Source organism: Cavia porcellus, unplaced genomic scaffold, assembly GCF_034190915.1.
Source record: "Cavia porcellus strain 051 isolate PalLab524CR breed Dunkin Hartley unplaced genomic scaffold, mCavPor4.1 scaffold_3, whole genome shotgun sequence".
Taxonomy (NCBI): Eukaryota; Metazoa; Chordata; class Mammalia; order Rodentia; family Caviidae; genus Cavia; species Cavia porcellus.
In genome coordinates, this window is record NW_026947486.1 from 20,443,736 (window position 1) to 20,581,666 (window position 137,931).

At 47.7% G+C, this 137,931-nt stretch overlaps 8 protein-coding genes and 1 non-coding gene across 16 annotated transcripts; 4 read left to right on the plus strand and 5 right to left on the minus strand.

The window, feature by feature from the left end:
- The first annotated feature begins 6,543 nt into the window (after positions 1-6,543).
- Magix (MAGI family member, X-linked) lies at positions 6,544-11,682 on the plus strand. The gene is given in 9 exon segments (XM_063246657.1): positions 6,544-6,770; positions 7,521-7,553; positions 7,555-7,628; positions 7,705-7,886; positions 7,888-7,917; positions 7,994-8,126; positions 9,024-9,237; positions 9,239-9,281; positions 9,283-11,682. Coding segments are annotated over 9 exon segments (999 nt in total). The 3' UTR covers positions 9,346-11,682.
- On the plus strand, positions 6,711-16,158 carry Plp2 (proteolipid protein 2). The gene is made up of 6 exons (XM_013144346.3): positions 6,711-6,770; positions 12,640-12,845; positions 14,620-14,772; positions 14,868-14,963; positions 15,464-15,554; positions 15,750-16,158. The coding sequence occupies exons 2-6, from the start codon at positions 12,750-12,752 to the stop codon at positions 15,770-15,772; spliced, it is 459 nt and encodes a 152-aa protein (XP_012999800.1). The 5' UTR covers positions 6,711-6,770; positions 12,640-12,749; the 3' UTR covers positions 15,773-16,158.
- Prickle3 (prickle planar cell polarity protein 3) lies at positions 15,857-27,601 on the minus strand. 3 transcript variants are annotated; one of them, XM_063245835.1, is made up of 9 exons: positions 27,441-27,594; positions 25,911-25,996; positions 24,883-25,066; positions 20,968-21,081; positions 19,963-20,100; positions 18,976-19,179; positions 18,697-18,883; positions 17,697-17,996; positions 15,857-16,967 (listed from the first exon to the last, which is right to left on the minus strand). In XM_063245835.1, exons 1-9 carry the CDS (start codon positions 27,480-27,482, stop codon positions 16,369-16,371), a joined length of 1,854 nt encoding a protein of 617 aa, XP_063101905.1. In that variant the 5' UTR covers positions 27,483-27,594; the 3' UTR covers positions 15,857-16,368. The 3 variants fall into 3 exon arrangements, with proteins under 3 accessions (XP_063101905.1, XP_063101907.1, XP_063101906.1); XM_063245837.1 differs by having other exon boundaries at positions 24,883-25,062; positions 27,441-27,455; XM_063245836.1 differs by lacking the exons at positions 24,883-25,066; positions 25,911-25,996 and having other exon boundaries at positions 27,441-27,601.
- A 1,894-nt stretch (positions 27,602-29,495) lies between these two features.
- On the minus strand, positions 29,496-42,676 carry Syp (synaptophysin). Its single transcript, XM_003462592.4, has 7 exons — positions 42,561-42,676; positions 41,398-41,463; positions 40,301-40,425; positions 36,707-36,902; positions 35,835-36,026; positions 33,228-33,552; positions 29,496-30,957 (listed from the first exon to the last, which is right to left on the minus strand). The coding sequence occupies exons 1-6, from the start codon at positions 42,597-42,599 to the stop codon at positions 33,232-33,234; spliced, it is 939 nt and encodes a 312-aa protein (XP_003462640.2). The 5' UTR covers positions 42,600-42,676; the 3' UTR covers positions 29,496-30,957; positions 33,228-33,231.
- Positions 32,507-32,613, minus strand: LOC111754762 (U6 spliceosomal RNA). The gene has a single exon (XR_002789430.1). It is a non-coding gene; the product is annotated as a U6 spliceosomal RNA (small nuclear RNA).
- Positions 42,677-45,222: 2,546 nt separating the features above from the next.
- Positions 45,223-69,950, minus strand: Cacna1f (calcium voltage-gated channel subunit alpha1 F). 2 transcript variants are annotated; one of them, XM_063245831.1, is made up of 48 exons: positions 69,911-69,950; positions 68,310-68,556; positions 67,834-67,939; positions 67,391-67,530; positions 67,025-67,167; positions 66,789-66,941; positions 66,181-66,377; positions 65,969-66,072; positions 64,998-65,188; positions 64,669-64,761; positions 64,461-64,554; positions 64,286-64,312; positions 63,999-64,159; positions 63,051-63,276; positions 61,439-61,646; positions 61,228-61,348; positions 61,038-61,119; positions 59,873-59,918; positions 59,658-59,688; positions 59,017-59,185; positions 58,743-58,872; positions 57,726-57,785; positions 57,479-57,585; positions 57,310-57,397; positions 56,784-56,891; positions 56,646-56,698; positions 55,590-55,736; positions 54,687-54,888; positions 54,430-54,588; positions 53,470-53,580; positions 53,130-53,213; positions 52,352-52,372; positions 51,697-51,825; positions 51,284-51,349; positions 50,973-51,064; positions 50,425-50,584; positions 50,073-50,200; positions 49,697-49,793; positions 49,412-49,514; positions 49,109-49,210; positions 48,502-48,632; positions 48,171-48,305; positions 47,756-47,925; positions 47,157-47,264; positions 46,913-47,040; positions 46,715-46,827; positions 45,770-45,967; positions 45,223-45,524 (listed from the first exon to the last, which is right to left on the minus strand). In XM_063245831.1, exons 1-48 carry the CDS (start codon positions 69,933-69,935, stop codon positions 45,294-45,296), a joined length of 5,925 nt encoding a protein of 1,974 aa, XP_063101901.1. In that variant the 5' UTR covers positions 69,936-69,950; the 3' UTR covers positions 45,223-45,293. The 2 variants fall into 2 exon arrangements, with proteins under 2 accessions (XP_063101901.1, XP_063101902.1); XM_063245832.1 differs by lacking the exon at positions 52,352-52,372.
- A 1,589-nt stretch (positions 69,951-71,539) lies between these two features.
- On the plus strand, positions 71,540-83,377 carry Ccdc22 (coiled-coil domain containing 22). Its single transcript, XM_063245844.1, has 17 exons — positions 71,540-71,742; positions 72,735-72,912; positions 76,605-76,737; positions 77,402-77,508; positions 77,613-77,679; positions 77,753-77,931; positions 79,712-79,906; positions 80,493-80,555; positions 80,644-80,763; positions 81,168-81,287; positions 81,376-81,492; positions 81,597-81,698; positions 81,788-81,895; positions 82,130-82,225; positions 82,430-82,489; positions 82,568-82,642; positions 83,018-83,377. The coding sequence occupies exons 1-17, from the start codon at positions 71,693-71,695 to the stop codon at positions 83,129-83,131; spliced, it is 1,884 nt and encodes a 627-aa protein (XP_063101914.1). The 5' UTR covers positions 71,540-71,692; the 3' UTR covers positions 83,132-83,377.
- Foxp3 (forkhead box P3) lies at positions 83,299-96,721 on the minus strand. 4 transcript variants are annotated; one of them, XM_023561862.2, is made up of 12 exons: positions 96,590-96,721; positions 89,897-90,131; positions 89,275-89,379; positions 89,039-89,135; positions 88,578-88,665; positions 88,402-88,506; positions 87,434-87,521; positions 87,159-87,239; positions 86,163-86,313; positions 85,285-85,361; positions 84,509-84,610; positions 83,299-84,328 (listed from the first exon to the last, which is right to left on the minus strand). In XM_023561862.2, exons 1-12 carry the CDS (start codon positions 96,685-96,687, stop codon positions 84,179-84,181), a joined length of 1,377 nt encoding a protein of 458 aa, XP_023417630.1. In that variant the 5' UTR covers positions 96,688-96,721; the 3' UTR covers positions 83,299-84,178. The 4 variants fall into 4 exon arrangements, with proteins under 4 accessions (XP_023417630.1, XP_023417629.1, XP_023417631.1 ...); XM_023561861.2 differs by having other exon boundaries at positions 89,039-89,177; XM_023561863.2 differs by lacking the exon at positions 89,275-89,379.
- Positions 96,722-102,395: 5,674 nt separating this feature from the next.
- Ppp1r3f (protein phosphatase 1 regulatory subunit 3F) lies at positions 102,396-120,347 on the plus strand. Of its 2 annotated transcripts, none has more exons than XM_063245834.1 (4): positions 102,396-103,475; positions 113,247-113,302; positions 113,638-113,717; positions 118,010-120,347. In XM_063245834.1, exons 1-4 carry the CDS (start codon positions 102,475-102,477, stop codon positions 119,264-119,266), a joined length of 2,394 nt encoding a protein of 797 aa, XP_063101904.1. In that variant the 5' UTR covers positions 102,396-102,474; the 3' UTR covers positions 119,267-120,347. The 2 variants fall into 2 exon arrangements, with proteins under 2 accessions (XP_063101904.1, XP_063101903.1); XM_063245833.1 differs by having other exon boundaries at positions 102,399-103,475; positions 113,635-113,717.
- Positions 120,348-137,931: the final 17,584 nt, after the last annotated feature.

The following is a 137,931-nucleotide window of genomic DNA, read 5'->3' on the forward strand; positions in this document are numbered from 1 at the left end:
GGTGTTGGGCGCAGGCGCTCAACATACCATACCCCACCCAGGACTAAGGACCACGCCAGCTTCCGCAATGCACTACGTCCCTCTTTAAATTAGCCAACCCGTGCGCACTTCATGCTCACTCCGTATTCGCCCCGTGCGGACTCTGTGGCAACCCCTGATTGGCCACAGCTAGATATAATAGCCAGAGCCTGCCGTCCCATTTCCGCCCTGCTTCCTTGTGGCAGCCTGTGATTGGTCACGGCCAAATATATAAACCAGAGCCCGCGTAAATAAAGCAGCAGTTAACTGTCGCCCACAAGAGCGTCTCCTGTCTCATTGGGGGGCAGCGCTGGTCATCCTGGAAGTCCGATATCTAAGCTTTCTTAAAAATAGTAAATGCAGGTAGTAGCATGGGTCCCAGCCTGGCGCTGTCCACCACCCACCTTCGTCTTCCATCCCTCTTTTCGCCCCCAGTGTCCACTAAAAATAATCTCTGGCACCAGGGACTCTTTAGAGACCCCACAGGGAGCAAGTATTCACACCTTGGCAGTATTATTATTCATTGTGCTAACACTTCATCGAGCAGGCACAGGGCTGGTAGAGATAGTTGCTGGGGTAACCCAGACTGAAGGTGTTTAGGGATACTCAATCCTAAGGAGGCCATGCTACCTAACCCAAGATTCTGTCCTTCTGGCGACATCACACTAAATTCCAGTCACCCCTCACTCCTTTTCCATTTCTTTTTGCAGCATGGGAAATAGAACACAGGGATTCAGACATGTTAGGCAAACGCTTTACCACCAAAGCTCAAACTGCAGTCCTTTTCATTGTTTTAATATTTAAAACAAAATTTTAAAAAAAAATTTTGAGACAGGGTCTCACCAATATAATTCAGGCTGGCTTCAACCCTCTTTATGTTTCAGAGTAGTCCTTAAATTATCCATACTGGCTTTGAACTCGCGACCCCTCCCCAGTTAGGGTAATCAGAAGAGTGCACAACGCCCGCCTAACTCCTGGGTCAGCCATTTGAATACTGCCCTACACCTTCCTAACAGTAATAGCTTCTGATGCAGCACAAGCCCCAGGTCTAGAAAACTCTCGAGGCCCTCCCTGGAGGCCGCTACTCTTCCACCCTCCAACTACCAGCTACTATCCGCAGTCTGGCCCGAACCTCTACAGAATTAGCCCATCGACCTCAGTCCACGCATCAAGCCCTAAGCCCTGCCCAACGGCGTCCAGAGCCTCCACCCCTCGCCTGGCTCCCAGGCCATCCCCTCTGAGGGGCTCCGCCCTCTCAGAAAAGACCCAGGGCCTCCCGCTGACCAGAATCCCCGTCCAGTCCCACACCCTCAACGAATCTTCTAGCGCTGGATTGCTGCAAAACCCTAAGGAATGGTGCTTAGGAAACCCCAGGCCCGACCCCTCCAGACGCCCTCCGAGCCCCGCCCCATCGCATCCAGAACAACCATAGCCTGGCCACCTCTGAACGCAGCTCCGCCCTGCCAGCCCCGCCGCGCCCCTCCCCGCCGCACCCCGCCCCTCCCCGCCGCACCCCGCCCCTCCCCTCACCAGGAAGGCCCCGCCCCCGTACGTACCCCGTTTGGGGCGCAGGCGCAGTGTGGCGCCCGCCTAGCGTACCCACGCAGGCATGTCCGCTGCAGCTCGGGCCGCCAGGGGGTGCGCGTCCAGCCTTGACAGGAACCGCCTGGCGCTGGGACAAGGGGAAGCTGCTTTTCCCAGGTATCATGAGAGAGAACACGACCATTCACCCTATCCCTGAGACCCCTGATTTCTTCTCCAGGTATCCTAGGCAACCTTTGCTACCTGAACAGTCGCCCATTTGCCTACAGGGCCCATGTGCCTCCAATTCCCCCTCCACAATTCTGCAGAGGTCCTAAGTGCCACGGACCCTGTGTGTCCAGCATCCCCTGATCCCTCCCAACATGTCCCTCTGGACCCTTGGGACCCATCTGCCCATCTGATGTACCATCCCTCCACTCGGTGTGTGGGTTGGGGCCTTGGAGCTACAGCCACTGGCCCTGGGTCCCTGCACCTGCCTTCTCTATGCCCCTGTAGCATAGAGAAGGTGAAGAACAGCCAGGCAGGGCTTACTGTAAGCAGTGAAAGCTTTCCCCCTTCAACACCCCACCTGTACCTCTTTTGCTACCCCTAGGATCCTTAGCGCCCCCTGCACAAGACTCCATGTCTAGTGGTCTGCACAGTGAATTCACGGAGGCCGGGTGAGGAGTTTAGCACCCAGGGACAGGCTCACCTGCGGGGGACCGCCCAACTTGGACACCCTTGCTTGTTAGCTGGCCCACATGGTGACCTAACTGCCATGGGCAAGGAGGCCTGGTGGTGGGAGCCGCTAGAAATGTTTGGTCTTGCTCTGTCTCAGGCACTGATGCTTCTATTAACAGGACACTGGTTAAAGTTTAAAAGCCTGACTATACTAATGTTGCAGAAGATACAGAGACTATACTGCTGGTGGAAATGTCAGATGGCATAACAACTTTAGAAAACGGCTTGGCAGTATCTTAAAAATTTAAAGATACACAAAAGATCCACCATTCTGACTACCCAGCATGCATCTACAGTAAGATCTGTATAAAACTCTGTGGCACCTTTATTTCTTGTCATATTTATCTTAGACTTCCATTACAAAATATTACAGATTGGGTGGCTGTAACAGCAGAAATTTCTCTCGTTGTGGTGGGGTGAGACAAGGTCTCACTTTGTAGTGCAGGCTGGCCTTGAACTCACAGTGATCCTCCTGCCTCAGTCTCCCAAGCTCTAGAATTATAGACCTGCACCACCACTCCCAGTTCAGAAATTTATTTCCCACCGTTTTGTAAACTGGAAAATCCAAGATCAAGGTCCCATCCTATTTGGCTCCTGTTAAAGATTCTTGGCTTGGAAATGGCTGAGCTCTGGGTTCTTACACTGAGTCTAGAGAGTAGAAAGAGAGTGACTGTCAGAGAGACAAAACCCTCTCTCCATAAGGCTACTCTCCTTGTCTGATTAGTGTCCCTCCCAAAGGATCTCTTTTAACTACTTAGTTACCTTCTAAAAGCCCTATATCTGATGCAGGTACATTCGGCATTAGAGCTTTAGCATATGAATTTATCAGAGGAGGGGGACACACAATTCAGTCCAAAATGCTTTTGATGGTTGTGGTGTGGGTTTTTTTGTTTGTCTTGTTTTGTTTTGTCTTTTTGAGACAGGGTCTGGATATGCAGTTCAGGCTGGCCTTGAGCTCACTCCTGCCTCAGGCTCCTGACTGCTGGGATTACATGTGTGCACCACCACACTCAGCCCCAGAATGTTTGCTAATACCTCAGAATTTTGAACAACCTAAAAGTCCATCAGTAAGTGAATGGATCAACAAGCATGTATATTCATGCAGTGGAATACATCTCATCAGTAAAAAGGAATGAACAGTTTGGATGAATCTCAGTGATGGTGCTATGGGTTAGAGGAATATATAGCTCAGTGGTACAGTACACACTTAACATGTTTAAAGCTCTGAATTTGATCCCCAGTGCCACAAAAAATTTTCATCAAAATAATTATGATCAGTAAAAGAAGCCAGGTCTTCAGAGTTTTCTTGTGCAAAGGTTAAAAAAAAAAGGCCAGGTCCTCATAAAAGAGTACATGTTTCATGATTCTATTTATGTAAAACAAACCAGGTATGCTCTTGCACACCTATAATCTCAGCATATGGGAGGCTGAGGCAGGAGTATCTGTGCAAGTTCAAGGCCAGCCTGGACTATATAGTGAGTTCAAGGCTACCCTTGAACTCAAGACACTATCTCAAAAAGAGACAAAACCAACAAAAACTCACAAGGATTTAGGGAGTTTGGCTCTTCTCAATGTGATTATAATCAATGCTGATTAAACATAAGCACCAATATTGCTGCCAAACAGCTCAGTCGGGCACAATAAGGCCATTTGGAGGTTTTATTCCTAATTCCACTGGCGATCTTACCATACATACCTCATCACCCCAGTTTCCTAAGGGGGTACATTGAAGCTTCAGATGATGCAGTGACTGAGGTCCTGCCATGCTGTTTGCATGGCAAATGAACCCCCTCCTCTGCCAGCAGCCTCCACAACACAAGCAGTGCCCTTTAGCCCATCTTTGTCCCTATCCCAGAATGGCAGCCCAGCTTGCTCAGTGAAGTTCTATCTGGCATCCTAGGCCCTTGCCCCTGTAATTCATCCTTGGATGAATTACAGCCATCATTCCTTTACCACCCTCCAGGCCTTAGTATCTCCCAGACTTGAAGTGCTTTCCCATGCCATCCAGTGGACCAGCTCTATACCAACACACCTGGAAGCTTCTCCTAATGGCCCACTTTCCCCAGTCCTTCGACATTGTCCCAGCCTACAAGAGTTTCCTTTCCAAAGAGCCACAGGACCTCAAGCTCACCTTCTTCAGTCTGTAAGCATCCTGCTAATCATCCCTATGCACCTGAATACCCAAACCCCAAATGCAAACCTGCAAAACCCACAGTCCCTGACTGTAGAAAAAAAAGGGCTTCTATAGTTAAAAATGAAACCAAACCACTCCCTGTGACTCAAAGGAAAAAGAGGCCCAGTCTTTCTGAGAATTCCACCTTGGCACCCTCGTCAGCCACCATAGTTGCTGCCAACACCTATAGTTTCACTCCCTGATCCTGACTCATCTATTTCCAACCAATTGAACCAGTTCCAGATAGCCACTGCCTACATTCAGCCACAGAGGCCCTCCTCCTGAACCTTCTGCTTTGAGGTTACACATATCCTGGTCAGATGGCATCATCTAACACCCACCCGAGATGACTTTCAGAAATTCTTTCTGAGTTCCACATTTTGAATAAGGAAAAATTGGACTGTCAGCCCGGATGAATGAGTTGCCATGGCCTTTCTCAAAGGTTGCCTCACCTAGACACCTAATATCAGTCAAGTGCTTCTCAAAGACATCAAAAAGGGGGAACAAAGCCCATAAATAGCTCAAAAGCTCCTACTATTTACCCAGAAGCCTGATATGAAAACTATGGGACTAAAATAAAATAAATACCCCCTCTGTGAGACACAAAGAAACCTGATTATCTAGGCCCACCTCAACCTGAATCTCTCCTTGCCCTGTCAGGCCTGGATGGATAGGACAGACTAAGCCCTATCGTATCAGGTCCCGGATATCTCATAGTCATTGCAAAAGTTTGGGGCAAACCTGCGGATTTCCTGGTAGACAATGGAGCAGAACTCTATGCCTTAAAAAGTCCCCCATGTCAAACAGTTACCATCATCAGGGCAATTGGGACTCTTGCCTCTCACCCTTTCTGCCAAGCACAAAATTGCAGCCTGGGAGACATCTCACCAAACATGAATTACTGTATAAGCCAGTCCCCATTTCGTTTCTGAGAAGCAACTCCCCTTCGAGTTAGAAGACACTGTCTCCTTTGCAGCAAGCCAGTCAACCTCCCTCTCATTCAACCCTGTACTTTCAATTTTGACTGTTCCCTAAGAGAAAGATGATGCCTGCATCAGCCTGAGACAGACAAGTGCAATCTTGAAATTCTAAAAACTCTCCTCCCAAAGATATGAGACAAAGACTTGCCTCCAAGCCTAGCCATCAACCATGCCATCTCACTATGACCACCATTGCTGTCAGATGTCACAAGAGGCACAAACAGGCATCAAGCCACATAGCAGTTGAAGATCCTTGACTAAGCCAGCAGCACCTTTTCTCCAAGACAACCTATTTCTCTGTCCCCTCCTGCTTGCCATCATGGTCCCCTGAGAAAAAAATAATAGATTGTCAAACTGCTAAAATAAACCTCTATTTCCTGTAAAGCCAGCTCAAGATCACCCAGCTGTCAATGCCCATGCAATTGTCCTCCACATTCATTGCCCCAGTCTTCTGCCACCCATAGCCTGCTGGTACACTGGCCTGGACCTAAAGAATGCCTTCTACTGGGTGTGGTGGTGCACTCCTATAATCCCAGCACTCAGGAGGCTGAGGCAGGAGGATTGTTGGAAGTTTGAGATCAACCTGAACTACAAAGTGAGCTCAAGGCCAGCCTGAACTGCATAGTGAGATACTGTCTCAAAAAGAAAAAAAAAAAAAAAGAATGCCTGCTTCTGCCTTCAATTGACTCCTGTCAGACAGTCCCTTTTACAACTGACCTGGACTCAACTTCCCTAAGCTTCAAAAGATTGTTTCCTTCTTCTTTCTCCTTTTGGGTACTGGGAATCAAGTAGGACCTTGCACTTTCCAGGCAGGTGCAGTGACACTAAGCTATATCCCTGATAAACTTTGTTTTTTAAAAAGCATTTCTGATTAATGACAAGCAGATGTCCCCTATGGACAGTTGCCCCAAGAGAGCAAAACAATCAATCCAACATTTGACCAAGATTTGATGAGTATCCGAGGCACACTAGACACTCTCCTAGCTTAGATGAACTCCCTCACTACCTTGCCAGAGTAATGTTAAGGACAGGCCTGAATTATGTCTCCTAAAAGCAATTTAGGAGGGGCTGGGGGGTTATAGCCCCAGCGCCAGGCGGTTCCTGTCACGGATGGACGCGCGCCCCCTGGTGGCCCGAGCTGCAGCCGACATGCCTGCGTGGGTACGCAAGGCGGGCGCCACACTGCGCCTGCGCCCCAAACGGGGTGCGTCCGGGGGCGGAGCCTTCCTGGGGAGGGGCGCGGCGGGGAGGGGCGCGGCGGGGCGGGGCGCGGCGCGGCGCGGCGGGCTGGCAGGGCGGAGCTGTGTTCAGAGGTGGCCAGGCTATAGTTGTTCCAGGTGCGATGGGGCGGGGCTCGGAGGGCGTCTGGAGGGGTCCGGGCCTGGGGTTTCCTAGTACCCTTCCTTAGGGTTTTGCAGCAATCCAGCGCTAGAAGATTCGTTGAGGGTGTGGGACTGGACGGGGATTCTGGTCAGCGGGAGGCCCTGGGTCTTTTCTGAGAGGGAGGAGCCCCGGAGCGTGCCGGGGTATTCAGCAGAGGGGATGGCCTGGGAGCCAGGCGAGGGGTGGAGGCTCTGGACGCCGTTGGGCGGGGCGTAGGGCGTGAGGCGTGGACTGAGGTCGACGGGCTAATTCCGTAGAGGTTCGGGCCAGACCGCGGATTGTAGCTGGTAGTTGGAGAGCGGAAGAGTAGCAGCCTCCAGGGAGGGCCTCGAGGGTTTTCGGGGCCTGAACCTTTAAGATTATGGGAAAAGGATGTGCTCCCTAGATTGTTAAATTGTTCACGAGTCTGTGTGAATTGTAAAGGGTATGCAGAAATTTGATGCCATTTATTATGTGTCCCAAACACACAGAATACTTGTACTAATCCAGAAAGGAAGAAATAAAATTTGTGTTTAGAGAGGTGCAACCAGGGGCCAGGGATTTAGCTCAGCGGCATAAGTGCCTGTTTGCCAATCGCGAGGTGGTGAGTTCAATCCCTAACACCAAAAACCAAAAACCAAACAAAAACAAAAAACAGGTGGCAACCAGAATGTTAACTGAGAATTCTGGTCCTAGGTAGTTTCTCTTGATGCATCCCCTGACAGCTCGCTAGCCATTAGTGCGCTGGACTCTGGAGACAGAAGTCACAGACAGTGGCTTGCCTTATGCCATTGTCGTGGAACACCAGTCCCAGGTACAACTCTGTTCGACTTGATAGGATCTGTCTTGGAGCTGGCAATACAAATAGTGATCTTACTCCAGCACTGCAGGTTAGAGACTGGGTATAGGGTACTGCACCACCTCCAGTGACTCCAGATAAGGCAAGCTGTGCTTGGAAGTCACATTAGACCTCTGGTTGGTTCTCTGTGGAGCTGCTCCGTGGCCCTACAGGCTTTGACCTTACCCTATGGGGGGACACCCGTGATGGAGCAGGTGATGCTTCACTGACAGTGCTTGGGCTGCTGAAGGGTGGGTCCCACACAGCGCTGTGGTCATTTTCAGGTTAGTTCTAAGTTATCCATTCATAATCGGGTGCTCTTCATATGTGCTTCCTATACCACTGCCCTCTGTATTGCAGGTTGGCAACCTCATGCTCCACATCAATGGAGAGTCAACACAGGGCCTTACCCATGCCCAGGTCTTGCAGCGGATTTGTGCTCGAGGCCCCAGGCTGTGCCGTGGGCCCAGGTGGCCTCCTGACAAGGCTGAAGGTCTGGAAGGATCCCAGAAACAGGGTGCTACCCTTTCCAGGGACAGGGTCAGGGATCTGTGAGGGGAAGGGAGGTCATAGCAGAGGCTGGGAGACTGAGTGGAAAGGGTTTGATGGTCTCAGTGGGAAAGAGTTGCGATTTGGGTTATGTGCTATCTCAAAAGTGGAGGCAGGCAGAAAGGACCCTTTCTCAGGATGGGAATTTCAGAAGGAAAGTTTTTGAGGTATGAGGAGAAGTGAGGAGGGAAGTGTCTGGGGTACAAGTCAGTGTTCAGAAGGATCTTGGTCCTTGGAGAGGCAGGCAGAATGGGTCTCAGCCGAGAGACAGAGAGAGATCTAGTGGGTAAGTTCTGAGAGACAAAGAGTCTACAAGTGAAAGGGTTGAGAGTTAAGGAAGGGAACAGTCAGAGGTCATAGATAGGTTCATATTCCCAAAATAAAGGTCCCAGGGTTGATCTCTTGTAATTGTGGGGTAATTTCTTTTCGTCTTTTTGTGACAGGGTCTTGTTATGCAGTTCAGGCTGGCCTTGGGCTCACTTTGTAGCCCAGGCTGGTCTCAAACTTGCAACAATCCTCAATTCTTCTTTAGCCTCCCAGATGCTGGTATTACAGGTGTGAGTCACTACACCTGGGTATAATTTTTGAGAGGTGCTTTTTTTTTTTTTTGGTACCAGGGATCAAACTCATGACCTCACTCTTGCTAGGCATGCACTTGTGCTGTTGGGTTGTATCCCCAGCCCCAAGAGAGGCTCAGTTATAGAGGAGGGAGGGGAATGGGGAAAGGTGTGAGGATCACTGAAGGGTAGGTAACTCCAGGCTTTGTAGGAGAGGTTTCTTCAAGGGACGAGGTCTCCCACAATCCTTGGACTCTCCCTGCTACTCACTCAAGAGCCCTGATTTCAGTCCCCTATACCAGCACCCACTCTAAATAGTTGTGCTGCTGTCCCCAGATCGCAGCTCAGATACTGGAGCTCCAGAGAGGAGGTCTCAAGTGTCAACCTTTCCCCAGTACACCACTCTCAATCCAACAGGACACCTAAGACCCGGGTCAGCCTGGAGCCTAGTGTAGAGGCAGTGGCAGATGGCCCCTCGCCTCCTCCTCCAGAACTCAGGCAACCAGACAGCAGGTTCTCCAGGGCCCTGGTTGGTGCCGAGCTCTGTCTGAGAGGCTCTAGTAGGCACTGGGGGTCCCGGGGGCCGCCAGAAGGCGAAGGTACTAAGTATACCTCAGACTGCTCAGTGCTTACTTGCTAGGCGAAGGTACTAAGTATACCTCAGACTGCTCAGTGCTTACTTGCTAGGGTCCCACTATCTCGACAACTGTTTCCTCTTAGTTGGATCCCAGCTCCCTCGGAGCAGTCACACCCCCCTCCCTCCAAGACCTCCCCCCTCCCCAGAGCTTCTGGCTCCAGGCGGAAAAAGTAATAAAACAAACTTAAACAAACCTATCCTGTCAGAACTCGCCTGGTGCTTCAGGCGGGGTGGGGCTTCCCCATCCACCCTAGAAAGGAGGGGGTGGATTGATCCGGCTTTCAAAGGCCCTCTTGGAACCACTGATGAGCCAGCTGCCTGTTGTTTCTTTAGTGTTGCCACATGGTTTCTTCAATTCTGCCTGTCCTCAGCCCCACGTACTTGCTCCACATTTCTTTTTTCCTTGCCAATTCTAGCTCCTTCTCCACTCATTCATTTCACTCATTTGGAAGTGTTGAGGGGGGTGTCGCACATTATTGTGTGTGGCTGGGAATGCAAGTTGGGCCTGTAGTGGTACAAAGCACCAGTGTCCCCACTGTCCTTGCTGGAATCACTTCAGACCCTCAGCTGACAGGGCATAGCAAGTCTAGAAGCGTCTGGAGGTTTCCTTTGCCAGGAGTCTGTGGTCTCCCACTTCTGGCCTGAAAGGACAGTTTTTGCTGGCATGTAGGCTGCCACCCTCAAAACACAGGCTGGGGCTCAGAAGCCCCCTTGGGACTGAGCTGGGAAGGTGTGAGTCAGCAACCTGGGAGGGCCAGGCTAAAAAAAAAGCCTGTTAAAACCTTTGGGTAACGCCCCTTTTCCTTAGATGGTAAGGAACTTCAGCCCGGCTGGTGTGTACACGCCCTACTCTGGCTGTTCCTGATCCTGGGAGAGACGCGCAGTTTCCCCCACCCTGGGAACCCAGATCCACGGGCAGGGAGGCTATGGCCAGCGGGACTCCAACCTGGGTAGCCCTGCTGGCCAAGGTCAGAAATGCTTGGTCACCTCTGCTGTCACCACATCCTGGACACTTGATCCCATCCCCGCCCCCCAAGGAGGGAAGCTGTAGTCAGAAGGGAACTGACAACTTTTGCCCCTATGGGAAACAGACTGGTAGGGGAGAAAGAAATTAAAGGAGTGTGAGTCTGGAGTGGCACTGTAAAGCTGGAAGCTGGGGTATGCATGCTGAAGAGATGAACACTGGAAAGTTTAGCTGTAGACATTGTGAGAGCATGTTCAGGTGTCCAGCTCCCCTTGACTCAGAGGTCGGTGGAGGTGTGGCTCGACAGATGTCAGGAAGGGGTAATAGAGCCCCATTCTCATAAACACAGTCACACCCAGGCAACTAAAACTAGGAACCCAGCGTCCATTTAGTCTTACCCCTGAAAGTGTCTTACTGCAGTATTTTTATCTAGTTACATATCTACTCAACAGCCCTGATGTGTCCATTTCACAAGAGGAAGAAACCGAGGCCCAGAGTGTGCAAATAGCTTCAGGTAGCAAGCTAGATTTAATTAAATCTTGAAAGCAAGATTTAATTAAAGCCTGATTTTTCTTCTTTGAGACTGTGTCACTATGCAGTTCAGGCTGGCCTTGAACTCACAGTGATCCTCCTGCTCCAGCCTCCCATGTTCTGGGATTACTGATAAGTTTTTAATTGAACCTCAGTTGTATACCTTGGATTGGAATAAGTACTATAGTGATGCTTGGGGAATGAGATACATATTTCTGTCCTTGTGCAGCTGATGTAGTGAGGATAGGTAGATGTCCTACATGAAAGACAAAATGAATAAGTAAAACATTTCAGAGAAAATGAGTTTATGAAGATAGCAAAAGGAGGTTATGTTGGGCAAGAAGGTGGTGGGTTGCTGGTCTCTTTGATATAGGGCTGCAGCTTGAATGACCTGAAGCCAGATGAATGATAACTAGGGAAAGGTACAGCAGTGATAACAGCAAGTATAAAGGCCCTGAGGTGGCCAAGTTAGTCCAGAAATGCAGGCATTCCTTACAGCATTGAAGAGCAAAGCGGGGTTCATTCTTTCCATTGTTTAGTCACTCTTTCACAATCTGGACTGAATATGTGAATCTGTTCCTTAGTTTTGAGGAACCCTGTGTTTGGGTGGGGGGAAGCAGACAGGCCTTGGGATTGAACCCTCCTGGACTTGCAACTATGATTCTCTCCCTCATGCGATGAAAATGAAATCAGAGTTTAGTCTGGAGAATGTATTCATCTGCAAATGTCAACAATTTTGTCATCCAGCCTTATATACCAAGAACCATTCCCATATCTTGCTGAACTACCAGCAATAAACTTGTATTCCCTCCCCTGTTTCTCAGCCATGGGTGGACTGCTTGCCAGAACCAGCAAACTGAGGCCCAGCATTTACAGCCAGGACTTACCTGGAATTGCAAAAGGCAGGATCAAACCCTGGGCTGCCTGGCTGCTAACGGTATTTACCGATCAGCTGGATGCTCACCAGGTCCTGTTCTCGTTCAGCCTTTGCACCATCGTGGTCTCATTTTTGTCACTAAGAGGTTTATTCACATTCTACTACCCCCCCAACCTAACTCCTAGTGTGGGATATTGAACCCAGGGCCTTGTACATGCTAAGCAAGCACTCTATCACCTAGACATCCTCACTAAAATGCCCAGGATGGCCTCACACTTGTAACTGTCCTGCCTCTAAGTCTCCCCACACCCACTATCTTCTATCCACAACTCCAAAATCCAAAGTGCTCTGGAAACCATCCCCTTTCTCTTAAGTCTGATACCGATCTGACCTAACGGGAACAATTTAAATACTTAATCCATCTCACTGTGAATGTTCACACTTTTCCTTGACGAAATAATTTTAACACCCCAGACATCAATGAGAATGTTAAGTAATATACCATAAATGCACCAGGAAGACTTTCTAAACTATTCCAAATCTTGGAAACATGCCTGGTCCCTAAGCTTTTCGGGTTTAAAAATGGTCTCAGCCCTTTTCCAGCTAAGGAAACTGAGTCACACTCCCAAAGCCAGACTCCCGCGGTTCTAATTTGGGGCGGCAGTACTTTGGAGTTTGAAAACAGTGATCTGTCTTTCTAGCCCCATTTCTGGGGCCTGGAGCTGCCCAGCACTTTGCAGAAGAGGTCCCCCCAGGGGCTGTGCAACAGGCTCCTACTGTCCTAGGCAGGCGGGGCGAGGGGGCTTCCGGGGCGGCAGCCACCTGGCCCGGCCCCCTCCGGCCCCGCCCGCTTCTGGTCGGTGTGGTGATTCACTCCCTCCTTTGCCTCAGGGGCCCCCTTCTCGGCCAGACAGCGGGCTAGACGGCTGGGTGTGCAGCGTGCTCGAACCCGCGAGTTTGCAAGCAGAGCCTTTGCGAGTCCTGGAACCCCGGCTCACGCCATGGCGGATTCTGAGCGCTTGTCAGCTCCTGGCTGTTGGGCCGCCTGCACCAGCTACTGGCGCACCCGAAAGGGAATACTCCTGTTTGCTGAGATTGTGAGCGCTGCGGGGCCAGCGGGTGGGCAGCGGCGGTCGGGCGGTAGGGACGCACGTTACGGGACTGTCAGCTGGGAGGCAGGCACGTGGGCCGAGGGCCGGGCTGCGGAGCTCTGGTGCGTGGGATTTCGGTGGAGGTGGAAACTGCGAGCTCAGGGGCAGATGGTGGGGTTTGGGGACAAGGTTGAGAGCTGAGGCGGGGCCTCGTAACTCCAGTGGGGCGCTTGGTGGGGAAGCCCGTAGGACTCCTCAGCGGGCGCGGGGTGGGAGTCCTGGGGGCTGGAAAGTGGGGGGCCTCCCGTGGCAGGGCGTGGCGCGTCCTGGGCACTGTCGGGCGGGCTGGCAGTGCGCCCAGAGGCGGCGCCTGTTGGGGTGGGGCTCGGTGCTCTAGTCTGGCAGGATAGGGCGCCCCACCTTTCGTCAGTTCTTCCTTGCCCTTTTGGCACCATGCTGAAGGTCCTTAACTCTTCCGGCGGCTGGGGAACCTCGGTTCTCCGCGTCCCTAAAAAGTGGGCGCCAATTCTGCTTTCCACATCGAGGTTGAAAAAAAAAAAGTGGGCGCCACCTTTGAGTTCCTTGTAAAGGGGATGCGGTGCCTTTAACTGAATCCTGCACCTCCAGTGTGACTGTCATTGCTTCCCCAAAGGGGTTGCTTGAGGGAACCACACATCCCGCCTGCTCAAGGCTTCAAAATTGGGCCATTGGCGCTCACCAAACACCTAGCAGAGTCTGGCCACTCCAATCTGACAAGGGAAAAGGAAAACAGGCCCCCAGCTCTGCTCCTTATTTGCTGGGTGACCCTGGGCCAGTAACTTTTCTTTTTTTCTTTCTTGCTTCCTTTTTTTTTTTTTTTTTTGAGACAAGGTCTCCCTTTGTAGTCAAGCTGGTCTTCAACTCACTTTGTAGCCCAGGCAAGATTCAAATTTACAGGAGTCCTTCTCCTCAGCCTCCAGAGCGCTGAGTTTACAGGCCTTCATCACCACGCCCGGCTATTCAACCTTTCTTTTTTCGGGGTGGAGGATTGAGACGGGCTCTCACAATGTGGTGCAGACTGAGTTTAAACTTGCTTATGTACCCCAGGCTGACCTTAAATTGTGGTGGTATTCCTGCCTCAACCTTCCAAGTGCTGGGATTACAGAGATGTGCCACCACGCCCAGTTTACGTTTAGCCTCTCTTAATTTTTTTTACCTGTGAAATACAGATACTAGCTCATTACTTTATTGTGATGACTAAGTGAATCAGTACTTGTAAAATTATTACAACAATGCTTAGAGCCCAGTAGCACACAAAAGTACTGTGTTTAGCAATTATTGTATGTCATTTCTCCAGCCCTGATACTCATTTTTCTCCTGATGGTGGACATCAAATCCAGGCTCTTGCACATGTAGGCAAGTACTCTACCACTGTGCTACACCCCCAGTGATGAGAAGTGGTTTTTATTTTTTTTTTCTGGTAGCCATATGGGTTTCAAAATCCCTTCCCTTAATTTAAACCAACCCCAGGGGCCTGAGATACAGCTCATCTGCACAAGCACCTGCCTGGCAAGCACAAGGCCCTGAGTTTGATTGCCAGTACCGAAAAATATAAAATTTTTTTAAAAAACCTAATCCCCTCAAGCTAAGGATGTGGCTTGGTGGTAGAGCTCTTGCCTTGCATGCCTAAGGCCTGGTTTCTATCCCCAGAACCCCCCCCCCCAATTAAATAAATAATATAAAGCAGTCCCCTCAGTCCTGGGAGCTGATGGAAGTTCCCTTCCCATTGTCACCCTTTCAGCTACTGTGCCTGGTGATTCTGATTTGCTTTAGCGCCTCAACAGCAGCGTACTCCTCCCTGTCAGTGATTGAGATGATCCTTGCTGCTGTCTTCTTTGTCATCTACATGTGTGACCTGCATAACAAGATGCCATTCATCAACTGGCCCTGGAGTGTGAGAAGGGAACCGGCAATGGGCAGGGGCCTGGGCAGTGGGGATTGTTTGGAGAGCTCTGGAACCTCACTCACTCTTTTCTCCATGCCTCACAGGATTTCTTCCGAACCCTCATAGCAGCGATCCTCTACCTGATCACCTCCATTTTTGTCCTCATTGAGGGAGGAAACAACACCAAAATTATTGCAGGGGTAAACGTTGTGGTGACAGCTCCAAACTACAGGGGAGAAGGGTTGGAGGACCCAGGGGCATTTCTGTTTCTCCTTCTGGCAGAAAGTGGCCACACTTACTCTGAGGGCCTCTTGGGAGTTCTGGCTTTCGCCATCGTTTATCTCCCACGATCATTTGCTATAAGGGCTGTCTCTTGTCAGACACAGGGCCCTTTGAGAACACACTAGAATGGTATCTGCTATATTTGTCACAAAAAAATTGTCACAACTGTAGTGTGGTATGTCCTCTCCATGTGGGGCCACTGTGTGACTGTCCTGTATTGAGAGGTACTGGGGGATAAGGTGGGGCAGAATCCAGCCTCATGGCCTCTCCTTGTGGCTTTCTGGCTTTGCAGGCTGGGGCTGGAGTCACTGTGCCACATAGGCCAGTCATTAGAATTGGTAGCTACATAGGTCAGAGGCAGAGTAGATCAACCACCTAATCTACTCCCTCCCCACACTCCCATCTGCACCCCCCCCAGGTACTGGGCCTATTTGCTGCACTGCTCTTTGGCTATGATGCCTACTTCACCTTCCCTCTTCGACAGCAAAGACATACAGCAGCCCCCACTGGTAAGTGTGTATGTGTGTTGTCGAGACAGCAGAGTACAAAAGGACAGGGATATCCCAAGGAAAGATATGAATTCCAACTCTGTCCCTTAAGGTACTTAAGGATTTTGTACCAATAAATACCATAAGCCTCAGCATTCCTGTCTGTAAAATGGGCATATAGATTCAGTCAATGCTTTCTTTCTTTTTCTCCTGCAGATCCTACAGATGGCCCAGTGTAGGTGAACTCTCATTTTTCTCTGCAACCTGCAAATAACTCCTCCATTGAGAAAACTCCTCCCCATTCCCACAACACTCCTAGTCCCTTATTGAGGTAAAAGTGCCTTTATTGGGAGAATTTGGTCTTCCAGCTTGCCAAGCAGCCCTCCCAGTTGTGGTTGCCTTTAAGCTTGTGGTTAGGTCTCCCTTTCTTCAGCATCTGACAGGAGACATCGGTCTTTTGTGGACCCACACTCCTGCCTAAGCCACAAAGAGAGGACTGCCTCTAATTTCAGAGCACGCGCTCTATAGGGTGATCCATGGGAAATGACCTTCTCAGTGTGGAAGGTGGTTCTCTGGAGTGGAAAATAAATAATAAACAGTTGCTAAAATCTATATAATGAATAAATTAATCCTTTGACCAAATATAGATAGATCTCAAGCATCAGGAGGAAGTGTTTGGGGGGGCCAGCTGGGGCCAGGAGGCAAAGAAGCCAGGCCTGTTTTAAACATTACTTCAGCGATACAAACAGGAAAATGGGAGGAAGGAAAGGGCTTTATGACTTAGTTTGTGGTGGTATTGTGTGGAAAATGGAGCCCTGTGTGGGGCTGTCAGCTTTCAAGCCACTATGCAATTCTTATCTCGGGCCTGTCGAGGCATCCGTAGCTGAGAGTCCCCAGGGAGCTGCAGGGCTGTGGAGTTGGTCTCGGTTGCAGCATCCTGAGCAGCTGCGGGCTTGCACAGGTGTGGGGGCATTGGGATCCGTTCTCCTAGGAAGAAGCCATCATCCTCGGAGGACTCAGAGCTGGAACTGGAGAGTGAACTGGAGCAAGAGCCTGAGTCTGACTCTGATGCCAAGTCACATCGATGGCGGCCCCGTCTGCTGGAGTGGCTGTGATGATGGTGGTGGTGGTGGTGATGATGTCTGTGATGCCGCCTGCGCCGGCTGGGGGCTCTGGGTGGGGGACTTCGTGGCCTGCGGCGCCAGGCAGGGGGTGCACTCAGGGTCCGCCGTGGACCTCCCTCGGACACCAGTGGGTCTCTGAAGCTGACTCGTGGGGTGCTGTGGCGACCAAAGACATTATCTTCCTGGCACAGGTCCGGTTGTCCAGGAGACTCCAGGGTTGGCTCTGGAGCACTTCGGAGCCCAAGTTCTGGCATGGAGTGGCGGTGGGGGGCCCCTCTCAGAAATCGGGAGGGCTCCTCCGGGCCTATAGCTGGGAGAGAAGAGACCAATTGACTCCCTGTATCTGTTCCCCTGGTTTCCCTTTCATGAGACCTGAAGAAAGGCCTGCTTTCCCCCACTAGGACGAGGATCCTGGTAGCAGGTGTCAGAAATGGGCAAGGAGATGCAGAGGTTTTATTCTTTCTCTTGTCTTTTTTTGTGAGACAGGATCTTGCTGTGTAGTCCAGGCTAACCTTGAACTCACTATGTAGCCCAGGTTGTCCTCAAACTTGCAGGGATCCTCCTGCTTTAGCCTCCCAGAGTGCTGGAATTACAGGCATAAACCCCCAAACTCGCCAGGCTGGAGCTGGGAGTTTTTGAGGTCTGGTGCAGAATACTGATTAGGGAGAGGATAAGAAGGTAAAAGTACTGGGGCAGGGTTGGTACGTGGGGCGTGGCTTGGGAATGGGAAAATGGTTTAGGTGGAAGGGGCGTGGGGAGTGCTGGAGCAGATTTGGTTTGCAACAAAACAGGCCAGGCCTGGGTGCAGAGGGTGGAGGATGACTTTTGAATGGAAGCAGAAAGGGCTCTGGCAGGGGTTAGTTGAGATAAGGGTAGGGCCCTGTGTGGAAGGGAGCCAGAGGACCAGGATTTCCAGGGTGGATGTAGTTTAGGCTGGAGAATAGGCCTGGAATGCAGTGGGGAAGGAGATGGGGCCAGCTGCAATGAGTGAGGGGTCTGTGCGCAGGAGGGCAGGCTGCTGGCTGGGCATGAGTCTCACCTGACGTTGCCTCTGTGCTGGTGCCTTTGGTGGCTGTCTCGGACCTCCCCTCCACAGCAGTGAAAGAGGCTGTGGAGGCTGCGAGTGGGGCCGTGACAGTGCCTGAGCTCCAGCTTCGTCGGCCTGGCCTTGGGGCGGTGGGCTCAGACCCAAGGCTGCAAGCTCGAGAGCAGAAGATTAGGCCGCGGAGGGGCAGGAAGGGCCGGCCGAGCAGGGCTCGACCACAGCGACTGCAGCAGAAGCAGTGATCTGAGGCGTGCCAGTGCTGGCCCTCGTAAGCCATCTGGCCCTGGTCCAGACCTGCGGGGACCAACGTGGGGGTAAACTGAGACAAAACCACCAGGCAGACTCTGCACTCCTCCTAAATGGGGCCTTTCTTATGCAGAAGTGAGGAAAGTGAGGCAGGGCACCCAAATTTGCTTCTCCCTTCTGAAATGCGGCTCTTCTCTGGAGAAAGCAGGAAACTTAAGGTTTGGTCTTTACCCTATGATTCCCCATCCCTTCTTCTGGAGTTTGGCTGGTAAATGTTTCCCTCTCCCTCCTCCCTTTCTTTCCCAGGATGTCCCCTCCAGGAGTGGAGGTAAGCATTGGACTGTAAGATGTAGGCCAGGCTTAGCCATTAAGGGGTGGCAGCTTCAGGTAGGTGAATGAAAGGCTGCACTTGAAGGGAGGCTTAGATGGTAGGGGCAGAGTTTAGGTATGGGTTGTACCTAACCTAAGCTGATAGAGAATAGCACATAGGTCAAGGCAGTAGAGGCAAGGCTTATAGCATGCTTGGCTGAAGGGTAAAGGTGTGTAGTGGTAGCCTAATATGTGACTGGGATTTACAAAGAACATCACAGCTGGGAGTGCGACTTGCATTGACGGGCACATGGGCCTCTGGTGCAGGGACTGCACTTCGAAGGCAGAGTGTAGTGGAGGCCAGGTGGGCTCCTGTGGGGTGTGGTTGTAGCTCAGCTAGCCATGCATACCTCCATCTAGTCCCACAGTGTTCACCCACCAATGTGCTCCCCACAGCCATCACAGTACTCGGCATGGCGGGCCTCGTAGCAGGCGCAGCAGTGGGGGCGGCTCTGACGCATGACATATCGCTGCCCTCCTAGTGAAGCTTCGCACTCGAAGCAGCAGAAGTGACCCATGTGCCAGTGCCGGCCCTCAGCCTCTGTGCACTCAGGGGAGAAGATGATCTGGAGGGTGCAGACCACCGATGGCTGTCAGAAGGGCCAAATCCTGGCCATGCCTACCCTCCACTCCCACCCCTGGGCAGGAAGGCACAAACCTCATCGCAGGCCTGGCAGCGTGGGCGCAGGCGCTCAGCATGGTGCCGCCCACAGTACACCTTGCCAGCATGGTAGAAGTAGATGAGGTCAACAAGCAGTTCCCGGCAGGTGGTACACACAAAGCACTGTGGGTGCCAACAGGTGCCCAGGCCTGCACGGCTTGCAAACACTGCGATGTCCCCACCTCCGATCTGCTTTCCACACTGCCAAATGACAGAGAGACACTGTCACCATCACCAACATGATCAGATTGACTGATGGATCAGCCAGGTATTTCACATGCGAGTCTTCCCCATGGTGAACTTTTGGGATTGCCCCCATCTACCGGGTAACTTTGAGACAGCTCCCACCTAAGGGGGGGGGGTGATTGTACACAGACTGTACTCATGGGGGAAACCACAGACAAGTCCAACCCATCGTGGATGGCTTAAAAGTAAGCCATCTCCATAGGGGACTAAGGCAGACATTGAAGCAGGCTGGCCCTGCTGGGGAGCAATAGACACAGCACCATCCAGCAGGACCTCAGCCACAGACCTTCCAAACAGTGTGTTCTAAGAACAGAACCTACCCATTAGGGAGGGACTTGGGGATAAATTCCACCAACTGCTCAACTCGAAAGACAGGCCGCTGCTGAAAATTACTTTTGTTTTCTGATGTGCAGACGGAACCCAGGGCCTTGTACATGCTAAGAAGGCGATTTACCACTAAGCCCACCTCCAGTTGGTGGGTCAGTTCTTAAGGACAAGTCCTGACCACAAAATGACCAAAGAGCCCATGCCAGGAGTCCACTGTATGAAGGGGAGGAAACCACACAAGATATTCCAGTCCTCTTTGAGACAAACTACGTTAAGATCCAGGAACAGGTCTTGTCCACTAGGGGGCGCTAAATACACATCCAGTCCACCAGAGGGAGTCTGGGATTTGAGTGCCAGGCCTGGGCTCCCCAGGCTTCTAGGCCTTCACTCACAGAGGCCCTCCACACTCACTTCCTCACAGATGGCCCCAGTGATGGTCACTGGGAAGATGCGTACGGTGCCACGCCCCAGATTCTCCCGCTTCCGCTGCTGGCTGAAGGCTCTGAGCTCTTTCTTCTCCTCCTCTTCCAATGCTGTGCAGTACTGGGCCTAGGGGGAGTAAAGGGTCTTCCAGACTTCATCCACTCCCAAGGTTTACTTCTAGCCTCTGTAGAGGTGTGGTCTCCTGCATGAAATACCTGCCCCTCACCTTTTGCTAATGCACAGCTGTGGTTTTGTCAAGGGATGTCACCTGCTGGTCTCCTGGCTGTCCAGATCTCTCACCTTGGTTCAGCTTACTTTTGTTCCTCTGACCTGCTAATATCTCTAGCTGCCTTGCATTTGTGATTGTACCTGGAATGCCTTCCAGTCCTCCTTTTGTGGTACTGAGTATTGAACCCAGGGCCTTCCCACTGAGATGTATCCCTAACTCTTTTATGATTTTAAGACAGGGTCTTGCTTTAAGACAGGGTCTTTTATGGTCTTTTATGATTTTAAGACAGGCTGGCTTCACACTTTTGATGCCCCTGGCATAGCTTGCTAGAGTGCTAGGATTCCAGGCATGAACCACTAACCTAGCTTCTATTTACTTTACAGCAAAAAATATTTTTTGGTGAAAAGTAAATAAAGGTCCACTGTGTAGTTTAGTTGCTTTTGGGGGGGGGGTGTACCGGGGATAGAACTCATGACCTCACGCTTGCCAGACCGGTGCTTATACCACTGAGCTAAATCCCCAACCCTCACTGTGTAGTTTAGGCTGGCCTTGAACTCACTGTGTAGCCCAGGCTGCCCTTGAACTCAATGTGCTCCTCCTACCTCAGCTTCCAAATTGCTGGGATTACCTGAGTGATCTACCATTTGTGGCAGTCTGGTTTTTTGGCAGGGTGGGGGGGGTATTTTTCTAAATTGCCAAGGTGAGATTTGAACTTGTGATCCTCTGGTCTCAGTCTCCTTCTGGCCCTTGTTTTCTCTCCTCACCTCACTGTCATGTGGAGGCAGCTGGTGCAGCAGTTGCTTGATCCTATATTTCTCTCCAGGACTGTTGACATAAGGGACCTTGTCCTCTGGAAGGCAGCTGAAAAACTGGTATACCTGGGAGGACATGATGGGTGGGAGAAAACAACTGAGATTAGGGGTGAGCAGGGATGCAGTGACATAGCTTCTCTGAGAGAATTAAAAGTCCTCAGAAGGAAACTTTTGACTCCTTTTCCTTCATTCTTAAAGCTCCCAAACATGTTGAGCCTTCCCTCCATGTGTGAGTCCCTTCTTTTTGTCCTTTTTTCCCCCTTGGTACTGAGGGTTGTACCCAGGGTCTTCACACTGAGCTACATCCCCAGCCCTTTTTAAATTTCTTATTTTGAAAAAGTCTTACTAAGTTGCTAAATTCCCCAGGCTGTGCTTAAACTTGCAGTGCGTCTGCTTCAGCCTCCCTGAGTGCTGGAATTACAGCTATGTGTCACCATGCCTGGTTTATCTCCAGCCCTTTTTATTTTTTGAGACAGAGTCTCACTAAACTTCCCAGGCTGGCCTTTAACGCACTCATGACCCTCCTACCTGGGCCTCTTGAGTAGCTGGGATTACAGGCTTGTGCGGCTGTGCCTGGCCTGGCTTTCCTTATGTCTTGCCCCCCCAGCCCTGCTCCACTTTTCTCCTTTCCTTTACTGCCAAACTCCAAAGAGCTGTAAGCACTCAAGTGTGCTGCACTCTTCATCCTCTTCTTTTCTCCCTACCCCGCTCCAGCCACGCTCCTCCCACCCCAAAACTGTTAAGGCCCCTGGGGTCATTAATATTGTAAAAATCATTGTTAGGTCTCATTCTTCATTGAACTTGATCACTGTAGCTCTGGGCCAGCAGAGCACTCTCTCTTCCTGGGAAGTTTCTTCCCCTGGTCCCCAGGATGCCTCCAGGTCTGGTTTCCGTATCTTGTTTGCTATCCCTTCTCTGTCCTGAATGTGGGAAGGCTTGGTGGTGCATACCTGTAATCCCAGCACTCAGAGTGGCTGGGGCAGGAGCACTGAAAGTTCAAGAGCCCAGTTCTTGGTCCTCTCCCATGTCCAGCTTCACCTTAGGAATTGCATCTAGCCTCATGGCTGTTTATAGCTATCAGGTAAGGAGTTAAAAATGCATACCTCCAGCACTGGGACTTTCCCTTTGAGAGGTTACTTAGATATCTAAGGGACACCTCAAACTCCAGTGGCCAGAACCAGGCTTAATACTCTTACTATCTTAACTTGCTCTTGCCATGGCCTTTGTTGTACTAGTGAACCCACCCAACTCTATCAGGGTCATCTTTCAGTCCTCTCTTTCTCTTACCTTCACAAGCCAATCTGGGCTCTGCTTTCAAATTATATCCAGAATTGGGGCTGGGGGTGTGGCTCCGTGGCTCAGAGCACTTGCTTAGCACAATCCATCCTCAGCATCACAATCTCTGCACTCTGCAATGGGACTCACTAGTTCCACAGCACTATCACCAGTCACCTGGACCACTGCCATAGCCTCCTTTTCACTGTTCTTGCTCATTCCTACTGTCTGATACAGCAGCCAGAGATCCTTTTCTTAAATCACAGGACAAATCCCTTCCCCACTCTGCTCACAGCCTTCATGTAACTTCCCCTTTATTATATGTCAAAAGTCCTCTCCATGGCCCCGCCACCTCTCAGACGTCATGCCCAACTGCTCCCCCTGTCACACTGCTGTAGTTGTACTGACCTCCTCACTTTTCTTCGCATATCTGTGACAAACACACCTCTCCCTCTGGGCCTTGGCATTGCTACTCACCTGCCTGGATCATTCTGACCTTAGATAACTGCCAGGCCCACTTCTTCAGGTCTTTCAGAGCAGTTCAGACAGGGCATCCCCATAGAAGCTTACCTGAGCACTCTGTGTACAATTCCAGCCTTGGTCTCTGTCTTTCTCCCTTCCTCCTTTCCCTGACATTTTTTTGAGACAGGGTCTTGCTAGTAGTTCTGGCTGGTCTTTGGCCTTGAACTCACAGTGATCCCTCTGCCTTTAGCCTCCCAAGTGCTGGGATTGCAGGTGTGCACCACCACCAAGCCTCTCTTCTTCCTTGCTTTAAAATTTTATTTATTTATTGTCTGTTTTGAGACAGGGGTCTCGCTATGTGGTTCAGGCTGGCCTTAGGCTCACTTTGTAGCCCAGAATGCTCTCAAACTTGCCACAATCCGCCTGCCTCAGCCTCCTAAGTGCTGGGATTACAGGAGTGTGCCACCACTCCAGGCTTTATTTATTTATTTTTTGAGGCAGTCTCACTATGCAGTTCAAGTTGGCCTGGAACTCAAGTGAGCCATCTTCCTCAGCCTCCTGAATGCCGAGATTACAGGTGTGTGCCACCACACTTAGCTTTTCCCTGCTTTTTTGTACCATAGCCTTTATACATCTGACATTGAGTTGGCCTTCTTTATTGTGAGTTCCATACTGCAGTTTCAACCAACTTTGAATAAAAAATATAAAATACTGCATTTGAAGTGAAGTTGTACAGATTTTTGTCAATATTCAATAAATAATGTAACTTTTTTTGGTACAGGGGATTGAACTCAGGACCTCACACTTGGCAGGCAGGCACTTATGCTGCTAGCCCTAACAATGTAACTATTTACATGAAAGTTTTACTGTGTTAGGTATTTTAAGTAATCTAGAGATGATTTAAAGGATATAGAATAGAGATGTAGTAACACACATATTATTCCAGTACTTATAAGGCTGAGGCAAGAGGATTGCATGTTTGAGTCAGCCTGGGCTACATAGAGAGTGTAAGGCCTAGCCTGAGCTATATAGTGAGACTTTGCCTCAAAAAACAAAAATAATGAAATAAAACAAAAAAGAGAAAAAAATACATAGGGGATTGAGTGTATGAGTTATATGCAAATATTGTACCATTTTATATAAGGGACTTGAGCATACACTGATTTGGCTGTTTTTTGTTTGTTTGTTTGTTTTTTGGTACTGGGATTGAACTCACGGACCTTGAGTTTGCCAAGCAGGTACTTATGCCGTTGAGCTAAACCCCCAGCACCAGGACTGGTTTTTGTTTGTTTGTTTGTTTGTATGTTTGTTTTTTGAGACAGGATCTCACTATGTAGTCCAGACTAGCCTTGAACTCACAGCAATCCTCCTGCCTCAAAATCCCAAGTGCTGGGGTTATAGGTATGCACCACCACCAGGTTTGTTTTTTTTGAGACAGGGTCTCACTACATAGTTAAGGCTGTTCAAGCCCATGCTGGCCTTGAACTCATGGCAATCTTCCTTGCCTCAGCTTTCAGAGTGGTGGGACTACAGGTGTTTGCCATCATGGCCGGCTGGATTTGGTTATCTGTAGAGGGTCCTGGGAACAATTCCCCAAGGATATCAAAAGATAAATATATGCATAGTCACAGGTTTGTTTATTGTCTGTTACTCTTTCAGGAATCAACCTCTTGCCAGGCATGGTGGCACATGCCTTAATCCCAGCACTCAGGAGGCTGAGGCAGCAGGATTGATAGGAGTCTGAGGCCATCCTGGGTGCTATAGTGAGTTCAAGGCCACCCTGAACTACATAGCAAGATCTCTTGAGAAAAAAAAAGGAATCAACCTCCCTGTGGGAATATGGCTTACTTTCTTTTATTTACCGCAGTGTCCTCAGTGCCTAAAACAGTGTTTGGCATGCAGAAAATGTTCAGTAACTATTTGCTGAATGAATAAATCAGTGGTCTTGTAGGATAGGACTGGGGTGGGTGAACAGGTCTAGTGATCACTCAGAGTTCTTTGTGAGGTGTGGTGGGGTGACTATCCCTCTACTAAGAGGGGTTAGGACACTGGAAATGTTTTGTATGTGTGTGTGTGTGTCTGCGTGTGTGCCCACTGGAGAATGATAGTGGGTGGCTGGCCTTTGGTCACCTGCTCGGGTTTAAGGCCAGGGGGCACCCAGGCATATTCTTCTGAAGCACAACCCGAGTCATCGTCAGAGATGGAGTGGCGCTGGAAGTCCGAGATTAGGCGACACATGATGCGTTCCAAATCCACAGGCACTGTGTGCACTGCATGTTCCTCCCTCGGGCATTTGCAGTGTTGGCAGATCTTTCTTTGGGGCAAGACAGTAGGTCAATTACTAAGGAATTGCTTATCTGGACCCACCCTGCTTCCTCAGCAGACCAAATCCGGTTGAAAGGCAGGACATGCAAATTACAGGGCTCTGCGCCTGGGCCTAGGGTCTCTGGGCAGGCCATGGAGATTAGAGCCCTGGCAGTGAGGGGCTCAGCTTCTAGCTGACAGCAGAGCTGTAAAATCCGCTGAGGGAACTGGGGGATGTGGCCTAGGAGCCTGGGCTGGAGACTATGAAGGGGCGGGGCTGTGGGGTCTCAAGGACAACCCCTAACCTTCCAGCTTTGAGCTTGGGTCACACTCTGGGCATTGGGCCTGAGAGGTGAGACTTGGGGACTGAGCATGGAGTTGAGAAGCTCCCCCTCAAGGAAAGGTTGCTAGCTTTTCAGGGAAACTGATGAAGCTCTGAATTTGCTTGTGTGTTGGGGGGTGGTGATCCTGTGGGACTGTTGGGTCTCTCTGAGGCCTTTTATGAGCTTCTGGGTGCAGGGATCCAGTGGTTATAGGACACTGGGCCTGAGACAAGAGTTCTGAGCCTAAGAAGGAGGCTGAGGGGAGGAGCACATAGATGTTGTGAGGGCCAGGGAAGGAGGATCTCCCTAAGGATGGGACTCCAGCCTGGGGAGGACTTTTTGGGGCTCTCCTGCAAATGTAACTCTAGGCAACTTGTCAGGGGCGGGGTTCCTCAGCTGAGTTTGAGCCTCCTTTTCCCCTACCGAGGTCTGTCCTGGGAGCTCCAGCTCTGGCCTAGGGGCGTAGCCTGAGCTCAGGCGTTTCCTCGAGGGCGGGGCTCTGACAAAGGGGACGGGTTGGGTGTGTCTTACCTCCACCCGTGCAAGAGGAAGCCCGGGCACTGCTCTTTGCAGGAGTTGCAAGGTTGGCCCCGGTCTGGGTCGTCCCCTTCTGGAGGCTGTCATGGGTGAGGACGGATGCAGGGCCAGGCAAGTCGCAGGGGAAGGGAGAAGTCAGCGTTCGCTCCTCCAACTGCCAAGCCCACGACCTGCCAAGCCCACGACCGCACGCTGGGGCCTGTCCCACCAAGGCAACGCCTGGCACGCTGGAACACGCCTGGAGTGCGGGGGGAGGGGCACAAACGAGCCGGCGACGGGGCATCTGAGGCTACCTACCCCCGTTTTGTACGCCCCTCCCCATTGCTCTGCCTGGGCTGCTGCCCACCTCAGCCTCAAACATCTCTTGCCAGCCTTCAATTCTTCCGTGCTCAAACACCTCCAGAATCAGAGTATTCCACCAGAGATGAGTCCCTAATCTAGGCATCCCCTCTCAGGCCTCATCTCCACTCAGGAAGTCAGCGTACTCTGTTGCCCTGGGTAGGAGTCTGGGACCCCATCCTTCCTTGGGATCACCACAAGAACCCCACTCTTCCCTACAGAAGGCTAAGAATCCCTCCCCCAAACCCTAGTATCATTCTCTCTTACCTAAAGAACCGATCCTCCCCAAGGATCTTGGAAGGCTGCTGCTCCATTCAAAAACCTCCACACCAAGCAAGACCTTGGCATTTACCCTTCATATCCTAGGACTTCAATTTTCTGGACTACCAAAACCCAGGCCCCACATTTGCAGGTCAAAGGCTCCCTTCAAAGAAAAAGACTCTCTTCTAGGGAGTCAAAAGCTCTCAGACTGGGACCTGGGATTTAGCTCAGCGGCATAAGCACCTGCCTGCGTGAGGTCGTGAGTTCAATCCCTGGTGGTGGTGGTGGGGAAGCTCTCAGGCTCTCAAGACTCAGATGGAAACCTGGAACTCCTTTGACCATAGGCATTTGGGTACCCTAGGAGTGTAGGACTCCACCATTCACATTATATTTCAAGACATGGGGGTTCCTTACCTGAGAAACTCAGGAGGTCTCTGCTCATTTCAACACCCAGAGACTAGTCTTTTGGCCCTCCGAATTCCCTCCCATGATTCACAGGAAAGGGGAGCCCACCAGGTCACAAGGGTGCTCATAAAGGCATGGTGGTGGCACACAGCTGTGATTCCAGCATTCAGGGAGGGTGAGCCAGAGGATCGTGGGCAAGTTCAAGAGCAGCCTGGGGTTACATAATGAGTTCAAGGCCAGACTGGGGTTATATAGTGAGTTCAAGGCCTGCCAGAACTACATAGAGACTGTCTCAAACAAACAAACAAATTGTTTCAGGAGGTGATTAGGGAGCTGGGGCCACCATATCTACACATTCCTGTAATTTTACACCTCCAGAAACTCCAGCGTCCAGGTCGAGGAAAAGCTGGGATGGGGATTCCCCGGCCTGCGACGCTCCTCCTCACTATCCCTGCGCCCCCTCGCTAGGACCTTCTCAGTTTACCCCTGATCCCCACCGCTGCCCTGAGTCGCGCTCACCACACGCCCGGAGCGGCGTCTGCGGGATCCACGCGCGAACATGGTTCGTCCAGACAGGGTCAAGCCAGGCCGGGTCAGGCGAATGGAATCCGCCAGGCCACCGCGCGTCTGGTCTGGGTGCTGTGTTCCGTAAACCTGACACCGGCGTGGGAGGAGCGCGTCCTGCTGGGCCCGCCCCTGGGCCTTTGCTCTCCGCATGCCACCTCTGCCTGAAGGTGAGCTGCCAGCAGCCTGGAGCGGCCGTTCTCTTCGCCCAGCAGGAGCTGGAGGGGTCCAGAGGCAGGACCTCCGGAGTGCAACGTGCCCCTTAGCCGCTAGGGCTTGTAGGCTGCGGTGGAGGAGGTGTGTGTGGGTGTGTTGGTGCAAGGACTTGGAGGTGGTGAACTGACTGGACGGGGTGTTTTGACGCTTTTTTGATTTACTTTTGGATGCTTATTTGGGGCAAGGGTTAGGGCCACCTCTGGTCCCTCCCGACTGGTGAGGTCCTCACAATCTTTTCCTCGGATGAATGTTGCAAGAATATCACGCAACTTCATTGGCAGTTTCAGGTGGTGTTCCATGATTCCCATCAGACTGCTAAGCCTTCCCTAGTCCCTTCTGAGCCAGGATTATTTCAGACTTCTGTGGAGGAGGTTAAAGTCTCTGGCCGGGTTCCAAGGCCCTCTTCTTCGCTTCCTCCCATCCTTACAAGTTTAGATGTTGTTCCCTCTAAGTGCCAAGACTGGAATCTTGAAGTTTGCCTTCTCTTCCCCGCACCCATTTTTCCTTCTCCTTGAGCTCGGATCCTGAGCTGCGAGTCCTGCCTTTGTGATCTCCAGCTGCAGCTGTGCCTTGGGGCTGGGAGGGGACCTGGCGGGTAGTCGGAACTCAGAACTCTGGCGCCTGGCCGGGGTCTTTAATTAGGCAAGAGGCGGCGGCGGTCAGCCTGGCCTTTCATCGGTCAGCCGGGCCTTTCATCGTGGGCGCCGGGGAGCTCCTCCAACACTATTACACACATCCCTGTCTCAACTCGCCCCTCTAGTCAGGGAGGAGTCCCGGAGAGGGGAAAGCAATGAATAAATTGACGAAGCAATCAGGCAGACGCCCCGCCTCCTGCCTCCCACCCAGCCGGTCTTGCGGTTTGCAGCCAGCATGCAGGCTAGGAAAAGGCAAGACAGCAGGTTTTGAAGATGAGGGGTAGGGCGAGGTCTCCCTATGGAATCTCCCTGTTACCGGCCACTCAGGTTCAAATGCTTAGTTTCCTTTGCTTGCCAATGATCAAACAAGCCGTGTATTTTGGTAAAAAGAAAAATTTATTCAAACTTAGCTCTTTGGACTTGGTAGGCCCATTTGCTTCAAATCACCATCTTCCCATGTACAGGTGGACAAGAGTCTTTTATAGCAAGCGTCGGAGAGGAGTACAAACAACGGAGAACTCCACACTATTACTTTCAGCCACCTTTGGCTCATTCCTCTTGCTTGTGGAAGGAACCTGGACTTCAGCCTGGTATATTCTGTCACTTATTTTAGGCTGAGGGGAGGAAATGTTGCTTATGTGCTCAGCAGGATGAAGTCTGGAGGAACTGCTTACTTCAACAATAAAAAAGTGTAACTTGTACAGTTCTAAGTTGAAAAAAAATTAAATTCTCTCTTAAAGTGCTGGTCACATCCCTAGTCAGCAGCTTGGAGGAGAGGGCTCAACAGGGACTGGGAAGGATCTTGGCTAAGGGAGCAGAGTGAGAACTAAACCCTAGAAAGACTGGTTATCTGGTGACTGGTAGCAGGTCAGTGAGCAGAGCTTTGCAGTGCATGGCTTAGAATGATGGGTAAGCAAGGCTGCACAGCATGCATGGTGGCTACCTGTGGATTAGGCACAGAACTTCCTCTCTCCCATCACTCCCTTCTGACCTCAAGAAAGATACACCAAGAAATTAGAGGCTGTGTGTGGTGGTGCACACCTGTGATCCCCACACTTAGGAGGCTGAGGCAGGAGGATTCCCAGCCTGGGCTACATAAATAGACCCTGTCTTAAGAGTAACCAAAAGAAATTTAAAAAATAAAGAAATTAGAGCCAGGTAGACTAGGTGGTTGAGTTTATTTGGGGAGAATTACTCATGTTTGTTCTTCCTTGGGAGGGGGTCTTCAAACAATACCGAAGGGTACAGGAAGGGGGGTCTGGAGGGGAGGAGAAGGGGGCCACAGCCAGACAAAATGGCAACACACGATCACAGGCACTACCAGACATCACAGACACAGCAGAGGGTGCAGGATAGGGGCTCCAGACCAGGCCTCCAACGCCCCCTGGATAGTTGGAGGTGTGGAAAGAGGGAGGGGGCAGGGGAGAGAGGGGTAGGTCAGCCCTACAGACCCTTTGGCTCCTTCCTCTGATAACCTAGCTGCCGTGATCCAAGGGTGAGGACAAGGGTGGGCGGGTATTTCTGTCTGGATCCCACTCCTCACTCTTCAAGCCTTATCACTCAACTCTTTCCAGGCCACCAAGGTCCCCCAGCCTTGACTTGGTGGGCACATTCCCCCTCCCCTTAACCAAATTCATGCTGCAGTTTCTAGTCACACCCCACCCCCACCACTGCCCAAACCCTCTCACTTTAAAGCATTTTCTTCATTTCTCCTTTTGTGGAGGGGCTGCTCCTTCCAAAACCACCACGAGCCCCACTCTATGTCCTGCCCCATCTGGAACTCTCAGTAGGACCTCACACTGAACTTGCCCCTCTCCTAAGCACTACTTCTCGCCCCACTCAAGATCTATCCCCTTTATACTCAAGCTCACACCTGAATGTTCCAAGCTACAGTTCCAATCTAAGACCTGCCCACTCTGGAGCCCACTGTTCTCCTTACTGAAAGAACCCCTTCTAGAGCCACGCTTCCCCTTCCAAGTCCCAAGGCACAGTGCCTCAGGGACTCTTCCTCTAGGCCCCAGATCCAGCAAGTCTGGAACCCAGTCCCTGCCAACCAGTCTCCTTCACCCCACAGCTCTGCGCTGTGGATGTGAAGCTGCCTTCTCTACTCCAGACCCTGTGCAGGTCTTTGAATTTCTCCTGCCCTAGGGGCTGACTTTCCCATTACAGCCTTGGTTCAGGCCTTACTAGAGGAACCAAGGCCAGAATTAGGAGGTGAGAGGAGAAAGGGGAGAGTCCAAAATCACGCTCACCCTCCCCCACACAGCTGAGGCTTGTCCCCTCCCTGTCCCCCTTCCAGAGCCCCTTACCTCAAGAAACAGGGCCAGGAACAGAGAGGGGCTGAGGGATGCAAAGGAAGAGATGGGGGTAAGGGAGGAGCCCACTCAAGACTGGGCCCCAAGTGCATGAGGGAGGTGGGTGAGGGAAGGGCTCAAACAGATAAATAGATATTTATATATATAATATATATATATATATATATATATATATATATATATATAACAGCAAAGACAGGGTCTCCTGGCTTGAGGAGTGGAGACCTAGGGTACAGGGGCAGGAAGGGGGGCAGGCCTTCTTCTGAGCACTTGCCCACCCAGGGGGTTCTTCGGGGCTGCACTGACCTGTAGAGACAAAAGACACAAAAAGGAGAAGGGGTCCAGACACAGGTGACACCCTTGCTGGAGGCCTAGGTTTTCTCCCTCTGGCTTTATCTTCCGCCACCTTTTTCTGTGTCTTTCACCACTCAAAGCTCTGAAGTAAATTTCACCCCAATGTCCCCAATCAGAAGATATTCTTGACTGTCCCCTTCCACCACTTCTGGGTTAGGCACCAAAGTGATTCATGTCCTACCTCCCAAATACCTATTAACTGGTATTGTTCTAGAGATTTGTAAGAAACTATATTGAACCAGTGCACACTTATAATGCCAGCACTCAGGGAGGCTGAGGCAGGAGGATCCCAGTGAGTTCAAGACTAGCCTGACTACATGGTGAGATTGTGTCTCAAAAACAAAACAAACAAAAGAAACTATATTGAGCAAAACAAAGATCCCTATTTTTGTGGGGCTTATATTTTAACAGATAGAGACAGATGTCTCACAATGAACATGATATATAAATGAATTGTCTAGTGAAATAGGTGATGATGAAATGGGATAAAGAAAGTGGAATAGGCAAGGAGGGGAGCAGTAGGTGATGTCGGAAAGCTCACACAGGGCCTTACAGACCAAGTTGTGAGGACTAAAGCTTTGTCTGAATGAGATGTAAGTCATGGGATGATTTATTTTGCCTTATTTTTCTGAGACAGGGTCTTCCTATGTAGTTCAGGCTGGCCTTGAACTCATGGCCATCCTCCTGCCTCAGCCTCTGAAGTGCTGGGATTATCGGTATGTGTCACCACAAGTACAGAGTACTATGAAAAAGATACCAGGGAGATTTGTTTTAGATAGGAAAGTCAGGCAAGACCTCACTGAGCAAGTGACCCAAAAGCTGAAAGGCAGCTGACCTGGGAAAGACTTCAGTGAGTGTGAGTGTGACAATCCGGGGGAAAGGAAGTCCTAAGCCCCTTAAGTCATACTGTGCCTAGTACCCTGAGGTGGCCAGTTTGGCTGAAACTGAATGGAGGTAACAGTAGGAGTGAGCAGGGTTTTAAATATGTAGGATCTTGTGGCCAGAGTGAAGACTTCTGCTTTTAATGTGAGTGCAATGGAGGCTTCCCGGTAACTTCTGAGCATGGGAGGGTCATGGGCTGGTTTAGGGTCTAATAGAATTCCTCCGAATGCTGTGAGTCCACAACAGAAATTGGAGTGGACACCTGGGAACAGGTGTGGGAAGAAGGTGAGAAGCGTAAAGACTAGGGCACAGTTTGATGGATATTTTGATTAGGTGTGGGATGCTCATGCCAGAAACTGGCTTGACCCACTTCCCCTTGCTGTTTCACTTCATCTTCCTGTCTCCTAATTGGGGGAAATCTCATTTTTTTGCGGGGAGGGAAATTGCACTCAGGGTCTTTTCACTGATGTACAACCTCAGCTCTTAAAAAAACCCAACAACAACAAAACATTTTTTTGAAAGAGTCTTGTTGCCCAGGTTGGGCTTGAATTTGCCTCAGCCTCCCAGAGTGCTGGGATCATTGGTGTGCACCCCCAAGCCCGGGTTTAGCACTTTAAAAAAAAATATGGAACGCTTCACGAATTTGCGTGTCATCCTTGCGCAGGGGCCATGCTAATCTACTCTGTATCGTTCCAATTTTAGTATATGTGCTGCTAAAGTAAGCATCGGGTTCAGCCACTTTTACGGTCCATCAAGGAGGCCAGGAAGGCTTTCTAAGACTTTCCACTCCAAACCGTTTTCTGCTCTGAAATTCTACACCACCCCACTCACCCCGTGGGTTGGGGAGAGGTGGCAAATCTACCACTTTCCCAGCTTTGGTGAGCTCCTCTGACCTTCAAGACTCAGCCATTTATCTTCATCATCTACTAGCCTTATCATCGGTTGGTGTATCAGTCCCTTTTAAGACCCACCTCCTCTTTTCTTCTGTAGCTCCTGTGCTTCGAAGAGTCTCTATTGTGCAAATCTCCTTGTTCTTGTCTCCTTTCACTGGCTTGCCATTTCTCTCCCTTGGCCTTCATCTAAAACTACACTTCTTTCTCCTTCCCATTGGCTCCTTATTCTGCCCTTCTTTTGAGGCACCACTCTCCTACTCTCCACTCGTTGGCTAGTTTCTCTATTTTACCACGTAGTTCTGGCTTGCCATTGGTTCCTTCAAACTTTGGCCTTTACTCATCCAGCAAACATCCTAGTACCAGCCATTCCTGACTCTTATTGGTTCACTGATCCGCCTATTTCCTTCCCTGTAACCTAGTTGGCCACACCACCCGCCCATCACTCACCAGGTTACATCTGATTGGAGAAGGAGGTGGGCGCACCCTGTGGGCCGTAGCCTTGCTGCCCATAGTCGCCTTGGGGCCCGTAGCCACCGCTGCCGGCTGGCTGCCCATAGTCGGGCTGGTAGCCGCCCTGGGGCCCATAGGAGTCCTGGGGCCCATACCCGCCGGGCCCCTGCCCGTAGCTCGCATCGCCATAGCCATCCCCGGGTGCGGGTTGCTTCTCGGGGGCGCCAGGAGGTGCACGCAGGAATGGGGCGGCCCAGCCTGTCTCCTTGAATACAAACCATAGATTGCCGACCCAGAGCACGAGGTTCAGGAAGCCGAACACCTGCAGTAAGACAAAGCCGGGCTATGATCTCCTGCCCATTGCCTTGATGGCCCTAGGGAACATCAAGGTCGGGTCGAGAGGAGGAATGTGCATGTAGGGCATAAATCTGTGGGCTGCGTCCCAGCATGTGCAGAAAATCACCTTGGGGGTGCGTGTCAGAATTCAGATTCCTGGGGCAGTTGAGCTGTATCGGTATTACATGCACAAGTATTTATATATTTGTACATATACATGATTGTACATGTCTAAAATATAGTAAATTTAAATTTGTAATATATCCTAAAATATAAACATACATTTGTATTAAATATACTAACAGATGCATGTATACATATGTATATACAAACATAAATGCACATGTATAAAATATTAAACATATAGTATTTGATATAAATGACAATTTATAAAATAGTATAAAAACACAAAACACTTTATATACTTCTTACTCTATGTTATATGCTCTTCTAGGAACTTTTAATGTTATTAGTTCATTTAAAATTCCATTTAGGGGGCCAGGGATTTAGTTCAGTGGAGTAAGTGCCTGCCTGGCAAGCATGAGGTCATGAGTTCAATCCCTGGCACCAAAAAAAAAAAAAATCCATTTAGGGAGAAGGGAGAAATAATCTTTTTTTTTTATCTTTGAGACAGGGTCTCACTAAGCAGTTCAGCCTGGCCTTGAGCTCACTTCGTAGCCCAGGCTGGTCTCGATCTCACAACGATCCTCCTGGCTCAGCCTCCTGAGTGCTGGAATTACAGGCATGAGCCACCACGCCCGGCTGGGAGTAATAATATTTTACTTTTAAATTTATTTTATTACTATTATTATTATTATTATTGCATTTTTTGATATGGGATCTCCCTATGTAGTTCAGGCTGGCCTCAAACTCCCTGGGTAGCCCAGACTGGCCTCAAATTCACAGTGATCTTCCTGCTTCAGTCTCTGGATACTTCTGGGTTTTTTTTGTAATATTAAGGATTGAACTCAGGTGAGCTTTGCCATTGAGCTACATTCTTGGGATATTTTTGTTTTTAATGTTGAGGCCAGGTCTCGCTATGTTTTTCTTTTTCTTTCTTTTTTTGTCTTTTTTTGAGACGGGGTCTCACTATGCAGGTCAGGCTGGCCTTGAGTTCACTTTATAGCCCAGGGTGGCCTTGAACTCCTAACGATCCTCCCACCTCAGCCTCCTGAGTGCTGGGGTTACAGGGGTGAGCCACCACACCCAGCTCACTATGTTTTTCACAGGCTGGCCTCAAACTTAGAATCCTCCTGCCTCAGCCTCCCAAGTAGCTGCAATTACAAGCATGTTCCACGGCATTTAAAAGCTGGTGTCTCCATTTTAAAGCTGAGGAAGGCTGGGCATGGTGGTGCATGTCTGTACTTCTAGCAAGCAAGAGGCTGAGGCAAGAGGATCACCACAAGTTTGAGGGTAGCCAGGGCTATACATCGAGTTCAAGGCCAGCCTGGACTATATAGTGAGATCTTGTCTCAAACAAACAAACAAACAAACAAACAAACAAACATAAAGCTGAGGAAACTGAAGCCTAAACAGTCTAGACTGTTCAAGTTCTCACAGCTAGCAAGTGACAGGGAAAAGAGTTGTAATCTTAGCATTTTAACACTTGTATAAGATTTACCTGTGCCAGGCTCTTTTCGAAGCACTTTGTATGTTATTAGTTCACTAAAGACTCTACTTTGGAGCCAGACCGATTACAAGTCTTCAGTTTACTAGCTCAGATTGAACCCTGAAAAGTTATGTCTCTAGAGTTATGTGTCACAGAGTTTCCAAGAGGCAGAGCTAACATCTGAGTTCACACAATGACTCCACACAGTAGGGGTCATACAAACAGGGAAACATTTCACTTTTTAATTTTTTTTTTTTTTTTTGGTACTGGGGATCGAATTCATGACCTTGTGCTTTCCAGCAGTCACTTATGCCGCTGAGCTAAATCCCCAGCCCCTCTTTTTAAATTTTGAGGTCCTAAGAAGATACTGCATTGTGGGACATTCTACTCGACTAGGTTGGGTCCAGGATGTAGGTCTTCCAAATTTAACCTGCACAGGTCTCCTATTCTCCTCTTGGGGCCTGCATGTGGTATCATGGTGGTTACAATTGCTATCTCATCTTTCAACATTCAGTTGTTTGCATGCTGCTGCCTCCAGGGAGCCCTCTGGGATGTCCGCTGGTTTCCCCCTCATTCTCTCTCCACCATTCCCCACTACAGGACTGTAAGTTTCCCAGCCTCCCTCTTCCAGCCAGCCCATCCAGCTTCCCAGAGCTTACCACAGATGTGTTGAGCCCTGAGGTCACAGGGTCCCTCAGTTCCTTGCATGTGTTCCCTGTCTGGTGGCAGACAGCCATCTCCTTGATAATGTTCTCTGGGTCCGTGGCCATCTTCACATCGGACAGTCCCTTGGCCCAGGCAGAGGAGCTAACTAGCCACATGAAGGCAAATACTGCAGTGGCCAAAAAGTCCTGAGGTGGCAGGGTGAGGAAGATGGCACTGTGAGTAGGCCTCCTCAGATCACAGGTTTCTTGGGGGGGGGGTGTCCCACAGAAGTGGCCTGTGTCTGTCCCCGACTTTTTAAGCTCTGCAGCCTACAGCATTTTTACCTAAAGGTGGCCCACCCAGCTTGAGTTGTGAGCACATTTGACCCAGAGGCTGTGGGAATGTGATTGCAATGTGTGGGTGCTGGCATTGCAGGAGAAACTAGTGGGTTGTTTCCGAATCTGTGGCAAGTGGTGTATCTTTCTGCTTTCATCTGCATGTGGGAATTTGTGTCATTTTATGCCTGGGATGAGGGTGTGTGAGTATAGCGATGTACAAATCAGTGTCTGTGCGGCAGGATGATATGCATGACTGTCATAGTGAACCTTTGTTCTCCTTCCTTTGATCTAGACCGTGTGGTTGTAAGAGTTGGCGGGTTCACAGGTATGGGTCCGTCTGGGATTCTGTGTAGGCTGCGTGTCCCCGAGACTCTGTGACTGTGTGTGCCTGATGTCTGGTAACTCATAGAGACGACAACAGCACCAGCATGTGTGGCTTTTTTTCTGTGGGCATGTCTGGGAGTTAGTGTGGCCTGTGAGCCAGATTAGTATGTCCCAGGGGCCTTGTGTCCCTGAGTTGCTGTATGCAATTGGCTGTGGGGACTCACCAGCATGGGCCCTTTGTTGTTTTCTCGGTACTTGTTCTGTAGGAAGATGTAGGTGGCCAGAGCCCCCATGGAGTAGAGGAAGGCAAACACAGCCACGGTGACAAAGAATTCAGCTGATGAGGAGTAGTCCCCAACGAGGAAGACCTTGGTGGTGCGCCCTCGGCAGTTGGGTGCATCAAAGTACACTTGGTGCAGCCTGCAGAGAGAGGAGGGCAGGTGGGGCCCAGCCTTAAGTATACCCTCCATTCTACTGCTCTGATGCGGTTCTGTCCCCCAGACTCTGACAGGGTCCCAAGAAGAGGGGGAAGCAGCCATTCACAGAGCACCTGTGATATACCCAGTCATACTGCATCGGTTACTCAAGGCATCCTGGCGGGATAGGTGCTATTCATCCTCTACTCCAACCTAGGCACTCTTTTTTCAGCCTGCGCTTCGACTTGATATGTCGCCCAGGCCGCCTCAAACTTGTGATTCTCCTGCCTCAGCCTCCCAAGTGCTAGGATTCTAGGCACATGCCACCACATCCAGCTGATACCCAGATACATCGTGCCTCTCGGTTATTCCTGGCAGATGCCAGGCATCCTTCTATCCCAGGATCTCTGTCCTGGCAGTTCCCCTTGCCATGAATGCTCTTCCCTTTGATATTTTCATGTCTTCCTCCCCCATCTCCTTGAAGTTTTGCTCAGCTGTCACTGTGTCATTGAAGCTTTCCTGTATCTCAGCATTTAATGTGCTCCTTAGTTCCCTTCCTTGTTCCATTTTTGGTTTGTTTTGAGTCAGGGATCTCCAGCTGACACAGGTTTTATAATCTTGATTTGTGCTGTAACCACAAGAGGGCAGGGCTTTTCCCACTGTTTTGTTCACTGCTGTATCCCCAGGGCTTGGCAAAGGTGCTCTGCTGTGAGCAGTATTTACTGAATGAGATTTAGCAGGTGGAAACAGGTTACAGAAGAACACATTAACTTGCTTAAAAAGTCACATGCCTGGAAAGAGTGGACAGAGTAGGGGTCTAAACCTAGTTTCTCCCCTATATCATGTTGATTCTTCTCCCCATCCCACTTCTAGTCCCTGAGAGAGGGAAAAAACAAAAACAAACCATATGCAGAGCAGAAGAAAACCCAGGGACTACAACACAGGAAAAGCTAGATTGACCCAAAGGAGGGCAGAAGGGATCTTGAAACAGGATGTGTGTGTGTGATGGGAGGGGCAGCCTGGGCAGTGTCCTGGGAGCAGGGTCTTTCCTGCGGTGTGATGAAGGGAAGGATTGTGGAGGGAAATGTGTGTGAGCAAAAGCACTGGAGTGAGGGCTCAGAGCTCTGGCCTCAGAGTTGGGGGCAGAATTCTGAGAGTGGGTAAATGGTGATGGTATTCTTGTGTCAAAGAGGTCCTAAGGGAAAGGGCTTACATTTATTAGCCTCCTACTAAGCACTTCATGTAATTGCCTCATTTAATGAGACCCCTTTCTTAAAGTCAGCCTTCTTATACCCGTTTTATGGATGAGCAAGTAGAGACTTAGCAAATGAAGCTACTTGTCCAACGTTGTACAAGGAGTTCAATCTGGGTTTGAGTTACTGTGTTTCTGGTGGGATACCTTTGGAGAGAGTGTGTCCAAAGTGGGGAGGAGTGGTCCTTAAGAGGTATCAGCGCTGTATGGGAGGCTTGTTCAGCAGGACTCAGCACAAAGTTTGTTTTCCGGAAAACTTGTGAGTTAAGGGCAGATCCTTAGACCTCAGATCCTAGCTGTGGGAGTCTTGGTGGAGTGGATAGGAGACCTTGCGGGGTCTCAAAGGGCTAGCCTTAAGCAGTATCCCATGCTGCTAACTGCCCCTTTTTCCCCAAACTTTTCTTCCTGGCTTCTGTGGGTGAGGGAGTCTTGATTGTCTCTCCACCTCTCACAAGCCATCCATTCCTGGTGCCTTCTCTATTTTCCACTGTTGCTCAGGGCCTGTGTTAGGCTTTCCTCCACTTTCATCTTTCTCCTCCTCACTGAGTGATCTCTTGGGCCTACATTTACCCTTAGCATTCCAAAACCCCTTGTCTCCAGTTCAATGCTTGACTTCTTCCCTGCGTTCCTAAAACTGATTTGTAATTGATTTTTTTTGGTGGTACTGGAGATTGACCCTGAAGTCTTGCACATGCTAGGCAAGTGCTCTGCCACTTATCTATATCCTCATCCATTGTTCTGTTTTGAGACAGAGTCTTGCTTAAGTTGCCCAGGCAGGACTTGAACTTACAATCCTCTAGCCTCAGCCTCATGAGTACCTGAGATTATAGATATATGCTACCATGCCCAGCCCTAAAACTAATTTCTTTTACTTATTTACCTAATACTAATGGAACAGTTTTCTTGTGCCAGGCACTGCACTAAACACTTTACAAATACTAACTCATTACAGACTCACCACAATCCTGTGGAGTGGCCATTACCATTACCCCTTTTACATACAAAGGCACAGAGTGGTTAGGTGATTTGGCTAAGTAGTAGAGGAGTGTCAAGTGAGAGTGTGTCTTTGGGTCTGTCTCCCCATGCCTAGGAGCCTGAGCTCACATTTATGCAGCTAGCATCCAGGACAGTGCCCCCTACATAATGCAATCTCAGTAAGTGTCCGAATTGATGAACTGGGTTTCATCATTCCCTATATCTAAGCAGCACCCTGTCATATTTATCCATCAGAAAACCCTACACGAGGATTCCCATCTAGATTTTCTCTCCATCTGAAGCTATCTTCTTTATTAATTTATTTGTTATCATAAAGGCTTTGGATGGGTAGGGAGCTTGTTCTGGTTTAGTCACTGTTCTGTCACCATATGAATACTATCTGGCAAATGATAAGTTTTCAAAAAATGGGCATGGAGCCAGGGATTTAGCTCAGCGGTATAAGTGCCTGCCTGGTGAACAAAAGGTCATGAGTTTGATCCCGGTACCAAAAAATAAAAGGTGTAGAATGGGTGAACGAGTGAGGATTAAGTAATAAATAATATTGACTAACATTGAGCACCTATTACATTAAAGTTTATATATGTACATAACACCTATCTATTTATCTATCTATAGTGTGTGTGTGTGTGTGTGTGTGTGTGTGTGTGTGTGTGTGTGGTGCTGGGGATAGAACCCAGGGGTATGTGGATGTCAGACAAGTGCTTTATCACTAAGCTACATTCCCAACCCTGTCTTTTTTTTTTTTGAGACAAGGTCTGGTAGTGCAGGCTGATCTTGAACTCACTTATGTAGCTCAAACTGGCCTTGAACTCACTGTAATCCTCTTGCCTCAGCCTCCTGAGTGCTGGGATTACAGGTGTGCACCACCATACCCGGCTACTTCTGAATCTTGTCTATTGCCTGTTCCCTATCCTTTCCCTTCACTAGAACAGTGCCAGAAGGCAACAGCCTGTGTCTGTCTTGCTCACCACACGGTCCCAGATACTCAGAGCCAGGTACATAGCAGGTGCTCAGTGCATGGATAGTGATCCCAGTGGTTATGGCCTCTTGGGGTGGGGGCTGGGCAAGGACCACTGGGAAGGAGGTACACTGGCCAGTCCCACCCTCCACCACACCTCTCTCAGGTCTGTGGGCATCTTAGGGTAGTGGCACACCTGAAGGGGTACTCAAATTCAACCTCAATGCTGAGGTCACTCTCGGTCTTGTTGGCACATTCCACGCTCAGCCGAAGCTCCCCGTCGTAGCTGCCGCATGTGGCAAAGGCGAAGATGGCAAAGACCTTGGGTAGCAAGGATGGGGATGGTCATAAGAGAGGCTGTGTGCATGTGTGAGAGTGGTGCCCTCCTCTGGACAGATTGGGGCCCAGCACAGGCGGCAGCAGATGGAGAGGTCCCCACCCCCACTCCTAATCAGGGCTCATCGGGCCCAAGCACAAGCTGATTATAGGGGTGCGGCTGAGTCTTCCCTTCTCCATGTGCTCTGTCTCTAGGTCTCCATGCTTTGGCCTCCCTCCCCCATGTCTCCCTTGTCTCTGTTGTTTTCTCTGGGTCTCACTCTGTCTCTAGCTCTCTCAGTATTTCTTTCTGTGTCTTGTCTTTCTCAGCTGTCTCTCTGATTCTCCCTCTGCCTCTGCCCTTACATCTCGGTGTCTCTTCTCTGTCTCTCTTGATGTTGGTGTCTTTCTGTTTATAGACTATCTTCATCTCTTCTGTCTCTTTTGCAGTCTCTGTATGGTTCTTGCTGTCTCCTTTGTGCCTCTGGTTCCTTGCATATTGGTTTTTCCTTTTCTCTGCTCATCCCCACCACTTCCTGCGTTTCTCCCTGTGTCTGTTTCCCTTTAGATCTCTTTCCTGTCTCCTTTTTCTTTGTGGGTCTCTTTTCTCATCATTTTTCCCTCGGTATTTCCAACTTTGTCTCCATCAGTCCCTGTCTCTCATTCTGTCTCCCTCAGTGTCTCTGGGTTTCTGGCTTTGCATCTCTTCCCCAGTAATCGGCTTCAGGCTCCACCTCCCCCACCCTTCCCTCACTTCAAGAGAGGAGGTAGAACGTCACATTCTGTCACTTCGCAACAGGGGTCCCCTCAGCCCTATGTGATGTCAACAGCCAATCCATTCTCTGGCCTCAGACCCCTGGAACCTCTTCCTGGAGCCCAGTTCCCTCATCCACTTCCACCCCTCCTCTACTCCACTCCTCCAGATCCACTTCCTCCCTCTGTCCTTGCACTGCCCCCCATGACCCAGACCACACTCACCCACTGCAGCACCTTCACGAAGCCAAGGGGCTCCTTGACCACCCGGAACTGACCCCCAGCCACCAGCTGAGGAGAGAAACAGTGGGGAGGGGGTGGTATTGTGGGGTATAGAAAGGGAGGTGAGGGGCAAGACTGACAGATGGTGATCCCTGGAGATGGGGCATGTGACATCTAGAAGGGAGTGACATTTGGAAAGTGAGTGAGGGGAAAATGACACCTTGGGGAAGATATGTGCACCAGGATGTGAGAAGACTCCTGGGATCAGGAGTAGTAGAGGCGTGGGGTGATGGTGAGTCAGGTGGTGGAGGTCAGGGGTGAGAAAGGCAAGGATGGGGTCTGGAGTAGTTAGGGGAGGAGGGTTTGAAAACCTTAAAGGTGAACCAGAGAGGAGGGAGGTTGTGTGGGGAGGAAAGAAGTTGGGGTTCACTGAGGTGGGGGAAGGGTCTCAAGTGGTGAAGGTGAGTCATAAGGCAGCAGGCAGAGTGGCTAGGATGAGGGAGGGGCTAGCGGGAAAGGTGAATTCGATGGTGGAGGGGGTCTGAGAGGATGGGAATGGGGATGAGGTGATACTGGTTAGGGAGGGATGAGAGGTTTCGAGGTGGTGAAGAAGATTGAGATGGCGGAGAGGGTCTGGACTAAGGTGGGGGAGAGCTGGGACATGGCTTCACTGGATGAGTTGATGGAGAAGAGCCTGGAGGTTTTAGAGAGGCAATATTTGATGGCCTCCCTGGGTTTCCTCTGGAGGAAGGGGTGGTCATCTACTGGGGTGCATTGTATGGGAGGGGCGGGTGCCAGACCTCCCCCACCCCCCACACCTTCTGTCACTCTATTTCCTAGCTCATATGCAGCCCCTCCGTCTTTATTTCATTCTCTTCTCCCTTGCCCTTACCCTCCCCCAAGCCCTGAGACCCCTTTGCTCTCCTCGAGGTCACCAGTAATAATCTGGGCTTCTGGCAGCCTCCGCTGCGGCAGTGAGGATAGCCCTCGCTGCGGCAAAGAGCGCGCTGCTTCTTCTCACCAGCTCCCCGTCCTCCCCTCGCCAGCCACAGACGCCCAGCCCCAGCATCAGGGATGGGGTCTCTGCTGTTAAGGACCCTACCCATCACCTCTGAGTCTAGGGGGCTGAAAGCGGCAGACTCTGTCCGAGGTGCTGGAGCGCGTACCTGATTCACCACGTCCATGTCTGCCAGCAGCAGCAGCATCAGCAATGCAGGGGGCGGAAGGTGCCTGCTAGTAAGGGCGGGCGCCTGGCGCGGCGGGGGCGGCGCGCGATCGTCGGAACAGCCCAGGCGGCGGCAGCCCCGCCCCTCGTACCCCCCGCTGCGCTCGCTACGCGCGCTTGCGCACAATGATCCTTTCCCAGTGCCGCCATTCCAGCCTGGATTCTGGAGGCTGGAATCGGTTCCGACAGCGTCGTTGTCAGAAAACATAGGTAGAGTTGTAGGGGAGAGAAGGACAGACTTTCCTACTGTGTGACATTTTACCAACGTCTTTTTTGAGTTTGTGTTCCATTTGTGTATTAAGGATTATTAGCCCCGTTTTTACGGAGGAAAATTGAGTTCCCAGAGAGGTTAAGTGACTTGCGCAAGGTGCTGCCGCTGGTCAGCGGCAGTGCTCAGCGTCTCTGCAGCTTAAGCATAGTTCAAGGTCTTGAAGGTTCCTTTTTGAAAGTCTGCATTTTAAGTACATCCAAACAACAACTTTTCCCTCCAGCTATCTCCTTTCTTTGTTTCTCTTGGTTAAATTCTTACCTGCCAAGGCTCTATACTTCACATCCTAGTTATCCTCAGCAGGCTTTTAATTGTAGCCCTTCCTCCAGGCTAGGCCTATCAAGGTCAATGGTGATTGCCGTGTTGCAAAATCCAATGAAAAAATACAGTTGGGACTTAGGGTGTGCAATTGCACATTAAGAGAAATGTATGTAAAATTACTGAAGTAGCGATAATCTATCAGTACATCATCTTACACATCTGTGAGTGAAACCTGGTAACACTGGTTTCCTCCAAAGGAAAAGAGAGCTTTTCAGTTGATAACCCTTTGTATCTTTTGAATTTTGAAATATCTGAATGTATACCTATTTTGAAACACACAAACCACAGAAATATTTAATAAATACTTCCCAGTTGTTGCCTTATCAAGAGAAGCAGTACCCAGGAGGGGTTAAGGGTTAAAAGATGTGTTTTGGCATTCAGTTGTTTGAATTTGAATCTCATCTCTAATATTTATTCTTGTTTGACCTTGAGCTTGTAAATGGCTTAAAACGACATATATATGTATATGTGTGTGTGTGTGTGTGTGTATATATATATATATATATATATATATATAATTGTGGTACTAATTGGACAAATAAGCACTGTAGTGCATCTAGCACAGGGCCTCCAAAATAGTTCATTTTGTCTCCTTCACTTCACTGTAATCCACTCACTTCTCACCATCTCATCTGTCACCTCCCCTGGGTAAGACGACCATCATTTCTGCCAATTTTAGCATCTCCAGTTTCTTCCACCTCCCTTCTGTTTTCAGCACAGGCAACAGAGCATCTATTTAAAATGTAAAGTTAACCACATCACTACTCTTCTGAAGTCCATCCATGACTCCTCATGCTTTTAGGAAAAAATGTAACCTCCTGGGGCCTGGGATTCAAGACTGCAAGAGCTGCTCTCAAGTGTCCTCTCCCACCTCATCCCTCAGCTGTCTCCTTTCACTTTATGCCCTACCTCTGATTTGCTATCCCACCTGATCCTAGCCCAACCACTTCAAGCCTCTGACTCTATGTTCTGAGTCCTAGTCTCCAATTCTGGCTTCCTCCAAATTTTAGTGTTGGCTTGATTGATACAAATCATAGAAATGAGAAACTCATACTCTGACAGTGAGGAGAAGACCCTAAGTCAGGACCCCTCCCCAGTAGTGGGGCCCCATTCTGAATTACTGTGCAGCCTCCATTTCTTTTGAAGTGGAACTGACTCCCAGTGTGGGTAAACATTGTTTCATGGCTAAGCCCACTCGGTTTGCCCAGAGGGAAACCCAGCATGGTATCCCAGAACACAGTAAATGCCTGATAAACATTCTCTGAGTGCATGAGACCCTAAGTAGGGGACCATGAACAAAGGTGGAGCAAGAAGCAAGAAGAGGAGCTGGAGGGGATCTGTGTGCCAGGAGAGTAAATGGCTCTTAGGTGGTTTCAGGTAGATAAGGAGGGAGTGCTCTGGGTTGGTTACTAAGGACAGAAGCTTTATTTTCATTTACTAATAAATATGCTCAGTTTTTTTTTCTTTCCTAGGCAGAAGGTGGGAAGAGGGAGACAGTGTGATCCTAATTTAACTTCCCTGAAATTCCCAATGCCATCACAAGACCCCCTTGGCCTAAGACACATCCTGTATGAGGCCAGCTCCAAAATCCAGGCCTCTCTTTGGTCAAGACTGTCCTATGGGGTTCCTTATCTGTTCCTACCCATCTGTCTGTCCTTCCTCAGCCTGACCTGACTGATCCCTGCGGAATCTCTGCTTCACACCCCAAATCAAGAACCCCCAACCTCCTCTCTCTACATCTCTGTCCAGCACTCTGCTCCTCCCCCACCACCTCTACTTTGTCTCCAGCTTTTTTTGGCTGCTGTCTCTTCCGCCTCCCTCCTCCTCCTCCTCCTCCTCCTCCTCCCTCCCTCCCTGACGCTGAATAATCAGGCCTAGCTGTCCTGGTTTCTGGAAATACCAGTGTGTGGGCAGTGGCTCAGGGCTGGAACTGGGGATGGATGAGTGGCTGGCTGGCTGGGGACTGCTGTGTAGCCTGTGGCCCTCAGTGCAAAGACACCAGAGTCCAGCAGTGTACAGTCAATGTCAGTTCCCTCTGGAAGAGGAAGGCAGGAGATTTATTGAGCAGTAGGAAGAGGTGGAAATTCAGAGGGCATGGACACAGGCCATCTCATCTCCCAGATCCTCATCATCGAAGTGGGAGAAGATAGACTCCTCGTCACTATAGAGTGAGCTTGTTCCCTGTGCCAGAAGGTCACTGGCAGCACTGTCCATCTCATCCAGTGTTAGGCGACATGCATCAGCAATCTCCTGCTTGGCCAGGGCCACAAAACGAGGGTCTCGGGCAAAGAGGCCAAGGCCCTCAGAAATGAGCACCTAGGAGCATGGGTAGGATTAGTGTTGGCCAAGGGTGCTGGTATCCTGAGGGGTCAGTATGGATGAGTGATATGCTCCTGAGGGTATGCAGGGAAGTGCAGGGGGAGGGGTTTGGAGATAATGCTGAGCAGAGAGGTGTCCACACATACAACACAGAGCCTGGGAATCCCTTTACCCTCCTTCCCCAAATCCCGCCTCTTCCTCTTCTCTACCAGCCTTCTTGCCCACATCCCCTCTGGACTCACAGCCTCCACCAAGCTGTCAGCACTGCCCCTCTTGCTGTAGCTGGGGTCTGAGTGGGTTCCAGGCACATGCAGACAGGCAAAGGTGTGCAGTGCGCTGCTAGATTTGCCCAGGTATCCCTTTCCCGCTGCACCCTCCTCCACCAACAGCAGTGGTGCATACAGGAGCCGACCTCTCTGAGGAGGGGTTGCCCAGGAACCCTAGACCAGAATAAACATCAGAGGGCAGAGATTGAGGGGTGAGTGTGAGAATCTAGGACTCATTCCTGTGAGTCCTGTCTCTCTCCACCAATACAGGTCTGTAGTCAAACTAAGTGGGTGTCTATTGGCCTTGAGTTTGTTTATATTTATTTATATATAATGCTGGAGGATGGAACAGAGGGCTTTGCACCTGCTAGATAAGTACTGTATCATTGAACTATACCCCTATCCCCAAACTTGAGTTTATGCTACAGCAAAGAAAAGCTTAAGGGTCAGCTCTCCTGCTTATTATCTATGTGTCTCGTTGGCTTTTTTTTTTTTTTTTTTTTTTGGTACAAGGAATCAAACTCAAGAACTTGTGCTTGCCAGGCAGGCGCTTATCCACTGAGCTATATCCCCAGCCCCTTTTATTTATTTGTTTATTTTTGTATTTTCATTATGAAGTTCAGGTTAGCCTTGAATGCATGTTGTAGCCCAGGCTGGCCTCAAACTCACAATGATCCTCCTGCCTCAGGCTCCTGAGCACTGGGATTACAGATTACTGGACTTGCTATGTGGTCTTGGGTGAATAAACTTCTCTGGGCTTAGCTTTCCTCATATGTACACATCTCTATCTCATAAATAAGGGAAGATTTTGTATATTCCTACATGTGTGTCTCATTCAGAAGGGCTTGATATGCAGTGTTTGAGAAGTTTAGCCTAGCTTCCCATAACCTTGCAGGTTCCAACAGCCCTCCCCTGGCTCACCTGAGCCCTGCTGGGCCCCAATTTTTGTCCACGATGATAGGTACCCGGGATGGGTAAATCTTCACAACTGCCCTGGCGCTGCAGACACTGGATAGTGAAGGAGGGCTTCTGACCTGTGAGAAAAGAACACTGGCAGTGCTTCCCTGGCTTCCTGTCCAGTTGGCCTTTGACAGAGGTGGGGGCCATCCCTGTTCTCACCTGTAGGTGTAGGAGGCAGCAGACGTCGCCGTGGCGCATGGTGCCCATTGACATATCTCTGGGGTCGGTGAGGTGGCAAAAGAACTGAGCATGGAGGAGTCCCTGCCTGCTCATCCAGGTAGTAGAGCCTGTGCAGAAAGAGGGCTGGGGATGAACCAGCTCTGGACTCCAAGTTGGGATACTCATAGTCCTGCCCTCCGTCCCACAGCTCATGTGTTTATCCTATGTGGCATGGTCAGTGTACCGCTCACGGCTTTCCTCTTCCTCATCTTGTCTGTTATGACCTTTGGTTCCCTTGGGCTGGGCACTTTCTTCTTCTGGGATGGTGAACATGAAAACCCCTGAACTTCTCCTGCAGAAAATAGGCATTTTAGGCAGACCTCCTCCCATATGTGTCACAGGGCCCCTGTTCCTATCACCTCAGGCCCCATATTCTATATAAACACTGGGCTTCAAGATTTTTTTTTCTGGCACTGGGAGTTGAACTCAGAGCCTTTGCACTGAGCTACATCTTTATCTCTTGTTATTTATTTTATTTTATTTTTTGAGACAAGGTTTTGCTTAGGTGTTAAAATGGTTAGGCTGGGCTTGAACTTGTCTTGGCCTCCTAGAGTTCTAGGAATACAGAGCCCCACCACCAGAATGTGGTTTTTGCATTAAACTTTTGTGTTGTCTTTCTCACAAGACTGTGTAGTTATCCTCTGTTCCCACCTGAACCCTTGAAATACCTCCATCCATCCCAGATTTCTACTTGAAGGCCTCTAGGTGCTCCTTCCATGTATCCTGATATACTTCCTCGTCCCTGCTTCTCCTCTCAGCCTTTCCACAGATGTTTAACCATACCTGTGCTTATGGGATCCAGGCTGGGGTACATTGGGCTCTCTGGGGTTGGGATCCCCCCTATCTTCATCACTGGGCCCAGGGGAGGGTGAATCTGGGACTCTATCTCCAAGAGGCAGAGACACAGAAATTCTGGAGCTCCGGCGAGATGAGGACTGGGAATCCATAGGGGCCTGTGGAGAGTCACAGGCCTGAGTGTTCATTAATGTCACAGCTAAGGTTCATGGGCTCCTCAGAGGCTGAATCTGGGTCTCCCCCCACCCAACAGCCAAAGGTAAGTGTGGAATAACTATTTTTCCATTGTGGTAAAGACCCATCTTGGGATCTCTTCTCAGAGACAACATCAAAGTCACTCAGGCTCAAGGGAATACTTTACAATCAGGAGTTTCTGGGGGCAATGCAAAGTTGTTGTGCTCACTTTGTATGTTTCTGGGTCCTTCTCAGTTTTGTCCTCTACTTCCTCTTTCCCGTCCTCCTCCTCTTCTTCCTCTGAGTCACAGGTGAGGGCCTGCCGGATCTCAGGACCCAAGTCCTGTAGGCTCCTCAGGCCAGCCTGTGGAAATGGAAAAATCAGTAAGTGGGTCTGAGCTTTTCCTCCATGGGCCTGCTTCCCAGGCAGGAGTGTGTGTATGTGAGGGGGGAGGGTGGGCAGGGAGGCTGAGACCACAGTTTCCTAATCTGTAACATGGTTTTCTTGAGATCAAGAGGAAGGTCATTTTCAGCCACACCAAGCCCCACCCCAAAAATACCTGAAGGACAGAAGATGTGCTTGAGGGGGCCTCAGCTCCCAGTAGCCCCTTTTCTTTCCTTCTCCGGAATTTGCGGAAATAATCTTGGATCAAGAATGTGGCGTAGAATTTGCCCACAGTGACCTCCTCCTCTGGGGACAAGGCAGAAAGGGTAAAGTAGATACTTCATGAAGAAAAAAAAAAATTTAACTGCACACCTATATTTCATCATGCCAAATATAACAATCCTAGAGTGTTCAGTGCTCAAAAATATAAGTCAAAGTGAAGTACATTATACAGTACGTGTAACTGAAGAAAATTATAAATCTAAAAGGATTGGATAAATAAGTTCACTAAATTAATTCTAATGTAAAAAGTGGAAGGGGACAATTTCAACTGCCAACTATGCTATCCAGAACTTTCTGGTCCAGACCCTTATTGCAGCAAATGAGTGCTTGGAGGTTTGGTTTCCAGAGGTTCTCTGCAACCCCCCACCTCCCTGATTCCTACCAATCAACAAGGGTTCCTCCTTCCTGAGGTCAGCCAGTGCTGGTTTAGTAGTGCAAAACAATCATCTGACATGCAAGTAATCATCTGGGCTCAAGGAATTGGGTTGAAGGCAGCTCACCGTCGGGGGGAGGGATGACTTCATCCAGTAGCTTCTGTTTTATTCGCTTCCAGATCTTTTTGATGACCATCCGCAGCTCCTGGTTAGCTTGCTCTAGGTTTCCTGCATTGAGGAGAGTGTGGGCAGAAAAAGTAGGAAGAACCTTCACAGAAGTTTCTACTATAGCTGCACACTGCCCCACTGGATGGGAGCAGGGAACAGGCCTGCTGAAACCAAAGTCATCCAAAAATGGGGTCTGTCACTTAAGTGTGCTCCCTGCACCTGCCCCAGGGACACTCCCATTTCTAGCCTGTCCCTCCATACCTTCTGTTTTGATTTTCAGGGATGTCCGAACCAGGGCAAAGAGCGTGGCATTGAATGTCACTGTCCCATCTGAGTTGAGGGGCACGTTCATTGCCACAAGTCTCTGAAATACCCAAGACATGAACCCACTCTGGGAAAATGCCAGATCTGTAGGCATGAGTGCCCAGGAGAGAAATCTTTGAGAATGTCACCTCTCATCTCCACCCATGTCAAGTTCTGAGCATGCGCAGCCCCTCATGTTGTGGACAGCCTTCCAGAACTAGAGGAGTGGACAGGTACACAGACCTTGCAGGCCACTCGGTGTGGGCACAGCTTCCCGAATCCCAGGGGGGGCTGGATGCGTCTCAGCAGGGCAACTACGTCCAAGTGCTTGATACGGCCCCTAAGGGGAGTTGGGGAGGCATCAATAGATTGGCAATATTCTTCTACTTATTTATCAAGGGTCTACCAGCTGGTCACAGCCTCCTCCCACCAACATCACAAGGCATTCCTGTGAAGAACTGGAGAACAGTGGGAGAGGGCAGAGGATGGGACAGCGGGAAACTTGGCATATCTGTTGACTGGGTAATGGAATATATAGGTAAGAGGTTCTAGGGCTAGAAGTGTATGGAGGGCAGAGTGTTGTCCCCTAGGATTCCAGATAAGGTGTTAGAAGGCATACTTGGCCCCAGGGTCATATTCAGACCAGATCCTCTTGAATTCATCAAGGTGATGTGGGCCCAGGATGGACCAGTCTCTGGTTAGATAATCAAAATTGTCCATGATCACAGCCACAAAGAGATTTATGATCTGTGGGCCAGGGAACAAGGAGGGTTAGGTAAGAGAGTAGGCTCAAAGGTGTTTTCAGGAGGCTACAGTGATTTTATATGGTCATTGGCTCACAAGTCCCAGGTTTGACCTTGTTGGTAGGACAGTTTCTCAACATCTGGGCTGCCCACTTCATTTGGACAACCCTGAGCCTTTTAGGGACAGTGCCATGGCAGTGGTGGCAGTTGTGGGGAAATGATCCTCACCAGGAAGGCACAGAGCATGAAGAAGCTGATAAAATAGGCAATGGCAAAATTGCTCCCGCAGGTAAACTCTTCTCCAGGGCCGAAGTCAGACTCTGGGTCACACCGATTTCCAGGAAGGCTGGCAAGCATTATCTCCTGCCATGCCTCACCAGTGGCACACCTGGTGTGTGTGGGGGTTACATAGGAGTGAAATCTTGGAGGAAAGGCTATGAAGTCATGGCAAATGATGTTATGGGTTCTAGGGAAGTGAAGAGGTCCCACTTCTCATTGGGGCTGCACCTGGTACAAATAGTGTTTCAGAATTTTAACAACTAGTGTGGCCATGTGAATGACAGTCACGCTTGCATCTTGCAGGTGAGAGCATTGTGGATTAACAAGGGGGTGCACCTTACAGCTGGAAAGACTGCTCAGATCACGGTCAGAGAATATCTCAGCTATATGTAGCCCCTTGGTGCCTTGCTATTTCCAGAGCTCAGGAAGTCTGGGGTCTGGAGAAGGTGCGTGGGCATGCTGGGGGCTGAGGTGGTGAGGAAATAGGAAGATGTCACCTGAAAAGAAGCAGCACAGCCTGTGGAAAGGTCTGGAAGTTGTTGTTTCGGTTGATCTGTGTGCCATCCTGAAGAGCCACCTTGCCAAACATCTGTGGGTGCACAGGGGAGTGAACCTGTACCCTGAAACATTCCAAGCCACTTCTCACCTCCTAAGACCTAGTGGATCCATTTCACAGGTGTGTAGATTGACCCAGGATCATCCAGTTTGTCTGTTTTTCTACCTGCCCCCCCCCAAAAGGAGCTATTCTTAACTCAATAACCACCCCCCTCACCAGCAGATGGGTGCCCAAGGGACTCTCCCCGCTGACCTGCATACCGATGACTGCGTAGATGAAGAATATCATTGCAATGAGAAGAGCTACATAGGGCAAAGCCTGTGGAGATGGGGGATATAGATACTCAGATCCAGGCAAAGAACTAACTGTAAACCCTGGAATGCATTGCTCTCTCTGGTTTGGGCCTTCCGGGAAACACAGTCGTTTCTCAAAGTGCCCAGGACAAGTGTTCTCCCCATATGTTTAACACAGTGTTGAACAGAATGGAGTATGTTCAGTGAGGTCAGAAGCATGCTGAGAACCGAGAAAAGCCTGGAAGCTGGAAAAGCCAGGAAAAGCCAGGAAGCTGGAAATAGGTGTGGCTTGCTAGGAGAGTAGTAACAGGGCAGGCTGAGAGGTGTGGGGTGAGGTTGGGGTGTGGATGAAGGCATGGAGAGGGAGATTACCTGGAAGGATTTGATGAATGTCCAGAGCAATGTACGGATACCTTCACCCTTACTGAGAAGTTTGACCAGCCGCATGACTCGGAAGAGGCGAAAAAAAGTGATAGATATGCGGGAGCTGTCCTCAGAGCTCTGGAGTTGGGGAGGTAGTGGGGACAGCTCAGTTCATACATAGGGCACCCACCTCCCTGTCTCATGCCTTGGTCCTCCCTGTTCCCCAAGTCGCTCAGAACTTGGCTCTCAGAGAGGTCAAGAAGCATTTCTTTTTTTCTTTTTTCTTTCTTTTTTTTTATCGGTACCGGGGATGGAACTCACAACTGCCTGCTTGCAAAGCAGGTGCTTATGCCACTGAGCTAAATCCCCAGCCCCTAGGAAGCATTTCTTTACTTTTTTTTTTTCAATGCTGGGGACTAAACTCAGGGCCTTTGCACTGAACCACACTCCAGCCCTTTTATTTTACTTTTAATTTTGAGACAGGGTCTCATTGAATTGCTAAGTTGGCTAGGCCAAGCTGAAACTTTCAGTCCTCCTGCCTTAGCCTCCCAGAGTACTGCGATTACAGGTATGCACCAGCACACTGGGCTCAGGGAGTATTTCTCAGAACTTTTAGGGAGGAAGTGAGTGAAGGAGGAAAAAGAGACTGTCCCTTGGGAGCTACCTCGCCAAGGTGACCACCATTCTGAGAAGACATATGTCCAAAACAGAGATGACAGAGGAAATGATGAGGTTATCAAGGACCCAAATCATGAAGCAGATATAGGAAATGAGGAGGAAAGGTAAGTGGATCAAGGTGGTTGTGGAAAAAGTTGTTAATAAGGGTGAGAGGAAGGAGAGGGTAAAGGAGATGGTGGAGGAAAGAGATGGGTGCCAGTGGAGAAAGTGGCAGGGTCAGTATATAGTGGACATGAGAACCCACAGATGGGGGTGACCCGATGAGGAAGCCAGGGGTGGAGATCCGAGTCAGCAGCATTATCAGCCGAATGATAGAGCCATGTGGTACCCAATTGGAGGAGACGATGGCACCAAGGATGCAGTCAGTGGTGATGAGAGCCATGAAAAGCAGAGATGATGGATTTGGTGGTGATGAAGCCAATGGAGCAGTCAGAAGAGATGACGAAGCCAGGGCAGGAGTCAGTAGAGATGGTGCAGCCAGTTAGGGGAAAGGTGAAGGTAATGAAAGTGACAACAGACATAACAGGAGAGGCATTTTAGGAGACTGTGGTACCAGTGCAATGTGGAATAGGGAGCTGGTTGAGGGAGACTTTGGCTGAGCTCAACAGGGTCATAGAAGAGGGACAGCTACAGGAGGAACACTGCATTTCCAAGAGTGGAAAGGCTGTGAGTGGGAGCCATTGGCCCCGCATGTGAAAGAAACCCTGGGGTGAAGGCTGGGAAAGTCTGTGGGGGGAGTGGGTTACTGGAGGGCCAGTCCTCACATTGACTTCAGTGACGGCAATGTCCACTATGCTGCCCACCACGATAAGAGCATCGAACGTGTTCCAGGCATCGGCAAAGTAATGCTGTAGCAGGAAGAAAGCAGTGTGCTGTCTTCTCTGAGCTGGCAGGTCAGTACTGGGGACCACTACTGGAAGAGGGCATCGAAAGGCAGGGCCTGGCTGGGACCCTATGAGGACCTGTGCCTGGCTCCTCTCATTCCCCAGTCCCATGGCTTCCTGGTTGCCACCCTCTTCTAGAGCTCTGGAATGTGCTCCCTCCCAAGGAATCTGCTCACTGCGGGGTAGGTCCAGCGTTGGGGAGTCCAGGGCTGGTGGGCACCTTGGGTTTGAAGGCGATGATTTTGAGCACCATCTCAATAGTGAAGAGGCCAGTGAAGACCATGTTGAGGATATCCATGGCATAGTTGAAGGGAGCAGTTTGCTCATAGTGCTGGGGGAGAAAAATCAGATAAGGAAAGAGCCTGAGGCACAGAATTCGCACCCCAACCAAATACTCCCTAGCCTGGGCTGAGATGAATCTGGGAACATAGTAGCTATGAGTTGGCCAAACCTCTTTTATTGGTTTCCTCCCATTATGGATACTGGAAAGCCCATTTCTTGGTCCCTAGCTTTCCTGTGGACAGACAAAGCCAATTCTCTTAATGAGACATAAATATGTCTGTTGCTGGTGGGAGCTTTTGTGAAAAATATTTTTCTTTCCATTAAAATGCTCAAATGAAAAGAGCCCTTTGGTGCAACTCTCTCTTTTTTCCTGCCTTTAATGTGGTTTTGACGTCTAGATCTATGGGGACTGTCTTGTGACCATGAAGCAGCAGCCCTGAGAATGAAAGCTGACTTGCCAAGAATAGTGAAGCAGAAAGATAGACAGAGCCTGGTTCTGTGAGGAGCAATGAGTAAACATCCTACCTCTGTGCTTCTATTGTGGGAAGTAATTACCACATTTCATTAACTCTAGGATGTAAATCTTTTTACATTTTAGAATTTCTGAAATTTGTGTGCATTCTACAATTAATGACAATTTACAATGGCCATGGATCACTGTTTTCTCATTCTTACATCTATGAGATGAGAACATAATTTATAATTCTTGGCCTTAGGTTTGAAGAAATATAGCAAACATCTTTATAGCTTAAGTCTGCCAGGAGATTTTGTCACTTGCAACATAAGGAATTCTTAAGAGATTGTGGGGGAGAGACCAGGGGCAAGTTTCTGGAAGGGATCAAGACAGGGAGCTCAAAAGTAAAAAAAAAAAAAAAAAAAAAAGATAGGGAGCTCAGACCTGCATGGCAAGGGCAACCGTGTTGAGCAGGATGAGCAGGAACATGAGGTACTCGAAGGCAGCAGAGTTTACAGTAGCCCACACACGATACTGATGTGGATTCTTGGGGATGTATCGTCGGAGTGGCTGGGCCTTGAGGGCATACTCCACACACTGGCGCTGCATACCAATGCAGAGCATGAGTGAGAAGGAGACCCTAAGGGGGGATGCGGGAGGGATTGGTGGCTATGAGTAGGGGGTCAGAGCTAAGAAGTCACCTGGTTCTTGTCTAGCTCACAGTTTTGGTACTCCTGTTCACCCTGGGCACGGAAGGTGATGATAACAAAGCCCACAAAGATATTCATCATGAAGAATGCAATGATGATGATGTAGACAATGAAGAACACGGAGATCTCCACATGGTAATTATAGATGGGGCCTTCATCTTCTGCATGTGCATCAATGGCCTTATATAGCAGCCTGTGGGAGCCAGTGGAGGTGGAGAACAAGTTAAGGGGATTCCCAGCCCCTCAGACTTGCCCCCAGACCGCTTATCACAGAGAATCTTCCATATGGCATCCCAAAGATCCCTAAGTCTGTGACATACTCCCTTGGACCATCATTATCCTCCAAGAGACTCCTCAAAGGGAACCAAATCCTTGTCTCAGATCCTCAGAGTCCCGAGACCCCATGCAGTCCTCCAAAGAATCACCATGCAGTCCTACCCAGCCTCAAACCCTTATGCATGCAGCTCCCTGGAACTCCCCTACAACCCCGTAAAGACCTCATACCCTGTACCCCATCATCTTCAATCCCCTGCTCCATTTTCCCTAGAATTTCCCAACTTGTACCTTATAAATGTATACAGCTTTCTGAAAACTCTCTGGAAATCATCTGCTCCATCTCTTCAGGAAGGCCCTTTTTAAATCCCCTCAGAACTTGACCCATTCTCCCTAAACTAACCCAATCCTTGGCCTCAGAGTTTTACCTAATTCCTGGAGATCCCTTGTCAGCCTCCAGCTTCTGAGAAACCCCTATCCAGTCCCAACACAGCCACTAGTCTCCAGAAAATCCTATCCAGTCTTGAGAGACAGGTACACTCCCATCTCTCCCAGGAGATCCCACCAATTCCGCAGAGCCCATGCCCAGCCCCATTCCATCCCTAGGGCCCTGCCCCTCACGCAGGCCAGCCTTCAAATGTGGAAACAGTGAACAGAGCCATCATGGCCGAAAGGACATTGTCAAAATTGAAATCGCTGTTGACCCAGAGCCGTTCCCGGACCAGGGGGCGTGACACATCTCCGTCGGGATAGATGAGGAAGGAGCCCCTGTGGATTTGCAGACAGGTGAGGTAGGTGAAGAGGGTTGAGGAGCTGTGACAAAGGGTCTGGGGTCTCTAACATGGAGGTAGGAAGGGCATGGTGGTGGAGCCTGACATGACAACCTGGGTTCAAATCCTGCCTCTCCATTTCCTGTCTGGGTAGTCATGGACTTTAACCTCTCTGTGATTCCATTTCTCCCAGTTATGAAATGAACCAAACAGCAGAACAAATTGCTTGGCTTGTCACACAGGTGAATTAAGTCAATAAGTGAGATTAATGTCTGGCACATAGTTGGTACTGTATCTTCACATTCATGATGATACTGGTAATAATGGAGAAGCAATGCTCGTCGGTAGCTAACATTTGTCAATACTAACTACATGCCCAGGCACTGTTTTAAGGGTTCAGGTAGTCACTTTACAGCATGACCTGTGTGCCATACAGTAACGCATGACTTTTCACAATAAATTTGGGAGACAGATGCTCTTTTTTCTCCCCAATTTTCAGCTGAGCTAAATGGGACTCACCATGGTTAAAAAATATGCCCAAACCTCGTGAAGCAGATTTGAACCAGGAACGTGTGGCTTGACAGCCCACTGTGTAACCACTACCCTCTGAAGGAGAAAGCTGGGCACTTGGAGCCAGGGGCAAGAATGGTCTTCAGGGGAAAGTAGGTAACTCTGGGGATGTGGAGAAGGGCTTGGCAGTGGTCACCGCAGGCATCTGAGGGCTGGGTAAATTTGAGAGCCCCTGAAGTTCTTGGGAAAGCTCTGGGGGTGCTCTTGAGCTTTTGGGCATCTTGAGGAAATCTAGGGTGCCTCTGAATTTCTTGAGAGGAGGCTCTAGGGGCTTTGGGGATCTTGGTGAGGCGTAGGGGTCCTGGGTTCTATGGAGGACAAAGCTTCAGGTGCTCACTTGCATTCTTTGGGCGTGTGTTTGGCCTCATCAGTACAGCTGTAGAATTTCCCCTGTAGGAAGGACAGCTGTCAAGCAGGTTTGCACTTGATCTCTCATCTTGACTCTAGCCCGGGCCTGCTGGCAGCATTTCCTTACTTTGAAGAGTTGCACGCCAATGCAAGCGAACATGAACTGCAGGAGTGTGGTGACGATCATGATGTTTCCGATGGTCCGGATGGCCACGAACACACACTGTACCACATGCTGCACACATCAACGCATATGGTTGGTGGGCAGTGCAGGCCACAGTGGCCAGGGAGTGGGGGACTATGATGATAGATGTAGCTCAGGGACTTGGGCTGGGGACATGTGGTCAGGAACATGGGCCAAAGGCTATGATGTGGACTAGGGATGTGTGGGGACCAACCAGGAATAAGAATTTGCCAGGTGAGGACATGTGACCACATGTCAGGGATACACATTAGATAAATGTGGCCACCAGCAAGGAATGTCTAGTCACTTGTACAGAATATAGGGCTGGCCACATGGTGAATGGTCGGGGTGTGTGGCTATGTGTCAGGTTCAGGCTGCATGCACTGATGCAAATGGTCAGTTTGATCAGTGATCCTGGCCCAGGGGCAGGTAGGGTAGGGCCCTGTGGGTCTGGGTGAGATGGGCTCACCTTCAGTCCCTTGGCTCTGTTGATGGCTCGGAGGGGTCTCAGTACTCTGAGTACTCGCAGGATCTTTACCACTGAGATGGCACTGGAGCTGGGGAAGAGGCAGTCCTAAGACCTGGGTCTGGCCCTGACTCTCAGAAGAATGGGGTGGACAGGGGGTGATGTCACTCACTGGATGCCAAAAGAGATGAGAGACACACTGACCACCAGCAGATCCAACAGATTGAACCAGCTACGGCAGAAGGAGCCACGGTGCAGGAAGGCCCCAAACACCGTCATCTGGGGACCAGAGGACATCAGGCAGACCTCAGACCTGGGGAAAGTTGTGGGGGAGGGGCTAGGGAGCAGGGAGACAGGTTGTGGGGGTAGATGGGGGGTGTGTTGGGGTAACTGGGGTATATTTGGGGCACATTAGTCACCTTTAGTAGAATCTCCACAGTGAAAATGGATGTGAAGGCATAGTCAAAGTACCCCAGAATCTGGGGGAGGGAGGAAGAGGGTCAGCCACTGAGTCATGACTGAAAGGGACTGTAGGTGTGTGTGCACCTTTCTGTGTAAGTGTTGTCCTCTCTCTGCCTCATTATCATGAGGGATTTCTGTGCAAGCTAACCCAGCACATTAGATTATTTAAGAGACTAGGGTTCAAATTTGGTCCTTTTGTTTGTGGTGCAGGGGATCTAACTCAGGGCCTCATGCATGCTAGGCAAGTGCTCTACCAGTGAGCTACACCCCCACCCCTAGGACTAAAATTTGGTGCATGTGGCATTGGAGGTTAAACCCAGGGTTTTGGCCCTGAACTGCACTCTCAGCACCCCCACCTTTAAAAAAAATTTTGTTCTAAATTTTGAGATAGGGTCTTGCTAAGTTGCCCAGGCTGGGCACAAACTTGCTGTCCTCCTTCCTCAGCCTCTCAGAATGCTAGGATTAGTGTGCTTCCATGCCTGCTCTTTTGAGAAAGGATCTTGCTATGTGGTTCAGGCTGGCCTTGAACTCATGGTGTAAACCAGGATGTCCCTGAACTCACAACATTCCTCTAAGCGCTAGGATTACAGGCAAGTACCATCATGTCCTGCTTATTTATTTATTTTTCTGTGCTGGGGATGGAACCCAGAGCCTTGTACATGATAGGTACCCTGTACAGCAGGGTAATACCCCTAGCCCTAGGGTTCAAATCTGAACTCCTCTGCCTCTACCCAGCTACACAGATGCTTAGTCTCTCTGAGCACAACCTTCTTGCCCTCTGAGTCAAGTATGGATCTCTGCTTGTCACCCCCCAAGTGGGTAGCACACATGGTACCACCTGGCTCTGAAGTCACTGCTGCTATTGATCCTCTTTCTCAGCCCATTTAGGGTTCTTTATCCTGTCTCCACTCTGGACCTGGCTTTGCCAAGCTGAACACCCCAGGAGTGACCCCCAGCCCCAGATTTAGGCTCACATGGTTGCGGAAGGAGTGGGCTCGGATGGGGTCCTCAGCGGCCAGTGACACACTGCTGAGGATGATGAACACCAGGATGAGATTGGTGAAGATATGGTGGTGGATGAGGGTGTGGCAGGCCTTCCTCAGCCTGGGGAGTGGGGAAAGGGCTGTGCTCAGAACCCAGGACCACAGGTCACTGGAAGGACTTGAGAGATATAGCTTGCCCTGCCCCTGCGTGGCAACTTCCCAGCCTTCCGCTGCCCCAGCCCCTCCTGGCCACTCTTGTACTCACGGGTTGGTTTGGCTGAGGCAGAAGAAGGCACTGCCCTCAGGGATGGGAACCACCTTCTCTTTAGGTACAACTTCCTGCAGGAGTTCCGTATGCCCCACACCCCCTTCCTCTTCCTCCTCCTCTTCTTCTTCTTCTTCTTCTTCCTCTTCCTCCTCCTTCACTCCTGGCACTGGAAAAAGAATAAAAGGGAAAATTCACTGAGAAGAGAGATGTAAAGCACCAGAAGCAGTTCTTGTGACTTGGCCAGTCTTCCTATTTCTCTTCCAGAATGTCAGTTCCTCAGGGAAGGGCTCTGGAGGACTGCTGTGTACCCAGTCCTCAGACCAGTGCCTGGGACTCAGCAGTAGCTCAGTGAGGATGTGTTTGGTGAATGTGATCTGTATACTGCATTTTATGATAAGTGTAAAGACTGACAAGTCCCTAATCAAACAAAATATCTGCTTCTTCTTTAACCTCAGTGATCCCAAACGTTGCTGGCCACACACCAAACACATTCTTTTCAAGATGACCTTGAAAAAGACTGTTCCTCAGGGAGGAAATCATCAGGGATCAGGAGCTTTCTACTTGGGCTCTGTCTCCCAAGCTGTCTCCTCATCCTCCACCTAGCCCTGCTGACTTGTCCCATTCTTCACTCTTCTCACCCTCCTCTTCCTCATTCTCCCTGTGAGGCACCTGGGGACAGAAAGAGGGAAGTCCCTGATGGGGGAGGAGACACAGGGAATGGACGTGGAGAGGGACACGGAGGGGATGTGGCAGTGGGGAAATGAATGGGCAAAGGATGAGGGTGGAAGCCAAGCACATAGACAGGAGTGGGTGGGAGTGCAAGTTGTAGACAGAACTCAGGCTTCTAACTCACCAGCACTCCATTCTCCTGCGGAGCATTTCCTTCACCGCCCTTCTCCCTGTATGAGGACATAGGGGCAGATTGCTACAGATGCTGGCAGATGGACCAGGCTATGAGGGTAGTAGCAGTCAGGACAAACCTACCTTCCCTCGTTCCTTCTTCCTTGTTTTCCTCGCCCCTTTCCTTCCTTCTTCCTTCTCATCTTGCTACATACACCAGGCTGTCCTCAAACTCGCTATCCCCCTGCCTCAGCCTCCTGAGTACAGGAGGGATGACAGGCGTGTGCCACACTGGGCTCAGGACACACCTTACTTGGGTTTCCTAGACTTTCCCTACTTCCTCCTATACCCTCCACAGACTATTCTCACAGCAACCAGAGGAAGTCTGTGAAATCCTGTTTGGTATACCCATCCCTGCTTACAACTCGCTCAGTGCTCTGCCACCAAGAGCAAAAGCTGAAATCTCACCCTCTGTGTGGCCCCTCTACCTCCCACTATCTGATCTCACCTCCTACCATTTTTCTTACTAACTCCATTCCTGCCTCACTGGTGTTTTTTTGTGTATTTGTTTACTTGCAGTGCTGGGGACGGAACCCAGGTCTTGCATACAGTAGGCAAGTTTTCTACCATTGAGCCATGGCCCAAGCTCTGGTATTTTGTTCTGAATGTCATAACATTACCGCTTCAGGACCTTTGTACTTGCTGTTCTCTTGTCTTGAATATTTCTGTAGATATTTGCATGTATCACTCCCTTACTTTATTCAGGTCTTTGTTCAAATGTCTCCTCCTCATAAAATTCTTCCTGACCAAAATATCAGTCATTTCGCTTTCCTTTCATTCTGTTCTCTTTTTCTTTATCACTTATTATTAACATATATTTGTTATATTGTATATTAATTTCTTTGTATTTTGCTTGCCTTCTACAACCAGAATGTCAGCTCCATGAAAAGCAAGGACTTTCTCTGCCTTGACCCCTGCTATTTCCATGGCATTTACAACAGAGTCTGGCACAAAGTAGGTGCTCAACAAATACATGTGGAATGAGTGAGGCCCAGCAGCTTGCATCTGGAGGTGATTAGCAGGGTGACTGGAGGCATCTCTTCTGTGTAGGATGTGTACAGTATTTCAAGCCAAGAATCTCAGGGAGAGACTATCTTGGAGGCTGAGTCAGATCTCACCTGCCCTTGTCTTTGGGAGTGCCTGCATCCCCACTGGCCAGGTTATCCACAGCGATGGCAAGAAACACATTCAATAGGATGTCTGGGGAGAGCTCAGGCTGCAAAGATGGAGAAACAGCCTGCCTGCAGACCGCTTGGGTCCCCAGCCACCCTGCTCCCCACCATCCAGCCTCCTAAATTCCAAGGATACAGTTGCCACAGATGAAGAGGATGATGAAATAGACACACACAAGCATCCCAGGGAAGAAGGGGCCACCATAGGCCATGATGCCATCATACATGACCGCGTTCCAGTCCTCGCCTGTTAGGATCTGGGGTTGGGAGGTCACCATGAAGCTCTTGGGAGCTCCTTCAACACTGGGGTCCCTCAGTCCACCCATCCCCATGTCTTCGGGCCCTACCTGGAAGACAGTAAGAAGGGCCTGGGGGAAGGTGTCAAAGGTGCTTCTCTTGGTGTGGGTTTGGTCAAAGTTGAACTTGCCCCCAAACAGCTGCATGCCAAGCAGGGAGAAGATGATGATAAAGAGGAAGAGGAGCAGCAGCAAGGATGCAATGGATTTCATTGAATTGAGCAAGGATGCCACCAGGTTGCTCAGCGATGCCCAGTGCCTGTGGCAGAGACAGAAAAGGCAGGGTTGACTGTGCGGCCCTGGAGGGTCAGTAGCCAGGGGGGGTCTCCAGGTTGGAGGCCTCTGGGGCAGGATGTGTTCAAATAGGCTTAATGTGAATCCTGGAAGTGATTTCGGAGTTGGGGTGTGGTGAAAGTGAGACAGGAAGAGACAGCTGAGTTTGGGGTTAGGGTTGGCACTGAGGTGCAATGGGAGATGAGGTTAGGAGAGGGGTTACTGAAAGCTGAATCCAGAACCTTTGCACTGAGCTATATATATCTGGACCTTTTTTTTAATCATTTGAGTTAGGATCTCTCTCATTAGTTATTAAATTGCCCAAGCTGGGCTCTAATTTGTGATCCTCTTGCCTCAGCCTCTCAAATGCTAGGATTACAAGTATGTGTAATCATGCCTTGTTAAGATAGAGGTTTTTTAATGGTTTTGTTTTATTTTGTCTTGTTGAGACAGTCTCCTTATATAGGCTGGCCTTCAACTCATATGTAGCCTAGGCTAGTCTGAAATTTGTGGTGATCCTCCTGCCTCAGCCTCCATAGTACTGGGATTGCATGGGTGTGAGACCACACCTGGATTAAAATGGAGGTTTAGATGACAGTTGATGAGGCTAGAAATGGCTTTCAGGTTGAGATTGGGATGTGCAGGAGATGGGATTGTAGAGATCTGAGGTTGGAGAGAAGGTTGTGATGGAGAGTTTGGAGAGGAGAAGGTATAGGAATGAAACTGGACCTGGGTCAGGGAATGCGGTTACAGTTGGACAGGGCGAAGGGATGTTGGGGCCATGTTTGAGGACAGAGGATGGCATTATAGTTGGTGGCAAGTGATTGGCCCGAGGGCTAGGGCTGAGGTGAGGGATGGGCTGACCTTGACACTGGAGGCAAATGGGTTGTGCATGGGGATGACACATGACTGCAGGTTGGGCTTAGAGATGGTGCTATGGTGGGACTTGGGGATGAGATCTGGGGTAAGGATGAGTTTGGAGATGAGCTCAGAGGTAATATTAGAGCATGAATTGAGGTTGAGGAAAGGACAGTAAGTGGAGCAGATGCTCTCTCTGGTAGATTCCAATCTCCATGAAGGAAGGAACTTTTGCCTTTTTTTTTTTCTTTTTGAGACAGGGCTTCACTCACTCTGTAATTCAGGCTGGCCTTGAACTCACTTTGTAGTCCAGGCTGGCCTCGAACTTGCAGTGATTCTCCAGCCTCCTTAGTGCTGGGATCACAGGGGTGTGCCTTTTTTTGGCCTGCTTTGATTCCTGATGTTTCCCTAGGGCCCAGAGAGTGCTCAGCATGTGGCAGGTGCTCAGTGGGTATTTGTTAAATGAATGGTGATGCAGATGAAATTATCTCTGGGGCTGGGGCTGGGGCTCCAGTCTCTTCCCCATACACACCTGGTGACCTTAAAGATCCTGAGCAGGCGTACACACCGCAGGACTGAGATGCCGAGGGGCTGCATGGCGCCCACCTCCACCAAAGTGGTCTCCAGGATGCCCCCACAGACCACGAAACAGTCAAAGCGGTTGAAGAAGGAGGAGACGTAGACAGAAGGACCCAGACCATATAACTTGAGAAGCATCTCTACCGTGAACAGACAGAGCAGCACTTTGTTGGCATATTCTGTGGGGAGAGGGGCCGGGGTAACTAGGCTGGCCACTTTATAGGATGACACATGAAAAGGTAGGGGCGATCTTGGGGTGATCTTGGCTAGCTAGTATCAGGTCAGGTCTAGGCTGGGAATGGGGTTAGGGATTGGGGTGAGTTTGTAGGTCAGAGTAGGTGATGTTTTGAGGAGCCTGGAACTGGGGCAAGGGGCAGGCAGAACTGGGGTAAAATAATGACAACGGTTGGTTCCTATAAAGAATTTGTTGTATGTGGGCCACACAATTTTCTAAGTACTTTCTACTATAACTCATTCAATTCTTGCAACCACCCGGGTACATGGATACTATCACCATGTAATGTGTGGATAGGGAAACTGAAGCGCAGAGGGGTTAACTTGTCCAGACAATGTGGAGTTATGGGCCTGGACTCTGAGGCCATAACCTGGGTTCTATTCTGGCTTGATCACTCAGGAGCTGGGTCCCTTGGTGACTAGTACCTTGGGCCTTAGTACTTAGGTCACATAAAATTAAGAGGGTTATGTGAAGCACAAAGAACAGGGCTTGCTGCCATGTAAGTGGGAGCTACAAGGTAGGATGGGATAGGCCGAGGTGTTTATATTTCTCTGAGTGGTAAGGTAGTATCTGTGGTCTGAGGCTCCTTAGAGACCCTGGATGTGAGATGTGGAGGCAGAGGGAGTAAAGGGCTATGGGAGAGAGCTGACAGGCTAGGGGGCTCACCCTGAGTTTGGGTGAGCCACACGGGCTGCCCATGGTGCTCTGAAGCGATGGTTAGTGTGTTGAGGAAGACAAGTAGCAGCACAGCCCAGTAGCAGGCATTGGACTTCACAGCCCGCCGGCAGTATGCCCGGAGGCTCCTGTTGGCCCTGCGGAAGCGGCGGCTGGGAGGAAACAGAATCCGCTGCTGAGATGGCTGGCCTAAGCCATAGGGGCTGGGCTGAGAGACAGAGGTCATAGAAAGATTGGAGTTGGGGAGGCCAAGAAGTCGCACAGCTTTTCTAACTCACCAGACCCGAGTTTTCATGATCTTGTTCCTGGAAAAGAAGGGGAAAATAGAGGGGTGTCATAAGAGCCCAACAGGTAGTCAGTGGCTGGGATTAAGCCATGGGGTCAAAGTAAGGCCTGAGGTCAGGTTCTGACTGGGTCTGGGTTGGTCAGGAGTCAAAGGCTGGGGCCTCTCACAGGCAGCGTGTACAGCTAGCCAGAGCCCCCTCCTCTTCATCCTCCTCGCCTGGGGTCTCTGTCATGGAGCCGGTGTCACTGGCTGGAAGGCTGGCTGTGGGTCAAATTGGGACAGAGGTCAGGATTGGAGTCCCTAGGTCCTACCTTTGGTTTTCTCCTTTGTCTGCCCCCCCAACCCTGCTCTGACTAGGTCTGTCCAGGCCCCCACCATGGCTGCTGGTGGAGTGTGTGGAGCGAGTGGAGTGACTAAACCAGCGCAGACGTCCACGCCTCCTATTAGTCAGTTCAGCCAGCTGCGGTCCTGTGGTAACAGAGAGTACAGTTGGGAAGGACAGCCTGGGGGTAGAGTTAGGATCACATTTAGGGGAAGCGGTGTTATTTGGAGTCTTTGTATTTGAGGCTGGGTCTAGATTCTGTCTTGAGCCAAAACTAGTAGCTAGGCCTGGAATGACCAGAGCTTGGGGCTGGGTCTCAGAAGGGTGGGCTACATCTGAGGCATGAATGGAGCAAGCAGTGGGCCAGACTAGAGTTGCCTACGATGGCCAGCTCGGCCCTCTTCAGCCATAGAACCCAAGTTGCCATCTGTTGAAGGGTCTTCGAGGTCCAGCTCCTCAGCTTGCATGATCCAGTCCAGGTAGCCTTGCAGGTCCTCTTCCATCTGCTGCTTCTCTCGAAGCTTCTGGAAATCACCTCTTGCTTTTGCCTTTTCTCTCTCTTTGGAGAACTCTCTGAGGAGAAAGGTAGAAGGCTAGGTGAGGGAACCACCCAGGCCCCTTGCCTTCACCATTCTAGTCACACGAGCCTCCTAGCTGTTTTTCAAACCTGCCAAGCACATCTAACCTCTAAGTTTCTGCACTGGCTGTTCTTCTTGCTTGAAACACTTCCCTCAGATAGCCACATGGTCCCCTTCCTCATTTCCTTCACATGTTATTCAGATAACACCTCTCAGTGAGCCCTGTCTTGATTTCCCTATTTCTTCTCTGCTCTTTCTCCCTTTTTCTCCTCCTCCTCCAGGTAGAGCTGGCAACTGAATCCAGGGGCACTCTACCACTGAGCTATATCCTCAGGCATTTTAATTTTATTTTGAGACTAGGTCTCATGAAATTGCTGAGGCTGGCCTTAAAATTTTGATTCTCCTGCCTCAGCTTTCTGAATAGTTGGGATTGTAAGTGTGCACCACCACACATGTCATGATAATCCTATTTGAGATTTTAAGATCACTATATTCCTATCTTTATCTTTCTTTCCACAACACATATTCTGCATGTGTGTGTATTGCACACACACTTATTGTGTATGTTGCTATTGCCCAATTCCCCCCATTGAATGAAATATGCAGAGAGGCAAGGGCTTTTATGTCTTGCTCCATTCCTAAAACTGCCTCAAACCAAAGATGTTTAGATGGAATGGTTGAATGACAGAACATTACAGATGGGTGGCTAGGAGTTTGCCAGTGCAAAAAATGGACTGGAACTGCAGAGGCGGGGGAGAATGTCTAAGTCTCTCACCCACTCAGGACACCAAGCACAAGGTTGAGAACGAAGAAGGACCCAAAGATGACCAGGCTCACAAAGTATACCCAGGGCAGCTCATACCCCATGGCATCCTGCATCTGGGAAGAGAAAGTGCACACTTCCTGAGGGCATGCAGATGTTCTCACTGGAGCTGGGAAGAAGGGGCACAAGCAGTATCTATGCCATGTGTCCATTGTCCACCTCACCCAGTACAGGACGTCAGTCCAGCCTTCCATGGTGATGCATTGAAAGACTGTCAGCATGGCGAAGAAGAAGTTATCAAAGTTGGTGATGCCACCGTTGGGCCCTGGCCAGCGCCCTCGGCATTCAGTCTGGTTCATTGTGCAGGCACGTCCAGAGCCTGAAGATGCACAGGGCGAGGGATCCTCCTCTGCCTCCACATCTGTGGGAAAACTAAGGCTGGGGGCTATGTGGCAATCCACCCACAGTCTCTGCTACTCGGGAGCCCACCCTCCCAGCAAGTTTGACTCAGGATCCTAGATTTTTCTAAGAGAAAGCAACCTCTGGAGCCCAATTCCTGCAAGGTCGGAATTCAGAAACATTGGAAAGCTGTAAATATCACTGATAGGGATGCGAGAAGAAGACTGTAAGTGCCGGATAGTCTTGCAAATGACAGGGAGGCCTGAACTAGGGTGGGGTCTCGCGTATAGGGGTGGAGATTTGTCATCAAAAGAAGAGTGAATCCTGAGCCTCGGGATAGTCTTGGGAATTTCAGTGGGTGTTTTGAGAACTAGATGATCTGGGAGGCTGAGGAGGGGGCGTGTCCTGTCCTGGGAGGGGTAGGCTAGCTGACCAGATCCCAGGAAGTAGCACGTCTTATGCATGCGTCCGAGGAACAGCTCGAGTCCAATGATGGCATAAATGATAATGACGAATAGCACGAGTAGGGCGATGTGCAGCAGTGGCACCAGCGCCTTCATGATGGAGTTAAGCACGATGTGCAGACCTGTGGGAAGCAGAGATAGGCTTAGCTCAACCTCACCCTACCCCACCCCATCTCCAACTCCCAGCAGAAGGAATGAGGCTTACTCGGGACTCCAGACACCAGCCTCAGTGGCCGCAGTACCCGGAACGCCCGCAACGCCTTCACATCGAAGCCACCTGGCTTCCCCCCAGTATGTGGAGCGTCGCCTGGCCGCCCAGGTCCCTGCTCCAGCAGCACGCTGAACAGCCTGATGGAGGAGCACGGGACAGAGAAGCGGGGGTGGGGGTAGGGGTGGGGGGTGGAGGGGTGTGTGTCAGGCCTTGGACTCTCCTCCACCCCTCCTTTCTGCTCAAAAAAGCACAAGCCTTTGGAACTGGAAATGCAGATGGTTTTAAAATACATTAATATTCGGGCCTGGGAGTAGGAAGTCGAACTAGGATGGGGTGTCCCTCTCCCTCGCAGACACTCACCCGACCACTACGATGATAAAGTCAAGTAGGTTCCAGCCATTGCGGATGTAAGCGCTGGGGTGGAGCACCAGCCCGTAGGCCACGATCTTGAGCACCGTTTCCACAGTGAAGATCACCAGAAATACGTACTCCACCTGCTCCTGTGGTGGAGCCGGGAGAGGGGTGTCCGAGAATTATTTGGGGGTGGGTTTTGACCCTTAGGAGTAAGGAGGTGGTGCGGGAGGGCCGGGCTGGGTGGGACAGAGCAGGGTATGGCATAATCATAAATGACCATAATCAACTCCACCTCTTGCTTTGACCCAGTTCTTGACCCTTGAACCCCTGGTGACCCTATCTGGTTTTCCCCCAAACCCAGTTCTTGGCCTTTGATCCCTGATGACCTCAGCTTTCCTCCATTCTAGCTCTACTGGGGCTACATGTGGCTGAGACCCACAGGGCCTTACCAGGTTGTGGTTGGCAGTGTTGGAGTCATCCTCTGGGAAGGGGATGTAGACCCCGAGAGCCACACAGTTGGCAAAGATGGTCAGCAGGATGAGGATGTCAAAGGGCCTCAGGTGGACACGGTCAAGGACCCAGAAAGAGTGGCTTGGAAACCTCGCATTCCTTAGAGACCCACCCCACCCAATGCTGACCTTTGACCTAAAAATGAGTGGATCTGACATTCTTAAACCCTGCCCTGACCAAGGCCTTGAGTTCGACACCCCTCCTCAAGCCATAATCAACTCCAATTCTTGCTTTGATCCAGTCCTTGACCCTTGAACCCCTGGTGACCCTAACTGGTTTTTCTCCAAACCCAGCTCTTGGCCTTTGATTCCCTGATGACCTCAGCTCTCCTCCATTTCAGCCCTAACCCAATCCTTGACTCCTGGGACCCTGGTTATCCTTATTCCTGAGCGTAGCTCCTGGCCTTTCAGGATACTTCCACTCCACGATGCTGATGCAGGACCGCCGAAGAGGATTGGCCAGAGTGAGGCAGAAGAGAGCCCTGGGAGACCGCTGGGCACTGGCCACTGCCACCATCTTGTGCTTACTGTGCTGAGTCTTTCGTCTAGGGGTCCCCAGGCCTGATGCCCCACTATCACCCTCCACAGCTGGAGGCCCAGGGCACAGCCCCCACTCAGGACCAGGTCCTGCTCCATTGGCTGGACTGGGATCTGGGGTCGCATCTGTGTGGAGAAACAGTCAGGAAGTGGCAGGATATTAGGGCAACTATCGCTGCTTCCTACCTGATCCCATCCCTCTGAAAGGAGAGAGGAATATGTGAAACTAGGGAGAGTTGGGAGGTACTCAGGTTAAGGATGGGGGCAAGAGTTAGTGTTGGGATTAATATTGGGGGTGGAATGAGAATTTATAGGAGAGGAGGTGAGGGTACATTTCCAGATGATGCAGGATTTGATTTGGGATAGAGTTTAAATTGTCTTGTGACGGGCTTCAGTTTATAACTGTAGGGAAATTTAAGGTTAAATTTGAGTGGTGGATTTTGAGCAGTGCCTATAGGTGGGAGTGGAGTTTGGCTGAGATTTGGGGTCAGGCCTGGGCATTGGAATGAGCTGGTATTAGAATTAGGATCAAGATTAGGGCTGAAGTTGAGTTTTGATTGGGATTTAAGTTTTGCATTTTTCGTCTGAGGCTATTTCCAGTTCACATAGCTTTGTTTAGGCTTCTGAGGGGTAGTACATTGGCCTGATTAAGATCCCAAGATTGGGAGAAAATAAGCGTCTGAGTATAAATCCTGGCTATACTGTTTGGTAGCTGTGTGTCTCCTTGGACAAATTAGGTAATCCCTCTGAGCCTCTATTTCATTTTCTGTATAATAAGGATGATAATAAGAGGTTCTACATTAAAAGGGTGTCGTGAGAATTGAGTTCATTACTTACAGGAATGTTTGGCATATAGTATTAGTCCCATTTTGCAGATGAGGAAATCGAGGAAAAAAGGTTAAATGACCTACTGAAGTGATTGAATCAGCAATGAAACCCAGTTAGTCTGACTCTAGAACTCAGGACTGCTATCAGGTGTGTTTTTGCTCTATATTTGTTTTTCCTTGCTTTTTAAGAAAATGTCTATCCTCTCTCTGGAAAATCACAGACCACAGTCACTAAGAATGCTGGCACCTAGGGATCAAGGTTGAGGTTAGGTGACTTTCAGAGTTCACAGAAAGGTCTGTAACCAGGGTAGGGTTTGGACTCTAACTTGGAGTTGCCTTCTGGTTGGTAAGGTTTGAGGCTGGCTTTGGAGTTAGAGTTGGGATGGACACTAGGATAGGGGTCAGGGTCAGGATTGAGGTTGGGTTTCACTTGGAAATTAAGTTCGTTGGGGGAGGGCAGAATCTGGGTCAGCCCCAGTGTCTGGGCTCAGGTGATGAAGACGCTGTGTTTGGGACCAGCTGGGATGGGAGAAGGGTGATGTGATTTTGTTCAGGGTAGGGTCCAGGTGGGCAGTGGGTGGACTAGAGGGACAGGGGTGGAGCAGAGCCCAGGCTTGCTCCAAGGGTCTATAGGGATGGATGGCTGCTCTCACCTTTCCCGCCTTCAGATTCCGACATCCTCCTCTGGAGATTGAAGGGCCATCTGCACACAACCCCCTATACTCCCCCAGCTTTGGAGAGATTAAGGTCACAGGGCGGGGCAATAACAATGTCCAACAGGAGAGTGAGCAGGGGCACAAATGGGATGTTTGTGGGCTGGAGCCTGACAACAGAATAGACACTGATTAACTGTTTACCAAATAGATGCAAGAAATCAGAAACTAAAATAAGAAAAATAATATTGTTTTCCAGTAGTATCTGAAATTTGAAGTACATACAAAAAACCCCCTAGCATATGTGCAATATCTTTGTGGCAAAAAGATCAAATATTGCAGGAGGCCTAAAATAGAGAAATATATGTTTACTCTTTGAAATACTCAATATTGAGAGGATATCTGTTCTTCCCAAAGAAATTAGAAATCTAATGCAATCCAACAAATATTTCAAAAGATTTTTTTTTCCCATGGAATTTGACAAATTGCTTCTGAAATGTGTATACGAAGGTCCTGGGAAAGTCAAAATCCTTTGAAAAAGAACTACATTGGAGAGTTCACCATTTTTTTAAATGCCAAAGCTTGTTATAAAGCTACAATAATTAAGAGAAGAGAATATAGTTCAGAAACTGAGTCGCATATGCAAACACCTGATTTTTGAAAAACAGCACTATTGGGTAGTGGTTAAATAGTTTTTGCTGTGTCATTATTCTTCAGAGTGTACTGATATGCAGACCATATTAAAGTGAAAACACACAAAAAAATAGAATGAAACACTGAATGCATGAAGACTGGTAATTAATTTGAATGGTGCTTTGTTACTGTACTATGTGTTAGCCATATAGCACAACCTACTTTAAGTGATTGTGTTTTAATCCTAGAAAGGAGATACTATAATATTCTTTATAAAAAGTAGTCTTTTTGGGCTGGGGGTTTAGCTCAACATCTTAAGCCCCTACCTGGCAAATGTGAAGTCATGAGTTCAATTCCCCGTACCAACAAAAGTAGTCTTTTTTTTTTTTTTTTTTTTTTTTTTTTTGAGACAGGGTCTCACTATGTAGTTCGGGTTGGCCTTGAATTCATTATGTAGCCCACGCTAGCCTTGAACTCTCAGGGATCCTCCTACCTCAGCCTCCTGAGGGCTGGGATGACAGGCGTGTGTAACCTCAACTGGCCGATAGTATTATTTTATAGATGAGGAAAGAGAAGGAAGGAGTTGCTTTGTGTTAAAATTTCTGCTTTTCATTTGTATGCTTGTGTGTATGTATGTTACTGGGGCTCGAACTCAGGGACTTCGCGCTGAGCTGCACCTGCAGCACCCTCCTCCCCCTTTATTTTTAGACAGAGTCTCGCTAAATCGCTAAGTTGCCCAGGCTAGGCTGGAACTGCGCTCCTCCTGTATCAACCTCCTGGAGTGCTGGTATTATACGCTTCTCGTGCGCTTTTATAGTCTAGATAATGAATGCGGCTTTAAACAAAGTTCTTCTCTGTCCCTCCTCTCTAATCTCAGGTTCTTTTTATTTTGCAAGAGTCCGACGAAGTGCACGAGGAAGAACTACACCTTCCAGCAGCCATTGCGCACTCTGGCCTGCGCGCGCATATTCACACCCTGTCGAGGCATCCTGCGCCAGCCCAATAGCTCTGGGAACTACACTTCCCAATTGTCCCCTCGCTGCCTATGACGTTCTGTCACCGCGAGTACGAAGCAGGTCTCCCAACAACTGCACCCACTTTCTCTGATCCTGTCCTGGACCCAGACCTCAATTCCGATTCGGCTTCACCATGGAGGAGGCAGATCGAATCCTTATCCATTCCTTGCGCCAAGCTGGCACGTAAGTACCCAGTCCCTACTCATTTCCAGCTGCCCACATCCGGGACTTCAAAACCAGCGGCTCCCCCACCTCCCCCGGGAACCTTAAAACCTGGTGCCTTGATATGTAGGACTCCAGTTTCCAGGATCCATGCACATACCACGGACATCGGGGTTCTCATAAGTCTCTTGATCTCTATATTTGGTAAATCCAAACTCTGAGACCCAGGCACCCTGAGACCTTATAATCTTGGAACCTCAAGACCTGGCATTCTGAGATCTGTGAATCTTGACATAAATACTCTGGGGCCCTTATTTCTGGAGATAACCTACCATGTGAGAATCAGGGAACTTAAAACTCTAGGACCCTGACACTTGGGAACTCCCAAAACTCTGATACTGGATACTTAAGAACCTTCAAACTTAGTTTCCCAGTCACTTGGGACTTTACTCAAACAAGGACTCCTCCAATTTGAGAGCCCTAAAAGCCCAGGGTGCAAACATCTTGGGTGCCTAAGTTTTGTATAGGTTGAAACTAGAAAGTGTTTATGTCCAGGGATCTTGACACTCAGTGAGTCTGACATTTCAAACTCTGAAAACCCCAGCCTCCCAACGTGTATTCTTCTCTAAACCCTAGCAGCTCCAGTATCTAGGTGTCTCTGACATACAGGGAACATGGTATCTGGGGACCCAGAAATACAGAGACCATGTTGCCAGGGCCCTTTCTTTCACCATCACCAGAAATTTGAGGCTTTCAAGCATAGGGGAAATTTGAGATTTTTCTGAACTTGGGTTCCTTCCGTCTACCATTCCCCCCACAAGCTCTTAGAACCTGAGGGTTTAGGTGATTCTTTGTTTGCTCAATGGAAGCCACAGTCACTAACACCTAGGATCTGTTTGAATATGGACACTTCCCTAGGCCACCTCAGTTCTAGGGCTTCTGGAAGTTTGTATGGGGCACCTTGATCCCTGTTTCCTGACTGCTTCCCCGATTGAGCCTGCCTCTTTCTTCAGGGCAGTCCCTCCAGATGTGCAGACCCTACGAGCCTTCACCACTGAGCTGGTTGTAGAGGCCGTGGTCCGCTGCCTGCGTGTGATCAACCCTGCGGTGGGTTCTGGCCTTAGCCCTTTACTGCCCGTGGCTATGTCTGCCCGGTTCCGCCTGGCCATGAGCCTGGCTCAGGCCTGCATGGTGAGTGCCCTCCTCCCAGTACACATGATCTTCCTTCCTCCTTCACAAAGTAACTGTGTTCCTTTGAAACTGTTGACTTTCTTTTCTGCCACTTCTTTTTGTGCCTTAGCACTCCTTAGTGGTTAAAGCTGCTGACTGTGTAGCCAAATTGCAGTAGTTGAGATGTTGAGACATTAGGTTCACCACTTGCTGAATGTATTACCATAACCCTTCTGAGCCTCTTTTTCTTCTTTCTTTTTGTTTGTTTGTTGTTTATTTTTTTTTAATCCAAATCACAACCTCGTGCTTGCTGGGCAGACGTTGTGCCGCTGAGCTGAGCTATATCCACTGCCCTGTTTTTCATTGGAATTTTTTTTGATACCAGGGATTAAACTCACATCACACTTGTCAGGCAGGCACTTGAGCTGCTAAGCTAAACCCTGGCCCTCTTTCTTTTATTTTGAGACAGATTATTATTATGCAGCTCAGGCTGGTCTTGGCTCATAATTTTCCTACTTCAGCCCCTACTTCAGAGTTACAGGACTGTGCTGTACATGGCTCTGGCCTCAGTTTTCTTATTTGTGAAATGCAGATTATAAAAGTAAGGTTGTTAGGAGGATTAAATGACTTGATCCAGTTTATAAGTTGATTCAGCTGTCCCTAGCTTCTGCATTTTAAACTTAGTATCAAAGTATACCCTTCCTCTTCAGCATACCTTTACCAGTCCAGGAAAGGCCCTGGTTGGGTGATGCTCACTCTGAAACCAATCAATATGTGCAATGATTGGCCCAGTTTCAGTCACATGGTCATCCTACAGGACACTGTGATTGGATGTTCTTTCAGGGTCCAATGAAGTTGGGGGAGAGATGATTATCCAAATGAAAGTAGGCTGGTCAACTAAAACAGTCCCATGTAGCAACTACATGCAACATGACTCTTATAAAAATTCCAAAAGAGTCTCTGTGCTAGGTCAAGTAAAGCACCTTTCCAATGGAGTACTTATGCGTCCCAAGTCTAGAGTTGTGTCCAGTTATTAGGATCAAGAGCTTCCACCTAGGCATGTACCACTGTTCCTGGAATCCCAGCCCGTAGGCTGAGGCAGAAGGATTGTGACTTTGAGTCTTTCTTGGGCAATTTAGTGAGACCCTTTCTCAGAATAAAAAATAAATATATTATGTATAGGTACAAATTGTCTATGATGACTGTGATTGATATATATGACAGATACCTACTAATAATAATATTTAAAAATTAAAAAAAAACCCAAAACCAAAACCAAAAAAAAAAATTAAAAAGAGCTGGTGATGCAGCTTAGTGGTAGAGCATCCTTGGGTTCAGTATCCCAATATATATAAAAAGAAAGCTCACAACCAGGCATGATGGCTCACACCTGTAAGCACAGCTACTTAGGAGGCTGAAGCAGGAGGATTATAAGTTTGAGGTCAGCCTGGACAAGTTGGTGAGACTCTCTGTCAAAAAAAGCGGGGCTGGGAATGTAGCTTAGCACTCTCTGGATTCAATCTTTAGTACTACAAACAGTAACAAAAACCCTTCAAGTAATGCCATTCCTTGTGGCTCATTGGTTCTCTAATTTTGAGTCAATCTTTTAACTTCTTCGATTTTGTTTCTGTAAGTGTGGAGTGGGTGTAAGAATTATACCTATCACGTAGGGCTGCTGTGAGGATTAAAAGATGAGTTAAGGGGCTGGGGGTATAGCTCAGTTTCAGAGCATGTGCTTTGCATGCATGAGGCCCTGGGTCCAATCCCCAGTGCACATATGCACACATGTGCATGCAGCAAAGATTGAGTTAACATATGAATAGCTGGATGTGTAAGTTTGTGTAAGTGGCATTACTGTTAATGGGTAAGCATGACTGGCTGCTTGCATTCCAGCACCTTGTGGCTGCATAGTCAGTGTAAATGCTTCCAGCATACCCCATAAGTATGTGTGGCAGAGGGTCAGTAAGCCAACTCCAATGAGAACTCCCCATTTAGATGAGGGAGTTAGGGTTAGGGCCGCATGTGTGCAGTTTCTTTTACCAGCAGACCTCTTGGTTCTGCCCATCCCTTGGTTATCAGGTTTACCTAGCTTCCCAGATCCTTCTGTCTGGGGGGTGTTGGTGGCTTCTTGAGGAAGACAGCCTGTCCTTTGGCCTGGAACTGTGTCCTGGAGGTTAGCACTCTGAGGGGGCAGTTATGTCTTCTTAGGCCCAGAGAGACTGCCTAATGGGAGGTGTCAAGGTGGTGGGCCAACTTTTCTCACGTTCTCTGGTCTTTTCTGCTCTCAGTGCTGTCTGCCATTTTGTGTGTACCAATCCTAGCTCACACTGACTTTGGTGCACAGCAGAGAATCTGCCTTTTACAGTGCTTAGGAGCTGCAGGTGCCTCAGTTTCTCAGAAGCAGACAAAATGGGCCTCTCTAACGCAGCACTGCTGCTTTCTGCCCTGTTCCTGCTGCCTGTTTATGCATGGCAGACAACTCCATATTTTGGCATCAGCCACTATACATACTCCACTCTTGGAACAAGTTTCCATATCAGTCACAACTCTTTGATTGAAGATGTCAGAAAAAAACCAAAGTAAATTAGCTTGAAAGCCAGTGGTTTTTCACACTTTTTGACTATGACTCTCCAAAATAAAGACAACTCATACTGTGACCCAGAACACATGTACATTTATAATGACGATTTATAATGTACATGTACATTTATAATCACGCTTTTGAGTGAATACTGTGTTCCAGACACTGTGATTACACTGTTGTAACTCATTTAATTCTTGAAATAACCTTATGGGGTAGGTTTTTTTTTTAGATGAAGAAAGCATATCACAATGAGGTTGAGTGATTGGCCTGAGGTTACGTAGTAGGTGAGAGGCAGAGCTTTGGTTCCAAGCCAGGAAGTCTGCTGTCAGGGTCCACACAGATCTGCACCACTTGTGGCTCTGATAGAGCAGGGTGTTCTTTCTCTCCAGGCCAGTTTTCCAGCCCCATCTGGCGCCCTCAGTCATCTCATTCTGTACTGTTGTGTTGCTGGTCTTTTTGGTTTCTTTCTTCTTTTTTTGTTTTCTTTCCTTCTCCTTTCTTTTTCAGTGCTGAGGATTGGACCTTGGGCTGCATATGTGCTGGGCAAGAGCTCTACTGCTGAGCCACACCCCTAGCCCTGCCTGTGTATATTTATCTACCTACTTGTGTAATAGGTAGATTCACTATTTGCCCATTATACAGGCTCCAAATAATTTTCCCAACTTGTCATTATTCTTTTGACTCTGGTAATTATATTTTTCTTGAAATTATTTCTTTACATTTGGCAGAAATCCATCTTCTTTTTTGTGGCCTCTGAATTTTCAGTCACAGTAAGACTAGAGCTTTACTCTCCTTTCTAGTTCTATACCATTGACTATAATTGCCCTGGGGCTGCCTTTGCAGGCCTCAGAAGCTTTGCAGAGTCCCCTCAAGGAGAACAAGATCTTAGCATCTGGGATGAGTATAGTGGGGTTCACTGGTAATAGAGGCCAGAAGACCTGAGCAGCAGATGTTTGATGGGGCAGATATAGTCAGACAGGAATTGGGGCTCCCTCCAGCCACTTGGAAGTGTGAGGCCTGGCTGGAAGGGTGGTAGGTGGTGATCGGAAAGAGCCTTCTGCCTGCCTGGTTGCTGGGGCTATGTCCAAAAGCCCAGCATTATCACCTGATTAATATTGATAACCTGCAGGACCTGGGCTACCCCTTGGAACTTGGCTATCAGAACTTCCTCTACCCCAGTGAACCGGACCTCCGGGACCTGCTTCTCTTCCTGGCTGAGCGGCTGCCCACTGACACTTCTGAGGATGCAGACCAGCCTGCAGGTGAGAGAGAATGTTCTTGGGGTGACAGGGACAGAGAGGTGGTGAGAAGGTTGCAGGTTAGAGGTGGCAGTGTCTTCAGGACATGCATGGTAGATTGGGGGTTGGGTGGCAGGTGTAGGGCAGGTGGCACAGGGCCGGGGGCTGAGCTGACTCCCCGACTCCCCAGCACCCTCCTCTCACTCCCTCCACTTTTGCCACATGGGCTTCCTCGGTATGTCTGTGTCTTTGGACTATTCATCCCTAGGTCTTCTTACATGCCACTGCTTGGTCCCATGGGGTTGCTGCTTGGATGTCAGCTCAGGGAGGGCTTCCTTAGACTACTTATGGAGCATTCCAGCCTCCTTTCAGACCTTCTTTCCTGCATCACTTGACTGTCCTGGATCATATTTGAGATCATATTCATGAACTCTGTCCTCTGCTAGCTTGTTGTGTCCATGAGGATGGAGACCTTTATCATTTTGTTCCCTGGGGTAGCTCTCTCTTGTGTCTAAAACAGTGATTGATACCTAGTTTGTGCTGTGTTTGTTGAATGACTGCATATGGAAATGTTAGCTAGGTCGATCTGTTTCTATGGATGAGGGGTCAGAAGCCTTGGCTGGTTTCCCACGGTGGGCACTTTTGGATTTGCAACATTGTCACTTGATAAACCCTCATGCCTCCATAGGTGACTTGGCTATTCTTTTCCGGGCCATTGGGAGCCAAATACGAGACCAGCTGACCCTGCCCTGGGTCCCACCTCTCCTTCGCACTCCCAAGTTACAGCACTTCCAGGTGGGATGCCTAATTCCTGTCTGACTGTGGTCCTTGTTGCTTGGCTTGCCTTGTCCCATGCAATTGTTAGCTTTCTCCCACTGGTGACTCTGCTGTTCTTATAGGGCTCGGCCTTCCAGCATCCATTCCATGCCAGCAGTCTGGTCATGCCTGAGTTGAGCTCTAGAGGAGGTGAGCCTGCACTATGGGGGGGCCCAGGGAGGAGGGTCGAGGTGCAGTGTGGCTGACTTGTTCTTGTCTCCAGAGCCTCGGGAGTTCCAGGCGAGTCCCCTGCTGCTGCCAGTCCCCATGCAGGTGGCAGTGCCTGCTGGGAGAGTGGCCTCACTCCTTGAAAACCACGCTATGCAGCTGAGCCAGCATGTGGGCCGGGACCGTCCAGGGGATGACGACTGGCTCCGAAGGGCGCCCCGCCTTCCCACCCAGGTACAGCCTGGTGCTGGGCTCCCTGCTGCCCAGCTCCTGCTCCGTGCGGCAGTGACTGTGTTCCCTCTTGGCCCTCTCCCCGTCCTGTCCCCACGTGTTCCTCCTCTCTCATTGCTTCCTCTCTGTATATATCTACCCAACCCCACCTGAAAGGACATAGGAGTTAGGGAGATAAGGAACTGGGGACAAGTCCGTGTCCCTCTCAAGGTCTCACCCCCTGTTCTAAAACATGGGGTAGTGACAGGGTTTTCCGTCTCTGACCCTCAGAGTGGTCACAGTTATTTGCCTTCCTCCCTGTCTTTGCCACCTTTCCTGTCCCCGAGCCTCTCACTCTCGCTGTCTCTGCACTTGTCACAGTGCTTACTGGTTGTGTCTCTAGGTTTTGTCACTGTCTTTCTCACTCTTTGGCATTGCTGTCCCTTTCTCACACTTTCTGTTTCTTCATTCCTATGCTGTTTCTGTCTTTCCCTCTGTCTACCTCTGCGTCTGTCCCTTTTTGTCCTTTATTTCTTCCTCCCCTTCTTTCCACTTTATCTGTCCCCTTACTATGTGTCCACCTCTTTTATTTATCCATATTCCTGTCTATCTATGTGTCCCCTCTTCTCATTTTCCTCTCTGCCCACCTCTTTGTCTGTTCCCCTCTCCCTCTGTCCACATGTGTGACTGTCTCTCTCTGTCGCCACCTTCCTGGCTGCCATTTTTTTCTTTTTTGTTTTTGAGACAAGGTCTCACTATGCAGTTCAGGCTGGCCTTGAATTTAGTTTGTAACTCAGGCTGGCCTCAAACTTGCAGTGATTCTCCTGCCTAAGCCTCCTGGGTGCTAGGATTATAGGCGTGTGCCACCATAGCCCTGGCTGGCATTTTAGTTCCTGTCATTTTTAAACTCTGTAAGTTTAAAATCTATAAGTTTAAAAATCCCTATAGGATTTTCAAACATAAGAGTAGAGAAAATAGTCTAATGAATTATGTTTACTACCTTTCAGTCTTTCTGTATTGTCCCTCAACTTTTTTTCTCCATTATTTAAAGCAAATCCAGTGTGGTGATACTCTAAAGACCCAGCACTCTTGGGAAGCCAAAGCAAGAAGATTGCTAGTTTGAGCATAGCCTGGGCTGCTTTGTAACTCAGTGAGACCCTGTTTCTAAATAAATAATAGATAAAGGCTGGTGGAGGTGTAGCTTAGGTCAAAGGCCCTGGGCTTATCCCTAGTATTACACACATCTCTAGCACCAAAATCCAGCACATCCTAGTTATTATTTCAACTCTTAACTACATCTCTTCGCTCATAGTAAACTTAATTTTTAATATAGTCACAGTGCCATTTTTACACCTAGCAAAATTAACAGTGATCTCTTCGTATCATCTGATACTGAGTTTATAATCAGATTTCCCCAGTTCTCTTAAAACTCTCTCTGTTCTTATCTCCCCTTTACCTTTCTCTCTCTGACTCTGTTCCCTTCTTTGGCTGGTGCCTTTGATTCTGTCTGTTCTGTGCTGCACATCCTTTCTGTGTCCTTCTGATTTGGGGACTCCAGGCTTCTCTCTCCATCATCTTTCTCCAGGTTGGGAGAGAGTAGGTGGAGAGTGACACGGCTGTGAGGAAGAGGTACCCTCTGTCCTCAGGCAGCACCCAGGCTGGTGGGGCGGGGAAGTGGGATGGAATGGGCCTCACTGGAAAGATTGGAGGGTGGGTGGGACTTGTTGGGAGGCTCCTGGATGAGGCATGTCCTTGGGGTCAACAGGCATCCACACCTTCCCATTTCCCTACCTGCTCTTTCTAGGAGGATCCCCGAGCTCCACGGCAGCGGCTGCAGAAGCAGCTGGCTGAATACTTGCGCCAGAGCTGGGGTCCAGCGGGGACTTCCACACAAGCCCGAGACCTGGGAGAGCTGCTACAGGCCTGGGGTGCTGGGGCCAGGACCAGTGCCCCCAAGGGCTCCCGCTTCACACATTCAGAGAAGTTTACCTTCCATCTGGTGGGTGGGCCTGAGTGGACATGGAGATGCTGATGTGGTGTGGCAGGCTTGAAGGCCACTTTTTTCCAGAAGGTTCCTATGTGCCTGCTGGGTAGATCTACTCTTCAATGGAGAGAGAGTGTCAGAGATTTTCCTAGCTCAGTGATGGTGACTCCTTTAGAGCTTTCAGGGATAATCAACAGCCCACTGTGGCACACATGCCAGAGGTTCACCAGTACTACCTAGCTTCTTGGGACTGCAATAGAGAAAGGGCAGATTGTAGGAATGATGTGAGGGGGCAGTGGTGTTCCTGGTACAAATCCCATCTTTTCTTAATATTCCCCTGGGTATAGCTTCTCTCTTTAGATACTTCCCAGTGGCAGCCCATCTTTCTCATGGGCATCTGGGGTAGCTGTGTCAGGCCGAGGGAGGGTTCCCTGGGAGCAAACCATGTGGCCTGATGTTGCAGACCATGCCTTTACACAGCTTAACAGCTGTGAGCAGCTGAGTGGGTGTGGGTACAGCGTTGTGGGAGTTCTCTGCATGCCGAGACCAGGCCATGATAGGCCTTCCCTGACAGCTAGGATGCCCTTTCTCATGCCCCTAGGAGCCCCAAGCCCAGACAGCTCAGGTGACAGATATGCCAGCCACTTCTCGGCACCCTGAACAGGTGAGCAGAGCAGTGGAGGGGATGGACCTGGGCCCTTGCCTGTCTGCTGGGCCTGACACTTCCACCCCAACTGGCCTGTGCATCCAAGGACATGCGTGCAGCTCAGGAACAGGAGCTTGAGTCCCTTCGGGAGCAACTGGAGGGTGTGAACCGCAGCATGGAAGAGGTTGAAGCTGACATGAAGACGCTGGGAATCAGCCTTATGCAGGTGAGAAGCTGGATTAGAAATAGGGCCTTAAGCAGGGTGAGAGGTCAGCAGGTATCAGCAGGCTTTGTGTATGTGTAGGATGGGGACTTCTGGGGCTCTTGAGGGTTCAGGAAAATTGGTAGGGGTAAAAGGAGATGTGAGGTTGGGGGCTTGGTGGGCCTAAAAGAGCTTGTGGCATTAGTCAGGCTTTGGTGGTGGCTGTGAAGGTCTGCGGGCATTGGTGGAGGAAGAGGGGGCTGTGTGGGCAGGTGCTGGTCAGCTCCACAGGGCTCCTGGGTATCAGCGCTGTACTGGACAGAGAGAGGGGCCTGGAGTGGCCAGGGGGTCATGTTGTCACATGTGAGATCTTGGGCTGGGTGGGGATGCTTGGGCTTACTGGGGCTGGGGGCTATGGTATGTGACAGGTGGAGAATGAGTGTCGGCAGAGTGAGCTGAGCACTGCAGAGCGGGAGCAGGCCCTGCGTCTGAAGAGCCGCGCGGTGGAGCTGTTGCCTGATGGGGCTGCCAACCTTGCCAAGCTGCAGGTGGGCTGGTGCTAAGGCTGTGGCTGGACTAGAGGGGCAGATTTCGATGGGACAAGCCTGTGTAACATATCTTCTTCTCCCCCACCAGCTTGTGGTGGAGAGCAGTGCCCAGCGGGTCATTCACCTGGCAGGTCAGTGGGAAAAGCACCGGGTCCCACTTCTTGCTGAATACCGCCATCTCCGGAAGCTTCAGGACTGTAGGGAGGTAGGTAATGGGGTCTTGGGCTGTGGGTGGAGTAGGTCTGGAGCTTTCTTAGGGGACAGTCACTGAATTCTGCTTACTGCCCTCTGACCATGGGCTCCTGGCAGCTGGAATCTTCCCGACGGCTGGCAGAAATTCAGGAGCTCCACCAGAGTGTTCGGGCAGCTGCTGAAGAGGCCCGCAGGAAGGAAGAGGTGTACAAGCAGTTGGTAAGGCCCATGCTGGTCCCCAGGTAGCAGGCTAGATGGGTAGAGAGTGGTGGTACTAGGGCAGTGCCCACTGTGTCCCCCCTGCCTAGGTGTCAGAGCTGGAGACTCTGCCAAGGGACGTATCCCGACTAGCTTACACCCAGCGCATCTTGGAGATTGTGGGCAACATCCGGAAACAGAAGGAAGAGATCACTAAGGTATGCCACACTCTGGCAGGGAGGTCCTATGGGCAGACAGGCGAGAGGTGGTATATGACTTCTAATAGGTAGAGCTTTCCAGCCTCTCCCTGACACGGAACAGTCACACACAGTCTACCCCAGTCACCCTGGATGCAGTGACACATGCCCTGAGTGCATGTGCCTGAGTACCCTCACTAAGCCAGTCACCCTGCCTTAGCGACTTGGGCTCACAGCCTCACTGGTGTTTGCCAGATCTTGTCTGACACAAAGGAGCTTCAGAAGGAGATCAACTCCCTTTCTGGGAAGCTGGACCGGACGTTTGCAGTGACTGATGAGCTTGTGTTCAAGGTGCGAGACAGGCCAGTCCATGTGCAGGTTGGCATGGGGCTGGCCCCAGCAGGGCCTGGGCCCTTTGTGAGCCCCAAGAACACACTGATCCTGGGGCCTGGCTCTGCTCTGATTGGGCAGGATAGGGTGGCCCTGTGGTAGCATGGAGGTGGTGGGGGAGGGGGGACTCTGCTGCTGTCTTTAAGGTTCCCTCTGTCTGGTCAGGATGCCAAGAAGGATGATGCTGTTCGGAAGGCTTACAAGTATCTAGCTGCCCTGCATGAGGTGAGGAGGGCAGCATGCCTGGGGACTGGGTGGGAGTAGCTGGTTTGGGTACAAGCTTTTGGCTTTTGCTGTCCCCAGAACTGCAGCCAGCTCATCCAGACCATTGAGGACACAGGCACTATAATGAGGGAGGTTCGAGACCTTGAGGAGCAGGTAAGACTTCGAGGTAAAAGGGGGACAGGCCACCAGGGGAACAGCTCCTTGCTTTATGAGGAATAGCTGTGGGACTGGACGTAGTCCATGGCTAGAGGCTTAGCCTTGCTCCTTAGTGTCTGTGCCTGGGACTTGGGATAGGTCAGTAGTGTAACCAAAGCCTCGGCTTCTACCTTGAGGGTCCTCATGCCTGCCTCTTAGAGCTGTGGGTGCCTTAGGTAGAGGGAACCACATATGCCAAGGCCTGGCAGTGGAAGAAGCAGGCTGCTGTTGCAGGATGGGAGGGGTCCAAGTGGCTGCCATGGAAGGGGTACTGAGCGGCAGCCCGGCAGTGGCTCTGCATGTGCTGAGGGAATATGCATCACATTGCCTTAGATCGAGACGGAGATGAGCAAGAAGACCCTCAGCAACCTGGAGAAGATCTGTGAGGACTACAGAGCCCTCCGCCAAGAGAATGCTGGCCTCTTGGGCCGTGTTCGGGAGGCCTGAGGATTCCCCGGTGGAGATCCTTCCAGCCATCAGCAGGGATTTGGAGTAATGGAGACAGTGCTTGTGCTAGCTGTTCTGTTTGCCATCCAGTTTCTCCCATTGAGGCCTTACACCCAGATGCCTCCCCATCTGACCTCAATCCCAATCTGGGGTGATAGCCCAGAGTGTAGAATTGGCTACAGTTTATTGGAGAGGGCACCGGGGGCTGGGGCCTTGGATCCCAAATAAAGGAGGGGCTCTTCTGCAGTCTAGCTGAGGCATGGATCAGGGCTCAGGGGAAGGAGTGGGTGATTGTCAAGTGAGATAGCCAGCATCTTTTGGTGAATCAGTGTGTCTTTGTGGACTCAGAGGGGACACCCTAGGGAGCTATGAGTGTGCATGTGTGTGCACAAGTGCGAGATATGCAGACGAGTACTAATGGGCCATGTCTGAGTGAGCATGTGTTGGGAGTTACATGTGACCAGTTAAGTGTCTGTGTGGCTTTCTGTAACTTGTGATCGGGAGGGTACTGATGCTGCATCTGCAGGGGCCTGGGCGCACCTTTGCATGACTTCACATCCATGGGCCCAGAGAGTGAATGTGGCTTTGTGCTTTTGGGAATGTGAGTTGACAGGATTGTGCTCGAACATGACTTCATGTGACTATATAGCATTGAGGACATTTGAGTATACCAAGGCAAGCTCTTTGTGTCTTAGGGTTTGTGTGTGTTTAGGGGACAGGATTGTGACTGTGTGTGACTTTTCCACTCTGAGATCATCTGTGAGGGTGACTGAGGCAGCTGTGTGTGTGGTTGGTTGTGAGAGGCCATGTTGGGGGACTGTGGTGGAGGCAGGGGCTGGGCTCGGACTGGAGACCCTCTGAACAGCCTTGGGGCAGAAAATAAGATCCTGGAGGGCAGCTAAGCTGGAGAGCAGAGGCTGTGGCGGGGAGACAGTGGATACCTCATTTCTTGGTCTCCGTGGACATATCCAGGGCCTGTCAGCCCTGCCCCCACCACCTCTGCCCCCAGTTTCGACCCTTTCCATCCTTTCTTTCCTTGGTTTGAGGTCAGGGGCCTGGCGGAGGGTAGGAGCACTTGCTAGGCCGTTGGCTTCTTTTCTTGCGGAACTCAAACTCGTCCACGGTCCACACGGCCCCCTTCTCGCTCTCCACCCGCACGAAGCACTTGTGCAGGCTCAGGTTGTGGCGGATGGCATTCTGTGGAAGGAAGACCAGCTGGGCCAGGGCAGGGATAGGCAAAATCCACTGAGCCCAGCAGACCCCACCAGCACCAACCTCCTGCCCCTCTTCTCCATTTTGGAGTCCAGCCCCAGTTCTGCCTGCTACTGAGCTGTACTTGAGGACATCTCAGCCACTGCCACTTTCAGAGCTACTCACCTTCCACGTGGCAGGATGGTTTCTAAAATAGGCAAACATGCGTGTGAACCAACGGTAGATTTCATTGAGTGTCCGTTGCTTCTCAGGAGCCTCCAGGATGGCCTAGAGCAGTGATGGCAGACCTTTCATTAGAGTTTCTTTCTTGAGAGAGGGTCTCACTATGTAATTCAGCCTGCTCTTGCACTAACTATGGAGCCAAATCTGGCCTTGAACTCAAAGCAATCCTCCTGCCTCAGCCTTTCAAATGGGGAGTATAGACATTCACTACCACACCCAGCTTATAGTTTTCAATGCTACAAACAGCCCACTGCAGCACATGTGCCATAGGTTTGCCACCACTGGCTTAGAGGCTGTGGTAAGAATGTCCCCTCAGAGTAAGGACTGAGAGGGGCAGTGGTCTATCCTGAGCTGTCTGATTTGGGGGTAGAATTGGGGTAGGGTAAAGAATTGGGGACAGGGTTAGATGAGGTTGAGATATGGGATCAGGAGTGTGATTACAAGTAGGGTGAACATCTGCAAAGTAGTGAGTTTAGGCTCAAAATTGGCTGGGCTCACACTGGCTGGGCTAGTGGTTTACATTTGGATTTGGGTTTGGGTTTGGGAAAGGTCAGGGGTAAAGCCAGCAGGCGAGATTGCATTTGAAGCATGGTTTGGGGCCCCTCAGGGCTTTGTGAGTGGAGGAGCCCACAATGAGGGCACTTGGAGGGAGACAGCAGTTTGAGAGGTAGGCTCATTGCTTCTTTCTCACCTCCTAGAGCCAGAGCTACCCTACTTACCCAGCGGATGAGGGTGGCGTAGGTGAAAGGGGGACGCATGTTGTGGAACTTGAAGTAGTCCATGTTGTGAAAGAACTCTGGCAGCAAATGGGGATGAATTAGGCCCCACCCAGGACCTCACTCCCTGTCCCACCCTCCTCTACAATATGAGTCTGCATGCCTGAAATCCTATCCTTGACACCCAGGTCTGCAGTCACACACTGGCACTGTTTGCTGAGCACCTAAAGTTGTGTCAGTCCTTTTTGAATCACCCTTGCCAAAGTGGTTCTCCCCAAGATTAAAGAAGAGTGAAGTCACTTGTACAACAAAGGCATGCGAGTGGCAAACTGACAGGGTTAGGATGATACCCAGGGGTTCTGACCCCTGTTAGACTCAGCCCATGCCTGGTGGACAGCAGGGGATTAGTAAAGTTGGGTGACTCTGTCCCAATTTTCCTTGATGGTGTGGGGGTGAGGAAGGAAGGGTCCTTAAGAATGACTTAGTTAGCTGGGGATTTAGCTCAGTGGCATAAGCACCTGTCTATTAAGCATGAGGCCATGAGTTCGATCTCCAGTTTAAAAAAAAAAAAAAAAAAAACAATGACTTGGTTAGGTTTCTCCCTCTGCTGATGGCTACATGAGATATCAGAAACTCAAAGCAGGGGAGGCATGGCTCCAGTCCTCAAGGGAGACAGGGTTAGAGATTTGTGGCCATAATAGGAGGCTTTTGGATTATGGAAATCCAGAGAAGCAGCTTTTACAAGCAGGTGGATTTTCAGAAGTCTGGGTAGTGTGTGTGTGGGTGCAATACAGAGCTCCTTTGCAACTCCACCCCTCCATAGCACATGGCAGGTGAGATAAGGAGCTTGGGGTTAGGATCTTGGCATGGAACACTCTCACCTGCAAAGGTGCCATTTCCATGGCTGCCCCAGAGATGCCTCCGCACAGCAAACAGGCTATCGGAGGCCTCTTGGGGGCTGGGCCATCCTGGAACACCACTGCTGTGGGTGCCAGCAGCTACAATGCAGCAGGACCCTTTGTCAGATGACACCTGGAAAAGGCAGGAGAGGCTGGTGATCCAAAGGCTTAAGCTTGTCCCTTTATTTTTACATCACTGTTTTTATTTATATTAAAGAAACTAGGTCTTGTTACACTGCCCAGGCAGCCTTGAACTCATGGGCTCACTGGGACTGCGGTTGGTACATCCCTGCATCTGGCTAAATCAGTGTTTTCAAGAGCAAGGGCACCTTCACCTTAATTCTAGTCTGATGTAGAATCAATCCCATTAGCAACATGGGATATATTTGTTAAGAATATTGGCATCAGTACTATGTGTAATCACAGATGCTGTAGTCATGAGCTGGTGCTGAATTGGGCTCCTCTAGCACCCAACTGTGACTTTGGGAGAGTAAACTAAACCCTCCTGGCCTCAGTTTTCATCTGCAAATTGGGGATGATCGTGGACACTACCTTACAGCAGCCTTAAGTTTGAGTAAGTTAACACTACAGAATTCTCTGAGACAGTGCCTGGCTCCTGGAGCAGGCTTCATGAACATGAGACCCATGTAATAATAAAGGACCCTACATTTTGGAACTCTGAGGTTGCAGTCCTGAAATCTAGATATGCAGCCCTGCAAGTTACGAAGCTAGTGCTGTGGAGGTACACAGCCTGCCTTCCTAGGTGTTAGGCTATGTGCTGTGCCTATGGAAATTCAGGAGCATGCTATTTCAGGATTGTAGAGGCTGAAGCTTTGTAAGTGGAGGGGAGAAAATTTTAGGTCTGATGTGTATGGGGCTGGGGAGAGGGGAGAAGCTACACAGCCCAGGGCCTGTGTGTGCAGGTGCTCCTCCCCTGCCTCCCAGCAGTCTTGGGCCCACAGGCCCAATGTAGCTCACCACTGCTGGAGTCTTGGTCAGTGCCATTTTCCCTGCCAGGTGGGCCTGCATAGCACTCAGTTTCTCCTTTTCCAGGACCAGCTGTGGGGATGGGCACAAAAGTGAGTCTTTGAACTGGCTTTGTTCTGCCACACTCTTGCTCAGGCTGTGGCCATCCATAGGAGCACCCTTCACTCTGTATGCAGCCCTCATTGAAGGTGAGCTGGTTCCTGGAACAGGGTAGGCATGAGGCTTGCCCAGCATCCCCTGCCCGACCTGTCCCATGCAGGCATTACCTGCTGCTCCAGAGACTGTACCACCTCTCGCTGGAGGAGACACTGTGCCTTGCCCTTCTCATCCGGGAGGTGGTCCACCTGGCAGTGCCTGGTAGAAGAAGATTCTATGTAACTGTCTATTGCTCAGTGTTCTGGCTCAAGGTTCTGGTCTGGGATGGCCCAGACTTTGGGAGGTCTCTCCTTAGTCTCAGCCCTCTTCCCCTATGTCCCTCAGATTCCCCCTCACATCTGTCCCTCTTCCCACACATATTCCCTCAGCATCTACTGCTGCCAGGCCCTGCTCAAGGGCCTGAGCTTACCCCCTGAGCCTGGGTGGGTGTTGGAGATGATGTTGGGGTGGGTGATGGGTGGAGAGTAAGCTGGACTGGTGAGAGCAGAAATGGCATTCTAGATGCAGGAGAAATCTCATACAAAGGTCTGGCCATGCAGAGGGCAGGTCATGCTGAATTGCTAACAGTCAGTATGGTTACAGAAATACAGAAACCTTGTTGGGGGGGGTTGTCAAGTGGGACCCAGGAGAGACAGCAACAACTATTTAGACCAGCCAGGGTGTGTGGCTCAATAACATGGTGTATTGGCATGAGGGGTAGCAGGGCAAAGGAGTTAGGAGTGTGCATTCTGAAGTCTAGCTGCATAGGTTCAAATCCTAGCTGTGTAACTTAGGAACTTGATCAAGACACTTATCTTCTTTGGCCTCAGTTCCCGTATATGTAAAATGGAAGTAAATATCAGTATGGACCATTACTATTGTGCTCCATTATACACATGAGGAAACTGAGGCCCACAAGAGTGAAGTAACTTGGCTAAGGTCACACAGTTGGTGTGTGATGAAGCTGGGATTGAACCCTCAGATTCGGTCTTTACTTCTTATCTTCCCGTCAGGAGGAGGCCTGAGTTGAGATTGGTAGCACAGACCTCTGCCTACAAAACAAGGCTTCCCTGGAGTAGGGTGGGCCCAGGATACTCACTTGAGGAAGTCCTCTGGCTCCTTGAAGACCTTCTCACATCCAGGCCACTTGCAGACACCATTTGCCAGCAGAGGAAAGGAGCTCTGGGACATGCTTGAAAGGGTGCTGGGGAACAGAGAGTGTCAGGAAGGAGGGACAGGAGGGCGAGGGGGTCCTTTTCGGGCCTTCCCACTCACCTTTCTTTCCTGGGCACACTGGGGCTTGGGAAGGTGCAGAGCAGTGCTGGCTCCCTGGACACCCACTCCAGGCTGGCCACGTTGATTCCTGCAGGCAGGTTCAGGATATGTTCTACAGCTTGGCCCACAAGGTCTCTTCCCCCTCCTGAGCCTTGACATCCTGACTCTCAGGGAAGTTTCTTGTTGCCACAGTCCAAAACTTCTGGCAGAGCAACTCAAAGACAGATGGTGGCAAGTACTGACATTTTGACTAACTGCAAAAACCTTTGGTTCCGTGCTTTTGACGTTAGGTCTTTAAGGTTCCGAACTTGACATTTTTGGGAGGCTAGAGTTTCTATGACTGAGATCTGAGCCCTTGGACGTCCAAAGGGCTGCAGTTTACAACAGTCTAACCTGCACTTGTTCAAGGTCTTTGGGACTCTTGGGGTTCGTGATGCCATGGGGTTTGGGCTGAGGGTTACCAGGTGGTAGGCCAGGTCGGGCCTTGAAGGAAAAGACTCCAGTGGCAGCGGTGGGTGGTGGGAGGCTGATCATGGCTGGGCTGTCCAGAGGGCGCACCTGTAGCATAGAGGTCCGAGCATGGGCATCCACTGTGGAGAGCTGCAGACACACATGCGTCATGGCTTCGCTTGACTTGGGGCCCCTCCCCTCAGTTCTTCCACCTGCTTCATCCTCCCATCCCATTCAGTGTTCATACCTGGTGCATAAAATGTGGCCTGTCCTGCAGAAGTGCCTGCAGGTGGGGTGAGGAACCCAGCCGTGCCCCGGAGGGTGCCACCATGACTAGGGGCACTGTGGGCAGCTGGAGGGAGAAGGCAGGCATGTGAGGTGCCATCCTCATCCTGCAGTCTGTGTCTCATTAATACGCTCCTCACCTCAGCCCACCATAGGAGGTAGTATGATTGTCTCTGTTTTACATGTGTGGAAATTGAGGCCAATGGAGACTGAATGGCTTTTTCAAGATCACAGAGCTTGTAATTGGCAGAAGTGACTTCAGCCTTGACCTTTAACCTCTTAGGGCCCCAGCTATCTCCTGTTCCATGGGGATGAAGACACATGGCTGTGCCCATGGAACTATAATAAGTTCTCTCCTGAGATGAATCTGGAGGTCGGGGAAAGACTCAAATCTCTAAGGCCTGGAAAGTGGGGACTTTCTTGGCCCTGTAACATCTGCATAAGTCACAGACTTGCCGGGGACCCAGAAACCACTTCCTGTGCCCCAGCAGGTTCCCCCCTCCACCCTGTGCCACAGTAAAGGTCGACACCTGTAGGCCCAGGTACCCCACCCTGCCTGCCCCATTCTGGGACCTGAGCCTCACCTGAAGCTGCGATGGTGGCAGGGGGTTCAAAGAGGAGGATGAGGGGGCATGAGTCCCATTGTGGAGGTCTCGGCCCTGGAAGGTTCCTCCTGGGCTCCTGGGTCCCAGCAAGTCTGAGGACTTGGGTGTAGCCCTCCAGCTGAGTGAGGCTCCTGGGGATGGGCCGAGAGGCAAGGAAGGGGCCAAGGGCTTGGCTGGCCTGAGGTTGGGCATCAGGTGCTTGTCCGAGGGCAGGCTATAGGTACACAGGGAGAAGGAGTTACACTTGCCATGGGTGCTGTGAGGTATTCCACCACCGAAGCACATGAACAGCCTCTGGTGAGAGCAAGTGTTGGTCAGGGCATGTCCTGGAGAGTCCCATGACTACCCCATCTCTAGTCCTACACACATACACATAATGGTGTCAGGAACATAGGCAGGTGTAAACCCACATGCCCCACAGGCATGGACTCAGCATCTAGCCTACCTACATGTGCCAGCACAGCTTTGCTTTGTATGAGCCCTCCACCATGGCCATGGGCAACTGGTTTGTGAGGCTTCAGCCAGAGTAGGTCCCAGCTTGTCTCCCCACTATCTGAGACCAGTCTTATGCCTCAGCCTTCCAGTACCCCTTGTAGCCAGCATGGGACACCCAGTCTTTACTGCTATTTCTGGAGCTGGTCTTTGACTTTTCTAGAAGTTTTGTTATTTTACCCCATTCACTTGGGCATGGACTCAAAAGATTCATCTGGTTGCTGTGAGGAGGACAAGCTCTAGGGAGGCAGCTGCAGTGCTAGTGAGCAGGCTACTGCAACAGTCCAAGCAACTGATAAGAGCACCACCTGGTGTAGTGGCACGGGAGCTAGAGAGAAGTGGCGAGATTTTGAGTTGGTTTTGACATAGAAGTTGTTGGCATTTTGGATGTAGGAGGTCAGAGAGAGGACCAAGATGACTTGTGGTGTTTAGCTTGGGCAGCTACAACAGAGCTGACATTACCAGATATGTGGAATAGGAGGAGCAGGGTTGAGAGTTATAATCTGGTGTGGATGGAAATGAAGAGTCTAGAATTAGACGCACTGGCGGACATGCAGAGTGGGCAACTGAATAAAAGAGTGTGGGGCTCAGGGCAAGGGCAGGGCATGATTAGCTCTGTATTCCTGTCCTGCACAGAGCTGGCATACCAAGTGCTAGAGGGACAGGCTAGAGGGAGGAGGGACCTGTGAGCCAGGGCCTATTAGACCTTCTCAATTCAGCTCCTATCTTTGGTCAACTCATTTTGTGTTCCCCAAGTTTTGGCTCACATTATTCATAGTGCCTGGAATGCCCACACCTCCACTTCTGCTTTTCCAGTGTTCTATTCCCGAAAGCCCTCATCGTGGCTTCAGGCTCCTCTAATCAGCCCTAGTACCTTCTCCTTAAAGTGCGTGGGCTCAGTTTCTCAGGATCCTTTGATCCCAGAATCAAGCAAGCCATAGCTGGAAGACTGCTGAGTGCAACATCCTTGTTACTGAAAGAGACACCCAGGTGCAGAGTTCCCTGGTCCCATGGCAACTTGAGACCTCCACTTCTTTCTCCAGGAAATGTGTGTGTGTGTGTGTGTGTGTGTGTGAATTTCACATCTGCTCTGGTGTGTGTACCCATGTGTGAATGTGTGTGACTTCACATACCAGTACATGGCACAGTACTTGGGTTGGGCACACAGCTGCTGAAGGCAGCTTGGAGGAGTACGGAAGTTTGAGGGACACTTGTTCCTTTCCTTGCCATCATCTCATGTCACAGCTGTGGTGCTGAGGAAGATGGTTGTGACAAGCAGGTATTAAAATCTTGAGAACTAGAGTATTAGTGTGAGAAACAGGAGTCTAGTCCATGGAGGCTTAGAACAAGGGCCAAGAAGAACAGTGCTGAGATGAGAGGATGGGGGGAATGGATGAGTAAAGGCAAAGATGAGGTGATGCTTCTACAAACCAGGGAATAGCAAATATGGCCAGCAAACCAGCAGAAGCTAGAAGAGAGACATGGAACAGAACAGATTCTCAGAGCCTTTAGAAACAAGCTCTGCTGACATTTCTTTTTCTGGTACTGGGAATGGAATCCAGGGTCTTTACACTGAACTACATCCTTGGCCTCCTTTTTAATTTTGAGACAAAGTCTCTTGCTATTTTGCTCAGGCAAGGCTCAACGTTATGATCCTTAGCCTTCACCTCTCAGCCATGCAGACATTTCGATTTTAGACTTTGAGCCTCTAGAACTTTGAGGGGTTAATTTAAAAAAATTCTTTTGTAGTACAAGCATCCACTCCTCTCCAGCTTGTGATACTTTGTTAAAGCAGCCTGAGCAAATAAATACCCATTTTGTTGAGTGAATGGATGTTTTCTATCACTTGGTTCTGACGCACATAGCTGGTTCATGGTCACTTAAGCTGCCTGGACACTTGGCCAGAGTTTGTAAGAAATATCGTCCTTAGATATGTCTGAAATGACCTGACTCAGGGAGGTACAGCTAAATTCTCAGAAAGGGGGCCTGGCTATGGTCTGTCTGGTGATGGAGGACCTGGGGGGCCGGGCTGGCCAGCCGGCTTCCTGCACTGTCTGTTGGGCGTCCCTTTCTGACTAGGTTTCTCAGAAGCTGCATGGAGGATGTTTCTGGGACATAGATTATGTTTTCCTATCGGGGTCTGCATCTGGGCCCTGTTGTCACAGCCCCCAACTTCCCCAGATATTTCCGCCATCGACGTCATGGCGGCCGGATGCACTGGGCTTCATCGGTGCTAAGGAGGAAGAGAAGGGGGCAGGTACTCCACCCCAAGGTTTCGTTCCGAGAACTGGCTGGCCCATCCTGCAGCCGGCTTGGCCCAGGTGGGGTGATGTGGGTGTTGGCGGATGTGGTGGGTGACGTCCATTTGGCCACTATTGTGAGGCCCAGATTTTGCCGACCTGGTCTTTTTTGGGCCGCTGATAAACTCCAGATTGGAAGTTCGGGGAGGGCTAGGAAAGCTCCATTGATACTATGACTCCTGGGGTCTTTAAATAGTAAACCTTAAACCTCAGAATTGTAAGAGATCATTTCTTAAATTAAAAGGAACCTAAATCTCAGAACTACCTACTTGCGCCGGGGATTTAGCTTAGTGGCATAAATGCCTGCCTGGCAAGCACGTGGTTGTGAGTTTGATTCCAGGTACAAAAAAACAAAAACTACCAACTCTGTGGGGTCAATGGATTCAACTTCTCAGTATGTGTAGACCAATGGTCCTCGTGTCCAAACAAATTGGAACTACCTGAAGGACACTTCATAGGCCTCACTCACTCTTCATAGGCCTCCTGCCCAGTAGGCCCAGAATGGAAGCAGACATCCCCTCAGCCTCCTTCCTGAATTCCATGAAGGCAGAAAGTCAGAAGAGGTCCCTTTTCCCCCCAAGCCTGAGGCCAGCCCTGCCACCAACTGGCTTTAATGCTCCTCGAATTAGCTCATGTACACACTAGGACAGGAATAGTTCCTAAATTCAGGCACATGAAGCACCTAGCAAAATGTCAGTGATTGGTAAATAGACATTTCTATGGACTCATCTTCCTCCCTGTCTATTCTGGAACAGTGCTTCCCAACTCACAGCACTCTGCCAAAGGTGAGGATAGAAGGAGGAAGTTGAAGCTGACAAGCCTTTGGCCTGGGTCTCATGAAAGGAGCCCACCATCAGGTTCTCTAAAGGAGCTGTAGCACAGAGGTTCCCTGGGAACCAGTGTCAGCTCCGGGGACATGTAGACTGACATCATTACCATCCTCTGGCCAACTGAGACTCTTGAACCATGAGGCCCTCGGTCTCACCCAAATCAGCTGTTGTGATGCCAGGCCCTATGCCATGATCATGGATCATCCTACCCAAGTTAGGGTCCAACAAGTATGAAGGCAGAAGAGTGAATGGCAGCTCAGGCCTTTCTTAACTCCCTTCCCAGGTGCAGAGCAGCAAGCTGAGGCTCACAGTGGGAGAGAGACAGAAGCAGAGCCAGGGTCCTGCTTAGAGCCCTAAAACCTGAGCCTGGATCTGAACTCTGCCTCTGCAATTCTGTGGGGTCTGGAGAGGGACCCTCTGCCCATCTCTGGGCCTCATTTTTCCCTTCTACGCTGGGCAGGGCATAAGAAGGATAAGGCACTTTTGCTCTGTGTCTTGTTAGGTGTCTACAGGATTTTTAGTTTATAATTCCCGCTCGATCCAGGGGAGCGCATAGAGAAATGCAGAGAAAGACAGAGACACAGAGAGGGAGAGGGAAAAACAGACAGACATGAGGGAACAGAGATGCAGAGAACAAGAGATTCAGAGAAAGGGGGAGAGACACGAGGTGAGACAAAGATAGACACAAACAGTGAGATACAAAGACAGTAGGAGACATTGAGAGGAAATAGAGTGACAGAGAAATAGAGTAATAGAGATAGACAGAAAGAGGATGGCCCCATAAGGAACAGTCACTGCCTTCTGGCTGGGAGACTGATGGTGCCTAAAATAATTAAGGCTAGAGAAGGGCAAAGTTCTGGATGCCCATAGCTGGGTGTTGAACTGTTCTGCAAACACTAATCGACAAAATGGTGGGTTGTGGTACAAAGACAGATACTGAGGATCAGAGTAGAAAGCTTGGACAGAGACCCGTGCATAGAGGGAACAGAGTTTGTGATGAAGTGTAGCATTTCAACATGGAGGATGTTGAAGAAAGGATTAACAAATGTTTCTGAATAATCAGGGGAAAATAATTGACTAAGTGAATAATCAGTCCATTTTCCCACTGGCCCATCCTCATCCTGTTTGAAATGGCATCATTATTATATACTCCAGAATAAACTCCAGGTCCATTACAGAAATACATTTTAATGTCTAATGTAGATCTTGTATTTATTGTTTGTCAGGCCATGTGCTAAGCACTTATCGTGATTAATAGATGTAATCTTCACAAAGACCCTTTGAAATAGATACTAGTATAATCAATACAGTACATATGAGGAAATGGAGGCAGGGAGAGGTTAAGTGCCTGGCTAAAAATCACACATATGATTTGGGGTGAGGCTGGTTTTGTCCCAGACAGTCTGGCTCCAATACCCACACTGTTAACCTCTACAGTAAATGGAAAAAATGAAGCCATAAAGGAGACCAGAAGCCAACACAGGGTGTACATTTATCTCATTTTCAAGTGGGAAAAGACTTTCTAAGCACAAAACCAGAGGCAGAAACCACACAAGAAAAGACCAACCTATTTGACTATATAAAAACAGCCTAAGCATCACAAAAAACACCACAAACAAATAGAAAAAGCAAATGATGAATTGGGGGAAAACATTTGCTATATATGACTGAAAAAAGATTAATATTCTTTCCAAGTAAAGATCTATGACCAAGTAATAAGAAAAAGGTTATACTCCCTATTAGAACTGACTTGACTAGCTTCTACTCCCCTTCCAAAGCACAAATGGCTAACAGACAGTAAAAATAATCAATGAATATACATTTAAACAACATGGTTAAGTTTTTTTGTGCCTGTTACTTTGGGAAAGGAGTAAAATATGATAATATTAACCCAGGATTAGCATGAATAAAGGGAGTGTAAAACAGGACAACCTTCAGGAAGAACTATTTGCAGAGATGGTCAGAAACCATAAAAATGTATATTCCTTTGCAGGAATCCAAGGACTCAGTCAGGCATGTTTATGGGGAAAAAAATCCAACAACCTGGATGTTCAATATTCAGCAATTGGTCCAATCGTAATTTCTGCTGATGTGAGGACAGTCATGATAGCCATGAAAGATCATGTATTCAAACAATTTTTAGTGGGCTATAAAATACTATTAATTGAATAAAGGAGGAACAAATCAATATATACATAGCATAGGTCTAATTTCCCAAAGTAATTTTTTAACTTAAAAATACTAATGGCTAATATTTAGTGCTTACTGTGTACCAAGTACTGTTTTAAGCATGCAGAGATCAGCTCATCCCAGCCCTGAATGGCCTACTCTCTTCCTGACACATACTCTGGTCACATGCATGGGGTAGGACCACAACACACAGTTGAACCATGGTTGATAATGGCATGAAGTGCCCCCTAAGAGAGTCTCTCAGGTGATGCAAGCACAAGTTTAGTTAGATGCTCAGCTGGACCAGACAATAATCCTCCTGCTACTGGGACAGAAAGAACTGCTGCCTAGTTTTGTAAAACAGAAACGGGCTCAGAGATACTCAAGTCATTATTAAGTACCAGATGTGTATAAAACTCTGTGTTAGATGCTGGGTGGGAAGGTGGGTGATAGAAGGTAACAGAAGAGAGGCAAGGAGGGAGAGAGACAGAGGGAAGGCAATAATAGTGTGACCAAGATGGAGGAGACAGAGACAAAGAGGACTATCAGAGCTTTGGGAAGACAGACAGACAGAATCTGAGTTCGAGAGAGACAGTGAGATGTCAAAGGAAAGAGCAGAGACACAGGGTGAGATAGAGACAGAGAAAGATGGGAGGCATCAAGACAGAAGAGATGCAGTTGAAATTTCCAGGAACACCTGGACAGCATTTTAAGTTGTTTAGAACTCTGAAATCCATCAAGACTGGCAGTTGACATACTTCAAAAATTCTATCCATCTGGCTATCAATTGATCAATTTATTGATCTTTGTCCTTGTCCAAGCATCAGTTAAGTAATTGATGGCATTTATTATGAATATTAATTATTTTTAAAAGATCTTACCTGGTTGGGCTCGCAGTGGCAGGGCACGTCCATCTACACAGGAGCGTCCCTGACCCTTCAGTGCCTACCTCCCTGCCTTCTCCTCCACGGGAGCGCATCTGGTTGGGGAGAGCCGGGACACTCACCTTGGTGAAGTGGACCAACAGAGAAGGATCAGCCTGGCTTGTGGGAAACTGTCACATGTCAAAAACAACTTTGCTTTTATACCGAGAAGAAAAACCACGGTGTGGAAGCCGCAGACCTCGCTCTTCTAATAATCCAATTTTTTTTTCGATGAGTGTGTGTGTTGATAATCATAGGGTGGGGGGGGGGTTCTCATAGTTCTCTCTCTCTCTCTCTCTGTTTCTTCTCTTCTTGATTATGAGACTTAAACGGAAATTTTGAAATTTTGGGTTTTTTCTTTGCCCTTTACGAGTCATCTGAAAATACGATTTCTTCCCCTTACCACAGAGGTGAGAGGTATCAATGAGATAACAGAGCTCATGAGAAACCACAGTTTTTAAAACAAAAGTGTGTACAGTAAGAAAAAAAAAATAAAGAAAAGAACTCAAATCACAGAGGCATCCCAAAGCAGGCAGAGACACCACACTGTGTGTAAGCGGATATTTTAGGGTCTCTGGGTGAAGAAAGAGGGAATATGATGTCCTATGTAAGACAAGAAACACCAGGGAAGAGAAAGTATAGGGCTGGGTCCCTAAAGGCTTCACCCTGCTGCAGGGCTGTTTCCCCTTGGGTAGAACTGATATGGTTACCACCATTTGTGCTGGCCAGGGAGGAGGCGTGTTGGATGCTCCTGCAGTCCTCTTTTTCACAGAGGGTGAGGGGCATGTACTTCATGAAGAAAAAGTACTTCATGGAGAAAAATTAGGGAGTCCACCTCTACTCTCTACAATTCTCAGAACTGAAGAGTCTGAGAATTACTGGCTCCCACAATCCACTAAGAGTCACTGAGTGAGGGAGGAGAGGAAAATCTTGCCTCATCACACCTTAGTGCCTGAGAGCTCTGACTTGATGGCTGTTCTACTGAGAAGATCTCAAGCAGCCTACCAGTATACACGAGTTCACTCAGGCTTGTGAAGAATCCTAGAGGCCCCTTGGGACACTGGTCCTCTCCAGTCAGGAACACCACAGTCTGATGCTTTTGATGCCCTCAGCCATTTTGATATTTTACGTTAGAAAGTCCAAGTTTCCAAGGATTTACGATTCCAAACGTCCACCATCATGCTGATAGCTAACATTTATCTCGAATTTTCTAGGTGCCAGAGATAGCATACAACTTCTGACAAACAGTTGTGTTCAATTTTTGCCAGAACCCTTCAAAGTCCATTTCATCATTATTGTACTGCTGTTATACAGTTGGGGAAAACGGAGGCACAGAGTAGTTGAGCAACTTGCCCAAGATCAAAGAGCTGGAAAATGGGGGTCCCACCTTCCTTGGTGCTGGGCTTTGAAACTGCCAGTTTCTCTGAGCCCAACAGTCTGAGGCTTTAAATTCTAAGATGCAGAAAAAAAGCAAGTTCTGGGATTTGGAGATTCTTCTGGGGGCTTAACTGTAGAGTCTTAAGGTTGTCCAAGAGATGAGGCTGCATTTCCTCACTTAGGTACACTCATTTGCTCCAACCATTGGTCGCTGGAAGACCAGCCTCCAGGGACTTCTGCTGACAGGCTGGGGCTGAGGTTTCCAGCATCCACTCTCCAGTTCTCTGCAGGGCTCGGGTTTCTAGTCATCCAATGTCTACTCCAGCCCTTCTGCAAGTTTAGCTTCAGGCTTGGGGAAGAGAAATTGAAAACAGCTTCTTATTTGCCCAATACAAATCCACTGGCCAAAGCCCACTCTTTACTTAACCCCTTTTTCTTTCCCTACCTTCTAAGCCCTCAAAACAAAAAAGAACAGCATCTTTCTTTAATGCAACTCACCTTTCTGGAAAATCCCAGAATGAACTTGGCTTGGCTTTGTGAAGGAGAAGGAGAAGGAGAAGGAGAAGGAGAAGGAGAAGGAGAAGGAGAAGGAGAAGGAAGAGAAGGAGAAGGAGAATGGGAAGGGGAAGAGGAAGGGGAAGGGGAAGAGGAAGGGGAAGGGAAAGGAGAAGGGGAAGGATGAGGAGGAAGAGGAGGAGGAGACGAAGGGAAAGGAGAAGGGGAAGGATGAGGAGGAAGAGGAGGAGGAGACGAAGAAGAAGAAGAAGAAGAAGAAGAAGAAGAAGAAGAAGAAGAAGAAGAAGAAGAAGAAGAAGAAGAAGTGAGGAGAGGAAGAGGGTGAGAGAGAGGGAAGGTGGGAGGGAGGGAGGGAGGGAGGGAGAGAGAGACCTAAAAAATCAGCCAACAACAACAACAACAACAAAAAACCCCACACTTCTTAACATTAGTTCAAAACAGAACTTTCACTGGTTGGGGCTTCGGAGTTGTTGGGACACGTCTAAGAATCAGAGATGGCCTCTGTGTGTTAGGCAGCAGGGGAGGCACCAAGGCAGGATAAAGGCCCTCAGCTTGGAGGTCTGAGGGACCCTGCTTGCTTACGGGAATCTTACTTGTGGGAGGGAACAAGGGAAGGGGTGCAGAGAGCATGCTTGTCAGGAAGGAGTCCTGGGGCACTGGCTGTAGGGATGTCCCCAAGGGGTAGAACATAGAACTCCCTGAAGACTTAGGTCTGAACATTCCCTATACTACCCATGTAATTACAAACCAGGCCAGTTCTAGAAGTTGAAGTTCCAATTCCTGTCCTAGCACCTATCTCCTGCTGGGAGAAGGGGCTGATTTTCTCTCTCAGGGTCCAAGGTATGTGCTGCATTTTCCTTCTACTTTCCCTTGATCGTCTCACTGTCACCTAGTCTATAAGACAGATTGCTCAGACAAGTAGAAAACAAGTAAGAGGAGTGGCTGAAGGGTCCTAGGAGGCTACTTGAGTGGGACCTGGGATATGAGAAGGGTGATGCTACTGCTGCTGGATCTTTGCACGATGAGGACTGGGGGCCAGGTGGGCAGGGGAGAGCAGAGGTTAGTACCTCATTTCTATCCTGGACCATATTCTCTCCTATAGAAGGATTCTGGGTTAGGGGATTGAGTGTACTGGGACTTGAGGGAGAGTGGACAGGATTAAACAGGTCAGAGAACATCTTCAGAGAAGGGAACCTTTGAAAAAGACTTGAAGGAAGCAAGGGAGGAAGCCATGTCAATATTTGTGGAATTTCAGAGAAAACAGCCAGTGCAAAGACCTTGAGGTGAGACTGCCTGATTTATTTACCGTCTACAAGCAGGCTGGTATAGTTAAGAAGAAAGTGAGAAGAATAAGGGGAGAAGGTGAGGTCAGAGAGGGGACTAGTGGGATTAGGACCATGCAGGACTTGTAGACCATTGTAATGACTTTGGCTTTTGGTCTGAATGAGGAGAAACTCATGAGAAGTTTAAGCAAGAGGACATGTTAATGGTCTCAGAATTTTAACAGGATCCCTTGATTGGCAAAGGTAGGAGTGTGGGGTGTGAGGAAAGAAGCAGGGGCCAGTGAACTACTTCAATAGTCCAGGTGGCCGCTCAACCTTTGGGGCTGGAGATTTAGCTCAGCGGCATAAGCGCCTGCCTTGCAAGCAGGCAGTTGTGAGTTCGATCCCTGGTACTGATAAAAAATGAAAAAGACAAAAAAAAAATAGTCCAGGTGACAGTGCTGGGAGTGGAGACGGTAGTAAGAGGTTGAATTTGGGGAAATGTGAATAATGAGCACACAGGATTTGAAGGATCAGTCATGGAGTCAGACCAGGGCACAGATGATACCCAAGCTGGGTGGGTAGGATGGAATCTTTGGACTACTTGCCAGCTTAAGCTTTTAGATTAGAAAAAAAAAAGCAAGAAAGTTCTATTTTGCTTAAGCCCCATACATTCATGTTTTTTTTTTTTTTTTTGCTATAGGAGAACATATTCCTTTCTGACCTATGACTCCTCTCTGAATTTTTTTTTTTAATTTTATTTAAGGAGAAAAGAAAAAAAAAGCAGGGAAAGGGTACAAGTTATACAGATTTACAGAAAAAAAATGAACAGTAGGAAATCACTAGTTAATGGATTACATATTGTCATCTTAGAAATAATTGTTCAAGTCACAAAATTAAAGCTTGTAAAGTGGACATTCCATCAATGATACTGCAAACAGTTCTGTTATGACTCCTCTCTGGATACTGGAGAGAAGTTGCTGGTTGTGTGTGTGTGTGAGTGGGGTGGCTCCCTCCTGAGGATGCTGTGGAGATTAGACTGAAATAATGCATACTCAGAACCTGGCATATGGTAGGTGTTCAGAAAAATTCTCCATAATGGAGGGGGAACGTTATTTATAGACACATTGAGCGGAGAGAAGCTACAGTTCTGTTTTGCAGGTGATACTGCAGAGGTGAAAAGAATTCACTAGATTGGGGAAGCAGAAGGAACAGTATTCTTAGGAGAAGATGAGGAGAGAAAGAAATGAGGTGAGACCACTGTGGGATATGAAGTGTCAAACTGGGCAAGAAGGGCAGGGCTTTGATTTTATGGTTACTTTACTCAGTATCTATTAATATGGCTAATCAACTCCTGGCTGCACACAGCGAGGCTCAGTGTTTGCTGAGCTGAAGTCAAAGAAAGCTAACCCTTCGCATACACCCGTTTCCCACATGGCCATTCATTTAACAAAAGTGTCATGTCTTGGAGAACGCTTAGAATCAGTCGGGGACATTAAGGAACAGAGACATTCTTGGCTAGTGGTACCACTCAAGAGGTGGGAGGTGGCTAGAGGATACTCAGGATCTGTGAAAGGAGAGCATTTTGGCCTTCTTTGATGATGCAGTCTAGGCCTTAAGACACTAGCATTCACAGAGCAATGGGGAATCACGGAAGCTAGGAGAACAGGTAAAACCATCCCCTAGAAGTACATGCTTCCTATTGGTCGCCTACATTCTATGGTTCTGCTCTCAACTACTCAATAACCCAGGCTCGCCTGTGCACTTAATTCTTTTCTAGCCTCCTTATTGGCTACTCGTGTCTTCCTTCACATCACCTACACCGCCCCGTTGTCTCTGTTCTTCCAATCTTGCCTCCTAGCCTCCCTCAGTCTCCATTATAGTATCCAGTCCTGGCATTGCTTATTGCATAGTAATACGGCTCCTTGAGTGCGCACAGACTCACCCTGGCTCCCCCATTGGCTATCTGCCACCTCTCTTCCTTGCTCCCGCCTTTATCGCCATCTCCATTGGCTCTGTTCCCTATGGTCCCGCCTCACGGCCGCTAACACACTGCCTCTAGGTCCCCTTTTAGTCTCTGTATTGGCTAGTTCCGCCTTGGCACCTTCCCCTGAAGTCCTAGGGCACGCTCACAAGACTCCTCATTGGCTCGATACAGGCGTTACCGTCATTTTGACTCTATGTCACCAGCACACGGCTCCCGATTGGCTGCTCTCTACTTTACGTACCATAGCCTACGCAAACCGCAGATCGCCCACTTTGCGAACCTCTGGGTTGGCTTTTGCTGAGCCTTCGCCTGCAGCCATTCCACTTTTAATGCTGTCTACACTCTCCCACCTAGACTTCTTTTGCTGGCCTACTCTACTCTCTGTCTCCTGGGTTGCACACTGCCCCCACTCCGGCTACCCCATTGATTCTGCGATCATTCCACCTCCCACACCGCCCACTTTCGAGCACCTCCATTGGCTGCGTGCTTCTCCTGCGCTTCATTCAGCGTCTACGTCACTCACGCGCGGCTGCCCATTGGGTGTCTGCTATACCCGTCTTCATTTCACCGCCTACGCTCCTTGTGCGCCATACCCCCCCACGTTGGCCTTCCCATTGGCTGTCCGCCCTTTAAGCCCTGCCCCCGCCGGTCCCACCGCCGGTGCCGTCGGTGCCGCTGCCGCCGCCACCGCTGCCGCCGATATGGCGCGCGCGGCCCCTGTGGAGCCCCCGCTGCGACATCCCGCGCCCCCTTCGCCGGCTGCGGGTGAGCCCCGCACCTCAGTCGAGGTGGCGGTGGCTCCGCGGAGGGTGCTCTTCGCCGACGAGGCCTTGGGGCTGCCGCTGGCGCAGCTGCGCCGCTACCGGCCGTGGGGCGGGCCCGGGGCGGGCAAGATGGCGGCGGCGGCCGGGCAAGATGGCGGTAGCGGCGGGGCTGATGAGGACGACGACGGCGAGGATGGGGATGAAGGGGAGGAGGAAGAGGAGGCCTTTCCCGAGCCCTTACCGCCATGCCCCGTTCCCGCTGGCGGGGGGTTTTACCTGGTGCCCACATTTTCGCTGCCGCCCGCGCCGGGCCGTCTGGAGCGCTTGGGGCGCGTCATGGTGGAGTTGGAGGCGCTGCTGCCACCACCTGGAGCAGTCCCGGGGGGTTCCGGGGTGTGGGTGCCCGGGGGGCGCCCGCCTGTGCTGCGCGGGTTGGTGCGCGTGCTGAACCGCTCTTTCGAGAAGGCGGTGCACGTGCGGGCCTCACACGACGGCTGGGCTTCCTTCTGCGACCACCCAGCGCGCTACGTCCCGCGCAGCCTACCTGGGGCTGGAGCGGGAGGAACAGGAGCAGGAGATCCCATCCTGGATTTGGGTCTTGGCCTGGGCCCTGGCCAGGCGTCCGCCTCCTCGCCCGACGACGGCGGCCGCACCGACCGCTTTGCCTTCCAGCTGCCCTTTGCGGAGGGCGCGGGCGATGGGGCGCGCCTCGACTTCGTGGTGCGCTATGAGACCCCCGAGGGCACTTTCTGGGCCAACAACCAAGGCCGGAACTACACAGTTCTGCTCCGGATTGCACCCGCTCCCACACCCACTGATGCTGAAGGGCTGCCCCAGCAGCAGCAGCTGCAGCAGCTGGAGCCACAGCCTGAGTGCCAGGGTCCCGTGGAGGCTGAGGCCAGGCAGCTGAAGAGCTGCATGAAGCCGGTGAGGCGCAGGTAATGTCTGCCAGCGCCACCTCCGCCAACTCAGGGCTATATGTAGAATTGGAGGACCAGCATCCTGGTCCAGGAATCCATCAGGCCTGCTCTTCAGGACAGGGAGGAGGGTGCATTCAGTCAGCCAAAGAATAGTAGAGGCCAAATGTGTGCTTGTCACTGTTTAAATGACCAGGATGTCATTCATTCATTTATTGAGTGTCACTGGAAAGCCGTGAACAAGACAGACATCTTTCCTGCCCTCAAGGATCATATAAGGGTCCCTTGGGAGATAGTTTGAAAAAACAAGCAAGTAAATAGATAAGTAGGGATAAAGTTACAGGGGATAGATTGGGAAGGAGTGACTGCTAGGACATGGTGCTCAGAGAGCTTTTGAGGTGAGTCCTGGATAATGATAGGTTAGAATTATGGGAGAGAGACAGTTGATAGATAAAGGTACAGGGAGGACTTATGACAAAGTGCTATTTAAACTCAGTAATGAAAGATAAGGAAACCATTCTGTACGTATATGAAAGGTTTGTGTTTTAGGTAGGGGAAACAGTAAGTGCAAAGGTCCTGAGGCAGGAAATAATCATGGTTTGTATGATGGGCAGTGTGCTGGAGTGGGGAGAACTACAGTTACATGGTAGTGTGGATCAAAGGCTTTGACAATGGTTAGGGAATCTGAGCTCCATCTAAAAGAGCAGGAAATCCAGGTTCCAAAAATGGAGAAACTGTTTGAGGAAGTTTCTGTGCCTGGCTTTTTCACTCAGCCATGCCTGACCTTGAATCCTATACACATTTTACTTTTTGCTGTAATCTAGCATGAGGCTTCTGCAGAGGTGAAGGTGTGAAGTCATACTTTCAGGGAAGTAGTGGCCTTGGCAGAGACAGAACCAGATGGAGAGTGGGCTTGAAGCTCATATTTCTTGCTTCGTGCCACACCTTCTGTAACCATTTAGAGGCTGGAGAAAGAGACATACAAGATTTTCCTTGCTTTCCTCTATTAAGGTCTGAGTTTTTCAAGGGCAATAGCTAAGCTTGCTTTTTGGTGCAGTCTTAAGTCTAGCCTGGGGTCAGTGGAGTCCCTCCAAGATGCATACATTTTTATGTTCCTGGGAGGGTTGGAAGTGGAAATGAGAAAGTGCTTTTTTTTCTGACCTTGTGGGTGCTGGATCAGGAACTGCAGGCTGTAGCAAGATGTTTAGGGGGTTCTGCTAGTCCTAGTAAAGCCTTATGCAGTGAGTGGTTCAGGAATATCTTGCTTTCAGTTGGTGGGCAGCTGTGTCTGAGTAAGTGAACAAACATAAAAGAACTACTTAGCAACTTGTGAGTCCCTCCATAGCCTTAGACAGTTTAAAGGAGACTGGCAATATGGCTTTGCTTACAGCATAGAGTAGATTCTGGCATCAGGGTGTCTGTTTTCAAAATCAAGCTATGCCATTTTTTTGCCTTTATGAGTTTTGCCAACTCATTTAACCACACTGTGCCTCAGATGACCCTACCCTTGTGTGTAAAAGAGGTAATTATGGTACCTGCCTCACTACATGTGAGTAAAAACACTCAGAACTGAGCCTAGTTCAAAGTAGTGCCATAGAGGTATGAGCTAGTATTGATGTTTAGGTACTCATGTGTAGTTCTCTACATCCCAAATGCAGCTCTGCTCATTATCAGCTGTGTGGCCTTGCCTCAGTTTCCTCATCTAAAGGGATGACAGTCGTGTGTGGCTGAATTGGATGCAGCAGACTTGGGCAGGGTAATCAAGGTGTGGTGTAGCTGCAGAAGATAACAGTGGTCAGCATTTACTTATTTTCTTTCCAAGAGCATTGGTTCTGTTGTTTTTGAGGTCAGCTGTGTGTGCTATGTGATGTAGGTACTGTTCTTATCCCCAGAGAGTGGGGAAATGGAGTTCAGAGAGGCAATCCAGCTTTCTCAGTCTCTCAGCTAGTGAAGACAGGACCAGGGGAGAAATTCTAGAAGTACTGATCCTCTTGAAGGCCTGGAAGGTCCTGGTCAAATTCTGGATTTTACTTTGTGTCCTCGGTGTGTTAACGCCTCTCCTTTTGTATGTGCTTTGTGTTTTATTGAGGTGTATTCACATAAAGTGCACTCATCTTAAGTGTATGGCTCAGTAGATTTGAACTTACATATACATTTGAGTAACTACCACCCAGGTCAAGAGGTTGAGCAGTAGTGGCCCACAGCCACCTGAATTTGTCAGTTTTCCCCAGGTGTCATATCAGCTGGGAGCTGTTGTCTGCAAAATACGACAATTTGGGTGGTGGAGTTTGGTCATTTTCAAGAGTGTGAAAGGAAGGGACCAGAGAAATCAAAACCTTGCTGGGCCAAGGTGGAAAGAATGTTTTTCTTTTAAAATACATGGGTGGTTTTTAGGAGAAATTGAAGCGCCCCATTTATACAATTGTTTTGGTAACTGGCCCCGGGTCTGTGGTTCCTAACATGACTTGTGATACTATTTTAAGTGGGCAGATGGCTTTTTGATAGCTTCTTATCTTTTGATCTCAGCTCTTGCAAAGGGGAGGCTGGTGCTCATTGCAGGATCAGCGATAAGATTTTCTTTGTAGGTTTGGTGGCTTTCTTGGCGAGTACATTTCAACTTATTATTGTTTTGAAACCTGTGTGGTGCAGGGTGACTTGGAGTACTGTTGAAGAATGGCTTCCCCCTTGGGATCCAGCACTCTGGGGACATTGTGAAGGATCTCAGGGGACATTCTTTACTTGTGGGAATCCCACTGGAGGGGGCTTCAGGAAATGCTGGCTGCAAGTCCACTGTGCTCTGTGGATGGCCACATCAGGTGCAGGTGTGGGAGTCTGCAGTGGACATTGAGCTGTAGGTTAGAAACCTTAATGGCTGCTTTTCTTGCATTGCAGAGCCAGACATTTAGTACCTCTCAGGCATAGAGATAATCTGTCAACAAGCATTTATTGAGGACCTGCTGTGTGCTCTGCACTGTGGTAGGTCCTTGCAGGGAAAAAGATGCAGATTGCTCTTAAGATACCAGAGGCTTTTTGGTGGAGCTGGGTGGGCTTGTGTGAGACCCGGCTGAGCCCCCAGGCTTTGCTAGGTACTTGGATGTTCATTTACTCTTGATAACAGTCCATGTGAGGTAGGCTATTTTTTTTTTGTCTTTTTCCTTTTTATCGGTACCAGGGATCGAACTCACGACTGCCTGCTTGCAAGGCAGGCGCTTATGCCGCTGAGCTAAATCCCCAGGCCCGGTAGGCTATTTTTTATCTCTCTTTCCTGGACAAGCAAACTGAGGCTCACAGAGTCCAGGGTCCTAGGACTCTAGTATTAGGCACAGACCTCCTGGTCTTCATTGGTTTGACATTGTGAGAAGTTGTCCTATGACTCTTTTTTATTTATTTATTTATTTTTGAGATAAGGTTTTGCTGTGTCTGAATTCTCTGTGGCCTTGAATTCTCTGTGATCCTCCTGTCTCAGCCTCCCCAGTGCTGGTATTACAGGCATGCACCACCATGCCCAGCTCCAGGTGTCCTGTTATTCTTAAAAACAAAGAGCAACAAGGCTTGACCATGGCCTTGGTCCACGGCATTCAAGCATCCCCTTCCCCTACTCCCAATGTGGACTCCTCTGGTAGTTGTCTTATTTCATGAACTGGTCTCTGTTCCTGAGCTCCTGTCACCATGGTCTTTCTGTTATTGGAGTGGGCCTTGCTTCTTCCTGCCTCAGGGCCTTTGCTTGTGGCTGTTTCCTTCAGCAAGAACATTTGTCTGGTACCCCTTGTAGTCTTCTCCTGTAGACCTTTCAGTTGTAAGAGGACTTCCTCAGGGAAACCCATCTGCTGCAACCTTCTTGGGCTCTTAGGCAAGCCCTGTTAGTGAATGCCACATAGTGTAATAAATGAGTCTTGCCACAAATTTAGGATCATTTGCTACCCTTCCTGGAAGTCCTCCTCTATTTTTCTGATTCACTCTTATCACCTCTCTCATGTGAGTTTCTTAGGAGCCAGGGTCTCATGTAGTTGAGGCTGGCCTTGAACTTGCTATGCAGTCCAGGCTGGTCTCAAACTCATGGCAATCCTCCTACCTCAGCCTCCAGAGTGCTGGGATCACAGGTGTAGATCACCGCACTGGGCCTATCTCATGTGAGTTTCAAATGTTCTTTACCTTCAGACTTTACCTGCTGCTTCCAAAAACAAAATACAAACCACAAGAATAGAACTCTGCCACTTTCAGCTCTCAAGCCTGCACTCTTAATTTCCCTCCCCTCGGTTATTGGTGAGGAGGGGTCCCTTCACCCTTGGGCTAGTTTCCTATCGTGTGTTCCAGGGTCTAATTTTCTGCCACTTGCTCTGAAATCTGGCCTTATCAACTCTACCTTTTTGTCCGGCAGATTTTCTCCTGTCCTCACTTGATGCTATCTGATAACCCTTCCTCAGGTCAGGATCTCAGTCTCTACTGACCCCACCTGTGCCTGACTCCCGCACCCTTCATCCTGCAAACTGACCTAAAGTGTTTCCTGCAACTTCTCTGCTAGCTCACCCCCAATTACTTATCCCCCCCCCAACAGGGGCTAAATTTCACAAGAGCTTCTACAGTCATGAAGTATCTTATCATTCCTGAAGATAGTTACGTCCCTGGCCTGGAGAATACATTCTGCTACTTTTTCTAGGAACTTCCTGGCCCTGGCCTGGAGAATACATTCTGCTACTTTTTCTAGGAACTTCCTGGCCCTTCTCTTTGTTCTTTCTACATTATTATTTTTTTTTTTTTGTACGGGGGATGGAACTCAGAATGCGTGTTTGCCAGTTAGGCGCTTATGCTGCCAAGCTAAATCCCCGGCCCCTCTTTGTTCTTTCTTTCAGCCTCTTTGTTCTTTCTTTAAGCCTCATGTGTCCTAACTTGGTGTTTCTACTTGATTGAATCTCAAAGGTTCCTCAAACTCACCTTATCTATGGCTGCGCTCATCACCTCCCCAACATGCTCCAGAGCCGCCTCTTATTAAGGCCCTGCCCACTTCTTTGCTTGTTTTCTAAGCATTCTTAAGCCTTTGCTAGCCCTGTGCTTTGGGCCAGGATGCCTTGTTCTAGGATACTCTTTACTTTTCTGAAGGTACTAACCTCAGTTTATAGTCTGATCTTCGTTAGGGGGTTACTGGATGACTAGACTGTAAACTCCGAGAGGGGTAGGGACATAGTCTGTGTTTGGTCACCACTGTATTGTCACAGACCGGCCATGGTGCCTGGCACCTAGCAGGTGCTTAATAAATGTTTGCTAAAAGAATGAGTTTGAGTATTTTTTAATGTCTTCCATACTCAATTGTGTTTCCTAGGTGGGTTTATTCACCAGTATGTCTCCAGCGTCTGTCACTGGGCCCAAGGCACAGTAAGGCCTCAGTGGGTTTTAGGTGCACCTATAACTGAATGGAAAGGAGCCAACTTGATATCTGAATCCGAGTTGACAGCCTTAGGGGAAGTGAGAGCCATTGGAGTTGAAACAGCATGAGTCAGTGGTCCTCTAAATTGTCTAGAGAGAAAGGATTGAATGTGAAGATGATCCCCTTTTATTCCATGGAAAACTGTTAGTGTCATGGTTAAGGACAAGGATGTGGGCCTGAGGCCACACTCTGGCAGGGTTGGGACCAGAGCCTGCGTGGTCCTGCACCAGTGCTCCAGTTCTTAAATGCCATGCCAGGCTGGGTAAGGTCCCACCAGCTGGGCACCACTGGGCACATTGGTTTCCTTTTCAGAGTCTCAGTTTCCTTCAGTATGATTTTGGGGGGAATTATTGTTAAGCACTTTGTGGGTTCTTTTCACATATTTCCTCAGTCCACTCAATAACTTGTTGAGGTGTAGGTATTTTGTTATTCCCTGTTTATAGATGAGAAAACTGAGGCACAGAGAAGTTAAGTAGCTTGCCCCAGGTCACACAGCTGATAAGTGACAGAGCTGGTATTTGAAGTTATATGTCCTGCGCATTTATTGAGATGTAAAGCCAACTTACTGGGTTCAAACATTTAAAAAAATGGTATAGAGGGCCAGGGGTTTAGCTCAGTGGCTTAAGTGCCTGCTTGGCAAGCACAAGATCATGAGTTTAATCCCCAGTACTGAGAAAAAAAGGCATAGAAACTGAGTGTGGTGGTGCACACCTATAATCCTAGCACTCAGGAGGCTGAGACAGGAAGATCCTAGTGAGTTCAGGGCCAGCCTGAAGTAGATAGTAAGACTCTCAAATACAAAAAGCATAGAAAATACCAGAGTGCATCACAATACATAGTAAAGGTAAGTATTGTTTCATTCAAAGAACAACTTTTCAGTTTTATGTGTGCATATACATTTATACTTGTGTAAATATGCTGGGTTGTGATGTAAATTGGTTTTCTTAATGTGAGCTTTGGCAGAGAACTATTGCTATGAAAGAAGGCCAGGGCATGATGAACTGCTACCTCCCTACCCCCTGCTGACTTGTCTGCAAGTCCCAAAGTTGAGGCTGACACAGTGGTTGTGTTCTACATAACTTGGTGGCTTTCACAGCTGCCTAAGCCCCTTTCTTTCAAGAAAGCACATGGCCTAGGGTAACTGGGATTCCAAGTATTGTCAGGGCAGCTTTGTGAAGCTATTCGTTCCCTCAGAGAGTAGCAGCATCATCAGGTTGTCTCTGAGAGCTGGGCTCTGCTGAGTTTCCCTTTGGTGTCTGACCCACTTGTGGCTGGTGAAATTCTTTGAAGTCAGGAGTACAGGGGGCACTCACAGAGGATTCTGGTGGTGGTGGTGATGGCGGTGATGTTACTACTGTGAGAATGTTTTGCTTTCCTTCAGGGGGTTCGTCTGTGTGCTTGCTCACTCTCCAGCTGGCAACTTCTATGCTGTCTTGGCTGGCCTAGGCTGGGGCCTGTGCCACCTTTCTCTAAAATCTCACCCACCCTGGTCTCTTGGGGTCCTGTCTGAGGTCAGCAGCCACTGAATTTCCAGATGGCAGGAGGAACACTCATATCTAGGAAACTGGTGTGCAGGTGTGAGGTGGCTCCTTCCAGGTGACACAGGCTTGAGGAGAGTTCATAAACACTCAAATGGTGTGTGTCCAAGACACCTGCAGCAATGTATGTCCTTGGCCTCTGCTGCCCACAGCACCTGAGAGGATGCCACATGTCATTTGTGGGACTGGTGCCAAAAGGGAAGGTTTTCTTCTTGAAAATTAGCAGGCACACTGTAAGTACAGTTTTGTTCTGAATCTTCCTCCCCACTTTTCTAAGAACCTCTCTTCTCTGTTACTAATCAGTGAGTCAGTGTACACTGGGACTGAATTTTTCTTACTGTCCTCATTTTGATTGTAGTAATAGCTTATATAAAGATTTTGCTATCAAAGACTGATATATATCTATATATATTTTTGAAGACTGTCTTCAAAGTGATACCTTCTTTGTAGGTTATCAGTGTGGTACATAGTCAGTGGGTGTACAGATGCAGTTTCTTAAGTCTTAGGTTCTCCATTTGTAAAAAGAGAAAGGTTCTCTATTGAAGAGTGGATGTGAAGGTTTTCAAATGACTTGGCATAATCAGTGGAAAGGGCCCGTGTCAGAGGAGATGAATGATAAATGCCTGTTTCCTGACTTCATTTCTCTGACTTCAGAGGTTGGGAGAGCAGCTTGTTTGTTTCTGCCGTCTTTGTGGAGCTTAGAATGGACTCAGTTGCCTGACGATATTTGATGTCCCAATCTTCTCACCTCTTTGGCTGTGAAAGAGAAGGCCTGATGGCTGAAGGATTCTTTTGTATTTGTTTTACTTTCCGTTAGCTGAATTGTGGGATCCATTTCCTGTTGGGAGGCTCCTTCCGAAGTTCTTTCTTTTTTCACTCTCAGATCTATAAATTTGTAGTGGCTTATCAGAGCCTGGTTGTCATACAGTCAGAACTGGGCCAGATGAGAGGGAGACTTGTCCTGTACTGGGAATAATGAAGGCTCTCTGTCTGTTTGGGATATTCTCGAAGACATCCTAGGGAGATGATTTTTTTTTTAACGGAGAAGTCAGTGATAGCTGGAAGAAATCGTGTTGAGGCACAAATCCAAAGGCCTGAATTTTAAACCTGCTGAGGGCACTGCTGTGGGACCAAGGCAGTTTGCTCTGAATCCCTTTCTCATCTGTGCCATGTATGAGGCATGCACTTCAGGTTTGGTAGTATTCTGATTCAAATACTTCTTTGGTGGCATGCATGAGTCCTGGACCACAGAGAAAGATGGACTGTCCCTTCCAAAGCTCTAAGACCAGATCCATGTACTGTACATGGTTTGAACTTCCTCCTCTAGGTGCTAATAAAAACTGCTTATGGCCACTGTGTCTGATGGTCTAGCTGCTGGTCCCATGGAGGCAGGGAAACTGGGAATGAATATGGTGGTGGTGGGGAGACAAATTCAGAGAAAAACCTGTGTTACCCACTTCTAGAAAGAGTTGGAGATGAGACTGGGTAAAACTCCATACCCCTCATCCAAGAAGTGGCAGCTTTTTGGTTAAGAACCAAAAGGCCTGTGTTTTAGTTCCTTTGTGTAACCTTGGGCCACTTACTCAGCCTCTGTTTCATCACTGTAAGATAGAAATAATTGCACTTCCTATTTCAAAGGATTAGGAGTACCTGTCATCTAGGGTACAGTGAGGAGTGATACATGTGAAGCATGTAGACCAGTTCCTAATGCCATAGTACTATGTGCAGGTCAGCTAGTGATGTTCTGTTTCTGTAAAGGCAATTGATTGAGTGTTTTCACAAAGTACTATTTCCACAAATGTCAGTGTCAATTCATTGCCTCATATGAAGTAAAAGATCTGTGCAATTTCCTCCATCACTCTCAAGTCTCTGAACATGTAGTCAGTGCTTCCCTTATTTGCCTTATCTGTCAGTATTTGATACTCACGTGGAAACAGGAGCAGTGCTGTCTCCATGGCCAGACCTTACTTCTGGCAGGATCTGAAATACACTTGGCTTATGTGACTCAGGGATCTGACTTGGATGATGAAGGAGCAGTAAGACCACTAAATACAGTCTTTCCTGTGACTTAAGCCATGCTCTGCACCAGGCTCTGGTGTCTGCCTTTCCATCCTCATTCCTCTTGACTCCCTTGTACCTAATGTGTACCTCCTGGCTTCTCTGTTGACCATAGTACAGGTAAGAAGGTGTAACCTGGCAAGTTGATAGGGCCCTGGGCAAGCGACCCAGCCTCTCTGATCCTCTTCCCATTCCCCTTTGTTTCTTCCCTCTGTTGTTCCCTGTCCCCTAGAACTTTGTCACTTGCCTGTGGATAAGATGACTTCCTCCACAATCAGGAATATACTCCCAAACTTGGTGATAAAACTATGCCTGGTGCTGTTTGCTGAAATTTGCTTTATGACTGCAAATAAAGGAAACAACCTAGAGGGTCAGTTGGAAGGGCATAGCTACATAAATTATGGCAAACCTATATGATATGAGTATTAACCAGCTGTTTTCAATGTTTACAAAAGTCTGTAGTGATTTTTTTTAATGAACAAAACCAGCTGTGAAAACATGTCTACAAAATCTAAACGATTTTAGGAAATGTCTGGAATGAAAATTGCCAAAATGGTGATAGTACATGTCTGATTGATGTATGATTGTTTCCTGCAACTTTATATTTTCCTGTATTGCATAAAAATCTACAATGAGTGTGTAAGACTTTTATGATCAAGGAATAAAAAGAGGCAGTAGAAGAGAGGTTCAGAAGACAGTGCAGAAGGTGCCTCTGGGTGGCATAACTGACCATTCAGGGTGCTAGATCCATGTACTCTCTCCTCTGCCCCACAGGCCTCCTGAGGTGGAGCTGAGGATGAAGACCATGGATGATAATACCCCTGCTGTGGGTAAGCACCTGGAAAGCGGGGAGTTCTAGTCCCATTTTAATGTCTCAGATTTTTTTTTGCTTGTTTCATAGTTCTAGGGATAGAAACTAAGGCCTTGCGTGGACTAGGAGAGTGCTCTGCCACTGAGCTATATGTAACTTTTCTAGCCTCTTTTTACCATTTCTTTCTTCTTCCCCGTTTTCTTTCTATAAAAATAAAGTGCTAACTCTCAGCCATCCTTAAACTGCCTCAAAAAGCTTCAAAAAACTGTCAGTTGGGTGGACTAGCAGATTTTCTTAAAGTCAAGCCTTATGTGACTGTCCTGCCCCAAACTGCCCTTCTCTTCTCTTCAGCAGAGCATCCTGATGTCCAGGAGTCATTGGGTTCTCTGGTGGCCCCCACCCCTCTCCGTCCATGGCCTCAAATGACACTTCAGGTAAGTGGGCCCTGCACCTCAGGGTGGATGGTTCACAGTGATGATAGAGCCAACTAACTTTGGGTCTACCCTAGGTTGGAGGGAGGTCATACAAACTGGAAGCTGATAGGGGAGGAGAAGAATGCAGTGATTCCCCTGGTGTTAAAGGAATCTCAGTTATTAATTTAGCAAATATTTAAAGAGCACTTGTTCTGTGTTATAGATACTGGAAACGTCAATAAAAACGTTGTCCAGGGCTAGACATTTAGCTCAGTGACATAAGTGCCTGCCTGGCAAGCGCAAGGTTGTAAGTTTGAACCCTGGTGCACACACACAAAAAAAGAAAAACAACAACAACAACAACAAAACGCTGTATGTATGAGATTTACATGTTAGTGGGGCAAGATACAATAAAATACTAATTAAAATACATTATTTTAGAAGAGGACGAGTGCTTGCTAAGGAGAAAAACTATAGGGATGGGGTGGGGGAGAGCAAGAGAGAGAGAATGAGAAAGAAAGAAAATGGCCTGCGAGGGCCTTAATGATAAGTGAGATTTGAGAGATACGAACATAAGGGAGCAAGCTACATGGGTAACTAGAGAGATGTCCAAGTGTATGCAGAGTCCCTGAAGTGTCAGCACCAGGGCTGGTGTGCTAGGAACAGTGAGGGAGGGCAGTGTGGTGGGGGTGAGGTCAGTGAGGTGACGGTATTATGGGTTGATAATGCCCACAGCCTCCCAAACCAGTAGATGTTGAAGGCTTAACTAGACAAGTGGTTTGATTTTAGAGCTCCAGGAGGATCAGAATCCTCTAGCAGAATTTGAGATTCTCCGGGGACTGAGACAAAGAATTTTCTCTTGGAAGCCTATATTTATTTGGTTTTCAAACAAAAAAAGGGTTAAAGTGGATAGCATGAGAACTGAGCAAGACCTTGGGAGTCATTCAAAGACCTCCCCAATTAGTAAATTATGCTACTTAGGAGAACTGTCTTATCTCCAGGTTGATATTCACCATAGGAGTGACATGCCTGCAGCTGCAGTCCCTGTCTAGTTAATTGGGGTTGGAGCAGGGCATCCTCAGTTGTGGTTTTATCTTGTCCTCTGAAGCATCACTGGCATCACAGGCCACTACAGGCCTCAGCCGAGACCAGTGACCCATAAAGGCTCACTTACTGTGAATCTTCTGCCCATTTCCAGACAAGGGACCTAGGTTTGGGATAGACTCACAGGTAAACATAGAAAGCCAATTGATTAGTTTTAAATCCTGCTCAGAGCCACTCTGTAGTGTGGTCTTCATTAATGGGACAGATTAGGTGGAGCCTCCTGGGCCACAGTGTGAACTTTGTTTTTTACTCAGAGGAGCCATAGGGGAGTGGTGAGCAGGTAGGGTTTAACAGACTCCCTCAGGTTGTGATCTGGAGAATAAGACTGTTGGGGGAGGACAGAAGCAGGAGCCCCAAAGAGGAGACCACAGTGGTGGTGCAGGTGAACCACGATGATGATAGCAGGGGTGGCAGAGGCACCCCAAAGTGTGTGTGTGTGTGTGTGTGTGTATTTTAACTTTTCATTATGAAGACGTACAAATATAAAGAGAGTAGTGTAATGAACTCATACTATCACCCAGGTTCAACAAATATCAATATGTGTCCATGCCTACTTTATACCTTCACCTTTACTCCTTGCATTTCTTTTTTAAAAAATTTTTATTTTATGGAAAAATAAAATTTCATAACATAATGGGAGAATAATAATAGTTAACACATTGCATATTGTTATTTTCAAAGTAATTACTCAGAATACAAGATATGAGCATAAAATGTTCTCCAAACAACATTAGCACAAATGTTTTTTTCAGTGAACCAAGAGAAACTACTAGTATAAATAACTATCTTGTATTTTTTCTTTTTTCCTTCTTTCCTTTCCTTTTTACTTCTCTCTAGTTCCTCTTTCTTTTTGAACAATTTCTTCCCATTTCACAATATCTGTGTACATTTTGGGCCTTATTTGCTCTTTCAGTTTCTCACACCAGGGAGACAATACAATATTTACACATGTGAGTTTATTTCACCTTTGCATATGCTCTCAACTTACATCCATTTACCTAAGAAAGTCTTAAGATTATCCTTCTTTTTTGCTGAGTAGTGTTCATTGTATAAAAAGACCACATCTTTTTGTATCCATTCCTTGGTTGATGGCTGTTTGGTTTCTTTCCAAGATTTAGCTATTACAAATTATGATGCTATAAACATGGGTGCACATATATTACTGTGGTATGGTGCTTTTAATGCTTCTGGGAAGATACCCAGAAGGGGAATAGCTGGGTCAAATGAGACCTCTAATCCTAGTTTCTTGAGTAAACTCCACACTGATTTCCACAGTAGTTGTACCAGTCAGCACTCTTACCAACAGTGGAATTACTTTAGCAAAAAGTCCAGACACCATCTCATTCACAAATAGTGCAGTTTGTATCTCAGAAAATTAAGAATTACCAAGAAACCCACCAAACAGCAAGAATACAAATCCAAAACTCAACCACAGTACCATTATCACAGAAAATGTACACTATTCCTTCATACTTCATTTCATGAAATTCTTGGTTATCAGAGTTCCACTTTCCTTATCTCATAAGTATTCTAGGATTTAAACAATGTCAACATGTTGCATTTAGTTGATGCATTTCTTCAGATTTTGTCATTTCTCCCGGTTTGTTTCCTTGAAATGTATTTGTTAAAGAAACCCCATTTATCCTGCAATATTTTCCGCAGGGTGAATTTGGCTGATGGCATCCAGGTGGAAACATGTTTCTTATTGTATTTTTTATTAATTCATTAATTTTATTTAATCAATTTAGTCTTTTAGTCTTAAATTCAATTAACTTAGTAAACCATTGATTTTATTACTTTCTTAAATGTAATCTATTATAATTAAATTTATTTAAATAGAATTAAATCCTTTTTAATTTTATTCCATCATCTGTTTGGCTACATTGAGGTCTAATTTATACACGATGCTGGGCATGGTGGTGCACACTTGTAATCTCAGCATTTGGGAGACTAAAGCAGAAGGGTCATTGTGAGTTGAAACCAGCCTGGGCTATGCAGTGAGTTCAGGATGAGCCTGTTTCAAAAAACCTCATACAAGACAAAACACCTTTATACAGGGAATACTGTATAAATGCTTAATTTTCTCCCTTATATTTACCAGTATTCAGACAAAAGTGAACTTCTTCAAAGTTCTTTGATCAATTAAAGGATTTTTGGTTTTGGTGCATTATTATGAATTTATTGATTCTAAGTACATTTGGTAACTTTTAGTCCATTGCATTTATTATTATTTTTTGTCTTTCTGAGAAAAGGTTTTATTATGCAGTTCAGGCTAGCCTTGAGCTCACCGTGTAGCTACAGGCTGTCCTTGAACTCACTGTGATCCTCTTGCCTCAACTTGCTGAATGCTGGGGTTACAGGGGTACAGTACCATTTCTGGCTTGCATTTATTAATTTTTTATTTTTTGTGGTACTGAGGATTGAATGAGGTCCTGTGTACTGAGATCCATCCCTATCCCCTTTTTCCATTTTTTTATTTTGAGATAGTCATATTAAGTTGCTCAGACTGTGCTTGAACTTGTGATTTTTCTGCCTCAGCCTCCTAGAGTTGCTGGGATTACAGGGGCGCTCCACATCTGACTCATTTATTAACTTTTGATGCTTAAATTGACCTATCCTTGGCCAGTAAGAACATACTTGATTGTATCTTTTTGTCTTTCAATAATCCCCCTCATTTGGTGAACTCTTCCTCACATCCTGCTATGATAGCATATCCTTGGCGAAATCTCTGTGTTGCACACTCCTAGTTCTCTAAGGAGCCATGGTTCCTTTTAGTGTAGACTAGTATCTAGAGACATAGATCTAAGGGCTTGGTGTGTTGTTCTACTAGATTGGTTATTGTAGGCCTTTTCCAGAGATAGAGCTAGGAAGTAAATGTTTTTAAAGAAAAGTACATCTTGAATTCATATGGGTTTTCTGGCTATGTTTGCAGGTAAACTAACTGTATGTCTTGGTAATCATCCATCAAAGATTGATGCACACTGCATGTCTTGGATTCACCTGTAGGACATCCCTTTTACTCCATTTTATTTTTTTAATATAGATGGTAGTCTTTGGAGTTTAGAGAGTTACTGAGGGATCTTGAATGCATTTTTATTTGGAAATCTCTGTGGGGCTGACTTGCACCAATTTTTACTATTTTTGCTTGTTTCATTCCTTTCTTTAATTCGTTCATTTTCTTTCTCTCCCTACCTCTATCATGGCTCCAGGTTTCTGAAGTTACCGTGACAGGCAGCTCCCCAGAAGAGGGTGACATCTCCAGAAGCTGTCTACCTGTGGCTTTTACAGAGGTCCCTCAGGCACCAGCCATCAGGATTCCCCCCTCCACCCCATTCTGTGGCCTGGGTGGCTTTCCCAGGGACCAGGCCTCAGGGCCTGATATAAGTGAGGGAGCCACCGGGCTTTTCCTGCAACCCAGCCCGCACCAGGTGGAGGCCACGTGGGAAATGGGGGCTGTTATGGATGAGCCCACTGGGGATCTGGGGGTCACAAGTGGGTTGGAGGAGCTGCTTGGTGAAGACACCATTGACCAGGAGCTGGAGCAGCTCTACCTGTCCCACCTGAGCCGTCTGCGAGCTGCTGTGGCTGCAGGCGGGGCTGGAAGCGGCGGGGAGGACCCAACAAATGGGGGAATGTCTCCCAGCCATCCTCTAGGAATCCTAACGGACCGTGACCTGATCTTGAAGTGGCCTGGCCCTGAGCGGGCCCTGAACAGTGCCCTGGCTGAGGAGATCACACTGCACTATGCACGCCTGGGGTGTGGTGTGGAGCTCATCAAGGACACCGAGGACCCTGATGATGAGGGGGAGGGTGAAGAGGGGGTCTCCCTCATTCCCTCTAGCCCTGAGGGAGACAGCCCCAAAGAATCTCCTCCAGAAATCCTATCTGGGGCCCGCTCTGTGATAGCCACTATGGGTGATGTGTGGCTTCCATGGGCAGATGGCTCAGGCTATGACAGCCCTGTGGTTCTGTCTACAGAAGGTCAGTTTTCTGGCGATTTGGAGAAAGAAATGGGCAAGGACACCAACTCTCTGCACACAAATAGGCTCATGGCTGGAGTGACCAGGTCCCCAGGAAAGGCTGGGACAGAAACCCAGATGGAGGTCACCACTGAGGGGGCAAGTGGCTTGGTTACTGTGTTCGGCAAACAGTCAGATGCTCCAGTCCTGCAGGAGCAGAATCCTACCCTCCTTGGTACCTTAGGGGCTGAAGTCAGTCTGTCTAGTGTGGCCAGGCCCCATGTGGTCTCCCAGGAAGAAGAAGGTGCAGATCTCAAGTCCCCAGAGAGGTCTCCTGCCCTAGCAGGCCCTACAGAATGTGTGTGTGGCTTGCCTCCTCAGCTCCGGGGCCCCTTGACCCAGACTCTGGGAGTCCTAGCTGGGTTGGTTGTGGTCCCTGTGGCTCTGAATAGTGGTGTGTCCCTCCTGGTGCTTGCGCTGTGCCTCTCTCTGGCCTGGTTCTCATAGGGCTGCTTGTGGGATCAGCATAACAGGTTTCTTCTCTCTGGGATCTGGGGAGTGGCAGCCCCTCCATCACCCCAGAGGTTGAGATGGAATACATGGCCTATGTGGTCAGGAACTTTGGTCCTTTGCTTCTGAGAATGCTGGACTGGAGAGAGGCCTTCCTGTCCCCTAGGTCTCCAAGCAACACAGGGCTCTCCCTGTAGTGATACTAATGGAGAAGAAAAGGGGACAGTGGATGGTATGAGTAAGATAAACTTTTAAAATGGAACCAGGCATGTCCCCCTTTCCCTGCCCCCTGAGCCTGTATTTATTTTTCTATAATTCTCTGGATGAGGGAGAGTGGTCGTGAGCTGGTCTTGGGGCACAATTACCCAGAGATATATTTATTAACAGCCAACCTGTGCAACCTGCTGGAGCTTTATTTTTAATTTAATTTATATAGAGTACCTATTATTATATGCCACAATAGAGCTCTATGAGAAATGATGTGTCTTTGCTGTGCACTGGTCTCCTGTTTGGGCCTGAACGTGAAGGGTGGCCACGTTCTGGGGGAGGACCATGCTGGGGAGTGTTGGACAGACACAACCACACTTGCTGCTGCTTCAATATGTCCTTGAGGATCTGTATCTCCATATCTTATAGTTCTAATACATGTGATCCTTTGATTTTTTCACATTCTGCCTGTGGGAGCCTGCCTGTGTGGATCTGGATGGTGGTGGGAGCCAGGGAGGAAGAATGGTGTCTACATGAGGGTTTGGTGTCAGTCATGTGGCTGCAGTGGTAGCTGTAGTTAGTTGTGGACATGGGAACACTGGTTTTGAGTCAGCCACAAGGTTTTGAGGTTAATGAAAAAACAGCCTTTGACACCAGCAGGGAGACTCCTCAAACCCCAAGATAGGAAGGCCTCAAAAAGGATGGAGGGAATGATATGCTGTGAAAAATTCACATCAGAGTTGCTGTTCACAGACACTGCATAGTTACTCAAAAGAGGAAACCCAGAAGCTTTGAAAGAAAGGACAGATGTGTTTATTGCATGTAAATAAAAAAAACTGTATAGTGAAATAAAACACCATATATTTATTTACTGGCCTTTCAGCAAAAGTTGTTAAAGTAACTAGCCACTTTCTCTTCAATTCTTTGCTCCTTCAGTGCTCAATTCCTTTCTGAAATAACACCAGGCTGTTTTTTGGCCCAACCACTTCAGAGAAAGTGCTGAAGTCCCTGATAATGTTCACACTGCTACAGTGGCAGTGAAGTCTGTCTCATCTTTCATGGTTTCTTGGCAGCATTTGACACATTGATTTTCTTTACCTTGCAGCCATTTCTTTACTTGGTTTCTGGGATGCCACACTCTTCAAGCATTCCTCTTTCACAGTGGCCACTTTTGTAGAACTGCCCTGGCACACTGTAGGTGCTCAGAACATGCCTGTGGCTTGAAATATATGAAGGGACAAAGAAATGTGTGTATGAGCAACATGCCTAGAGAGCATAGCTGGTCACTCAGTGGTTACAAGCTCAGTGCAGCTTCATAAGCGTTGACTGATAGCTTGTGCTCTGTTCTGTGGACACAGGAAGGTGCTTGCAGTTCAGTGGGGATAACAGGCGGAGAATCTCGTGCAGTGTGGTCAGCACAGTAACAGTGATAGGTCCAGTGAGCTGTGGGAGATCAGGGCACATGCCCACCTAGCATCGAGACTGAAAATCTTGGGGGAAATGTTGCCTAGTTGAGTTTTCAAAAACAAGGAATCCAGTGCATGGGAGGAGAGGCAATGAAGGAACAGCGGTGGGGTCTGGAAGCCAAGAACAGATAACGAGCAATTCAATGCACCTGTATCTTAATACGGTTTTCAAGGTGAATATTTAATTTTGTTAAATACCAACATCCAGGTATATGTCTGTGGCCTTCCATTGATGTGATAATTTGGCGAACACCTAAATAGGCAATCCCAACTTGTTAGAGAAAGTAGATAAAATGGATAAACTACTGCAGAGGTATAATGTGCCAAAGTGTATCAAAAAGAACTGGAAAATAAGTAGTTTTATAACCATCTGAAGAAACAAGTAGCCAAAGTGTTCCCACACAGTGTTCCCATCTGGGGCCAGATGGCTTCGTTGTTGAAACATCCAAGGTACAAATACCAATTTTACAAAAGCAGTTGCAGGGTATAGAAGAAGAGGAAACATGCCCAATTCATTTTATGGGGCTAATATGACCTTGATATTAAAATAGGATAAGTCCAAAGAGAATAAGACAATTTCAAGAATGCAGATGCAATTATTTGAAACCAAATTATAGCTACCTAACTCCAATCTATTTTTAAAAGTTTAATATGACCAAGTTGGGTTTAATCCCAGTATCAAGTGTATTTTAGTGTTTGAATGTAACATGATTAGCATCATTAGCACATTAAATGAGAAAAATTACAATTATGATACATAGGGGTAGTAAAATGAAGTTCCTTTGTTATAAAGGGCATCTATGAATATTTATAGTGAACTATTTTAAAAGTAAAATGTGTAGAGTTTTGACATTGGGAACATGGCACGATGTCTGCTGTCAACATTTCCTCTCAGCATTCTACTAGAAGTCCTAGCCAGGACAGTGAGGCAAGGGAAACAAGGAAAACATTTAAAGATTGGAAATAAGGAACAAAATTGTCATTATATGTAAGTAATAACATCATCTATGTAAAAAATTTAAAATAATCCATGGGTAAATTATTAGAACTACTAAGAATTTTGAGTTGGGTGGCATGTGTCGTAGTCCCAGCTGCTTAGGAGACTGAAGCGGGAGGAGCTATTCGTGTGGCACAGTGGTAATATACTTGCTTGTCATGCCCCAGAGCCCTGGCTTCAATCCCCAGCATGGCAAATCACCCCAGAAATTACTGTTTTTATATACCAACAACAGAAAATCTTAATAAATAATACCATTTATGAATTATTTAGACTAACAAAAGAGGGCAAGATTTTTTGTGGAAAAATATAAAACCTGGTTAAAGACTTTTTTTTTTGCAGTGCTAAGGATTGAATCCAGACCTCATAAATCTAGGCAATGGCTGTACTACTAAGCTATATCCCTAGCTCAGAAAGACTTTTAAAAAGACCAAATAAGTAGATTCACATATACTTCTAAGAGAAGGGTCAAGGTCATGAAGCTGTCAGTATCTTTAAATGGTTTTTAGGTTCAGTGAAAATCCAATCACAATTCCAATGTATGTACGTGTAGATTTTGACAATTTCTTAATTTTTGTGTAAGTACCAAGACTAGCCAAGACATCCATGCCGGCAGTCAAGACAGTGTGATGTTGCTACAAAAGTAGACAAATAGGCAAGTGAAAGACTAGTGGTCTCAGAAACAGACCTATTTATGTAGACACAAAAGAAATAACCAAGGAGGTATTGTAGATCGGTGGGGGGATGGTTGGACCTTTTCTAAAAGGAAAAATTGGTTATCCATTGTGGAAAACAAAGAATTGGATCTATTTCACAACACAGATAAATATAATCCTGGGTGTATTCAAAATCTAAGTATGAAAAGTAAAGCCAAAAAATCTAAGAATATTAACATGACAGAGTTAAAAAGATTTTTTTTTTGCTGTGTTGAGCCTCACATCAGGCCAATGTTCTACCACACTCCCAACTCCTGGAAATCTTTGTATACTCATGGTAGAAAAGTTTTTCCTCAATAAATCAGAAGAACATTGACTATAAATGATTTTTTTGTGGTACTGAGGATCGAACTCAGAGCCTTGTGCATGCAAAGCATATAAATGAAAAATTTAAACATGAAATAGCATTGACATTAAGAATGTCTGTATATCCAAAGATGCTATCATAAGAATGAAAATAGAGCATATTTGGAGAAGATAATAGAAGCATGTAACTGATGAAGGGCTCAAATCTAGAACTATTTTTTTGAGACAGGGTGTCACTGTGTAGTTCAGGTTGGCTTTGAGTTCTCTGTGTAGCCTGGGCTGGCCTTGAATTTGCAATGACCCTCCTGCTTCAGCCTCCCAAGTACTGAGATTATAGACATGCACCACCATGACTGGTGTTTTTTTTTTTTTTTTTTCTTTGAGACAGGGTATCTTTAGGTAGTTCAGGCTGTCCTTGAACTCATGACAATCCTCTTGCCTCAGGCTCCAGAGTGCTAGGATCAAAAGTGTGCATCATCATGCTGGGCTTCAAACCTAGAATATGACTACAATGATTGGATAAATCACATATTAATAAATTGTGGTATACTTACAAAATGGAATATTCTGCAATGAGAAGAAAAGATCTATAACTACATGAAATGATATGAGTGAATTTATAGACATGATGCTGAGCTACAGGGCCAAATAGAAGATTTCACATTGTATTGCCCCTTTACACAAAGTTCATAAACAAGTGAAACTAATATATTACTGTATAAGGTGTAACTAAAGAAAGGATGGGATGATTATCACAAAGTCATGCTAGTGTTTCCCTTTGTGCGAAGGTGAGATGTAGCTGGAAAGGAGCTCAGGGAACTTCTATGATATCCATAATGGTCTGCTGTTCAATATGGGTGGTTCTTGGAGGTACGACTTATTGATACTTATTAAAATGTACATTTTTCGTTTTATACGTTTCTAGGAAGAAAAAACCACAAAGAGTGATGAGAAGTAGGAGTAAGGTGATTTGGACGCTCAGCAACCTTAGCTTCCTGGTCTAAGTGTAGGTGGCCTGTTCTTCCCAAGCTCTCCTGGGCTCAAGTCTTGCCTTCTATCCTGGAGGTTAGCTACAGAGTGTCCATCAGCCCCGTTTGGAGAGATGATGCTGAGAGAAACTGTTTATCCTGTGTCTCCTGACAGTAGCCATGAGGTAGGGACACCTGTCTTAGCATGGACAGGATCTGCCCATCTTGTCCTCAGATAGTGGAGTCCATTGCCCCTTGGGCCTCATTATATCCATCATAACCCAGATATGTGGGTTTGGAAGTCTCACTTAAAAGCCTTGGACCCCAAGTCTTGTTTGTGCAACCTCAGGTAAGTCACTTGTTCTTGTTGAGTCTCTGATCCTTATCCACAAAAGGGACCCAATGCCCACTGGGCAGGGTAATAGTTGTGGTCTGTGGGGGAAAATGTGTAGCATAACCCTACTCAGGCCCATATTCAGTTGATCTAGTCAGTGTAGTATAGCAGGGCTGGCTAGAGCGGGGGCTACAGTGACATAATCCAAGGCCAAGTTGTCCCAGTGACACACAATTGGCAAGTTACCTAGGCTTTCTGGGCTCATCTGTCATCAAGATAATAAATTTCCTCCTTATGGGGTTATGTGAAGGTGAAATAAGATGACCCATCAGCTACTGAGGTGATACCTGGCACAAAGCAAGATTACACACCCACGGTTGGTAACTTTCACCAGCACCTTACCATTGCTATTCTCCATGTCATCTACCCCACCTGTCATTGTGTGGGGTTATTGTAGCCCTGGGTGACATGCAGGATAGGGGTTATCATTTGCTCTAAGTACCTTCCTGGTCAGACCTCTTGTGAGGCTTTGGGTCCCTCCCAGTCTCCCCAGGTAACTTGTACCCTCTTCAGTCTCTCCTGTCACTGAGGCTGATCAGGGGCTAAGCCCAGCACCTCAGCATCCCAGTGACATCATCTTTAAGGCTGCAGGACTAGATGTTTCTGACACAAAGAGTCTTGGAGGGAGAGAGGAAAGGAGAAGGGGAGGGAAGGTATGTGTTCCCTACTGATTGAGTTTCCTGTTACTGATGTGACAAATTAACAAACTTAATAGCTTAAAACAACATAAATTTAGGTCTCAGATATAGCTCATGGTAAAGCACTTGTCTAATACATAACAAGGCACCAAATAAAACCACACATGCCTTTATTATAGTTCTGGAGATCAGAAGTTTCACAGGCTGGTGGGCTGTGTTCCTTTGGAAAGCTCCAAAGGGGAGGAAAATTTGTCCCTTTTCTTTTTCAGCTCTTAAAGGCTGCCCTCAGCCTTGGCTTGTGTCCCCTCCATCTTCAAAGCCAGCAATGGCCAGTTGAGCGTGGTGTCCATTCTGTCTGGGACAATAACATGTCACAGTTAATTGATACACAGTGATCCTAGTCACAATAACAATAATACTGTTGCAGGGTGTGGTGGCATATGCCTCACTCAGGATGCTGAGGCAAGAGGATCTCTGTGAGTTTGAGACCACCCTGGTTTACATAGTTCAAGGCCAGCTGACCTATATAGCAAGACCCTATTTACAAAAACCAACCACTCCTCAAACAAAACCCACAAAATCAAAACCAAAACCAAACCTACCCAATAATAACACTATCAATATTTACCTCATATTCTGACTGACCACTTTACATGAATTATGCTTTTTTCATATCAAAGTAGAGTATAAATTCTACTTGTGTCACCAGCTAACACATGAGAAAAATGAGGCCCTGTGTCTCATCAGGCCTGGGCATAGCTCTTTGCTGGGGACTTCTTGATCTTTTCCCTATTTGTCCCTATTTTTGGGCTTAGTATTTTCCTTTTTGAGACAGGGCCTCATTATTTAGTTGAGACTGGCTTTGAACTCACTGTGTGGTCCAGGAGGGCCTCAGACTCATGGCAACCCTCCTGCTTTAGCCTTCTGAGTGCTGGGATTACAGGCATGTGCCTTGCATAGGCCCAGCATTCAAATCTCACTGTCCCTTGCTATCTGTTCTCAGCCCAGCTGTCACCTGCCCACATTGTATAACCTATCCCCCTCCCATTCTGGTGTCTCTTGTCCAGATGAGGCCATGTCCAAACCTGAAATTCCATGTAATCAAAGTGACTTTTCCTTTCAGTCAGGGAAGCCAGTCAGAGACATGTGGGTCCATGGTGAGTTCTTGGTATTTACAGGTCCACTCAGCCAAGGATAGTCCTTGTTACAATGATACTCACATTTGCCAGCAGGGGTCATCTCATCTCCAAACCAGTGCAGGCCTCAGGGAAGCCAGAAAGGACTGGTTTTTTGTTTGTTTGTTTGTTTTATTTTGTTTTTTGAGACAGGATCTCCCTATGTAGTCTAGGCTGTCCTTGAACTCACTATGTAGTTCAGGCTGGCCTTGATCTTGGAGCCTCCTGAATGCTGGGATTACAGGCATGTGCCACCATGCCTGGCCAGAAGGGACAATTTTAAACATTCACTCTCATTGGGGTCACCTATCTCTGGGTACATGAGCCCCAGGGCAGGATATCCCTTGGAGACTCTCTCTGGACGTGGACATATGGGAGTATCCCAGGGTGGGCTTTGGCACTCCCTCCTTGAGAGCCAAGTATTCTTGTTCAGTTTTTAGTTTTCTATTAGTACATGATTTCAATACACAATGATTTTGTTCTTCATGGGGAGTTGGTACATGTACAAAACACATCATAATTCTTTTTCTTCAACCCCTCCCCTCTTTATTTCTTGACCCCATTACCATATGAGAAAGATCTACCTCCTATCTACTACTACTACTGCTTCCTCTCCCTCCCCTTCCACTTCTCCCTCTTTCTCTCCCTCTCCTTCTCTGCGGCTGCCACCTCCTCTTTCTTTTCTTTCTCCTCTTCCTCTTTCTCTCCTCCCCTTCTCCCTCTCCTTTTTTTCCTCTTCCTCCGCTTCTCTTCTCCTTCCTTCTTCCTTCCTTCCTTCCTTCCTTCCTTCCTTCCTCCCTCCCTCCCTCCCTCCCTCCCTTCCTTCCTTCCTTCCTTTCTTCCTTCCTTCCTTCCTTCCTTTCTCTCCCTCTGCAGGCAGGGTCTCTGTATATATAGTTGAGGCTAGCCTTGAACTCACTATGTAGTCACACTGGCTTCAAGTTTGCAAAGATCCTCCTGCCTAAGCCTCTCTTGTATTGGTATTACAGGCATGTGCTACTATGCCTAGCCTACCATCCTACTTATTATCTAACCATTATTTTGCTCTTTATTTTCTGGGGGGGGGGTTCATATAAGAGAAACTAGATGATATTTAAGCTTACATGTTTGGTTTATTTCACTTAACGTTATGGTATCAAAGTACATCCGTTTTCCTACAAATAGGTTATCCTTTATAGCACATTAGTATTTCACTGTGTATAAATACCACATTTGCTTTATCTGTTCATCTGTTGATAGCCATACAGGCCACTTCCAACACTTTGCTACTATGAGCTATAGACATGGCTATGCATACATAACTGGAATATGATGACTTTAATTCTTTTGGGTAGATACCTAGAAGTGGACTAGCTGGATCAAATATAATTTCTCATTTTAGTTTTTTGAGGAGTCTCCTTACTGATTTCCATAGTGGTTGTACTAGCTTATATTCCCACCAGCACTGTAGAAGGATTCTTTTTACTCCATAGTCTTGCCAGCATTTTTTTTTTTGAAATAGGGTCGCGCTATACAGTTCATGCTGGCCTTGAACTTACTTTGCAGCCCAGGCTGGCCTCCACCTCATAGCAACTCTCCTGCCTCAGACTCATAAGTGCTGAAATTATAGCTGTATGCCACTACACCCAGCTAGCACTTGTAATTTGAGTTGATGCTAGCCATTCTTTCTGTAGTAAAATGGAACCTCAGCGTGTGTGTTTTTGTCTTTTTGTAACAGGATTTCACTATGCAGTTCAGAATGACCTTGAATTCACTTTGTGGCCCAGCCTGGCCTTGAATTCTCAGCAGTTCTCCTGTTTCAGTCTCCCAAATGCTGGAGCATTAGTATGGTTTTAATTTGCATTGCTCTAATTCACTGAGATGATGAATATTTTTTCATATATTTATTGGCCTTTTGTTTAGAGAACTGTATTTTTTGAGTGGGTCTTTTATTTTGGGAGGTTGAGTGTTTTTGAGTTCTTTATGTATTCTAGATATTAGTCCTCTGAGAAATAGCTGACAATTTTTTCTCATTTTGTAGGTTACTTTTTCACTCTATTTTTGTTTCCTTTGCTATGCAGAATATTTTTTTTTAAAGACAAGGTCTCGACATGTAGTTTAGACCAGTCTTGAACTAACTCAGTATGTATCCCAGGCAGGCCTCAAACTTCTTGTAGTCCTCTTGCCTCAGCCTCCTGAGTGCTGGAATTATAGGCATGTGCCATCATGCCCAATCAGAAGCTTTTAGTTTAATATAATCCCATTTGTTGATTCTTGTTACTGAAACTTTGTGCAATTGGTTCTGATCATAAAGTCCTTGTTTATTCAAGGACTAATCAAGAGTTTTACTGTTTTATCTTCCAGCAGATTGTTTCTCTTTTCATATTTATAGGTATCACTTATTTGTATATTAAGTTTTTCCATATTTGGAAAGTTTTCTGCTATTATTTCGGTAAAAATGTTTTGTATACTATTTTTGCTTTTTCACTAGTCCAATTAGTCTTCTTTGCATTGTTTATCAGCTTTTGTATCCATTTTTCATGTTCTCTTGTTGTTTTTAAGGTATCTGCCACTAAATGGTCACCAACAATAGCCTTGTCATTAGTTCTCATATTCTGTCCTAATACTGGTCGCTTCTACTGTCATTTGGTGCATTTTATGAACTCTAATTGTTTTCTATGTTGATTAAGATAGTTATACTACTGATTTCTGTGAGTTCATTGAAGAGAAAGATTTGTGCTGGTATTGTTTGGACAACTGAAAACAATATCGAGTGTCAAGTATTTTTGTCTCAGCAACAAGAAAAGTAACAGCTATGAGATGTAAAGAACTAAGGCATATAGAAATGGTATTAAGTCAAGGAAACCATGTACAAACCATGTCATGCTATAGGATTCTCATTAAAAGTGGCTCAAAAGTAAACAAAACTAGTATTTAGGCATACATTTACCTGTGTGAAAATATGTTATAGGAAACAAGATTTTTCCTTGTTTTATTGGCAACATTAAAAATATATTAAAACAGGACGGGGTGTATAGCTCAGCAGCACAAGCACCTGCCTGGAAAGTGTGACAGTGTGAGTTCAGTCCTCGGTACCAAAACTAAAACAAAAAAATCAAAACAAAACAAAATGAAAAATCCCAAAAACCTGTCTGACAAATACATTAAAATACCAAGTGTGGTAGTGCATGCCTGTAATGCCAGCCCTTGGGAGGCTGAAGCAGAAGGATCACTGAGAGTTTGAAGCCAAGCTGGGCTACAAAGTGAGTTTAAAACCTGCCTGAAACGTATAGTGAAACCCTGTCTCAAAAACGATATAATTGGGGCTGGAGATTTAGCTCAGTGGCATAAGTGCCTGCCTTGCAAGCGTGTGGTTGTGAGTTTGATCCCTGGTACTGATGGAAAAAAAAAGACAATATAATTGATTTCGGGGAGGTCTGCGAAGTTTAACACATTGTCTTTGTTACTTGTCTTGCTGAGACAAAATAACCAACATTCACAGTTAAAGGAGGAAAGGTTTATTTTGGTTCACAGTTCATAGAGGTTATAGTCCATAGTCAGCTGGCTCTAAGGAAGGATGGCATAGCAGAAGGGCATTGCAGAGGAGAAACTGTTCATGGCAAAGCTGAGCAGGCAGAAAGCAACTAAGCAACGAAGTAGCTGCAGCAGACCTCCTTTCTGACCCTTACATTCCATCCAGACTATCTGCCCTCTGAGTGGGTAGCACTCACACTCATGGTGGGGAACCCTTAATCCCATCATTGATCTTTCTCTTCTCTTGTCTTTTTTTTGTTTTGTTTTGTCTTTCTCATTTTTATCGGTACCAGGGATCGAATTCAAGACTGCCTGCTTGCAAGGCAGGTGCTTATGCCGCTGAGCTAAACCCCAGCCCCTTCTTCTCTTGTCTTACCTTTTTTCTTTCTTTCTTTTTTTAACATTGCCTCTTTAATCCCAGCATCACACATTCTAGATCTAGCCATGTAGAAAATCCCACCTGTGACCTTATGAGGCTGTAGGGGGCCATCTAGATGCAAACTATAATGCACAAGTGTAGATTCATGAAACCACCACCATGATCAGGATGCCGAAATATTCTATCACTCTTAAAAAAAGGCCGAGTGTGATGATGCACACCCGTAATTCCAGCACTTGGGAGGCTGAGGCAGGAGGATCACTGTGAGTTCTAGGTTAGCCTGAATTACATAATGAGATCCTGTCTCAAAAAGAAACAGACCAAAAAATGCTTTGTCTTCCCCATATACTCACACCTTCTTTTTTCCCTGATGCCCCTGCAACACTCCCTCAATACAATTTTGTTCTTTCAAGAAAGTCATGGATGGAATAATATAACCTGTTATCTTTTGAGATTGGCTTTTCCACTCAACATAATTTCATTGAGTTTCATCCAGTTGTTAAGTGTATCAATAATTCATTATTTTATTATATTCCATGCAGGTAGCACAGTTTATTTATCTAGTTATCCACTGAAAAGCAATTGGATTATTTTTAATTTTTGGCACTTATTAATAGAGCTGCTCTAAACATTTGTGTATGGGTTTTTGTGAAAATATATATTGTCATTTCTGTAACAAAAATATTCTAGATGTCCAAGTATTTCAACACTATTTATTGTAAAGACTTTCCTTTCTCCATTGACTTGCCCACACAAGTATGGCCAATTGATTTTCAGAGGGGCAAGTCTCTCTCTTTGCTAGTGCCACTGTCTTGATTACTTGATGCTATGATTTGGATCTAAAATGTTCCGCAAAAGCTTATTTGCTGAAGGCACGATGGTCTCCAGCTGATAACAGTATTGGGAGGTGTTGAAAACGTTGGGAGACGTGGCCTAGTTGGGGGAAGCTAGCTAATTGGAGAAGTGCCCTTGAAGAGTATTTTTTTATATTTGTTATTTTTTTTACTTTATTTGTTAATATTAAGGAGAAAAGGTAAAACAAATTTTCACAACAAAATAGTAAAAAAGTAACAATTGTTGATAAATTACACATCATTATCTTTAGTCACTCAAGTACAAAATATGGGCATAAAAATTTCTTCAATCAATATTAGCACAACCTTTCCTATTCAGTGAACTAAGTGACACTAATGGTATAAACTAACTTGAATTTTTTTCTTTTCCCTTCTATTCTTTCTCTTTTCCCCTATCTTAGTTTCTTCTTTTTATTGAACAGTTTCCTCCCATTTCACAGTGACTATTGTATATTTTGAACCTTATGGTTTCACGTATGTCACTGTGGGGTGATGTTTTTCAATCCTTCTGGGAAGATACACAGAAGGGGAATACCTGGGTTGAATGAGACCTCTAATCCTAATTTTTTGAGGAATCTCCACACTGATTTCCACAGTGTTTGTACTAGTCTACTCTCTAACCAACAGTTGTAAAGGGTTTCTTTTTCCCTACAGATCCAGCAGCATGTTTTATTGGTTGATATATTTTTTAAAAAATTAAATAATTTTTTAATGAATAAGGGAGAGGATGAGATAAAAGGGGGCATAACAACATAACAATACAGGTTAAAGCATGACACTTTGAGCAACCTAGTGCTTCACCGCCAAATAACCCGACTTAATAGTAGTTACCATAGTGTCTTTTTCTTTGAAATATTTGAATATAACTTCATATGCTATAGCATCAAACATATCAAGACTGTATAACACCATTCAAGTGGATGAAAGCACTGTAGAGTATTTAGAACCAGCTGACAGAAAAACATGATCAATGGTTTCTTTGCCTATAACAATTGTTTGCCTATAACAATTGTTGTTTATACTACCACATACGATAAAATCCAGCAAATTACAACATGATAAAATCAATGGAGACAGAATAGCCATAGTTTGGTGTGGCTTTAAGACAAGATGGCATTAAATCAGCACTAGCTATTATTATGTCTTATTTTCTTCAAAGTAGCTGTTCATTGCATCACAGGCCATAATATCAAACAGCCCAGAATAAAGCCATTCTAATTAATGAGTGAAAATTTTATAAGGCTTCAAGGCCATATAATGGAGAATCATGGTTATCACGTATTTTTATATATTTGAATCATTTCCTACACTAGGGAAACTATTCGGTGTTCACAGATGCGAATTTGATTTAGTTCACTTATGAGTATGGTTTCAAGCTGCACCCATTTATTGATAAATACCTCAATGTGATCCTTATTTATAGCTGAGTAGTACTCCATTATATAGAAATACCACAGCTTTTTTATCCATTCCTCAGTTGATGGACATTTGGGTTGTTTCCAAGATCTGGCAATTACAAATTGTGCTGCTATAAACATAGGTGCGCATATATCACTGTGGTATGATGCTTTCAGTTCTTCTGGGAAGATGCCTAGAAGTGGAATAGCTGGAACAAATGGGACTTCCAATCCCAGCTTTTTGAGAAGTCTCCAGACTGACCTCCACAAAGGTTGTACCAGTCTACACTCCCACCAACAGTGTAGGAGAGTTCCTTTTTCCCCACAGCCTCTCCAGCATTTGTTGTTGATGGTTTTCTTGATCCTGGCCATCCTTTCAGGAGTGAGATGGAATCTCAGTGTGGTTTTAATTTGCATTTCCCTAATAACCAATGATGATGAACATTTTTTCATGTATTTATTTGCCATTTGTATTTCTTCCTCTGAGAAGTGTGTATTCATCTCAGATGCCCATTTTTAGATTGGGTCTTTGAATTTGGGGGTCTTATTTTTTAAAAAATTCTTTATATGTTTTAGACAAAAGTCCTTTGTCTGAGGGGGAGTTCACTAAGATCTTTTCCCAATTTGTGGGTTTTCTTTTCACTATGCTGGAGATTTTTTTGACTTACAGAAACTTTTTAATAAGAGGTGGTCCCAGTTATTGATTCTGGGAAGTATTTCCTGTGCAGTTTGAGTCCTGTTCATGAATTCTCTACTTACCCCTATGTCTTCAAGGTTTCTACCTAATTTGTCTTCCAATAGATTTAGTGTTTCTGTTTTAATATTCAGATCTTTGATCCATTTAGATTTTAGTTTAGTACATGGTGATAGGCTTGGGTCGAGTTTTAGTTTTCGGCAAATGTAGAGCCAGTTTTCCCAACTCCATTTATTAAAAAGACTGTCGTTTTTCCAGTGAACCTTCTTGGCTCCTTTATCGAAGATAAGGTGGTTGAGTGTGTTTGTAGTTGTGGTTGTATCTTCTAATCTATTACATTGATCCTCTGCTCTGTTTTGATTCCAGTACCATGTTGATTTTACTACTGTTGCTTTGTAGTATAACTTCAGGTCAGGGATTGTGATGCCTCCTGCCCTGCCTTTGTTGTTTAGAATTGCCTTTGCTGTTCTAGGTCTCTTCTGGTTCCAGATGAACCTTAGGAGTGATTTCTCTAGATCTATAAGGTATGTTGATGGTATTTTTATTGGGATTGCATTGAATCTGTATAACAGTTTTGGGAGAATGGCCATTTTCACAATGTTTATTCTTCCTATCCATAAACATGGGATGTCTTTCCATTTTCTGAGATCATCTTCAATTTCTTTCTTCAGTATATTATAATTTTCCCTGTATAGGTCTTTCACTTCTTTTGTAAGAGTAATTCCTAAATATTTCATTTTTTTGCTTGCTATTGTGAAGAGTGTGGTTTCTCTTATTTCTCTCTCTGTGATTTTGTTGTTAGTGTATAAGAATGCTATTGATTTCTGAGTATTGATTTTGTACCCAGCTACATTACTGAATTTATTTATTATATCTAAGAGTCTTTCAATGGAGTTTAGGGGGTCTTCTATGTAGAGTATCATGTCATTTGCAAATAATGACAATTTAACTTCTTTTTTTCCTATCTTTACCCCTTTTATTTTTCTCTCTTATCTAATTGCTCTGGCTAGTACTTCCAGTACTATATTAAATAGGAGAGGTGATAAAGGACATCCTTGTCTTGTGCCTGATTTTAAAGTAAAGGCTTTCAATTTTTGCCCATTTAGTATGATACTGGCTGTTGGTTTGTCGTAGACAGCCTTTATTATATTGAGGTAAAGACCATCTATTCCAATTTTCTGTAAAGTTCTTATCATGAATGAATGTTGGACCTTATTGAAGGCTTTTTCTGCATCTATGGAAATGATCATGTGATTCTTACTTTTGGCTTTATTGATATGGTGGATTACATTTATTGATTTACGTATGTTGAACCATCCCTGCATGCCTGGGATGAATCCCACTTGGTCATGGTGTATAATCTTCTTGATAATTTGCTGCATCCTATTTGCCAATATTTTATGAAGGATTTTTGCATCTGTGTTCATTAGGGAGACTGATCTGTAGTTCTCTTTTTCGGTTGGGTCTTTCCCAGCTTTTGGTACTAGAGTAATATTTGTTTCCAGGAATGACTTGGGAAGGATTGCTTTCCTTTCAATTTCATTGAAGAGTTTGAGGAGTGTCGGTATTAGGTCTTGTTTGTATTTCTTGTAGAATTCTTCTGTGAATCCGTCTGGGCCGGGGCTCTTCTTTGTAGGTAAGGAATTAATTACATGTTCAATTTCATTGATAGAGATTGGGTTATTCAGCAGTTTTACATCCTCTTGATCTAGCTTTGGTACTTCATATGTTTCTAAGAATCTGTCTATTTCTTCTGTGTTATCAAACCTTTGAAAGTAGAGGTTTTCAAAATAGGTGTTGATGATCTTCTGTATTTCTATTGAGTCTGTAGTGACTTCACCCTTTTCATTTCTTATTGCATGGATTTGACCTCTTTCTTCCCTTTTTTTTAATAAGGTTGGCTAAGGGCTTATCGATTTTATTTATTCTTTCAAAGAACCAGCTTTTTGATTCGTTGATTCTTTGGATGGTTTTCTTAGTCTCTATTGCATTGATTTCTGCTCTGATTTTTATAATTTCCTCTCTTCTGTTGGCTTTGGGCTTGACTTGCTCTTCTTTTTCTAGCTGTTTGAGGTATAGCATCATGTTGTTTATTTGTATTCATTCTGTTTTCTTGATGTGGGAGCTCAGTGCAATAAATTTTCCTCTGAGGATGGCTTTCATTGCATCCCATAGATTCCGGTAAGTTGTATCTGTAGTTTCATTTGTTTGTAGGTATTGCTTAATTTGTTTTTTAATTTCCTCTGTGACCCACTGATTACTCAGGAGTGTATTATTCAGTTTCCATGTGTTTGTGGGATTTTTGCAGTATCTTTTATTGTTAATTACTGATTTCATGGCGCTATGGTCTGATAGCATGCAAGGGAAAATTTCAACTCTTTTGCATTTATTTAAATATGTTCTGTGAGTTAATATATGGTCTATTTTAGAGAATGACCCATGTACTGCTGAGAAGAATGTGTACTCTGTTATTGTTGGGTGGAATACTCTGTATATATCTATTAAGTCCATTTGTTCACAGGTGCAATTCAGTTCTTTTATTTCTTTGTTGATTTTCTTTTTGGTTGATCTGTCCATTGGTGTCAATGGTGTGTTAAGATCTCCTGTCAGAATTGTGTTACTGCTGATTTGGTTTTTCATTTCTGTTAGTACTTGTTTTATATAACTGGGTGCTGTGGAATTTGGTGCATATATATTTAAGATAGCTATTTCTTCCTCTTGGAGTTTTTCCCTAACCAGTATGTAGTCACCTTCTTTATCCTTTCTAATCATTATTGGCTTGAAGTTGACTTTGTCTGCAAACAGAATAGCTACCCCCGCTTTTTTTTTTTGGGTTCCTGTTGCATGGAATGTTGTTTTCCATCCTTTTGAGTTAGGTGGGTTTCTTGTAGACAGCATATGGTTGGATTTTGTTTCTTGATCCATTCTGCCAGTCTGTTTCTTTTAATTGCTGTATTGAGACCATTTACATTAATAGTAAGAACTGTTATAAATTGGTTTATTGTTGACATATTATCTTTCTGCTGTTGCATGTTTATCTATCTGCTCTGTTCAACTGTCTGCTTTGTTTAGTGGTTTTTTCCTAAATGTATCTAGGCTGTCTTTCAGTATTCTTTGCAGGGTTGGCTTGGTGATCATGAAGTTTTTCAGCTGATCTTTGTCATGGAAATATCTTATTTCTCCATCAAATTTGAAGGACAGTTTTTTCAGGGTACATCAGCCTAGGTTGAAAATCATTTTCCTTTAGGATCTGAAATACATCACTCCATGCTCTTCTTGACTTTATTGTTTGTCCTGATAAGTCTGCTGTAATTCTGATAGGTTTTGCTTTATAGGTGATCTGTCTTTTCGCTCTGACAGCCTTTAATATTCTATTCTTTTGTTCATTTTCTGAGATGGTCATTATTATATGTCTGGGTGTAGATTTATTTTGGTTGTGACTATTTGGAGATCTATATGCTTCATTGATCTTGATATCAGTTTCCAATCTCAAGTTTGGGAAATTTTCAGCTATTACTTCTCTAAATATCCTCTTGACATCCTTTATGTTGTCCCCTTCTTTTTCATTTATCCCTATTAACCTTATGTTGTTTCTCTTTGCATCATCCTGTAGGTGTTGAATTGCTATTTCCTGATTTCTTGTTATTTTTAAAAGATCTTTTCTTTCCTGTTCACTTGTTGCAATCTTGTCTTCGAGGTCTGAGATTCTATCTTCACATTCATTGAGGTGGTTTTTACAACTTTCAATGGAGTTTTTGATTTCCTGTATATCTCTTTGCATCTGTTTTATGTATTCTGTTTGTTTCTTATATTGTTCATTCAGGGATTCTATCTTTTTGTTTAGTTCCTCTAATTTTTTAACTGCTTCTTCTTAACTATGTTTAGCATCTGCTTCATTTCTTTTATCAATTGTTCTTTCATCTGAGAGAATATTTCTAGTTTGAATTCCTTTAAGGCTTCCCATACTTGCTTCTTGATTTCAGTTACCATTATTTCAGGTTTTTCAGTCATGTGGCATGTGTTTTCTTCTATGCACATGGCTCCTGGACTTTCTTGGGATGGGCTGGATGTTTGAGATTGCATTTTAGACTTTCGTTTTGTCATTTTACTGTATTTGGAAGCTTCAAGTGTTGTTCCAGTTGTGGGAGAGAGATCCACCAGCCTGGGATGGGGTAACTTGTGATGGCCCCATTCACTGGACCCAGCAGTGAACTATGGCCTGCTCTTCAGGCCAGGAAGAGTGTCTCCTCAGGCTGGGCAGAGCTCCCAGCCGCAGCTGCTATAGTCTCTGAACTGAGAATTACAGCAGACTTCTCGGCACAAACCATCAAATCAGGAGCGTGGGGGAAAATAATTCAAGCTTTGAAAGATAATAACCTCCAGCCAAGATTGATATATCCTGCACAACTGTCCCTGGAAATTGATGGAAAAACAAAGTGCTTCCAAGATAAAGAGGAACTAGGGGAATTTGCAACCACCATTCAACTCTACAGAGAATACTGCAGGATATTCTAAAAAGGAAAATACCAAGATTCCAGAAACAGTGGCAGAGAGGCCACAATGAATGGAGCAGAAAGAGAAATGAAGAAGACAAATTGACCACAAACGACAGAAAAAGAGCTCAACAGAAATGAGGCAGAGAAGATTGGATGGTAGGAACAGCTATTTTGGAGAAAACAAGGCATCATAATATCTAGTGCTGATTTAGTATCATTTTGTTTTGAAGTCCTATCATGCTCTTATTCCTCTGTCTCCATTGGTATTAACAGGTTGTATTTTATTGGATTTTATTATGTGTGATAGTATAAGCAAAAACTTTTATAGACAAGGAGATTATACAGAAACCATTGTTCATTTTCTGTTAGTTGATTCTAAATACCCTGTAATAATGTCATTTTTTTGAATGGTTTTACATTGTCTGGATATGTTTGGTGCTACAGTATATGAAGTTATACTCA

Bases quoted from the DNA above. Each gene is read 5' to 3' on its own strand.
- Cacna1f (XM_063245831.1), bottom strand. From the start codon at position 69,935: ATGTCGGAATCTGAAGGCGGGAAAG. The intron at 64,313-64,460 runs GTGAGAGGCCCC...CTTCTTTTCCAG, and splicing joins GCTAGCTGTACACGCTGCCT to GAACAAGATCATGAAAACTC. The intron at 61,647-63,050 runs GTGTGTATGGGG...TCTCTGCCACAG, and splicing joins AGGATCTTTAAGGTCACCAG to GCACTGGGCATCGCTGAGCA.
- Syp (XM_003462592.4), bottom strand. From the start codon at position 42,599: ATGCTGCTGCTGCTGGCAGACATGGACGTGGTGAATCAG. The intron at 40,426-41,397 runs GTGAGTGTGGTC...TTGCTACCCAAG, and splicing joins TCGTGAAGGTGCTGCAGTGG to GTCTTTGCCATCTTCGCCTT. The intron at 36,027-36,706 runs GTGAGTCCCCAC...CTGCCACCTCAG, and splicing joins ACAACAAAGGGCCCATGCTG to GACTTTTTGGCCACTGCAGT.
- Ppp1r3f (XM_063245833.1), top strand. From the start codon at position 102,475: ATGGCGCGCGCGGCCCCTGTGGAGCCCCCGCTGCGACATCCCGCGCCC. The intron at 113,303-113,634 runs GTAAGCACCTGG...TCTTCTCTTCAG, and splicing joins TGATAATACCCCTGCTGTGG to CAGAGCATCCTGATGTCCAG. The intron at 113,718-118,009 runs GTAAGTGGGCCC...TCATGGCTCCAG, and splicing joins GGCCTCAAATGACACTTCAG to GTTTCTGAAGTTACCGTGAC.
- Prickle3 (XM_063245835.1), bottom strand. From the start codon at position 27,482: ATGTTCGCGCGTGGATCCCGCAGACGCCGCTCCGGGCGTGTG. The intron at 25,067-25,910 runs GTAAGACACACC...CTTGCCCCAAAG, and splicing joins TTCCTCTTGCACGGGTGGAG to AAAGATCTGCCAACACTGCA. The intron at 17,997-18,696 runs GTGGGTGAACAC...TGGTCCCCGCAG, and splicing joins TGGCTGTGGGGAGCACATTG to GTCTGGACCAGGGCCAGATG.
- Foxp3 (XM_023561861.2), bottom strand. From the start codon at position 96,687: ATGCGCTCCCGTGGAGGAGAAGGCAGGGAGGTAGGCACTGAAGGGTCA. The intron at 87,522-88,401 runs GTGAGTATCCTG...TTCTTCTACCAG, and splicing joins GAGCCAGAGGACTTCCTCAA to GCACTGCCAGGTGGACCACC. The intron at 86,314-87,158 runs GTGAGCTACATT...TGCCTTTTCCAG, and splicing joins TGACCAAGACTCCAGCAGTG to GTGTCATCTGACAAAGGGTC.
- Ccdc22 (XM_063245844.1), top strand. From the start codon at position 71,693: ATGGAGGAGGCAGATCGAATCCTTATCCATTCCTTGCGCCAAGCTGGC. The intron at 71,743-72,734 runs GTAAGTACCCAG...CTCTTTCTTCAG, and splicing joins TCCTTGCGCCAAGCTGGCAC to GGCAGTCCCTCCAGATGTGC. The intron at 80,764-81,167 runs GTGAGAAGCTGG...GGTATGTGACAG, and splicing joins TGGGAATCAGCCTTATGCAG to GTGGAGAATGAGTGTCGGCA.
- Plp2 (XM_013144346.3), top strand. From the start codon at position 12,750: ATGGCGGATTCTGAGCGCTTGTCAGCTCCTGGCTGTTGGGCCGCCTGC. The intron at 14,773-14,867 runs GTGAGAAGGGAA...CATGCCTCACAG, and splicing joins TCATCAACTGGCCCTGGAGT to GATTTCTTCCGAACCCTCAT. The intron at 14,964-15,463 runs GTAAACGTTGTG...CACCCCCCCCAG, and splicing joins ACACCAAAATTATTGCAGGG to GTACTGGGCCTATTTGCTGC.